The sequence below is a fragment of the Phasianus colchicus genome, unplaced genomic scaffold, assembly GCF_987193195.1.
Source record: "Phasianus colchicus unplaced genomic scaffold, bPhaCol1.hap1.1 HAP1_SCAFFOLD_54, whole genome shotgun sequence".
In the NCBI taxonomy this organism is placed as follows: domain Eukaryota; kingdom Metazoa; phylum Chordata; class Aves; order Galliformes; family Phasianidae; genus Phasianus; species Phasianus colchicus.
Window position 1 is genome coordinate 550,390 of NW_028325231.1, and position 138,753 is coordinate 689,142.

At 48.6% G+C, this 138,753-nt stretch overlaps 7 protein-coding genes and 2 long non-coding RNA genes across 16 annotated transcripts; 6 read left to right on the forward strand and 3 right to left on the reverse strand.

Annotated features, from left to right (window-relative positions):
- The first annotated feature begins 26,598 nt into the window (after positions 1-26,598).
- LOC149911867 (E3 SUMO-protein ligase RanBP2-like) lies at positions 26,599-53,831 on the forward strand. The gene is given in 25 exon segments (XM_090133182.1): positions 26,599-26,798; positions 27,869-27,936; positions 31,857-31,968; positions 32,551-32,703; positions 33,337-33,464; positions 33,500-33,602; positions 33,982-34,127; positions 34,415-34,607; positions 35,194-35,284; positions 36,036-36,096; positions 36,098-36,243; positions 36,752-36,930; positions 37,020-37,198; positions 44,342-44,465; positions 44,846-45,004; positions 45,379-45,516; positions 45,604-45,741; positions 45,950-46,129; positions 46,216-46,299; positions 46,790-46,928; positions 47,102-47,199; positions 47,727-48,078; positions 48,379-48,963; positions 50,293-52,404; positions 53,268-53,831. Coding segments are annotated over 24 exon segments (3,834 nt in total). The 5' UTR covers positions 26,599-26,723; the 3' UTR covers positions 50,496-52,404; positions 53,268-53,831.
- Positions 53,832-54,722: 891 nt separating this feature from the next.
- On the forward strand, positions 54,723-57,098 carry LOC149911868 (uncharacterized). Its single transcript, XR_016462765.1, has 2 exons — positions 54,723-55,498; positions 55,572-57,098. It is a non-coding gene; the product is annotated as an uncharacterized LOC149911868 (long non-coding RNA).
- Positions 57,099-61,241: 4,143 nt separating this feature from the next.
- On the forward strand, positions 61,242-67,518 carry LOC149911869 (uncharacterized). Its single transcript, XM_090133183.1, has 4 exons — positions 61,242-61,385; positions 65,466-65,699; positions 66,778-66,858; positions 67,043-67,518. The coding sequence occupies exons 1-4, from the start codon at positions 61,242-61,244 to the stop codon at positions 67,199-67,201; spliced, it is 618 nt and encodes a 205-aa protein (XP_089989309.1). The 3' UTR covers positions 67,202-67,518.
- Positions 67,519-71,060: 3,542 nt separating this feature from the next.
- Positions 71,061-73,482, forward strand: LOC149911870 (uncharacterized). The gene has a single exon (XM_090133186.1). The coding sequence runs from the start codon at positions 71,084-71,086 to the stop codon at positions 72,686-72,688; it is 1,605 nt and encodes a 534-aa protein (XP_089989312.1). The 5' UTR covers positions 71,061-71,083; the 3' UTR covers positions 72,689-73,482.
- A 5,846-nt stretch (positions 73,483-79,328) lies between these two features.
- On the reverse strand, positions 79,329-84,767 carry LOC149911871 (annexin A4-like). Of its 6 annotated transcripts, none has more exons than XR_016462788.1 (6): positions 84,105-84,767; positions 82,918-83,299; positions 82,555-82,668; positions 81,579-81,635; positions 79,967-80,025; positions 79,329-79,659 (listed from the first exon to the last, which is right to left on the reverse strand). XR_016462788.1 is itself a non-coding variant. In XM_090133193.1 (6 exons), the coding sequence occupies exons 1-2, from the start codon at positions 84,522-84,524 to the stop codon at positions 82,980-82,982; spliced, it is 453 nt and encodes a 150-aa protein (XP_089989319.1). In that variant the 5' UTR covers positions 84,525-84,767; the 3' UTR covers positions 79,329-79,659; positions 79,967-80,025; positions 81,579-81,635; positions 82,555-82,668; positions 82,918-82,979. The 6 variants fall into 6 exon arrangements, 2 of the variants coding, with proteins under 2 accessions (XP_089989319.1, XP_089989320.1); XR_016462787.1 differs by having other exon boundaries at positions 82,918-83,994; XM_090133193.1 differs by having other exon boundaries at positions 82,918-83,012.
- Positions 84,768-87,107: 2,340 nt separating this feature from the next.
- On the forward strand, positions 87,108-92,011 carry LOC149911872 (zinc finger CCCH domain-containing protein 11A-like). 3 transcript variants are annotated; one of them, XM_090133200.1, is made up of 8 exons: positions 87,108-88,376; positions 88,718-88,925; positions 89,567-89,690; positions 90,168-90,230; positions 90,482-90,568; positions 90,858-91,196; positions 91,503-91,579; positions 91,701-92,011. In XM_090133200.1, the coding sequence occupies exons 2-8, from the start codon at positions 88,872-88,874 to the stop codon at positions 91,755-91,757; spliced, it is 801 nt and encodes a 266-aa protein (XP_089989326.1). In that variant the 5' UTR covers positions 87,108-88,376; positions 88,718-88,871; the 3' UTR covers positions 91,758-92,011. The 3 variants fall into 3 exon arrangements, 2 of the variants coding, with proteins under 2 accessions (XP_089989326.1, XP_089989327.1); XM_090133201.1 differs by having other exon boundaries at positions 88,810-88,925; XR_016462791.1 differs by lacking the exons at positions 87,108-88,376; positions 90,168-90,230; positions 90,482-90,568; ... (1 more) ...; positions 91,503-91,579; positions 91,701-92,011 and having other exon boundaries at positions 88,719-88,925; positions 89,316-90,158.
- Positions 92,012-98,516: 6,505 nt separating this feature from the next.
- Positions 98,517-100,603, reverse strand: LOC149911873 (uncharacterized). The gene is made up of 2 exons (XR_016462773.1): positions 99,783-100,603; positions 98,517-98,709 (listed from the first exon to the last, which is right to left on the reverse strand). It is a non-coding gene; the product is annotated as an uncharacterized LOC149911873 (long non-coding RNA).
- Positions 100,604-113,975: 13,372 nt separating this feature from the next.
- LOC149911874 (uncharacterized) lies at positions 113,976-121,955 on the reverse strand. The gene is made up of 5 exons (XM_090133185.1): positions 121,911-121,955; positions 117,899-118,132; positions 116,740-116,820; positions 116,429-116,555; positions 113,976-115,867 (listed from the first exon to the last, which is right to left on the reverse strand). The coding sequence occupies exons 1-5, from the start codon at positions 121,953-121,955 to the stop codon at positions 115,458-115,460; spliced, it is 897 nt and encodes a 298-aa protein (XP_089989311.1). The 3' UTR covers positions 113,976-115,457.
- A 2,221-nt stretch (positions 121,956-124,176) lies between these two features.
- LOC149911875 (uncharacterized) lies at positions 124,177-127,101 on the forward strand. Its single transcript, XM_090133199.1, has 3 exons — positions 124,177-125,285; positions 126,364-126,444; positions 126,629-127,101. The coding sequence occupies exons 1-3, from the start codon at positions 124,920-124,922 to the stop codon at positions 126,785-126,787; spliced, it is 606 nt and encodes a 201-aa protein (XP_089989325.1). The 5' UTR covers positions 124,177-124,919; the 3' UTR covers positions 126,788-127,101.
- The last annotated feature ends 11,652 nt before the right edge of the window (positions 127,102-138,753 follow it).

Sequence of the window (138,753 nt, forward strand, 5' to 3'; positions counted from 1 at the left end):
GGATGGCAGGGCAAAGATGACAAGAGACTGTGGTGCAGCCAGAAGCAAACCATCCGTGCCTGGGAGGAGGAAAGGGTAGCTACTGGGCATGCTGCGACCTCCACCAGAGATGCACTTTCTCAGCTAGCGCCCGTGCAGGAGTCCGCGGCTGCTAATGAGGACAAACCATCTCTCTGGAGGAAGGGAAGGCGCTCGTGGTCATGCCGAGGAGGAGGTAAGGGTAGCTACCGGGCACGGATGTGCCGGCCATCTGATGAAAGCCTCCAGTCCATGTCGAGGCATGAGGCAAGGACACCCAGGAGGCGGGAAGCCAGCTGAGCCATTGAGGAAGCACCAAGCAGAGGAGGAAAGCAGAGGGAGCTGGCTTGAGTTAAACAAGTCAGCAAAGGAAAGATAAAAATGAAGAATCCAGAGGACTAATGTCAGGTAAGTAAAGGCAATGTAAGAGGAAGCAGGCAGGCATGGGGACAAGGAAGGAGGAAGAATGTAATGAGAAAAAAAAAAAAAAAAAAGAGGAGCTCATGGAATGCAAAAAAAACTACACTGAAAAGGAGAAAAGAAAAGCAATACTTCTAGAACAGAAAAAAATAATGCAAAGGCATGGTCTGGAAAGAAAAAGAACCAACAACAAAAAAAAAGAAACAGCAGAAAGCAAAGCCAAAGGAGCAGTAAACAAATGTGAAAAGAAAAGTAGCAAAGTAAACCAAGGGAAAAAAGGACAAACAAAAAGCTAAGGCATAGACTGCAAGAATATGGCAAAGTAAAGAATTCAAGGAAACACCTGAGACAATAAAAAAGCTAACAAATTTAAGGAGAGTACATGGAAAAAAAAAGGAAAAAGAAAAAAGAAAATAAACGGGAATAAAAGAGAAGCAGCAAAGTAGAAAGCAGTAGGAAAACTAAGTGGAAAAAAAAGCAAACAAAGCCTATGACATCCAAGGGAACAAAATACCCAACAGAAAATAAATAATAACTAACAAAACGAAAGAAAAACAGGCAGGAGAAAAAAAAGACTAAGAAAAATCAAAGCAAAACTACGAAAGGGAATGGAAAGAAAAGGCAAAGACATACAATGCTGTATCATGGCAAAGCAAAGGATTCAAACAAAAAAAAATAAGCAAACTAATGCAAGAGGAAGTAAACGGAAAAAGAAACAGAAAAGAAAAAGAAAGGGAATAAAAGAGAACTAAGTAAAGCAAGCAGAATGAAAGGCCATGCAAAGGAAAGGTAGGAAGGAAAAGCAAGAGCAAAGGAGAGCAAAGCAATGGAAAAAAGAATAAAATGAAAAGGAATATTCAGGAAAAAGAGAAAAGAAATGGAAAGAAAGAAACTGCCATGAAAATCCAACCCAAGTGAAGAGAACAGTGGAAAGCAAAGGAAAAAAACAACAGGTAAGAAAACTAAGCAACAACAAAAGAAAGCAAACCAAAACCGAAAAGTAAAAACTAAATAAAAAGGCAAAGAAAAAAGAAAAAGGGAAGAAAACAGAAAACCTAAAAAAAAAAAGAACAAACAACGGTTCAAAAAAAAAACCCAGAATACAAAAAGAGACAAAACAGGCAAAACATGTAAAAGAATAAAAGGACAAAAAATGAAAACACACACACACACACAATGATATATTAAAAAAAAAAAAAAACAACAAAAAAAAAGCACGAAAAGAAAAACACACAAAAAAACAAAAAAAACCCAAGAAAATAAAAAGCAAAACCAACATAAATTAAAAAAACCCCAAACTAAACACCAAACATACAAAAATTGCAACAAAAACACACAAGCATAAAACAAAAACCACAAATAAACAGAAAAAAATTAAAAAGAAAAGCAAAAATTAATCATAAAAAACAGAAAAGCAAAAAACAAAAGCACAAAAAACACACAAGCACAAAAAACCAAAAAGATGTAAAAACGAAAAAAGAAAAAAGCAAAAAATAAACAAGCATAAAATAGAAACAAAAAAGCAAAAAGGAACGAAACAAAAACCACAAATACAGAAAATAAGAAACCAGAATGAGCACAAATCACAAATCAAAAACCAAAACCAAAAAAAACCAGAATACAAATACCGACAATGCACACCACAAATACAAAAGTTACAATAAAACACACAATGCAAAAATTACCATACAACACACACACAAAATGAAGAAAAAAAAAAACAAAATGAAAAAACAAACAGGAAAAAAAAGAACTAAGCATAAAAAAAAGAAAAGCAAAAAGAAATGGGCAAAAATGACACAGTAAAGAGAAAAAAAGATAAAAAGGAAAAACAATAATAAAAAAGAAAAATCCAACAACAAAAAAAGAAACAAAAATATCCAAAGCAAACCCAAAAAGGGAAAAACAAAAAAAAAGCAAAGACAACAATATACAATGGCGAATGAAAGGATTTATACAGACAAAGACGGGGAAAAAAAAATGCCAGCAAACAACAGCTAAATGAGAACGCAAAAAAAAAAAAAAAAAAGCCAAATACATTAAAAAGGGGAGCAAAGAGAATAAAAGGGAAGAAGCAAAGTAGAAAGTAGGAAAAGCAAAGCAAAACAAGAAAACCAAAAAGCCAAGGAAAAGAAAGAACAACAAAACGGAAAGCAAACCAAAGGAAAAAATAAAATAAAAATAAAAATAAAAGTAAAAATAAAAATAAAAATAAAAATGAAATAAACTTTGGAAACCTAAGCAAAGAAGCAGTAAAGAAAACGAAATCAAGTGAACAAACGAGAGCAAACCAATGCGACCCAGCGGAAAAAGAGACAAGAACCAGAAACAAAAAGAACCCACACCAACCAACAGAAGAGCAAAGAAATCTGCTCCTCAATTGGATGGCAGGGCAAAGATGACAAGAGACTGTGGTGCAGCCAGAAGCAAACCATCCGTGCCTGGGAGGAGGAAAGGGTAGCTACTGGGCATGCTGCGACCTCCACCAGAGATGCACTTTCTCAGCTAGCGCCCGTGCAGGAGTCCGCGGCTGCTAATGAGGACAAACCATCTCTCTGGAGGAAGGGAAGGCGCTCGTGGTCATGCCGAGGAGGAGGTAAGGGTAGCTACCGGGCACGGATGTGCCGGCCATCTGATGAAAGCCTCCAGTCCATGTCGAGGCATGAGGCAAGGACACCCAGGAGGTGGGAAGCCAGCTGAGCCATTGAGGAAGCACCAAGCAGAGGAGGAAAGCAGAGGGAGCTGGCTTGAGTTAAACAAGTCAGCAAAGGAAAGATAAAAATGAAGAATCCAGAGGACTAATGTCAGGTAAGTAAAGGCAATGTAAGAGGAAGCAGGCAGGCATGGGGACAAGGAAGGAGGAAGAATGTAATGAGAAAAAAAAAAAAAAAAGAGGAGCTCATGGAATGCAAAAAAAACTACACTGAAAAGGAGAAAAGAAAAGCAATACTTCTAGAACAGAAAAAAATAATGCAAAGGCATGGTCTGGAAAGAAAAAGAACCAACAACAAAAAAAAAGAAACAGCAGAAAGCAAAGCCAAAGGAGCAGTAAACAAATGTGAAAAGAAAAGTAGCAAAGTAAACCAAGGGAAAAAAGGACAAACAAAAAGCTAAGGCATAGACTGCAAGAATATGGCAAAGTAAAGAATTCAAGGAAACACCTGAGACAATAAAAAAGCTAACAAATTTAAGGAGAGTACATGGAAAAAAAAAGGAAAAAGAAAAAAGAAAATAAACGGGAATAAAAGAGAAGCAGCAAAGTAGAAAGCAGTAGGAAAACTAAGTGGAAAAAAAAGCAAACAAAGCCTATGACATCCAAGGGAACAAAATACCCAACAGAAAATAAATAATAACTAACAAAACGAAAGAAAAACAGGCAGGAGAAAAAAAAGACTAAGAAAAATCAAAGCAAAACTACGAAAGGGAATGGAAAGAAAAGGCAAAGACATACAATGCTGTATCATGGCAAAGCAAAGGATTCAAACAAAAAAAAATAAGCAAACTAATGCAAGAGGAAGTAAACGGAAAAAGAAACAGAAAAGAAAAAGAAAGGGAATAAAAGAGAACTAAGTAAAGCAAGCAGAATGAAAGGCCATGCAAAGGAAAGGTAGGAAGGAAAAGCAAGAGCAAAGGAGAGCAAAGCAATGGAAAAAAGAATAAAATGAAAAGGAATATTCAGGAAAAAGAGAAAAGAAATGGAAAGAAAGAAACTGCCATGAAAATCCAACCCAAGTGAAGAGAACAGTGGAAAGCAAAGGAAAAAAACAACAGGTAAGAAAACTAAGCAACAACAAAAGAAAGCAAACCAAAACAGAAAAGTAAAAACTAAATAAAAAGGCAAAGAAAAAAGAAAAAGGGAAGAAAACAGAAAACCTAAAAAAAAAAAGAACAAACAACGGTTCAAAAAAAAAACCCAGAATACAAAAAGAGACAAAACAGGCAAAACATGTAAAAGAATAAAAGGACAAAAAATGAAAACACACACACACACACACAATGATATATTAAAAAAAAAAAAAAAACAACAAAAAAAAAGCACGAAAAGAAAAACACACAAAAAAACAAAAAAAACCCAAGAAAATAAAAAGCAAAACCAACATAAATTAAAAAAACCCCAAACTAAACACCAAACATACAAAAATTGCAACAAAAACACACAAGCATAAAACAAAAACCACAAATAAACAGAAAAAAATTAAAAAGAAAAGCAAAAATTAATCATAAAAAACAGAAAAGCAAAAAACAAAAGCACAAAAAACACACAAGCACAAAAAACCAAAAAGATGTAAAAACGAAAAAAGAAAAAAGCAAAAAATAAACAAGCATAAAATAGAAACAAAAAAGCAAAAAGGAACGAAACAAAAACCACAAATACAGAAAATAAGAAACCAGAATGAGCACAAATCACAAATCAAAAACCAAAACCAAAAAAAACCAGAATACAAATACCGACAATGCACACCACAAATACAAAAGTTACAATAAAACACACAATGCAAAAATTACCATAGAACACACACACAAAATGAAGAAAAAAAAAACAAAATGAAAAAACAAACAGGAAAAAAAAGAACTAAGCATAAAAAAAAGAAAAGCAAAAAGAAATGGGCAAAAATGACACAGTAAAGAGAAAAAAAGATAAAAAGGAAAAACAATAATAAAAAAGAAAAATCCAACAACAAAAAAAGAAACAAAAATATCCAAAGCAAACCCAAAAAGGGAAAAACAAAAAAAAAGCAAAGACAACAATATACAATGGCGAATGAAAGGATTTATACAGACAAAGACGGGGAAAAAAAAATGCCAGCAAACAACAGCTAAATGAGAACGCAAAAAAAAAAAAAAAAAAAGCCAAATACATTAAAAAGGGGAGCAAAGAGAATAAAAGGGAAGAAGCAAAGTAGAAAGTAGGAAAAGCAAAGCAAAACAAGAAAACCAAAAAGCCAAGGAAAAGAAAGAACAACAAAACGGAAAGCAAACCAAAGGAAAAAATAAAATAAAAATAAAAATAAAAGTAAAAATAAAAATAAAAATAAAAATGAAATAAACTTTGGAAACCTAAGCAAAGAAGCAGTAAAGAAAACGAAATCAAGTGAACAAACGAGAGCAAACCAATGCGACCCAGCGGAAAAAGAGACAAGAACCAGAAACAAAAAGAACCCACACCAACCAACAGAAGAGCAAAGAAATCTGCTCCTCAATTGGATGGCAGGGCAAAGATGACAAGAGACTGTGGTGCAGCCAGAAGCAAACCATCCGTGCCTGGGAGGAGGAAAGGGTAGCTACTGGGCATGCTGCGACCTCCACCAGAGATGCACTTTCTCAGCTAGCGCCCGTGCAGGAGTCCGCGGCTGCTAATGAGGACAAACCATCTCTCTGGAGGAAGGGAAGGCGCTCGTGGTCATGCCGAGGAGGAGGTAAGGGTAGCTACCGGGCACGGATGTGCCGGCCATCTGATGAAAGCCTCCAGTCCATGTCGAGGCATGAGGCAAGGACACCCAGGAGGCGGGAAGCCAGCTGAGCCATTGAGGAAGCACCAAGCAGAGGAGGAAAGCAGAGGGAGCTGGCTTGAGTTAAACAAGTCAGCAAAGGAAAGATAAAAATGAAGAATCCAGAGGACTAATGTCAGGTAAGTAAAGGCAATGTAAGAGGAAGCAGGCAGGCATGGGGACAAGGAAGGAGGAAGAATGTAATGAGAAAAAAAAAAAAAAAAAGAGGAGCTCATGGAATGCAAAAAAAACTACACTGAAAAGGAGAAAAGAAAAGCAATACTTCTAGAACAGAAAAAAATAATGCAAAGGCATGGTCTGGAAAGAAAAAGAACCAACAACAAAAAAAAAGAAACAGCAGAAAGCAAAGCCAAAGGAGCAGTAAACAAATGTGAAAAGAAAAGTAGCAAAGTAAACCAAGGGAAAAAAGGACAAACAAAAAGCTAAGGCATAGACTGCAAGAATATGGCAAAGTAAAGAATTCAAGGAAACACCTGAGACAATAAAAAAGCTAACAAATTTAAGGAGAGTACATGGAAAAAAAAAGGAAAAAGAAAAAAGAAAATAAACGGGAATAAAAGAGAAGCAGCAAAGTAGAAAGCAGTAGGAAAACTAAGTGGAAAAAAAAGCAAACAAAGCCTATGACATCCAAGGGAACAAAATACCCAACAGAAAATAAATAATAACTAACAAAACGAAAGAAAAACAGGCAGGAGAAAAAAAAGACTAAGAAAAATCAAAGCAAAACTACGAAAGGGAATGGAAAGAAAAGGCAAAGACATACAATGCTGTATCATGGCAAAGCAAAGGATTCAAACAAAAAAAAATAAGCAAACTAATGCAAGAGGAAGTAAACGGAAAAAGAAACAGAAAAGAAAAAGAAAGGGAATAAAAGAGAACTAAGTAAAGCAAGCAGAATGAAAGGCCATGCAAAGGAAAGGTAGGAAGGAAAAGCAAGAGCAAAGGAGAGCAAAGCAATGGAAAAAAGAATAAAATGAAAAGGAATATTCAGGAAAAAGAGAAAAGAAATGGAAAGAAAGAAACTGCCATGAAAATCCAACCCAAGTGAAGAGAACAGTGGAAAGCAAAGGAAAAAAACAACAGGTAAGAAAACTAAGCAACAACAAAAGAAAGCAAACCAAAACAGAAAAGTAAAAACTAAATAAAAAGGCAAAGAAAAAAGAAAAAGGGAAGAAAACAGAAAACCTAAAAAAAAAAAGAACAAACAACGGTTCAAAAAAAAAACCCAGAATACAAAAAGAGACAAAACAGGCAAAACATGTAAAAGAATAAAAGGACAAAAAATGAAAACACACACACACACACACAATGATATATTAAAAAAAAAAAAAAACAACAAAAAAAAAGCACGAAAAGAAAAACACACAAAAAAACAAAAAAAACCAAGAAAATAAAAAGCAAAACCAACATAAATTAAAAAAACCCCAAACTAAACACCAAACATACAAAAATTGCAACAAAAACACACAAGCATAAAACAAAAACCACAAATAAACAGAAAAAAATTAAAAAGAAAAGCAAAAATTAATCATAAAAAACAGAAAAGCAAAAAACAAAAGCACAAAAAACACACAAGCACAAAAAACCAAAAAGATGTAAAAACGAAAAAAGAAAAAAGCAAAAAATAAACAAGCATAAAATAGAAACAAAAAAGCAAAAAGGAACGAAACAAAAACCACAAATACAGAAAATAAGAAACCAGAATGAGCACAAATCACAAATCAAAAACCAAAACCAAAAAAAACCAGAATACAAATACCGACAATGCACACCACAAATACAAAAGTTACAATAAAACACACAATGCAAAAATTACCATAGAACACACACACAAAATGAAGAAAAAAAAAAACAAAATGAAAAAACAAACAGGAAAAAAAAGAACTAAGCATAAAAAAAAGAAAAGCAAAAAGAAATGGGCAAAAATGACACAGTAAAGAGAAAAAAAGATAAAAAGGAAAAACAATAATAAAAAAGAAAAATCCAACAACAAAAAAAGAAACAAAAATATCCAAAGCAAACCCAAAAAGGGAAAAACAAAAAAAAAGCAAAGACAACAATATACAATGGCGAATGAAAGGATTTATACAGACAAAGACGGGGAAAAAAAAATGCCAGCAAACAACAGCTAAATGAGAACGCAAAAAAAAAAAAAAAAAAAAAAGCCAAATACATTAAAAAGGGGAGCAAAGAGAATAAAAGGGAAGAAGCAAAGTAGAAAGTAGGAAAAGCAAAGCAAAACAAGAAAACCAAAAAGCCAAGGAAAAGAAAGAACAACAAAACGGAAAGCAAACCAAAGGAAAAAATAAAATAAAAATAAAAATAAAAGTAAAAATAAAAATAAAAATAAAAATGAAATAAACTTTGGAAACCTAAGCAAAGAAGCAGTAAAGAAAACGAAATCAAGTGAACAAACGAGAGCAAACCAATGCGACCCAGCGGAAAAAGAGACAAGAACCAGAAACAAAAAGAACCCACACCAACCAACAGAAGAGCAAAGAAATCTGCTCCTCAATTGGATGGCAGGGCAAAGATGACAAGAGACTGTGGTGCAGCCAGAAGCAAACCATCCGTGCCTGGGAGGAGGAAAGGGTAGCTACTGGGCATGCTGCGACCTCCACCAGAGATGCACTTTCTCAGCTAGCGCCCGTGCAGGAGTCCGCGGCTGCTAATGAGGACAAACCATCTCTCTGGAGGAAGGGAAGGCGCTCGTGGTCATGCCGAGGAGGAGGTAAGGGTAGCTACCGGGCACGGATGTGCCGGCCATCTGATGAAAGCCTCCAGTCCATGTCGAGGCATGAGGCAAGGACACCCAGGAGGCGGGAAGCCAGCTGAGCCATTGAGGAAGCACCAAGCAGAGGAGGAAAGCAGAGGGAGCTGGCTTGAGTTAAACAAGTCAGCAAAGGAAAGATAAAAATGAAGAATCCAGAGGACTAATGTCAGGTAAGTAAAGGCAATGTAAGAGGAAGCAGGCAGGCATGGGGACAAGGAAGGAGGAAGAATGTAATGAGAAAAAAAAAAAAAAAAAGAGGAGCTCATGGAATGCAAAAAAAACTACACTGAAAAGGAGAAAAGAAAAGCAATACTTCTAGAACAGAAAAAAATAATGCAAAGGCATGGTCTGGAAAGAAAAAGAACCAACAACAAAAAAAAAGAAACAGCAGAAAGCAAAGCCAAAGGAGCAGTAAACAAATGTGAAAAGAAAAGTAGCAAAGTAAACCAAGGGAAAAAAGGACAAACAAAAAGCTAAGGCATAGACTGCAAGAATATGGCAAAGTAAAGAATTCAAGGAAACACCTGAGACAATAAAAAAGCTAACAAATTTAAGGAGAGTACATGGAAAAAAAAAGGAAAAAGAAAAAAGAAAATAAACGGGAATAAAAGAGAAGCAGCAAAGTAGAAAGCAGTAGGAAAACTAAGTGGAAAAAAAAGCAAACAAAGCCTATGACATCCAAGGGAACAAAATACCCAACAGAAAATAAATAATAACTAACAAAACGAAAGAAAAACAGGCAGGAGAAAAAAAAGACTAAGAAAAATCAAAGCAAAACTACGAAAGGGAATGGAAAGAAAAGGCAAAGACATACAATGCTGTATCATGGCAAAGCAAAGGATTCAAACAAAAAAAAATAAGCAAACTAATGCAAGAGGAAGTAAACGGAAAAAGAAACAGAAAAGAAAAAGAAAGGGAATAAAAGAGAACTAAGTAAAGCAAGCAGAATGAAAGGCCATGCAAAGGAAAGGTAGGAAGGAAAAGCAAGAGCAAAGGAGAGCAAAGCAATGGAAAAAAGAATAAAATGAAAAGGAATATTCAGGAAAAAGAGAAAAGAAATGGAAAGAAAGAAACTGCCATGAAAATCCAACCCAAGTGAAGAGAACAGTGGAAAGCAAAGGAAAAAAACAACAGGTAAGAAAACTAAGCAACAACAAAAGAAAGCAAACCAAAACAGAAAAGTAAAAACTAAATAAAAAGGCAAAGAAAAAAGAAAAAGGGAAGAAAACAGAAAACCTAAAAAAAAAAAGAACAAACAACGGTTCAAAAAAAAAACCCAGAATACAAAAAGAGACAAAACAGGCAAAACATGTAAAAGAATAAAAGGACAAAAAATGAAAACACACACACACACACACAATGATATATTAAAAAAAAAAAAAAACAACAAAAAAAAAGCACGAAAAGAAAAACACACAAAAAAACAAAAAAAACCAAGAAAATAAAAAGCAAAACCAACATAAATTAAAAAAACCCCAAACTAAACACCAAACATACAAAAATTGCAACAAAAACACACAAGCATAAAACAAAAACCACAAATAAACAGAAAAAAATTAAAAAGAAAAGCAAAAATTAATCATAAAAAACAGAAAAGCAAAAAACAAAAGCACAAAAAACACACAAGCACAAAAAACCAAAAAGATGTAAAAACGAAAAAAGAAAAAAGCAAAAAATAAACAAGCATAAAATAGAAACAAAAAAGCAAAAAGGAACGAAACAAAAACCACAAATACAGAAAATAAGAAACCAGAATGAGCACAAATCACAAATCAAAAACCAAAACCAAAAAAAACCAGAATACAAATACCGACAATGCACACCACAAATACAAAAGTTACAATAAAACACACAATGCAAAAATTACCATAGAACACACACACAAAATGAAGAAAAAAAAAAACAAAATGAAAAAACAAACAGGAAAAAAAAGAACTAAGCATAAAAAAAAGAAAAGCAAAAAGAAATGGGCAAAAATGACACAGTAAAGAGAAAAAAAGATAAAAAGGAAAAACAATAATAAAAAAGAAAAATCCAACAACAAAAAAAGAAACAAAAATATCCAAAGCAAACCCAAAAAGGGAAAAACAAAAAAAAAGCAAAGACAACAATATACAATGGCGAATGAAAGGATTTATACAGACAAAGACGGGGAAAAAAAAATGCCAGCAAACAACAGCTAAATGAGAACGCAAAAAAAAAAAAAAAAAAAAAAGCCAAATACATTAAAAAGGGGAGCAAAGAGAATAAAAGGGAAGAAGCAAAGTAGAAAGTAGGAAAAGCAAAGCAAAACAAGAAAACCAAAAAGCCAAGGAAAAGAAAGAACAACAAAACGGAAAGCAAACCAAAGGAAAAAATAAAATAAAAATAAAAATAAAAGTAAAAATAAAAATAAAAATAAAAATGAAATAAACTTTGGAAACCTAAGCAAAGAAGCAGTAAAGAAAACGAAATCAAGTGAACAAACGAGAGCAAACCAATGCGACCCAGCGGAAAAAGAGACAAGAACCAGAAACAAAAAGAACCCACACCAACCAACAGAAGAGCAAAGAAATCTGCTCCTCAATTGGATGGCAGGGCAAAGATGACAAGAGACTGTGGTGCAGCCAGAAGCAAACCATCCGTGCCTGGGAGGAGGAAAGGGTAGCTACTGGGCATGCTGCGACCTCCACCAGAGATGCACTTTCTCAGCTAGCGCCCGTGCAGGAGTCCGCGGCTGCTAATGAGGACAAACCATCTCTCTGGAGGAAGGGAAGGCGCTCGTGGTCATGCCGAGGAGGAGGTAAGGGTAGCTACCGGGCACGGATGTGCCGGCCATCTGATGAAAGCCTCCAGTCCATGTCGAGGCATGAGGCAAGGACACCCAGGAGGCGGGAAGCCAGCTGAGCCATTGAGGAAGCACCAAGCAGAGGAGGAAAGCAGAGGGAGCTGGCTTGAGTTAAACAAGTCAGCAAAGGAAAGATAAAAATGAAGAATCCAGAGGACTAATGTCAGGTAAGTAAAGGCAATGTAAGAGGAAGCAGGCAGGCATGGGGACAAGGAAGGAGGAAGAATGTAATGAGAAAAAAAAAAAAAAAAGAGGAGCTCATGGAATGCAAAAAAAACTACACTGAAAAGGAGAAAAGAAAAGCAATACTTCTAGAACAGAAAAAAATAATGCAAAGGCATGGTCTGGAAAGAAAAAGAACCAACAACAAAAAAAAAGAAACAGCAGAAAGCAAAGCCAAAGGAGCAGTAAACAAATGTGAAAAGAAAAGTAGCAAAGTAAACCAAGGGAAAAAAGGACAAACAAAAAGCTAAGGCATAGACTGCAAGAATATGGCAAAGTAAAGAATTCAAGGAAACACCTGAGACAATAAAAAAGCTAACAAATTTAAGGAGAGTACATGGAAAAAAAAAGGAAAAAGAAAAAAGAAAATAAACGGGAATAAAAGAGAAGCAGCAAAGTAGAAAGCAGTAGGAAAACTAAGTGGAAAAAAAAGCAAACAAAGCCTATGACATCCAAGGGAACAAAATACCCAACAGAAAATAAATAATAACTAACAAAACGAAAGAAAAACAGGCAGGAGAAAAAAAAGACTAAGAAAAATCAAAGCAAAACTACGAAAGGGAATGGAAAGAAAAGGCAAAGACATACAATGCTGTATCATGGCAAAGCAAAGGATTCAAACAAAAAAAAATAAGCAAACTAATGCAAGAGGAAGTAAACGGAAAAAGAAACAGAAAAGAAAAAGAAAGGGAATAAAAGAGAACTAAGTAAAGCAAGCAGAATGAAAGGCCATGCAAAGGAAAGGTAGGAAGGAAAAGCAAGAGCAAAGGAGAGCAAAGCAATGGAAAAAAGAATAAAATGAAAAGGAATATTCAGGAAAAAGAGAAAAGAAATGGAAAGAAAGAAACTGCCATGAAAATCCAACCCAAGTGAAGAGAACAGTGGAAAGCAAAGGAAAAAAACAACAGGTAAGAAAACTAAGCAACAACAAAAGAAAGCAAACCAAAACAGAAAAGTAAAAACTAAATAAAAAGGCAAAGAAAAAAGAAAAAGGGAAGAAAACAGAAAACCTAAAAAAAAAAAGAACAAACAACGGTTCAAAAAAAAAACCCAGAATACAAAAAGAGACAAAACAGGCAAAACATGTAAAAGAATAAAAGGACAAAAAATGAAAACACACACACACACACAATGATATATTAAAAAAAAAAAAAAAACAAAAAAAAAGCACGAAAAGAAAAACACACAAAAAAACAAAAAAAACCCAAGAAAATAAAAAGCAAAACCAACATAAATTAAAAAAACCCCAAACTAAACACCAAACATACAAAAATTGCAACAAAAACACACAAGCATAAAACAAAAACCACAAATAAACAGAAAAAAATTAAAAAGAAAAGCAAAAATTAATCATAAAAAACAGAAAAGCAAAAAACAAAAGCACAAAAAACACACAAGCACAAAAAACCAAAAAGATGTAAAAACGAAAAAAGAAAAAAGCAAAAAATAAACAAGCATAAAATAGAAACAAAAAAGCAAAAAGGAACGAAACAAAAACCACAAATACAGAAAATAAGAAACCAGAATGAGCACAAATCACAAATCAAAAACCAAAACCAAAAAAAACCAGAATACAAATACCGACAATGCACACCACAAATACAAAAGTTACAATAAAACACACAATGCAAAAATTACCATAGAACACACACACAAAATGAAGAAAAAAAAAAACAAAATGAAAAAACAAACAGGAAAAAAAAGAACTAAGCATAAAAAAAAGAAAAGCAAAAAGAAATGGGCAAAAATGACACAGTAAAGAGAAAAAAAGATAAAAAGGAAAAACAATAATAAAAAAGAAAAATCCAACAACAAAAAAAGAAACAAAAATATCCAAAGCAAACCCAAAAAGGGAAAAACAAAAAAAAAGCAAAGACAACAATATACAATGGCGAATGAAAGGATTTATACAGACAAAGACGGGGAAAAAAAAATGCCAGCAAACAACAGCTAAATGAGAACGCAAAAAAAAAAAAAAAAAAAGCCAAATACATTAAAAAGGGGAGCAAAGAGAATAAAAGGGAAGAAGCAAAGTAGAAAGTAGGAAAAGCAAAGCAAAACAAGAAAACCAAAAAGCCAAGGAAAAGAAAGAACAACAAAACGGAAAGCAAACCAAAGGAAAAAATAAAATAAAAATAAAAATAAAAATAAAAATAAAAATAAAAATAAAAATAAAAATAAAAATAAAAATAAAATAAACTTTGGAAACCTAAGCAAAGAAGCAGTAAAGAAAACGAAATCAAGTGAACAAACGAGAGCAAACCAATGCGACCCAGCGGAAAAAGAGACAAGGAACGGAAACAAAAAGAACCCACAGCAACCAACAGAAGAGCAAAGAAATCTGCTCCTCAATTGGATGGCAGGGCAAAGATGACAAGAGACTGTGGTGCAGCCAGAAGCAAACCATCCGTGCCTGGGAGGAGGAAAGGGTAGCTACTGGGCATGCTGCGACCTCCACCAGAGATGCACTTTCTCAGCTAGCGCCCGTGCAGGAGTCCGCGGCTGCTAATGAGGACAAACCATCTCTCTGGAGGAAGGGAAGGCGCTCGTGGTCATGCCGAGGAGGAGGTAAGGGTAGCTACCGGGCACGGATGTGCCGGCCATCTGATGAAAGCCTCCAGTCCATGTCGAGGCATGAGGCAAGGACACCCAGGAGGCGGGAAGCCAGCTGAGCCATTGAGGAAGCACCAAGCAGAGGAGGAAAGCAGAGGGAGCTGGCTTGAGTTAAACAAGTCAGCAAAGGAAAGATAAAAATGAAGAATCCAGAGGACTAATGTCAGGTAAGTAAAGGCAATGTAAGAGGAAGCAGGCAGGCATGGGGACAAGGAAGGAGGAAGAATGTAATGAGAAAAAAAAAAAAAAAAAGAGGAGCTCATGGAATGCAAAAAAAACTACACTGAAAAGGAGAAAAGAAAAGCAATACTTCTAGAACAGAAAAAAATAATGCAAAGGCATGGTCTGGAAAGAAAAAGAACCAACAACAAAAAAAAAGAAACAGCAGAAAGCAAAGCCAAAGGAGCAGTAAACAAATGTGAAAAGAAAAGTAGCAAAGTAAACCAAGGGAAAAAAGGACAAACAAAAAGCTAAGGCATAGACTGCAAGAATATGGCAAAGTAAAGAATTCAAGGAAACACCTGAGACAATAAAAAAGCTAACAAATTTAAGGAGAGTACATGGAAAAAAAAAGGAAAAAGAAAAAAGAAAATAAACGGGAATAAAAGAGAAGCAGCAAAGTAGAAAGCAGTAGGAAAACTAAGTGGAAAAAAAAGCAAACAAAGCCTATGACATCCAAGGGAACAAAATACCCAACAGAAAATAAATAATAACTAACAAAACGAAAGAAAAACAGGCAGGAGAAAAAAAAGACTAAGAAAAATCAAAGCAAAACTACGAAAGGGAATGGAAAGAAAAGGCAAAGACATACAATGCTGTATCATGGCAAAGCAAAGGATTCAAACAAAAAAAAATAAGCAAACTAATGCAAGAGGAAGTAAACGGAAAAAGAAACAGAAAAGAAAAAGAAAGGGAATAAAAGAGAACTAAGTAAAGCAAGCAGAATGAAAGGCCATGCAAAGGAAAGGTAGGAAGGAAAAGCAAGAGCAAAGGAGAGCAAAGCAATGGAAAAAAGAATAAAATGAAAAGGAATATTCAGGAAAAAGAGAAAAGAAATGGAAAGAAAGAAACTGCCATGAAAATCCAACCCAAGTGAAGAGAACAGTGGAAAGCAAAGGAAAAAAACAACAGGTAAGAAAACTAAGCAACAACAAAAGAAAGCAAACCAAAACAGAAAAGTAAAAACTAAATAAAAAGGCAAAGAAAAAAGAAAAAGGGAAGAAAACAGAAAACCTAAAAAAAAAAAGAACAAACAACGGTTCAAAAAAAAAACCCAGAATACAAAAAGAGACAAAACAGGCAAAACATGTAAAAGAATAAAAGGACAAAAAATGAAAACACACACACACACACAATGATATATTAAAAAAAAAAAAAAACAACAAAAAAAAAGCACGAAAAGAAAAACACACAAAAAAACAAAAAAAACCCAAGAAAATAAAAAGCAAAACCAACATAAATTAAAAAAACCCCAAACTAAACACCAAACATACAAAAATTGCAACAAAAACACACAAGCATAAAACAAAAACCACAAATAAACAGAAAAAAATTAAAAAGAAAAGCAAAAATTAATCATAAAAAACAGAAAAGCAAAAAACAAAAGCACAAAAAAAACACAAGCACAAAAAACCAAAAAGATGTAAAAACGAAAAAAGAAAAAAGCAAAAAATAAACAAGCATAAAATAGAAACAAAAAAGCAAAAAGGAACGAAACAAAAACCACAAATACAGAAAATAAGAAACCAGAATGAGCACAAATCACAAATCAAAAACCAAAACCAAAAAAAACCAGAATACAAATACCGACAATGCACACCACAAATACAAAAGTTACAATAAAACACACAATGCAAAAATTACCATAGAACACACACACAAAATGAAGAAAAAAAAAACAAAATGAAAAAACAAACAGGAAAAAAAAGAACTAAGCATAAAAAAAAGAAAAGCAAAAAGAAATGGGCAAAAATGACACAGTAAAGAGAAAAAAAGATAAAAAGGAAAAACAATAATAAAAAAGAAAAATCCAACAACAAAAAAAGAAACAAAAATATCCAAAGCAAACCCAAAAAGGGAAAAACAAAAAAAAAGCAAAGACAACAATATACAATGGCGAATGAAAGGATTTATACAGACAAAGACGGGGAAAAAAAAATGCCAGCAAACAACAGCTAAATGAGAACGCAAAAAAAAAAAAAAAAAAAGCCAAATACATTAAAAAGGGGAGCAAAGAGAATAAAAGGGAAGAAGCAAAGTAGAAAGTAGGAAAAGCAAAGCAAAACAAGAAAACCAAAAAGCCAAGGAAAAGAAAGAACAACAAAACGGAAAGCAAACCAAAGGAAAAAATAAAATAAAAATAAAAATAAAAATAAAAATAAAAATAAAAATAAAAATAAAAATAAAAATAAAAATAAAAATAAAAATAAAAATAAAATAAACTTTGGAAACCTAAGCAAAGAAGCAGTAAAGAAAACGAAATCAAGTGAACAAACGAGAGCAAACCAATGCGACCCAGCGGAAAAAGAGACAAGGAACGGAAACAAAAAGAACCCACAGCAACCAACAGAAGAGCAAAGAAATCTGCTCCTCAATTGGATGGCAGGGCAAAGATGACAAGAGACTGTGGTGCAGCCAGAAGCAAACCATCCGTGCCTGGGAGGAGGAAAGGGTAGCTACTGGGCATGCTGCGACCTCCACCAGAGATGCACTTTCTCAGCTAGCGCCCGTGCAGGAGTCCGCGGCTGCTAATGAGGACAAACCATCTCTCTGGAGGAAGGGAAGGCGCTCGTGGTCATGCCGAGGAGGAGGTAAGGGTAGCTACCGGGCACGGATGTGCCGGCCATCTGATGAAAGCCTCCAGTCCATGTCGAGGCATGAGGCAAGGACACCCAGGAGGCGGGAAGCCAGCTGAGCCATTGAGGAAGCACCAAGCAGAGGAGGAAAGCAGAGGGAGCTGGCTTGAGTTAAACAAGTCAGCAAAGGAAAGATAAAAATGAAGAATCCAGAGGACTAATGTCAGGTAAGTAAAGGCAATGTAAGAGGAAGCAGGCAGGCATGGGGACAAGGAAGGGGAGAAAGAAGGAAAGGAAGAAATCTAAAAAATTTAATCAAGGTTAAAAATATATATATAAAAAAAAAGAAAAAATCAGAGCAAAGGAAAAAAAAGAGAAGGAGCAAACAAGAAAGCCAAGGAAAGCAAAGCAAAGAAAGAAAACTAAAAAACAATGAGCAAATTTGGAATGAAAAACAAAAGAGGAAACCAAGGGAATGGAAAAACAAAAAAAAGGAACAGAAAGAAAAAAGTAATCAAAGTGAAAGATAGCACAGAAAAATCTTTTGAAAAGAAGGAAGATGAAAAGGAATTCTCATAGAAAAAGAACAATAATGGGAAGAAAGAAATGCAAAGAAAAAAAAATGACAACATGAAGAAAACAGTGGAAAGCAAAGAGAAAAACGCAGTAAGGAAAAATAACGGGGAAAAAAAGCAAAGAAAACCAACAACATCCAAATCAACATAAAAGAAATGTTAAAATGTTTTAGTAAAAATACAAGAGAAAAAAAAGCAAAGGAAAGCAACAACATCCAAAGGAAAACAATACAAAAGAAACAAACAAAACAAATGTTTGGTTAAAAAACAAAGAAAAATAAAGCAATAAAAAAAGAGCAGAAGAAAAGCACAGAAAAAAAAAAAAAGACATGCAAAGAAAAATCAAAACCATAGAATGCAATATCATGGCAAAGTAAAGCATTCAAACAGAGAAAGGGAAAGAAAAAAAAACCTAACTAAAGCTAAAAAGAGTAAATGAAAAAACAGTGAGAAAAAAATAAAAAAGCAAAGGAAAGAGAACCAGCAAAGCTGAAAGGAAAACAAAGCAAAGAAAGAAAACTAAAAAGCAGTGCAAAGGAATGCAAAGGTACTCGTGACATTGAGACAGAACTGCAACAGCGCCAAGCACAGAAGGAAAGCACGGGAACAGGCTTGAGTTAAACGAGTCAGAAAAGGAAAAAGGACTCAACAGAACATAAAGTAAATTTAAAAAACTAAAAAAAAAGATAAAACAAAAGCAAAGGGAAGAAGCGGGAACAAGCAGAGTAGAAAGTAAAGCAAAGCAAAGAAAGAAAACTAGAAAGCAATGCAAAGCAATGTGAAGCAGAGGTGAAAAGGAAGAACAAAAGAGCAAACCAAAGCAAAGCAAGGGAAAATAAACGAAGCCTCAATTTTGGCAGCTTGATCTTCCTGACGGTTGTTTTGTTGTCCTTCACTGGCCCGACTGCTGAGCACATGAGCATCGCCATGGCACACCTTTACACCCGTATTCTTTGTTTGGGCAGCAGTGTCTTTCCACAGCTCAGCAACCCTAATAGATTTAGCCCTATTTGTGCTGCCAGTTGTTTTCTTCCCACTGCTGGAACCACCCCCATAAGGCGCTTGCCACCATCCATGAGTCGTGTAAAGATGGAGCACTGGCCACCTCTCCCGTTCAGCAGCATCTGAGGCCAGCTGGACAGCCTTTACCTCTGCACATTGCCTTGATTCTCCTTTTCCTTCAGCGGCCTCTGCAGCTCGTCGTGTGGGGCTCCACACAGCAGCTTTCTGTCTGCAACGCTTCCCCACAACAGGACACAATCCATCTGTGAACAGAGCACATTTCTTTACATCCCACATCGTAATCTCAATCTCCAATCCCAATCCCGTATCACTAATCCTATATCCAACATCCCAATCCCACATCTTAATCTCCACCCCGAGCCACATCCCAATCCCGATCCCATATCCCAGTCCCACCTCCCAATCCCACGTCCGTAACCCAGTGCCATTCTTAATCCAAATCCCAATCCCACATCCAAATCCCACATCAAGTGCTGCTTGCTCCTGCAGCTCGGAAAGCAAATGGGATCCTGGGCTCCATCAGAAGAGGGGTGGCCAGCAGGGACAGGGAGGTGATTGTCCCTCTCTACTCTGCACTTGCGAGGCCCCATCTGCAGTACTGTGTGCAGGCCTGGAGCCCCCAGGACAAGAAAGACACAGAGCTGTTGGAGAGGGTCCAGAGGAGAGCCACAAAGATGATCAGGGGGCTGCAAAGACAGGCTGAGGGAGCTGGGCTTGTTCAGCCTGGAGAAAAGAAGGCTGCGAGGTGAGCTCATTGCAGCCTTTCAGTACCTAAAGGGAGCCTACAAACAGGAGGAGTCCACTCTTTGAAAGGGGAGATAACAGCAGGACAAGGGGAAATGGTTTGAAGTTGAGGCAGGGAAGATTTAGGTTGGATGTCCGGGGGAAGTTCTTTCCTATGAGAGTAGTGAGGTGCTGGAACAGCTGCCCAGAGAGCTTGTGGATGCCCCGTGCATCCCTGGAGGTGCTCAAGGTTAGATTGGATGGGGCCCTGGGGTTTGACTCTGTGGGGGTGCCCCAACGCTGGAGTGTGACACCATTCGAGTGACAGAGAGGTGTCCCCAGCTTCATGGTGTGACACTGTAGGGGTGTCCTCAACTTCGGGGTGGGACACCATTGGGGTGACACAGATTTGTTCACAGCTTTCGGGTGTGCCACTGTGGGGATGACATAGGGCTGTCCCCAACTTCACGCTCTGGGAGTGTCCCCAAGTTTGGGGATGTGACACCACGATGCGGTGTCCTCACTTCCCCTGGGAAGTCCTCGAGCTGCTTCTGAATGCCTCCGAGGATGTCCTGGGCACACGTGGGACCCCCTGGACCCTACAGGATCCTTCTGGGACATCTCCAGACCCTTCTGGATGAACCCACGGACCCCATGGATCAACATGAGAACTCCCCAGACCCGCCAAATCCTCTCTGGGACATCCCCAGACCTTCTGGATGACTCCAGGATCACTCAGACCCTCATGAGGACTCTCTGGACCGTACCAGACTCAACTGGGACCATCTTCAGATCAGCCCAGGGACTTCTCAGTGCTCCTGGACACATAGTGGGAGCTCACAGATCCTTCCAGGGGCCCACGGGATCAACCTGGGGACTCCCTGGACACCCAAAACCCACCTGGGACATCTCCAGACTCTTCTGGTTGAGTCCTGAACCCCCTGGATGCACCCAAACCTCTCTAGGACTTCTCCTGCAGATCCTTCTGCATGATTCCAAGGGAGGATAAGGAGGGTTCAGCGGGGGGTGGGAGGGGGAGAAATGAGCTAGTGAGGCTGGGGATGGAGGGAGAGGTGGAAGAGGAAAACTGGAGAGTTGTGTGGAGCTTCTGTGGGGTGGAAAGGGAGTCTGGGGGAAGAGAGTGAGGGGAATGAAAAGAGGAGAACAAGGCTGACCACGTGAGTGGAAAGGGGGTCTGGGGATGGAGGGAGGGGTGGGAGGGGAGAACTGGAGGTTGTGGGGGGGGCTTCTTTGGGACATGAAGGGGGTCCAGTTGGGGGAAATTGGGGGCCAACATAAGGGAAACGGACTCACAGAATCACAGAATCACAGAATCGTAGGGGTTGGAAGGGACCTCCAGAGATCATCGAGCCCAACCCCCCTGCCAAAGCAGGATCCCTACACCAGGTCACACAGGTAGGCATCCAGGCGGGTCTTGAATATCTCCAGAGAAGGAGACTCCACAACCTCCCTGGGCAGCCTGTTCCAGTGCTCCGTCACCCTCACTGTAAAGAAGTTCTTGCGCACATTGGTGCGGAACTTCCTATGCTCCAGCTTCTGGCCATTTCCCCTTGTCCTGTCTCCGCACACTGCTGAAAACAGTCTGGCCTCGCCACTTTGCCCCCCACACCTTAGATATTTATAGACCTGGATCAGGTCCCAGACTCCAGAGGGCAGGGAGGAGGGCATAGGGGTACAGGGGACTGTAGGGGTCAGAAATGGGGTGAGGAGCGGGGGGAGTAAGGGAAGACAGGGGACCCTGCGGGGTAAATTGAGGGGACTGGGGGATGGTAGGAGACTCTATGGATCAGAATGGGGGAATTGGAGCAGGGGAACCTGAGGGGACAGGGAATTCTGGGGGTCAGATAGAACGGACGGGGGGCAGACAAATCTAGGGGAGAAAACGAGAAGACTCATGGGGGGGTGAGATTGGGGACACAAGGGATCAGAGTGGGAGACAGACAGACACGGAACCCTGGGGGTCAGAATAGGGAACAGGGGCAGACAGTGACGGAGGAACTGAGGGGACGGGTAGAAGAGGACTCCAGCGATGAGAATGGGGGAAGTGGAGGTGGGGAACGGGGGGGGGAGAGCATAAGCCCAGGGGTCAGATTGAGGGACTCGGGAGGTTGTGGGCGACCCGCGGCGGGGGGGGTGGGGGTGGGGGGAAGGCAGTGAAACACCGTGGGTGGGGGGGAAGGGCGGGGGGCACAGGGCACCTCCCGCCGCCGAGCAGAGGCCCTGAGCAGCAGAGGACCCACGCGGCCAAGACAGGACGGCCCCAGCCCCGGTGCCCCCGCCGTCCCCGAACACCCACTCGTAGAAGCTGAGGCGGCGCTCGGAGTCCCGGGGCTGCGCCGCGGCGCTGGAGCAGCGCGGGGCCCCGCTCCGCTTCCGCGTGGCCGCGTCCTCGCGTCGCCGCGTGATGACGTCACTCCGTGGGGAGCGGGGACGGCGCGTCGCTCGAGCAACGGCCGCGCCGGGGCGCTGTCGCTATGGAGACGCCACCGCGCATGCGCTGTCGCCGCGGGGACGGCTTCCCGCGCCGCAAGGAGGGAGGGCGCGCTGTCGCCGTGGCAGCGCGGCCTGCACGCACGGCCTGAAGCCCGAGTGGGGCTCGAGGGGCAGCGGGGGGGCGAAGAAGGGTGGGGGGGGAACGGAGAGCCCTCAGGGATCTCCTGGGGAGGTGGGGGAGCGACTGGGGGAGGGCAGAGCTCCGGGGATGGCGGCTGTGAGTGGGGCTGTGGGGTGGGACATCCGCAGGGAGATGCAGCCAAACAGGGGGATGTGGGCAGAGCATGGAGGTGTGGGAAAAGGAAGACGGGCATCTGGACAACAGCGTGAGAGCCAGGCTGATAGGGAGGGAGCGAGGGAGGGAGGAATGGGAAGGGAGGGGGGGGGGGGGGGAAATGGAAAAACGGGAAAAAAAAAGGGAAGAAGGGAAAAAAAGGGGAGAAGGGAAGGGAAGGGAATGTTGTTTCTTCATTTGATATTAAAAAGTAGCCATTGGTTTGAAGAAGTAGAACATAATGCATTTGTATTCTGTAACTTATCCTTAGCAATAGTTGATCTAAGAAGTAAAATACTGTATATGTTAGCGGCATGTTGTAGAAACATAATTACTGAAGTACCTAACAAATTCTTTCTCTCAAAACTGCAGTAGATTTTCAATGTTCTAAACAATGTGGGTATAGTATTCTGAACTAGAAAACCTACTGTAACGTTGTTCATTAGACCGGCAGAAGCGAAATACATCTAACAAACCTACAAGGAGTCAGGGCCTTTACACAAAGCAGAACTGTCCCACTGTGTGGGAATGTTAGGATGCCACAGGCAGACTCCAAGATGCTCCCCTCTATCCTCCTCGCAAGCTTATTTCTATGCAAGGACAGATGAATGACCAGAACAGTGACCCAGTGTAAAAGGGGGACAAATGTTAGGGGGGTAATTAAACAATCAAGAGGCTATGTTTATGTTGTAAAACACACATCCAAAAACTGCGACCAAATGTTTGTTGAGAAAGCAATTGTTAGAAGGCAATTAAACAATTAAGGTATTTGTGTTTGGGCGGCAAAGATTTATGCTTACTTGGTATTTGTATGATTAGTGAAACGTCACGAAAGAGGGTGAACCTGCAGTACTCAGCCAATGAGGAACCAGGGCAGAAAGAGAGAAGCGTCAGGCAGTAGGGGATAAAAGATGTAACACTGTTTTCTCGGGGCTCTCCTGCTTGCAGGAGGCCCGCCATTGCAATTGCGAATAAAATCTGCTTTATCAGAGATACCATCCTAGAAAATTATTTGGATATTTCCTACGAAGGGAAGGGGAGGAAAGGGAATGGAAGGGAAAGGGAGGGGAGGGGAGGGGAAGGGAAGGGAGGGGAGTGGAGGGGAGGGGAGGGAAGGGTAGCGGAGGGGAGGGGAAGGGAGGGGAGGGGAGGGGAGGGGAGGGGAGAGAAGAAGGGAAGAAGGGAAGAGGGGAAAGCATCCAAAGCTTGGCCTGGGTGGTATTGCAATGTAGAAGGGCTTCAGGTATGTTGTTAGGTGCACAAGAAGGAGTTCATGCAGCAATAAATGATATTGTTGTGTTCATGTAGGTCAGAGTGGTAGAATTGAAGCAGATGGCGATAAGATATGGCACCAGAGTGAAATACTGCACAACATAAGACGATGTGAGCTGAAGCCAACGTGACTTCCTGGCTTCCCAAATTGCACTGGTTAAAGAAGTTGTTTGTGGGGATGGTGTGTGTAATCGCTGTATGTATGCATCCTTCCTTGTAGTGTGATTAGGGTTCTCACAAAACTGCAGTAGATTTTCAATGTTCTGAACAATGTGGGTGTGGAGAGCGTGATTGAGACCTGGCTGGCTGAGAAAGGCCACACAGACAGTATTCGGCTAATGAGACGAGAGTCCTTGAGCAATGTAACAGGATGTAAACAAGGCTAACGAGGAGAGAGTCCTTGAGCAAACTAACAGGATGTGTAGGAAGGCAGGAGAATGTAGAAATAAGAAAGATGAATGGCATGGTCTAATCACAAAAAGTACAAAGAAGGGCTGGGGCAACAAGTAGCTGAAGAGCCTATCAGGAGCTCGGGCTTTGCAATGTGTATGAGCTTCATTAGCGCCAACATAAATGCACGCAACCTTCTGATTAAAGTTGAGACTTTCTGATCAATTCTGTGGTCGTGTGTTTGTCTCCCGCCGAGCTCCGACAATGCTTGTGCATTGGGATGGCATGTAGCTCAGGTAGTACCCCTTCCTCCGGGGTGGACCAAGGATTCCCAAGGGATGCAATGTATGGTTGCCCTGTACCAGGAGAAAACAGCCTGGGAAAATGAAGCCTGAAAATCACTCTCCCTGTTGTTTCCCCGGATATCAGAGATAGATGCCAAAATCCCTCCTGCATTCTCCATGGCCATAGGTAACCGTACAGCTTGTCTCTCAAGGCAGGGTGTGAGGGCTACCAGGCCTATCGGGAATTTCTCACTGTGCAGTGGAACCTTGGATGTTACGAAGGATTTGGCGGGGAACTATTCAAGGCTGGGAATCCCCAGAGCAGATCTCTGGTGGCATTGCGGTGGGAAGATCTTACGGTCCACTCTCCCATCTCATTGGGGAGGTACATGTGCACTTGTTCAACTGGCTATACCGTTCACTCTGGCATTTGAGAAGGATCTATCACACATTCGCAAAAGGAACAGAAGAGGTTTAGGAATCCCATTTGATGATGATACAATATATAAAGACTCAATTGGGGTGCCCAGAGGTGTCCCTGATGAATTTAAGGCTAGAAATCAATTGCTGCAGGATTTGAATCTCTATTCTGGTGGGTGACAATTAACAAAAATGTAGATTGTATAAACTACATCTATTACAATCAGCAGAGATTTATAAACTATACAAAGGAGGCAATAAAGGGAATTGCAGAACAATTGGATGCTACAAGCAGGATGGCCTGGGAGAATAGGATCGCCCTAGACATGATATTAGCTGAAAAAGGGTGTGTGTGTGTGATGTTGGGCACCCAATGCTGTACCTTTATCGCAAATAACACAGCCCCAGCTAGCACAATAACTAGAGCATTACGGGGGCTTACTACTCTTGCCAGTGAATTAGCAGAAAACTAATAATAGGTAATTCCCTCACTGGGTGTTTGGAGTCCTGGTTTGGCAAATGGAAAGGGATGATTGTGTCCTTATTTACTTCTTTGACTGTGGCAGCAGGAGTCCTGACGGCCGTCGGTTGCTGTATTATCCCCTGCGTGGGGGGATTGGTGCAGCGATTAACAGAAACTGCACTGCCTAAGCAAACAGCAGTGGAACCACCACTGCACTCGAATAAAATGATGATATTAGACGAAATGGAGAATGAAGAAAGTGAAGAAGTTTTTAGAATCGTACCTTTAAAAAAAGAAAAAAAGAAAAAAGAAAAAAAGGAATTGCAGAAATCAACACTTTGAAAGAAAAAGAGGGGGGAATTGTGGGAATGGAATGTTGTTTCTGCATTTGACATTAATAAGAGCAGCTGGTTTGAAGAAGTAGAACATCATGCATTTGTATTCTGTAACTTATCCTTAGAAATAGTGATCTAAGAAGTAAAATACTAGGTATGTTAGCGGCATGTTTTAAAACATTATTACTGAATTATGTGATTAATTCTTTCTTGCAAAACTGAATAGTTGTTAAATGGTCCAAACAATGCGAGTATAGCGTGTTAGGGATTAGAAAACATACTGTAGAGTTGTTCTGTTAGATAAGAAACTGCCAGCAAGAGAAAAACAGATGTAGCAAACATCAGAGAAGCCAGGGCCTCTACACAAGGCCGGACTGTCTCACTCCGTGAGGAGTTGGGACGTGACAGGCAGGCGCCAAGACAGCACAGAAACATAAGCTCTTAGTTGTTTAATTACCCCTAGCATTTGTGCCCTTTACACTGGTCACTGTTCTGGTCATCCCTCTGTCCTCGCACAGAGATAAGCTGGGAAGGAGGACAGAGGGGAGTGTCTTGGAGCCCGCCTGCGGCACCCTGAGGTTCCCACAGTGGGACAGCTCTGCTTCGTGCAAAGGCCCTGGCTCCTTGAAAGCGTGTTCAATGTGTTTCACTTCTGCTGGCCTAACGAACCACCTCACAGCGGGTTTCCCGGTTCAGAACACTACACCCACATCGCTTAGGACATCTAGAGCCTACCGCAGCTTTGTGAGAAAGGATTTCTCACGTTAACTCGGTAACTGCGTTTCTAAAACACGTTACTAAGGTGCGCACGGAACTTCTACTTTTCACATCAGCTGTTTCTAAGGATGCGCCACAGCGCGCTTCTTCAGATCAACCGCCCTTTCCAATACCCGACGCAGAAACGACGCTTCCGCTCTCCGCGGCGCGTCGCTACGGGTGAGGAGAGCGGCTTGGTACGCCTCACCGCGCCGAGCTCCGTAAGACGCGCGAGGGCAGGCCGGCCGAGGACGGGACCGGCGGCGCGCGCAGCCCCTCGCGGCGCCCGGCAGCCCGCGCCGAGCGGCCCGATGTCCCGCGGCTCAAAGCGCCGCCGCGCGAAGCGCGAACCGGCCGCTCAGCGCCGCGCATGCGCCGCCCCGCCCCGCGCTGTGACGTCGCGCGTCGCCGCGGTCGGCAGGGAGGGCGTTCCGCCGCGTGCGGCGGGGAGCTCCCTTAGCGGCGCGCGAGCGCCGGCCTTCCGCCGCTCCCTCTCGCTCGCTCCCTCTCCCGGCCATGGCACGGCGCACGAGGCCCGAGGTGGAGCGGTACGTCGCCTCCGTGCAGGCCGCCGCCTCCTCTCCCAGAGCGGTGAGTGCTGCGGCCCGGCCGGCGCCGCCGGCGGCGCTCCCTCGGCCTTCCCCGGGCCGCGGTGGGGGCCGCTCCCCGCCCGCCCCGTCCCTCCGCCCCTCCCGCGGGTGCCGGGCCCGAGGGCGGGCTCCTCCGGCGGGGAGTCGAAGCCGAGGGAGGCTGCCGGCGGGCGGGCGCGGAGTCGCCTCCTCGGAAACACGGTTCGCCGCAGCTGCGCGCCTCGGAAAGCCGCTGAGCCCTCGGCGGCTTCGGAAGGAGCCCGGCGGCGGGGCGGAGTTCGGCTCCCTCCCGTTCCGTGGGCACGGTCCCCGGGCTTCCGGCCTTCCCTCTCTCGAGGAGCCGGAATAGGGAACGCGTGCCGTTCGGCTTTGGGCTCGTTTGGCCGCTGTGCGGCTGCTGTTGCCGTGGGTGCGACGGCGTTGTGAAACGCCGGCAGGAAGAGAGGGAGAGGCGGGGGGAAATAGCTCTGCTGCCTGTGTTGGTGGCTGGGCAGCCGGGTGATCCGCTGCTCTCTGGAACGACTGGCTGTGGAGCGCGGTCGGTGATGGAAGTAGCTGCTGGTCTTCCTGTTGCGTTGATTTTGGAGAGGAGGGTTGTGCGAGGCTGCTGGCGTTTCTTTTGAAGTTCCTTTCCAGCCCCGTTTACGAGGAGGCGGGGCAGGCGAGAGAGGAAGGTGACAGAAGCATGGACAGGAGGAGCTTGATTTGTGGCATTTGTTTTCTTCTGCAACGTAGATAGGTTGCAAGAGAAACAGCTTGTATGTAGCTGACCCCATTCTCCTCTCTTTAGTCGGAAGTGTGCTTGTGAAAAGTAACAAGTGTGAAGACTTGCTTTGCTACTAACCTCAGTTTCGCTTTGGTAGCCTTTGCCAGTTACTGGGAAGAAATGTTATTTTCTTACTCCTGTGTCTTTCAAAAACAAAGCCCAGAGTACAAGGAGTGAACTGGAACTGATAACTGTGAAGACACTTTAGGAAGTATTATGCACCCCTGGAAAGAAGGGTCTCCCTACTCAATTACTTCAAAAGTACTGTATATTTAAAATGTACCTTTTGGGTTTTTTTTCTTCAGAGATCGTTAAAAGGATTCTTTTTTGCTAAGCTGTACTTTGAGATAAAAGAATATGAACTTGCTAAGAGGTAATAAACGTTACGTATGTTGTTCTGTTCTTTAAAGTGTGATGGGAAAGCTAAATGAAGTAGAGTGGAAAAATGAAGACCGTTGTCATGCTGTTTTAAGGTAGCAGCAAATGGGAAATGTGGTGCCATTTAAATCTTCCTAAAACGGCAACTTAAAGCATGGGTAGTTATGTGGTGCTGTAAAAACCCATCCGGTAGAAATGTCTTTTATGCCATCGTGTTTGACCCTACCTGTAGGGAGGTGTGCTGCCTCCCTGGGGCAAGGGTCAGGGACATTGCTAGGAAACTTCCTGGTCTGATTGGCCCTTCTGATTATTACCCATTATTGATAGTTCAGGCTGGCAGCGATGAAGTCGCTGAGAGAAGCCTGAGGTCTATCAAGGAAGACTTCAGGGGACTGGGGCGGGTAGTTGAAGGAACGGGTGTGCAGGTGGTTTTTTCTTCCCTACCTTCAGTGGCAGGGAAGGATACCGACAGCATCCAAAAAACCCGCCTCATAAATAAATGGCTAAGAAGTTGGTGCAAGCACAGGAACTTCGTTTTTTTTGACCACGGGGCAATTTACTCTGCGCCTGGCATGATGGCTGCAGATGGAAGTAGCCTGTCTCCAAGGGGTAAGAGGATCCTAGCCCAGGAACTGGCAGGGCTCATTGAAAGGTGTTTAAACTAGGTATGAAGGGGGAAGGGGACAGAATGAGGGCCACTGGGGTTGAGCGGGTAGTTCGTGGCTCAAAACGGAGTTCGATGGGTGAAAAGGGTGGAGTTCAAAGGGATGGAGAGAGGCAGGGGGGTGCTGCTTCCCTAAAGTGTCTATACACTAATGCACGCAGCATGGGAAGTGAACAGGAAGAGTTGGAGATCTGTGTGCGGTCGCAAGGCCATGATCTCATTGCCATCACGGAGACGTGGTGGGACAGCTCGCATGACTGGAATGTTGTCATGGAGGGCTATGTGCTTTTTAGGAAAGATCGGCTGGCGAGGCGGGGGTGGTGGAGTTGCTCTTTATGTGAGAGAGCAGCTAGAATGTATTGAACTCCACCTGGGGGAGGGTGAAGTAGCAGTAGAGAGCTTGTGGGTGAGAATCAAGGGGCAGGCTGGTATGGGTGACACCGTTGTGGGTGTGTACTACAGGCCCCCTGATCAGGAGGAGGAGGTTGATGAGGCCTTCCACAAGCAACTGAAAGTAGCATCGCAATCCCAGGCGCTAGTGCTTATGGGGGACTTCAATTATCCGGATATTTGCTGGAAAAGCAACGTGGCCCACGCGCGGTCCAGACGGTTCCTGCAATGTGTCGAAGACAACTTTCTGATGCAGATGGTGGAGGAACCGACGAGGGGAGGGGTGTTACTGGACCTTATTCTCACAAATAAGGACGGGTTTGTTAAGGAAGTAAAAGTTGGGGGTAGCTTGGGTTGTAGTGACCACGAGATGGTGGAGTTCAAGATCTTGAGTGGAAGGAGCAAAGCAAAAAGTAGGATTGCTACCCTGGACTTTAGGAGAGCCAACTTTGATCTCTTCCGGGACCTACTTGGAACTATCCCGTGGGCTAGGGTGTTAGAAGGTAAGGGGGCCTGTGAGAGCTGGTTGGCATTTAAACAGCTCTTCTTCCAAGCCCAGGATCGGTGCGTCCCTGTGAGCAAGAAATCAGGAAAGGGTGGCAGGAGACCTGTGTGGATGAGCAAGGAGCTCATGCGCAAACTCAAAGGGAAAAAGAAGGTCCATGAAATGTGGAAAAAGGGTCTGACCACTCGGGAAGAATATAGAAATGTTGTCAGGGCCTGCAGGGATGCGACGAGGAAGGCTAAAGCCCACCTGGAATTGAATCTAGCAAAGGTGGTAAAGGATAATAAAAAAGGCTTTTTTAAGTATGTTAACAGTAAAAGGAAGTCTAGGGAGAATGTAGGTCCCCTACTAAGTGAGGGGGGTGTTCTGGTAACGGGGGATGCTGAGAAGGCGGAGATACTGAACGCCTTCTTTGCTTCTGTCTTCAGTGAAAAAGCTCCCCCTCGGGAATCCCAGGCCCTGGTGGTTAGTGAGAAGGTCTGGGGAATGGAAGACTTCCCTTTAGTCAGGGAAGAGGCGGTCCGAGAGCGCCTAGGCAACACCAATGTTCATAAATCCATGGGACCCGATGGGGTGCATCCACGGGTGCTGAGGGAGCTGGCAGAGGTGATTGCTGAACCACTCTCTATCATCTTTGAGAGGTCTTGGAGAATGGGGGAGGTGCCTGAAGACTGGAGGATAGCCAATGTCACTCCGGTCTTCAAAAAGGGCAAGAAGGAAGATCCAGGTAATTACAGGCCAGTCAGCCTCACCTCTGTCCCTGGAAAGGTGATGGAACAGATTGTGCTGGATGCCATCTCCAGACAACTGGAAGAAAAGGAGGTTATCAGGAGTAGTCAGCACGGGTTCACCAGGGGGAGGTCGTGCTTGACCAACCTGGTAGCCTTCTATGATGTTGTCACTGGCTGGGTGGATGGGGGGAGAGCAGTGGATGTGGTCTACCTTGATTTCAGCAAGGCATTTGATACTGTCTCCCACGACATCCTTATAACGAAGCTGAGGAAGTGCGGGATAGATGAGTGGACAGTGAGGTGGGTTGAGAACTGGCTGACTGGCAGAGCACAGAGGGTTGTCGTTGGCGGTGCAGAGTCTGGTTGGAGACCTGTAACCAGCGGTGTTCCCCAGGGGTCAGTGCTGGGACCGGTCCTGTTCAACATCTTCATCAATGACCTTGATGAGGGGGTAGTGGCCACCCTCAGCAAGTTTGCTGATGATACGAAGTTGGGAGGATTGGCTGACACGCCCGAAGGCTGTGCTGCCATTCAGCGAGACCTGGACAGGCTGGAGAGCTGGGCAGTAAGAAACCAGATGAGGTTTAACAAAAGCAAGTGTAGAGTCTTGCACCTAGGGAGGAATAATTGCATGCACCGGTACAGGTTGGGGGATGAGCTGCTGGAGAGGAGCTCTGCGGAGAGGGACCTGGGTGTCCTGGTGGACGACAGGTTGGCCATGAGCCAGCAGTGTGCACTTGTGGCCAAAAAGGCCAATGGCATTCTGGGGTGCATTAAAAGGAGCGTGGCCAGCAGGTCGAGGGAGGTGAACCTCCCCCTCTACTCTGCCCTGGTAAGGCCTCATCTGGAGTACTGTGTCCAGTTCTGGTCTCCTCAGTACAAAAAAGACAGGGATCTCTTGGAAAGAGTCCAGCGGAGAGCCACAAAGATGGTGAAGGGCCTGGAGCATCTCCCCTGTGAAGAAAGGCTGAGTGATCTGGGTCTGTTTAGCCTTGAGAAGAGAAGACTGAGAGGGGACCTGATCCAGGTCTATAAATATCTAAGGTGTGGGGGGCAAAGTGGCGAGGCCAGACTGTTTTCAGCAGTGTGCGGAGACAGGACAAGGGGAAATGGCCAGAAGCTGGAGCATAGGAAGTTCCGCACCAATGTGCGCAAGAACTTCTTTACGGTGAGGTGACGGAGCACTGGAACAGGCTGCCCAGGGAGGTGGTGGAGTCTCCTTCTCTGGAGATATTCAAGACCCGCCTGGACGCCTACCTGTGCGACCTGGTGTAGGGATCCTGCTTTGGCAGGGGGGTTGGGCTTGATGATCTCTGGAGGTCCCTTCCAACCCCTACGATTCTGTGATTCTGTGATTCTGTGTTACGTCCTTCTTACAGTTCCTGTGAGCTACTGCTTTATTTAATGAAGGCCAGTGCTTGCAGGCAAATATGCAACATCTGTACGTGTAGCAATAATGTTGTGCCTTACTTGAAGATCTAGATCAAGCCCCTTGAACTAAATACAGCTAACTGTCCTGTATGACAGATTAAAGTCCCACGTTAGCTGCAAGGTGTGGGGGGACTTGTAATACTGAGGAATACTGATCCTTCTGGTCTTTCTTTCTTTATTTATTTACTCTGTAGATATACATCTATTTATCTCAGTGTCCGAGAGAGAGATCCCAAAGCGCACAGGTTTCTGGGACAGATCTACGAGGCTCAGGATAACACGGAAAAAGCTTTTGGGTGTTACAAGGTAAGCACCTCACTCACCTCCCTGATGTCCTGCTTTATTCCTTTGTAAATGGACTTGATCTTTGTGCTTCCTGCTCTGATAGTCTTCTTCCCGCTGCCCTTTGGACTAAGAATATCTGAGCCCTGTAGAATTCTGCAGTAGGCTGCTGCTGAAAGACTGGGCTGAGAGTGTTTTTCAGTTGCATTGTTTGTTTTCTTGTTAGCGGTGGGCTTTTTGTTTGTTTGTTTCCTCAGAGGTAGAGGGAACGGGGCAAATACAGTTCCGATTAGGCTAGAGATACCCCTGGTCTGGCTGTCTGAGTAGAGCAGCAGCGGGTGGTAGAGGAGCTGGTTTTGACATTGTTTCTCTTACGGTGTTCTGAATTCCAGCAGTTGTCTGGGTGTTACAAACCAATGGTGGCCTTCTTGAAAGGGAGGCTTTTCTTAAAGTAGTGAGAAAGTATTTATTGATAGTTCTAATTTGACTTGCTGGGTCTGTTTAATGGGGGACATGTTTGACATGTTTTCTTTCTTGTTCTACGTGGACTGCAAGATCAAGTTACTAGTAACCTTTTTTCTTACGTGTATGCATGGGGAAAACCAGCGTTCTGTGGAGCTGAATCCAATGCAGAAAGATCTTGTACTGAAGATTGCAGAGTTACTATGCAGTAACGACATCGCTGATGGAAGAGCAGAGTACTGGGTTGAGAAAGCTGCCAGGCTCTTCCCTGGGAATCCTGCTGCTTACAGATTAAAGGTAAATTCCAGCTTCTGATCTCTGTTCTGTGCCTAGAAGAAACCTTAGTTGCGTCAAGCGATGGGAAAACCATGGTAGTAATATTATCCAAGAGGTCAAGATTAGATAGGTTAAGTATTGTCTCTATTACATGACTACACTGCTTTCTAGTTTTTTTTAATTTGAGTTGAAAACTGTCAAGTGTAGGAGATGCTGTTATTCCCTAATACTGTGTAAATGCTTTCAGTCATACAATCTCACTTTTGTACAGGTGTTAGTTTTCTGGAGCACAACTGCAATGAAATCAAAGTCTTGAGAGGCTTGTGCTTTGGGATTTTTTGTGTGGTTATGTTATTTTATTTTTTTAGACAAGCTGTTCTGTATTGACATGTGGCATCTTTGAACCAGGTGGTTTGACAGTCTTAACTTAGCATCTACAAGATGCAAACTCTAAAGCTTTGGGTTTTGGTTTTGTTTTTTTTTTTTCCTCACTTCTAAAAAGTTTGTCAAACTCTCTGTAGCACCTACCAGCTTTCCAGAGCAGTTTGAGTAATGTAGCCTGTAATGGCAATGAGAAAACAGTCAGGTAACATAGTTGCTGAAGAGGCTCTCGTAGAGAATGAAATTTTAACGTGTTGCCTTCGTATGTGATAGGAGCAGTTACTGGAGTGTAAAGGCGAAGATGGCTGGAATCAGCTCATTGATATGATGCAAACCGAGCTCTATGCGAGACCAGACGATCCCTACCTTAACATCAGACTGGTTGCTCTCTACCGTTCAAATAAGAAATTAAGAGATTAATAAACAAATAAGAAATTAAGAAATTAAGAGATGCTGTGCTTCATTGTCAGGAGGCGGAGAAGAAAATACCTGTAGACTCCAGCTTGGAGTGGTGTTTGTGCGTCATAAAGACATTTGAGGTATTTAATCATGTTTTGATCCTGTCATAATCTCCCATGTCCTTGAAACCGGTGTTATTCTCTTAGTATCGTTACAATGGCAGCTAATTCTCAAGTGGCTTAACTCCTTTAAATGTAATGTCTGTGGAAATAGTGATTTATTTAGGATTTTCTTAAGCCTTAAAGAGTTGTTTAGTTTCTAGCTGAGGTATTAAGTTAGATACAGCAGCTCCATCAGGGAGGGAATTGCTGAGGCAAATAGTTCCTGGAACATTGCTGCTGAAGAATACGTTAACATCTCACCTGGGAAACTGGATTATGTAGCAAGATGTTCTGGAGAAACTCTTGCCTTCATAGAAGGATGGCGGTTCCTCATTCTGTGATGAACTTTATTCTTTAGGAATATCTTGAATCAGTACGAGACTTGGAGGCTGATAAAAATAATTGGAGAGCTGTCAAGGAGGATCATCTGCTGGCCTATTCTAGCTTGGTTAAAATGACGCTTGCTTCTAGAGATGTTCGAGAAAGCAGAGGGGCCCTTGAAAGGTACTCTTTTAACTGTTCTGCTTATTTAAAAAAAGAAAAAAAAAAAGAAAAAAATTGAATATTTTTCTGGGTCACCGAACTTCTAGCAGGCATCATTTTCAGTGAGTAGCTGTTTTATGGATGGAAGAGGAGTTCCTCTGTACTAACTGCAAAGGGCAAATGTTGCTAGGCTTGATCCGCAAGCTGTGTCTGAGCTAAAGGCCTCAGAGAAGACTCAGTGATAGGGGTCTAGTATAAATCCTGGGAGACCAGGACTTGGTTGAAAATGAGTCTTTTCTATGTTCCAGTTTTGATCGTGTGCTTCACTCTGTGAAGCCGTGTGCGAATGGACCTGATGAGCTGTCTCGTACCTTCCTTGAAATGAAAGGACACTTCTACATGCACGCTGGAACTTTCCTGCTGAAAACGGCCCAGAACAACGAGGCACAATGGAGAGATGCATGTGAACTCGCAGCATTGTGTTATCTGAAAAGTTTCCACGTAAGTCACTGTTCAGTTTGTGCCTGTAATTGTTGCAGTTCTTGAATGCTCTCACTGTACGCGCACTGAACGCCTGCATTCCAAAAACTAACTACTGTTGTTGAGGCTGTCTCCTGGCCAAATCTTACCCTTCCATACTTGTTTAAAAGATTTCAAGTAGTGTGAAGAAAATCTCATCTGTTTCACTTGTCAGAAGTAAAGTGACTAAGGGCTAATGAGTGTGTTTCCTGTAGGCTATTCCCTTCTCTGTAATGCAGCTAAAATAACTAATATTAAGGTTAGTGGTATGGGGGGGAGGGGAATGACCTGAGTAGCTCTCATATACTAATTGCATAAGCAGCAGAGCTTGATCAAGCTTAATTCTTTGCTTTATGGAATAAAATCAGCTTTCCCTTTTGCACAAGTGCTTGCGTTCAAAACATCGCTTTCTCTTGTGCGCTCTTACAGCTATTTGCAATTGTTCAGTTCTCACCTTGTGTCCTTTTCAGGAAAGAAACAAGCTTGTTTCCTAACTTTTAAGACTAAATGAGGGTGAGTTGTTTTTTGTTGAGAAGAAGCTGTAGCAGTTCTTTTCTTTCTTTGCCAGATTCCTAAACCTAAGTCCAAACTAATAAGAGGAGATTGTGCTGGGCAAGATGCGCTGGAAATGTTGGCCTGTGACCGAAAAAGCCAGTCTGGTAATAAAAACTAAGAATTATAAATGTTCCGTAGTTCCATTTTATGAGCAGTTAATGTCAGAGTTAATGGCTTGTTAAAGAGCACACTTGGTGTCTTGGAACATGCTATCAAACGTTCTGTATTTTGGCTACATATGAAATACAAAAGAGCGGTTTGATCCTGACACGTAACGGGCTTTTTCTTTTTATTTCCAGGACATTAAGATAGAATTTAACTTTCAGTGTCTCCGAGTCTGCTGGTTTCTGCCTACTAATATACTATTTGTAAGCATTGCTAGTCCCAAGTATAAAAGAAAATATTGCTCCTTTCCTGTCGCTTTTGTTCCCTTCTTTGTTCCAACAGGTTTGGTGCATTTTTTTTCTTTTTTTTTGGTGAAGCTGAGGTAGTTGTTTTCAGTCTTCATTATCCTGTGGGCTCTAGGTGAAAACGAAGAAAACACCGGGCATCAGGCTGAATTGTTCCTGAATAGAGGAGACTGACAGCTACTTATTTTGAAGACAATTGCAGTGTCATTGTAATAAAAATACACAGTAATTCTGGAGAACTGGATTTGAAAATGCCTTGGGACTGCTGTCAGCCCATATGCTAAAAGGGTGACTTAATTATAGGGAGAGTGTAAGTTAGAAATTTGTAAATATCATAAGTGGAAGTCTGGATTCCCAGCCTAAAGCAGCAGGAACAACCCACTGCATCAAATATTGTTGTCCTTGTTTAAGTTGAGTGTTCTTATGTGACATTACGTTTTTCTAGGTCATATGTTGCTGAACTTAAGCCACGGCAAGGAAGACTTCTTGAAAGAGATTGTGGAAGCTTGCAAACAGAAGTGGTTTATTTACATTGTTTGAAAGCCTGTTTGGGAGTGGAGCTTCTAAAGAGAGGTCTTTTCTCAGCACAGATGATATGGGAGATGTCAGTCCCCAAGCACCAGAGCAGGGAGAACTGAGTAAATGCGATATTGGTAAGAGATGCTACTTAAACTCAACGTAAGCATGACTCTGTATTAGAGGTTCTTCTACAAGTGCTTCATTTGCCACAAAAGACAAGTGTCTGTAATAGCTGCTCATGGTTGCCCTACTCAGAGGGTGCTTTGCAAGAAGTTTCACTTTCAGCTGTAGCTGAGGGGCAGTATCATCATGCCAGGTTCTGAAGAATTTCTCACTTCTTGCTTCCACACTGTTGTCTTCAAGTCTGTTCTGACTCATTTCCAATTGAAGCTGGAAAGTGCTTGTATGCTGATGAGTGCTGATAGGAAGGCCCACATTATTTGTGTAATCTATGAACACAGGTGACAGGCATAAAAATGAAATAATTCCAGGATGAATTGTGAACTAATGATATCTTCCCATTTTTTAGGCTTAACTTGATTATGAAGTCTGGCTTTGAATTTGAGTGTAACAGGAGTAGAATGATACCTTTCCTAAGGAGGACGCAGATCCTAGCTTCTTGCAACCCTTGTTTTTGCATAGGTGCTGTTCGGATGCACAGTGGTAGTCTCCGGCACCTTGCATGGCTTGGCTTGCAGTGGAATTCTATGTCAGTGTTATTCCCGCTGCGCGGATCATTACAACAACTTTTCCACTTGCCCCAAGAGACATCGAGACTGGAAACAGATGCTCCTGAGTCCATTTGCCTGTTGGACCTTGAAGTAAGCAAGCTTCCTAAGTTCTTAAATGCATTTAAATGCCTGTTTTTTGCTACCTAATACCTTCTGTTTGTTTGTTTTCACCAAAACAGGTTTTTTTTTTACTCGGGATGGTGTTCACTAGCAACTTAGAACTGCAAGAGAAGTTTAATACTCAGCGTGGCACACATCAACCTCTGTTCTTACCATTGCTGCTGTGCGAACAGTTCTGTACTGAGAAGCAAAGATCCTGGTGGGATGCTGTTTGTGCTCTTATGCAGAAAAAAACAATGTAAGGCTTCTTCAGTTTGGAAATATTGGAACCAACCTTCTAGATGGCTTCTGAACTGATTCCCATAGGTTGCGTAAAACTAGTTCCTTTTGTTTGACATTGTTTAATCAATGAAAATTATATTGTCACGGAATTAACTGGAACAGTTTATGCCCGTGACAGGGGGCAGTATGCCCCTGCCCTCCCCACCCCCCACCTGGGCCCACAAAATGGGAAGGAAGGGGGAAAAGGAAAGAAACAGCGGCAACAATCTATGGAGGTAAACTTATTTTACTAACTATGATATCGGAATACAAAATAATACAATATAATACAATCTAATTGAAATTGAGACTAATGAATGAAATAAGATATGAGAGAGAGTTCCCGAGACCGAGTCAAACCTGAAAAAGCTTGGAACGGCTAGGAAAGCACCCTCCAGCACCCACTGCCAGGCAGTAAGAGACCGCCCCCCCCGGAAGGGTCAGATCCCGTGACTTCCGCAATGTATAGGGATAGGTACGTGGAGTTAGAATATTAACACTTCCAGTACACGATGTTTTGATGTTGAATACTGAAAGTCAAATAAGCAAAAACCAAAACCATGACATTCCACCCCTTATTCTACATCACTACATCACGCTTAATATATATATATATATATATACACACATATGCAAACAAACAAAATGATTACAAATGCATCACACGCACACGTCTATATACATGGAATTACTGTCTGCACTCCCCCAGCATCAAGTTTCCTTGTGGTACACATTGAACATCCCCATTTTCCTGCATTACCCACCAAGTAGATCCAGGTCCCTGGGCAAAAACAGTACCGCGGAGAGGTCTGCCCTTTCCAGAAGCTGGAAGAACCCAAACTGCTTTTCCCAACATGCTCTTTACGTGTACAACAGGGACCTTATCTCCCTCTACGGTATGTAGAGAGCTGGATTGGGTAGGACCATCACGATTGATAGATCCTCTGGTATTGACTAACCAGGTGGCTTCTGCCAAATGCTTCTCCCAGTGCTTAAATGTTCCGCCACCCATTGCTTTCAGCATTGTTTTTAACAACCCATTGTATCGTTCGATTTTACCAGAAGCTGGTGCATGATAGGGAATATGGTAAATCCACTCAATGCCATGATCTTTGGCCCAAGTATTTACAAGAGAATTTTTGAAATGAGTCCCATTATCTGACTCAATTCTTTCTGGGGTGCCATGTCGCCAAAGGACTTGTTTCTCAAGACCTAATATGGTGTTTCGGGCGGTAGCATGGGGTACTGCATATGTTTCAAGCCACCCAGTGGTCGCCTCTACCATGGTAAGCACATAACACTTACCACTGCGGGATCGTGGCAAGGTGATATAATCAACCTGCCATGCCTCCCCATATTTATACTTTTGCCATCGCCCTTCCTCCCAGAGTGGTTTCATCTTCTTGGCTTGTTTGATTATAGCACATGTTTCACAGTCATGAATAACCTGTGCAATAGCATCCACAGTTAAGTCCACCCCTCGGTCTCTAGCCCACTTATATGTTGCATCTCTCCCCTGATGGCCCGAGGTCTCATGAGCCCACCGAGCTAGAAATAATTCACCCTTGTTCTGCCAGTCCAGGTCTATCTGAGCCACCTCAATTTTGGCAGCTCGGTCCACCTGATGGTTATTTTGCTGTTCTTCAGTAGCCCGTCTTTTGGGCACATGAGCATCTACATGGCGCACCTTCACGACCATATTCTTTGTTCGGGCAGCAATATCTTTCCACAGTTCAGCAGCCCAAATAGGTTTACCCCTTCTTTGCCAGTTATTTTGCTCCCACTGCTGTAACCACCCCCACAAAGCATTCGCCACCATCCACGAGTCAGTGTAAAGATAAAGCATTGGCCACCTCTCCCGTTCAGCCACATCCAAGGCCAGTTGGACAGCCTTTACCTCTGCAAATTGGCTTGATTCTCCTTTCCCTTCAGTGGCCTCTGCAACTTGTCGTGTGGGGCTCCACACAGCAGATTTCCATCTGCGATGCTTTCCCACAATACGACAGGATCCATCAGTGAACAGGGCATACTTTCTTTCATTTTCTGGTAATTCGTTGTATGGTGGGGCCTCTTTAGCTCGTGATACTTCTTCTGCTGGTGTTCCAAACTTTTTACCTTCAGGCCAGTCCATGATGACCTCTAGGATTCCTGGACGGCTGAGGTTCCCCATCCGCGCTCTTTGCGTAATCAACGCAATCCACTTACTCCAAGTGGCATCAGTTGCGTGATGGGTAGGGGGAACCTTTCCTTTAAACATCCAGTTCAACACTGGTAGTCGAGGTGCCAGAAGGAGCTGTGTTTCAGTACCGACCACTTCAGAAGCAGCCCGAACCCCCTCATACGCAGCTAAGATCTCCTTTTCAGTTGGAGTGTAGCCCTCTTCCGACCCCTTGTAGGCCCGACTCCAGAATCCCAGGGGTCGGCCTCAGGTCTCTCCTGAGGCTCTCTGCCACAAACTCCAAGTGGGACCTTTCTCTCCAGCAGCAGTGTAGAGGATGTTCTTTATATCCTGCCCTGTCCGTACTGGCCCTAAGGCCACGGCACGGGCTATCTCCTGTTTAATCTGTTCAAAAGCCTGCTGCTGCTCAGGGCCCCATGTAAACTCATTCTTCATTCGCGTCACATGATAAAGGGGGCTTACAATGAAGCTATAGTTTGGAACATGCATTCTCCAAAAGCCCACTACACCCAAAAAAGATTGTGTCTCTTTCTTACTAGTGGGTGGAGACATAGCGGTGATTTTGTTGATCACATCTGTCGGGATGTGACGACGGCCATCTTGCCACTTTATACCTAGGAACTGAATCTCCTGAGCAGGTCCTTTCACTTTGCTCCGCTTAACAGCAAAACCAGCACGCAGAAGAATCTGGATTATTCGCTCTCCTTTTGTGAAGACTTCTTCTGCTGTATCACCCCACACAACGATATCATCAATGTACTGCAAGTGCTCAGGGGCACTGCCCTGTTCTAATGCAGTTTGGATCAACCCGTGGCAAATGGTTGGGCTGTGTTTCCACCCCTGGGGCAAACGGTTCCAAGTATACTGAACACCCCTCCAGGTGAAAGCGAACTGTGGCCTACATTCTTTGGCCAAAGGAATGGAGAAAAAGGCATTAGCAATGTCAATGGTGGCATACCATTTGGCTGCTTTTGATTCCAGTTCATACTGGAGTTCTAACATGTCCGGCACAGCAACACTCAGTGGGGGTGTGACCTCATTCAGGCCACGATAGTCCACCGTCAGCCTCCATTCTCCGCTGGCTTTACGCACTGGCCATATGGGGCTGTTAAAAGGCGAGTGAGTTTTGCTGATCACTCCCTGACTCTCTAGTTGACGAATCAACTTATGAATGGGGAGCAAGGAATCCCTGTTGGTGCGGTACTGCCGTCTGTGCACCGTTTTTGTAGCAATTGGTACCTGTTGCTCTTTTACCTGTAGCAACCCCACAACAGACGGATCTTCTGACAGGCCAGGCAAAACAGACAGCTGCTTAATGTTGTTTGTGTCTATAGCAGCTATTCCAAAGGCCCATCGATACCCCTTAGGATCCTTGAAATGCCCCCTTCTGAGGTAATCAATACCAAGTATACATGGAGCCCCTGGACCAGTCACAATAGGGTGCTTTTGCCAGTTCCTACCAGTGAGGCTTATCTCGGCCTCCAACACAGTCAATTCTTGAGAGCCCCCAGTCACTCCAGAAATATGGATTGATTCTGTCCCTTCATGACTCGAGGGCATCAGAGTGCACTGTGCACCGGTATCCACCAATGCCTTATATTTCAGTGGTTCTGATGTGCCAGGCCATCGGATCCACACAGTCCAATAAACTCTATTATCCCTTTCCCCCCCCTGACTGAGGGCAGGGCCCCTCTATTCATTACCTGTGGTAACCGGAGCAACTGCACTGGCAGTTGATCTGCTTTGTAATTCTCTCACCCGTGCTCGTAGTACATGAGTAGCTTGGTCGTGCCACTTCCTCATGTCTTCTCCATGCTCACGTAAGTAACGCCACAAGGCAAGTCGCGATGTAGGATTCCTTCCTGGAGCTGGAGAGCGTTTGCCTCTAACAGCTGAGATTTTTGATTTTGCACCTGAGAAGGAGGGTTCATCGTCTTTAGTTAGTTCGATCCGTATTAGTTTCATCAGCTCCTTCAGTAGACTCTTTTGACTATTCTGATCTTCATCAAGCGTTTCTGATACTTCTACAGGTTTGTCACGATTCATCAGTGAAGACATTTGCTCTTGCACTTTATTCAGTTGCTCCGTCATTTGTGAGATGGCGGCGAAGGCGGCGCGAGTTGGGGGTAGCTGTTGTTCATAGCTTTGGAGCATAAGAATCAATTCATAAACTAAGGGGCTTCTCTGTTGGTCCTGGTATCTGTCCGAGGCTGCCAATAGTGCAGAGGCGTATCTGGCTGGTGCTGTTGATGTGAGTTGCTGCCACATTTCACGCGTTGTTCTCACTCTCTCAGGGTCATGGCCTTGTGGGTCGTTAAAAACACAGTTAGGATCATACAACATTTCCACCACGGCTATTTCCCTCAAATACTGGATACCCTGTTCAACTGTATCCCATCTTTTCGTCACAGGCTTCAAGCCGCTTTTGAAGGGGTACCTTTCCTTCACAGCTGTTAATACTCGTTCCCAGAGGGAGGCAGCCCCATCCAGACATCGACTAATTCCTCTGTCAATAGCTGGATCTCTGGCAATGGCTCCTAATTGGCGAGCTTCGTTACCATCTAGAGACAAGCTACTGGCCCCATCGTCCCAACAGCGAACTAACCAGGAAACGATAGCTTCATTTGGGTGCCGTATAAATTCCTTTCTTGAGCCTTGGATTTCAGTCATCTTCAGAGGCCGACGAGTAGTAATAGAAACTTCCTCTTCATCACTCTCTTCTGCATGTCTCTTAGTTTTTCCTTTTGCCTTTCTTGATGTTGGTGGTTTCGAGGAGGGCCCCTCACCTGGATCTTCCTCCACCTCCTCCTCCTCCTCTTCTTCTTTTTTCCGTTCTAGACGCGAGGACACTCGTTTCCATTTCTTGCCCTCCACAGGGGCAACTGATATTGTTACTGGTGTCTCCTGTAATTGATCAGATTTGACTTTCCCTTTGGCTTGAACCTCAGCTCGGAAACTCTCTCTCTCCAAAACAGTATTATATATGGCACGGTAAGCACAAGCCAAACCCCAAATAAGTTGTACCTCCTTAGATTTACCTGAGCCGCACTGCCCCTGTTCCAAATACTGGCTAAGTTTCTGGGGATCCCACAGGTGCTCAAGAGTGAAATCCCATGACATTGCGGGTCCCCATGCTTCTAAGATTTTTCCTAAACCTCTCCATATTCCCTGCCAGTCAGCATTCTCTGGTTCTGGAGGAGACTCCTTCTGCTTACTATTCCTGTATTGGAATACATTCAGGGAGAGTGATATGAACAAGACTGTTACGACCACAAGCATGAGAGTTAACTCAGCATTGGAAAAGCGTCTGATAAACCAAAAGGAAAACCTGGAAACTGGTTTGAACATCGTGTGGTTTGTAAAATTAGCTATTCCATCTGGGATGTAGTTGCTTGTGAAATTAGCCATTCCATCCGGGATGCAAGTGTCAAAATTCGTATTAAACATTGCATATAGGTACCAAGATAGGTACCATACAGGCGTCTCCGTCAGTGCCCATATGTAGTTATATATGTACACAAGTCCACAACAAGTAATGATGACATTGATGATTCGCCAGTAGGTCGCGAGAAACACCATAGCTTTTAATCCCTTACTCAGCGCTCCCACGAAAAAGAATGGGTTCATCGCTGATTTCTGCTCAAAAAGGGTTAATGAATTGAAACTAACAAGAGGGGGGGGGGAAAGGAAAAAAAGGCACTACCCAGACTAAGCAGTGCTCAAAGTTTACAAATATCCCAGAATACTGGCAGTACGCCTGGCCTTTCAAGGTCAAGTTTCCCAGCACAAAACCTGAACTACTGATAATGCTCCCTAACGAAGCTCTCTAAGAGCAGAGAGCGAGATTCGTTCTAAGAGCCAAAAAGCAAAAACCAAAAACAAAAGGCAGCTATGCCCGCATTCTCCACCAAAATCTGTCACGGAATTAACTGGAACAGTTTATGCCCGTGACAGGGGGCAGTATGCCCCTGCCCTCCCCACCCCCCACCTGGGCCCACAAAATGGGAAGGAAGGGGGAAAAGGAAAGAAACAGCGGCAACAATCTATGGAGGTAAACTTATTTTACTAACTATGATATCGGAATACAAAATAATACAATATAATACAATCTAATTGAAATTGAGACTAATGAATGAAATAAGATATGAGAGAGAGTTCCCGAGACCGAGTCAAACCTGAAAAAGCTTGGAACGGCTAGGAAAGCACCCTCCAGCACCCACTGCCAGGCAGTAAGAGACCGCCCCCCCCGGAAGGGTCAGATCCCGTGACTTCCGCAATGTATAGGGATAGGTACGTGGAGTTAGAATATTAACACTTCCAGTACACGATGTTTTGATGTTGAATACTGAAAGTCAAATAAGCAAAAACCAAAACCATGACATATATAAAGGAATATTATATAATTTAATAATATTAAGATGTTATAATAATGAAATAAGCAAGAGAGTTAGGCACAGCGAGACAAAGAGAATAAATAGGAGGCTTACCTGTGTCATGGGCTTGCTCAGGAAACTCCAGTGGAGTAGATCTTCCAAAGAGAGACAGAGAGAGAGAGAGAGATCCTTCCCCACTGGTAGTGAGCTCTTAAATGGGTCTAGGAGAGGTGGAGCCAGGCTCCACCCCTTCCTGCAGCACAGCTGAATTGCTTTCACCTATGCTCCCAGGGCTGACTCATTGCTCGCCTCAGGTGACTAATCAGAGGTTCAGGCTGTGACTCAGCAGTTCCCATACAGACGTCCTTTAAACGTTAAATGTTTTTTGCTGTAGGGGTGTGAGATGCTGAAGAACTTTGTAAAAATGGGCTTTACATTTCTGACAGTGCATTTGTAAAGAAGAGCTAGCTTAGGATTGAAGCTGCTTGTTATGTTCATCAAACAAATGACGTGTGAACCGATGAAAAAGAGGGAATACTAATTGAGGAATATTTCTTTTGATATTCAGACCAGACTCGGCAACCAAACTGAAGCTTCTTGTACAGCACGGAGTAAGTACTGTGTGAGTCCTGGAGAAACACGGCCTTCAGCCTGCCTTAATTATACACTGGGCAAGAAGCCTGCAAAAAACAGTACGTTAAGATTATCTGTAAATAAGTATCATCTGTTTTTCTCTAATTTTGCAAACTTAATAAGACTAAACAAAATCAGATGAGAATCTAGTATTGAGAACTGCTGCTACTAATTTTGATGGGATGTCATGCAAGGCAGTTGCTCTAGTCAAATACTCTCTACCTCACTACTTTCTTAACAGCACAAGTAAAAGCAAAGTTGTTTTTTACCTGTGTGTTACTTTCTGTGACTCTATAGAGACACCTCCTGAAATATGTCCCACGCGTCAGAGAAAAATTCTTGGAACTTGTCAAGAAAACAACTGCATCAGAGAAGAATAAGTATGAATAACACTCTACTTAAATATTCTGCGATAGTTTGAATTTCTCTTCTTCAACAGGGCGTTAGCCTTAACTCCCACGACCAGAAAGAATATATTGGAAGAAGCGTCTACTACTGGAAGACAACTTTGCTTAGCTTGAGAACTATCAAAAAGCACAGAAGTATTCCTGAACCTGCATATCCTCTCTTCAGACATTTCCATAGTGTGGACATCCAGGTACTGAGGGATTATTCAAAGATGAGAGTAAGAGGGGTTGTATGTCACAGGCTTACATATGAATTGTTAGCTGGTTGGTTTGTTTTTTGTTTCATTTGGCTTTGTGTGTTGATGGGTGGTGGTTGGTTTTGGTTTTTTTGGTTTTTTTTGTCACTGTACTGCTAATACTCAGATTTGGTAGTATCTTTCTGTTGAACTTCTGAGTTTTAAAACACTCTGATTGGAAGATACTGAACTGCCTTAATACCACCTCCTATTTGACTACTGTATGGGAACTGCTGAGTCACTACAACTACTTACTAGATGCTTACAGTCACTGACTGTTCCAAGTGTCCTCACTGTGTCATGTGACTTGTCTTTTGCTTTGGTTGTAGGTCTTCCAGGTTGCAGCCTATGAAGAAGAGGCACGTGTAGTTTTTGCAATGCTGGATGCAGCTGAAGGCAAAACTGATGATGCTTTATTAGCGTTTGAAGCTATTAAGAATGTGGTTTCATACTGGAATCTTGCCACTGTAAGTTTGTAAATTGCATTACCTCAAAATGCTTTTCTATTACTTACGTTCCGACCGATTATTCCTAATCCATATGCTGTTACTTAGCTTTACCAAAGAAAGGCAGAAGAGGCTGAGAGTGATGATACGTTACCAGAAGAACGCAAAGCCTATCTTGTTAAAAGAAAGCATTACCTGATGAAGATCATTGATGAAAGCTCCTCTGACCCGTCAGTAGCTGACAAAGTAAGTAAAAGAATTAATGCTTGTGTGAGTTGTCGTCTTACGTTAATGTTAACAGATGTAGGGCTTTCCTGGGGGAACAAAAACAACAAAAAACACCCAGAATTTCTGTGCAGAAAGCCTTGCAAACTGTTCAGCCGTAGATCAGAGCACAGCCTCTTGCTCTGAGGAAGAATTGCGATCATGACTTGCATTTCAAATACATTTCTAGCTGCCGGTATCTGTTAAAGCTGTAATGGAAATGCTGAATGCAGTGATCCAGGAGCTTGGAGAGAATGGTGAAGAAGGAAGTCTTGCCTCCAGAAATATCTCACCAGCTGCACACGTGGAAGTAAAATATTCAATTCCATCACCTAAGAAGTTCTCTTTCTCGCCAACAAATACCTACCAGGTACATTAGCCGGTTACTCTTCTAGGGAAGTGTTACGTTTGTATAAAAAAATCCAAGTTCAATTAGTTTTTTTCTTTTCTTTCCAGTTTTCTCCTAAGACTCTCTCTCAGTGGGCAGAAGATCACAAGTCCTTACTTCAAAAGCTGTGTCAGCACGTGGAAGCTTTAACAGTAAGCAACTTTAGTCACTATATTCGATGCAGAACAGTTGATCTTTTTGTTCTGGTAAGTACTTTGTGACCCAAGCATTGAACTTCCCTTACCAGGCTACCTCTTAAAACTCAGTGAAGAGAACTGCTATAAACATCTGCTTAAAGTGAGTTCAAGAGTAAAACTTTGTTGCCTACAAACTCTGATTTGGTACTCAGATATGGGAAGTAATCCTGAGGATTGTGTGTGCAGAAAGTTGTGCTTTCTTCAGCTTAGCTACTGTCATCTTTGTTCTGGGTTTATTTCTAGCTTCAGGGAACAGTCTCGGTTTCGTAAAGCATGGGAAGATCATAGGTTATTGCAGCACTTAACTCATCTTTTTTGTGTGTGTGTCTCAGACCTTGAACATGCTTTAAAATAGCAGAGGAGCGTAGGGATCATTCCTTAGGTTTCCTCCAAATACCGATGTAATACGTTTACATGCTCTTAATTGAAACACTGTCTTTAATAGAATGAAATACGGGAAATGAAACGTAATAGTTCCAGTGTAAACGTATCATCTCACTGCTGGCCTGCTGGAAGCTATGAAACAGATACAGTGTCAGATGGTTATCGGAGAGCACAAAATCTTCATGAAGCTCCTTTAAGGGGTAAGTTGATGCTGAATTTTTAATTGAACACTTAGCTAAACGGAGTAAGACTTCTTAAAATGTTTCTGCAGTGTTCTGAGATGAATGAGTAAAACTGGTCCCCTGGGAAAGTTCACTCAAGTCAGTAATCACAAAAACTGGATATAAGCTCCTTTCTTGGTGTTCCTTTTCAGTTGCTACCTCTGGCCCATCTGTTCACTGTAGCCAGTCACCTGCTTGTAACTCGCAGTATCTTCAAAGAACTGCTGCAACCAGTGTAACACCAACAAAGGTGAGGACATACGAATCCGCTCAAGCCATTTCTACTGATGTGTTGAAAACAACTGGTTTTGATTCTGTGTGTAGCAGGATATAACTGCGGTTCCCGAGAGAGCGTTTACTAAACTTGAGGTCTGCTGGAGACAGGCAGAAAGTTCCGTAATCAGCTAAGCTTTGGGATATTGGGTTTGGGAGAAACAGCCAGCAAAGCATGTTTTTAACCTGCTAACATATGTGCTCTGCTCATTGTCTGCAATGTTCTTTTCCCCAAAATAGTATGGGGGCTTGATTTTTTATTTTATTTTATTTTTTTTTTTTAAATACTAAAGAAAAATGAGTCTATTCAGCTTACGCTTCTCCCCAGTCTGTGTTTTCAGATACCACTCAAGTTTTGAACGTATGATTTTAGTTTAAACTGATTAGAGTTGAAATGTAATTTTACGGTACGCCTTGCTATTAAGAGTACATGTTGCATGGGCTTTAGCACCCTAATCCCTTTTCCTCCTTTTCCACAAGGAAGTAACGGTGCTTTTTCTTTAGGCACCTGTCTGTGGCATGGATGGACTTGCACCTCAGCAGCGTAGATACGCTCATCAACAAGCAATCCGCACGCCACCTCTGCGAAACACTTGTGCTGCCGTGTTTCCTCAAGACACATATGGCGCACCTTTGCATTTTGATGCTCCATCTGCTGGAATCATTTTGCCTCGTGGTGGTGGTGATCGCTACAACTACAGCCTTCCACAGGCAAGCACAAATCCACCACTGCCTGAACCAGGCTATTTCACAAAACGTGTGGTTTTAAAACCTCTAGAATCCAGTGTTAGTGCCGCACAGGACAAATTAGGATCTGCCTTTGCTAAAAAGGGAGGCCAGTGGAACTGTGACATCTGTTTAGTAAGAAATTAACCCACTGCCCCAAAATGTGTTACTTGCCAGAATACAAGCAAAACTAATTCAGAAGTATCTCTACAAGAATTTTCTTTGAAATTTGAATGGAGAACATCAGCATGTACCTCTCAGAATCTTGCAGATGGTGAAGCAAAGCCTGCAGAGGAAGGATGTAATTTTTCAATGTGGATGCCTCTCGGTGGATTTAAATTTGGTATACAGGAGTCCAGTAAAAATACCGCTAAGAAAGATGATCCATCCAAAGAGCGTAAAACTGATTTGACAAACATGGATGAATAAGACAAAAATAAACTGCCTTCAAGTAGTGGAGTTACACTCCAGTCTGAAGAAACAGCAGACAGGGACAAGAGTGAGCACACCCGTGAGAAAGGCACGTTGGTAACATCTCATGTTTCTCGTACGAATGCAGCCAAAGCATCTCCTTGTGGTAACAACGCTGTAGCTGTGCTGGAGGAAGCTACCAGGGAGAGAAGCGACCTCGGCCATGGTGGTGATGCTTCTGATGCCACCGTAGAAGCTTTAGAGGTATCAAGCACCTCTGAAACGCCAGCAAAAACGGAGGTTTCTGCTCCAAAGTTTGTATTTAGATCTGAATCTGTCAGGAGCGTTTTCAGTAACAAAGAGACATTCCCGTTTGGGAATACTTCAGCCCCCGGCTCCCTCTTTGGATTCAGCTTGAATCGTCCAAGAAAGAGCGATGAAGGAACTTCAGCATCTCGGAAAGCAGAGCAGGAAAAAGCGGGAGTAGCTGAACCCCCCAAAAGCTGTAGTGCTACTCAGAAACCTTGGGAGAGCGAGGCATCCCAGCCGGCTCCTTCGGCACAGGGTGGGCCCTCCAACTTCTCGTTTAAAATCCTGGAGAAAGGTGAGTGTTAATTGAACCAGTAATTTATTCAAGTGTGCAGCTCATTAGTCAGTCACTTGTTAATGCTGGTCATTGTGTATTACTTCTTCTGTCTTAATAGTATGTCGTTTCTTTCAGTTCTAATGCACGTCTGTGAATCTTCAAATCCTAGACTTTCAACTTGAGTAAATATGAAGTTGTAGTTCTTTGCACGTAAGAACAGAAGCATGCCTTATGCAGGACTCAGTGCAACTCTGTAGTGAGAAAGGGAGTTGTGGGTAGGATTTTGGAATCTGTCCGAGGCGTCAGAGTTGATCTTAGTGTTGCTTTTTTTGTAGGGAAGGAGTTTGGTACTGCTAGAACCAGGAGATGCTAATATTGTTTAAACAACGAGGCGTTGTTTAAAATGTCAGGGTGAAGTGCTGACAGTGCATTTTTTGTGTTGAGCTGGCAGTTATTGTGTTCAAGGCCTCGCTCTGACTGGTAACCTACGAGAACAGCAGTTGTGCTTAAGCTTCAACTCGAATTATCCCTTCAACTAGGAGGCATCCTTCTTGTCTGCTTCCATTCCTTTCCAGTAACTTCACATCTGTCGCTTGAGCCTTTGTTTGTCGTGGTTTTTCTTCTTGTACTTCCCAGAAGTGTTGTGAAATAAGCTCTATACAGTCTCTGGTTAATACCATCTGGAGTTCCAAATGCTCAAAGTTCATCGGTAGCACACGCTGCTGCTGACTGCTTTCCGTTTCTTACTTTCTTTTTCAGTCCTTGGTTTTGCTTTTCCTCTGTAGATGATACCCATATGGCTCTTCTCTGTGGTTGTATTTTGTTTGGCATATGGCCATCAATAATTCTTGTAACAGTATGAAAATGCTGACCTGTTCTTGGTCTGAGACTTGAATTTCAAAAGGAAAGTGTATAGTGCTACTAGAACCAACATTTACAATACGTTTACAATATTTAAATTGAGAAAAACTGTCATCTTCCATTTGGCCAGTCACTCTTTCTGAGGCTGTGAGTGTCTGTGTACTAATAAAAGGTGGCACGTATTGAGCTTCCAGAAATATAAGTAAATGTCAAAGGAAGCTAGTATTTGTAGTGGCAGTTGCAAGATTGAAGTCTTCATTATTGCATGGAGGTTCTTTGATAGCAGCAGAAAACCCAAGTATGACGGATTTACAGTTCCTTGGTTATCCTGAATGAGTGTCTTTTTACATAATGATGTTATTTCAAAAGCTCTACATTTAAGATGTTCTGAATATCGTTAGGTTACTTTATAATGTATGTGCCAAAAATGATCACGGTATTTAGCTGTCTTATCAGCTGTTTTCCACTAATTTTTGTGCTTTGCAGCAGACCCCCCAGTCAAACGTGAATGTGTTACTGCTTGGGAAACTAAATCTTCAGAGCAGAAAGCTAAAGGAGAAACTCCACAGGTCCCTTCTACGTCTGTCTGTGGCTTTAGTAGCAGTGCGGAGGATGCCAGTCCAGAAGGCTCTCAGAAAGAAGGAAAAACTCAAAGAAAAAGTACGAGTCAAGTCTTTACGAAAGTTTAGGCAATAAATTTGCAGTATTATTCTTAGACTATTTTCACTTAGTGAGAAATAAAGCGTCCGGCAGATTAAAAACTACTTGGCTTGTTTGACTGTGTCTCAAGTCTGTTCTGGCACTGGAACTATGGTACTACTAAGAACTTAAGTTTCTCCGGGAGAGAAAGGAAACAGCTTTGCCTCCTAAAGTAGAAACAGCTTTGGCTAGTAGAATTCCTCCTAGCAGGTATGTAAGAGTTAAGTGATTTCAGAGCAGTTTCCAAGGGAAATGGTGCTTGTTTTGGAATCGTACTGCTTCAAAGGTACTTCAGTCTCTTGTTGAGTCAAAGCTGTGTGTGTTTTGAGAGTGATGAAGAATGTCTGAAACCTTCCAACAACAATTCTTGTTTGTTTTTTTGTTTTTCCCCAGTTGTTCACTTCCCTTAATCCCTGTTAGTTAGATGCTCTGAAACATTAGTAGCACTATAGGAAAGTTGGAGACTGAGAACTTACTATCATGTTTTTACTGTACTGCTGTTGTAAATAAATGAAGAAATTTATCAATTTCTGGAAGGGAGGGAGGGGAGAGAGAAAATGTGGCTTTTTTGGAGGGAGTCGTTATTCTTAGTGTCCAGACTTAATGTAGTTTGAAGTTTGTATCTTAGGCTCTTATGGCTTATTTGCTTACTGTTTTATTAATCGTACTGACTCAGTCTCTACAAGTAAGGAAGAATTACATACTCCATCAACCAGTGAAGCAATAGCAACAGTATTTGTGCAGTCAGCTGCCAGCAGCGGAGAAGCAGAATCCACAGAAACTGCTCGCGTGTCAGAGAATTTACCAGGAGGTGGTGATACAGCTTTTTAGGAAGTAGAACAACTTGCTTGAAGAAGCCTGATGTAGCTTTGTAAGGCTTAACTCAGTTGTTCATGTCTGGATTTCGTGTTTAACCTTAGTATGCCTAATAAGAGGAGAAGCTTGCAATGACTGTAGTCTTCTAGTTTGGCTTCCTGTAAAGAATAGAACTTAATTGCAGGTTAGTATAATGACTAAGCAAGACTGATAGAGCACAAATAAACAGTATGTAGTGTCCTTTAATTGGAACAGTTAATCTGATGAAGTCTGCAAAATGTTGTCTTCCTCTTTCTGCAATATCTTGTCTGCCTTTCCTCATCCGTTAATCATATTATGACGTCTGTTGTTTTCTTTCTTGCCTTGCCTGCTCTTTTTCTCCTTCAGAAATGCTTGTCTGTCACATGTTTCTCCAGTTCTTTCAAGCTTTTCTTTAACTGTGGAAGATGTGTTAATTGAAGGATGTTAAAAGGCAGTAATGTGCACATATAAAGTGAGGAGGCTGTGAGGCCTCCGTTTATTATTTTCAGTTGATTCTTATTCTGATCAAATGCCAGTATTAAGTTACTTAGCAGCCTTCATAAGGGGAACACCTGGAATGCTAACAGTGCTGGGTTATCACTCAGCACATCATTCAGCAGACCTGAAATTTCACTGGGAAATATGCCGGCACACTTGATAGCTTAAAAATGAATTTCAAAGGCTGAAATCTGTTGGGCTCTCTCATTTTGAGAAGGCAGGGCTGTTCGGTCACTTCAGTGCATGATGAGTATAGAGCTGTGGGTACAAAACCACTGAAGAAAGGAAAACATCGAATAATTTTGGATTATGATGTCAGAATTGTAACAGTGTTGTTGGTGACAACAACTTCTGGGGAAATCACGCATTACTGTGCTGTGTTTTAGGTGGAGGTAGTCTGGAGAAGAAGATGAAGGAATTCCCTTCAAAGAGAGGGCGAAATTTTACAGTTGGGCCAGAGATGCTGCTCAGTGGAAGGAACGCGGTGTTGGAGAGCTCAGGGTCCTCTTCCATACACAGAAGAAGTGTTACAGGATCCTTATGAGAAGGGACCAAGTTCTTGAGGTGTGTGCAAAGCATGTCATTGCTAAAGAAATGAACTTAGTGCCCTCTGAAACATCAAACAGTGTTTTAATTTGGACAGCTACAGGTGATGCTGGTTAGTCGGTTGAGTGGTTTTTACAGTTCTTTTCAGTATCTTCTGTAGTTTGTTTGGCTTTGTTTTACCCTGGAGATTATACAGAACAAAAGCTGCTGATCTCTGGCTGCAGTGACTAGAGCTAAGGAAATCTCGGATTTGTTTTCAGATGGTGAAGTGAAAGTAGAGCAATTTGGGGTCAGAGCTAAAGTTCAAGAACTGGCTAATTCTTTTGAGAGGAGATTTGAAGAATGCCAGCAAAGCTTGTCAGAGCTGCAGAAGGGCCACCTCTCTCTGGCAGCAGAGCTGTCAAAGGACACCAACCCTGTTGTTGTGTATTTTGTTTCTGCCAGTGACGAACCTTTAGGACACACAACCACGGAGCTGCTTTCAAATATTGTCCCTCGAACAGCTGAAAATGTCAGGGCCCTGTGCACAGGGGAGAAAGGCTTGTGGGTTCAAGAATACCACATTTCACAGAATAGTTAGTGACTTTGATGTCAGGTAAGCTTAATGTGAAGGCTTTTCATTGAGAGAAAAAACCCATCTGGGCTGCAGCACTCCATGAATCCTGCCTGAAAGTGGGCTTTTCCAGTTCTTGAATGTGGTGAGAGTAGCCGAAATCAGCAGGGCTGCAGTCAGCAGCGATGCCTCAAGCTTTCCCGACACTTCTAGAGACCATCGCATTTTATTCTTGGAAAGCTATGACTTCAGGGGAATGCCACAGACTTGCATGTTAGACTTCGTTTTCTTCATACCTGTTATCTGCCTGATCACTTCTCTTTGGCAGCTGTTTGATCTGTAGGCTCTTCAGAGCCGGGTGTCAGCCTTTGGCAGCAGCAGGAGGCGGAGCTCCCGACGTATTGCAGGCAGCGTTTGCGCTGCTCAGGGCCTTGGCTGCAGCGTGCGTGCAGAGAACAGCGTGAGTGTTTGGCATGGCTGTGCAGCAGAGAATATGAAATGGTAGTTTTCTCACTTCCTCAGTGCCTCCCAGCACAGGACTCTGTGGTAGATCAGAAATTGCTGTGCGTGTTGGATTTGCTGTTTAGCAAGTGCATTCTCCTGCTGTATCTCTGTGTGTCTTTGTATTCTGCTGTACTTTGACTGCTGGAGTTTTCTTGCAGGAGGGTCAGGGCCATCCAAACTCAGTTCTGTTGTGCTTTGAGTATGGAGCTCTTTCAAGCCTTGATTCTAGGCCTAGTGGAGTAGAAGCCAACACTGTGTGAACAACAGTTGAAAAGTGTCCTTTTCTAGAAGAGGAGCAAGGCAAAAATGGTGATGTAATTCTAGCGATTCAGTTGCAGGCTTCTTTTAACTTTGTGTAGCATGGCATTTTACATCCTGTTACTATGTTTCCTACAGGTGAGTTCGTTATTGGTTGCGTTACTAAAGCTGTGAACAACCACTGGAAGTGCTTCTGCTGTGATATCTGCCAACAAGTATTGGCAGGAGTTGGATTCGTCAAGAATGATGGCAGGTGGGTCTTCACCCTTCCTTCTATCACTGGTAATGATGAAAATGGAATGAAAGTTGGGAGGGATGGTTATGGTTCCTAAGGCTTTCCTGCTGAGATGGAGTAACCAAAGTGTCTTTTATGAGAAAAAGGTCTAAGAATGCATCACAAAACTGAGAGTGGATATCTTAAAATGTGTGCATAAAATATTAACTACTTGTCTACTTCGACACCGGATTTCCTGTCAAGTGTGTTTTGTACCTGGTGATGTTTCAAGATCAGTAGGATACACTGTGGTAGACACTTAAAAACAAATCAGATGCAGAAGTTTTGTCATTTTTAAATAGATTTTTATTTTCCCAACAGGGGTTCCCCAATTTGAGTCCAGTTTATCACCTTTTTCACTAATAAATGCGCTCATTTCAGTGGGATCCTTCACGGTTTTTTTTTTTTTTTTAAGTAAACTGTGTAGCCATTGATTTCATGCTTTTAATGCAGTACATGTGGTTATGTAGAGAGTTAGGGCCCGTTTTGCCATCCAGCTTCCAATCTAAATTTCTGAAGAGTCTGAGGGTAAACATGGGAGTGGGGCGGGATGAAAGACTGCAATTTTGCAGCACAGGGTGGTACCATAGGAAATAGGAAATCTGGGTGCAAACTTGCTTATAGCAGCAAAATGATTGACATTATTTTTCTAATACAAAGGGCAGAAAATTGGTTGTCTTCGGCTGCTTCAGTCATTATCTTGCCTATGTTCTTTGCTTTTAGTTGAGTTGCACAGTGTGTTTTTCTTTTCAGATTTCCTTCATCTCGTTTCATCAGCTTCTGCAGCTGCAGAATACATAGCTGCATGTTTTTACATCCCCCAGTGATGCATGGATGAGGGGGCATTGTAGGATATAACACACGTCACTAGTTGTTTGCTTTTTAGTACAAAGGAAGCTATCATTTCATTATCATGGCAGAGGCTGATTTGAAGAACAACCTGTAGTGTTGTGTCAGCGGTATTGTCAGCTTATATTTTTCTTTCTCTGATGTTTGATATCACGGGGAAAATGCAGAGGAGTGCATTTTTCTTTCCTTCAATTACATTTAAGTAAATCTAAAAGAAACCTGTGCTAAGAGAGCCAGAATGTAAGCCAGGCATGACTACAGCTTTCTAACCTGTTTGAGACAAGCTCCGTAGCTATTTTCATAGAGATTTGATGCATCCTACTTAGCAGGCTTTTCTCAGAATCAATCAAGCTTGTTTAAAAAAATAATCATATTGAACTGTCGTATTTGATGCTGCTAAAGACATTATTATAGTATAAATCCTGTTACTGAAACAAGTGCTAAAAATTAAATGATCTCTACGGAAGCTCTGAAGTTGAAATTGTTCTATTCATGCTCTCAATTAATGAATTTTTGAACAGGAAGGAACTCACTGCTGATGCTCACAAACCAAAGAGAGAATAATTACATGGTTTACCTGCCGTGACAAAATGGGCATCCCCATCTGTGGAGCACACAGAAGACCAGTTGAAGGACGTGTGGTGAATGCTATGGGCAAACAGTGGCACGTGGAGGTAAGCATCAGCTGACACGTTGTCTTTCACAAGTGTAAAGGTTAACGTACTTACCTGGAATATTGCTGATCAGCTTCCATGAAAGGGTTAGAAAAGTGTGCAGCAGTGATCAGCAAATGCATCTCCTAATCCCATTTTCAACCTTGATGTGCCTGATCTTCCACTGAGAAAAGACCTCTGCCTGCGGAGCTAAAATCAGGAGATGTCCCAGGAAGCATTGCGAGGTCCTTGCAGAAGAAAATGTCACCAAGTGAGAAGCAGGATATATGGAAAGGCAGTAAAGTTCTGTGACAAACGTAGTGCTAGTGGGCATTATAACGTTTCTATGGCTTCCAGTTACTTGCCACGTAAGTATCTCTAAAGCAGTTTAGGTGACAGTTCATATTTCAAGTCTCTGTACAAGATTTACTTCTTTATCTTCCATTTAAGTTATAAAGATAAGCAGTCTAGTCCTTTTGTTGTGAAAATATCCTGTAGCATGTACTTTCTTCACAAGATGCAGTGGTGCTGAAAATGTAATCTTTGTCATTAATAACGTATCAGAATCACTTCAGTGCATTTTTTTTGTAACTTTTGGGTTGAAATGTTAAAGACAGTAAAAGGAATGTTATTTTAGTGATCTAAAAGTACAAAACAATAGTTGTAATTCTTATTTTCAGGATAGCTGGGCTAATCAGAATCTAGTTGCTCTTCAAGCTTAGTGTTGCTTATGTTGAGCTGTTTCAAGCTTTTACAGATGTTTAAATGAGAGCAGCTAATGACACCCAGTTTTCCCCAAGAACATAAAGACGACTTGCCACTCAGGAGTAGTGGTTTAACACAAAGCTTTTGAATGGCGTGGTCTTCCTTACAGCTGCAGTTCTAAGATGACCGTGTGTTAAGATAAGCTGCATCAAGCAGCTCTTTCATCCGGTTGCTGAAGACTAACAAAGACTAAATTTGTCAGAGGACAGCACCTAGCATTTAAAGAAGAGGTATATGTAGTTGTACCGTTTCCCTCCAGACTCCCTTGACTGTGCAGTCCAGCACCATAATGGATAGACCTTTATTCTTTGGAAGCCAGGTGCAAGGTGTTGTGTACACATCTCTGCTTGGATAAATAAAGGAGGATTACATTTGGGAGTTCTGCAAATTTGCAGGTGGATCCTAAATTTGTCAGCGATGAAGGGCAGGTGATTGAAATATGCTGGCATCCCTGCAGACAATAAATGCCATGACATGATTAGCAATAGTATTGCAGTCAGGATAGAGCAAGAACATACACCAGGCAAGAGTTGTGTGTTGAGTGGATGTACAGATGTTCAGCTGGATGTTTACTAAAAATGCGTATGTGACTCTTCATTGCTGGATTTCCAATGCTCAGATGTTCAGGATTAGGGAAGCAGCAAAACAAAACCATATTTGTAGAGGGTGGAGCAGATGTAAAGAAATATTTTCATTTTTAATATCATGAAGACACTTGTAATTAGATGACGCAAGATTCAATTGGAAACCCAAATCAGACTTGCCATCCTTCTCCTTTTATTTCAGTTTAAATAAAACAGGAAAGCTATTGAGATACATTTGAGAAATTACCGTCAATAAAATCATTGCTTGAAAACTTTGTTGTTTCTCCTTCCTCTTCAGCTGTTTTGTTTCCCCTGCAGTCATGTGATTGAAGGAGATGGTAAGCAGTTCTCTAGCTGTTTTCTTAGCTTAGTTACGTTTTGATGAAAGTTCTTTCTAAAAGTGGAAGGAAGGTCCTTTGTTGAATCCCTCACTGCTCCCATTAGACCGCAAAGAGGTCTCTCTATCAGACATCAGGATAGATGTGATTAGTCAGAGGCCAAAGGGGAAGAAGACCTTACAGCAGCTGTTTTGTGATGATGGAAGATCAAACAGGAGCTAAAGAGAAACCTTTTAGTAGTAACCAAAGGCCAGAGATGCTGGGAGATGCAGAGGAGGCTTCCTGCCCCACCGGCTTTAAAAAGGGACTCATACCGCTGTGAGGGTGACCACATAGGCATCTCCCCAAATGAACTTAGGGATCCATGACCCAGATTTGTAAAATATTTAGATACTGAACAATTTAGGTGGGCTTTGTGAGGGATTATTTTTTATTAAGTGCCTAGCTTCTATTGTTTCAGTTTGGTTCCTGGAGATATTCACCTATCTGTCACAGGCACCTGTCTTTTGAAAATAGAGGCTGATGATAATTGCACAAAACCAGGAAGGGATTGTACCTGGAAAGATCTGTCCTGCAAAGGCATAAGTGCAAGTGTCTTAATTTTAAGGAGGAGAGATTGTTTGGTGGGCTTTTTGGACTGTCATCAATGATGAAATGCCCTAAGGCAAATCATTTCACGTGCATCATGCCACGTTATTTTGTCCCTAGCTCTACAGCTCCCTCACCTAACACTGTAATACACATCTTAGCCTCACCTAGGCCAAATCCATTCTCAAAGCGGGAGGAAGCCTCTGGTATACAAAAGGAGCCATAAAGTAGCTCATAGTCATGTGGGTCATGTAGTCATATAGGGTGAGACCTACGTTCGAGAAATGCTCTTTCCCCACACTTGGGGACTGGGCTGGACCTCGGCGGCTGCATTTCCCTCGTCCCCCACCAGGGGGCGCTGCTCCCCATCCAGCTCAGCACGCACCCTGCGCTCACTTCCAGGGCCCGTTCTCAGCAGCGTGCGCCCTTTGCACCGGGCAGCCCGGGCTGTGCTTTACTGACGTGCTGCTCGGCCGCGTTCACAACGTGTGCTCCAGTCAGCCCGCAGGCTGTCGGCTTTTCAGCGTCTATTACACAGCCCAGTGCCGGAGCTGGTGTGCGCTAAAGGCACCTGCAGCTGCCGGGACAGCCTGAAGAAAAGCCTCGGGAGGGGTTTGCACGACCCCAGGTGAGCCGTCAGCCCGGCGCTAAGCGCACAGAAGGGAACGCTGGAAGGGCCGCTAGAGGCAGATGTTGCCTGCTGGGTCCCCGAAGGGAAACTGCGGGCTGCCGGGGAGAGAGAGGGGAGTGGAAATTCCCCCGTTGGAGGCTTCCCATTCAGACACTCCAAAGGAGGAGTTGAAAGCTGCCATCAATCCATGCGTGCAGAGCTGTGGAGCGGGATCATCTCGTGTCTGCCGTGGCCCAGAGGGAGAAACGCACTCCCGGCTGGGCTGCGTTACACAGAGCCAACCGGGCAGCAGAGCACGCTGAGCTCCTCTGCTCACTTCCTCACTGTCCCAGCTCCAACCCCTTCCTGTGCCTCTCGGAGCCCAAGCCGGGCTGCAACACGCCTGGCAACCGCTGCTCCCCTCGTTGCAGCCCGTCTGGCCCAGCAAACCTGCCGTGCTGGGCAGGAGCTGGAGCCGGGACCGGGCTCCCGCCTGGGCTACAGCAGCGCCGGTTCCGCCCCGCCCGGTGCCGCTCCCCGCTGCCCTCCCGCCGCTGCTGGCAGGGGGCAGGAAGCGTGCGCTCCTCTGCACGAGGCACGAAGGGCTCCTACCTTGGGTGCGGAGCAGGCTGCTCCCACCTCTGGCGCAGGCAACCGGGCTCCTGGGAGTCGCTCCTGGGAGAGCAGGGGATGCCGAGTGCCCGCAGCCCGGAGCTGGCCGCAGGACGGCCTTGCTGCACCTCCTGCCGCCGCGGTGCTGCCCGGATGGCTTCCAGCCAGGCTCTGGCCGCTTCGGCACAGCCTCAGGTGCCGGGCAGCAATTCCCACAGCGAGCACGCCCCGAGCCGGCTGCCAGGCCGTGGGCAGTTTCACAGCTCGTTCTCGTGGCACATCTGCACCCGTGGGAGTTAGCTGCCAGGAAGGGGCCTGGTAGGATCATGTAACGAGTAAATGTCCAAACTGGTTTTTCATTGTCGTTATCTTTGTGATTGTTAAGTGTTTCTGTTATAGAATTATTGCTTGTGGAATTCCATTTACAACACAAGTGCTCTTGTTGCTGGGAGACATTGGTTATAGCTCGTGCCCAGGGAATTTGGTGTTCCTGTGCCCTGGGGAAGTAGGCAGACTCCATTACCCAGCAACGAGACTTTATAAGCGGCTGCTATCTAGTGTGAATGCTAACCTTTGGATCCCAGGTGTGAGTGGTGTGAACGTGGGAATCGAGTTTAGTTGGATATTTGTTTAACCCTGTATTTGTTATCAGAGCCTTGACCTGTAGTACTGCCCAGGAATTACAGTGGAATAGAGGAAACTGGCATTTTGGTTGGCGTTGTGGACTGGGGTTTAAAGAGGAGTATGTATTTGGTCACAGTAACTTACTAGCTATAAGGTGTGGACTTTGGGGAACAATAAAGAATCAATGAAATTTAGTATGGAGGAACACAGGGAAAGGAAGTTCCCAGGCAAATTCTACCTGAGATATTGCTGGAGAGCCTGGGGGCCCCGTGAGCAAGAAAACTTTAATTAAAAATTGTAATCAGTGGTGGTTGGAAAGCGATGACCATTTAGCAGTTAATATTGTTTTTGCGAAGGCAGGAGGTGAGATGCTGGGAACAAATAGCCTTCATCTGCAGAGACCTGGGAAACTTGATATCCCAGTGTTAGCACGGGAAGCCTTAGGACGGGAGGAGCTGAGAGCAGGGCTCTAGGACCCAGAGATCTCCTCAGGAAGAGCTGAAGGGGGAGAGCTGGAAGGGCCCAGGAGGTTCTGCCCCCGTTGAACGGGAAAGCAGTTAGTGCAAAAAGAGGTGCTGGATTTGGTAACAGATGCAATAACAGTCAAGGGTAGAGAAGATTAAGCTGAGGAAGGAATTGCAGCAAAGTGTGGAATTTGTAGTAACTGGAGCATCTAATTGGGTGTTAAATACTCCAGTGAGTGGTGAATTTGTAACCGTAAGGGAAGACACTGGCAAAAGTGAGGAAGTTTACTTTCTTAACCCTTAACAACTTAGTGTAGGTAAACAGGTAGGGATACACAAATGTTTGTAGGTGCCAAATTCACCAAAGCCTTTTCTAGGGCAAGATTTATTAGAACAACTGGAATCTTGAAATCAAGTTGAAAGGAAAATTGGAATGTAAGGTACAAGAAGAACAGTTAATGGAGGTGCTTAGTCTAGCATTGATCACTACCCCTGCTGGGACCAGGATCCCAGACAAAGGAAGTGATCAAGTCTATCCTGGGGTGTGGGTAGTAGAGACCCCAGGAAGAGCTAAGAATGCAGCACCACTAGCAATCGGAATAAAGCAGGGAGCTCGGCCGGTTCGGATTAAACTGTACCCCCTCAAATTCGGAGATGGGAAAGGAATCCAGCCAATAATTGACAGTTTTCAGAAATTCGGGTTGTTACTGAAGTGTGAGCACAAGACTTAAGGGCCATCAATAGAATAGTGTAGGATTTATACCCATTGGTAGCATACCCATACACGCTGCTTCCAAAATTATCAGGTGAATTGGCATGGTTTACCGTTCTGGACCTAGAAGATGCCATTTTTTGTCCACCATTGAGTCCAGAGAATCAGCTCATGTTTACCTTTGAGTGGGAGAAAACTGATTCAGGAAGAGCAACACAACTTACATGCACAGCACTTTTCCAGAGGTTAAAACAAACAAACAAACAAACAAAGTCCCACTCTTTTCAGGAACCAACTTGCCAAAGACTGGAGCAATGGGTACGGCCCCAGGACAAGGAACCCTGTCACAGCACATGGATGACCTTCTGATAGCTACCACAACAAAGGAGGTATGCATAGCAAGGACAATTAGTCTACTAAACTTTCTCGGACTTGATGGCTATTGAGTTTCTCCACAGAAAGCCCAGATGGCGTGGCCACAAGTAACCTATTTGGGTTACGAAGTTGCTGCTGGATTCCAAACCCTGGAGAACAACGAGGAAGGAAGCAATTTGCCAGACTGTGGAACCTCAAGCAGCAAAGGCGCTCCGGACTTTCCTAGGGATGACAAGGTGGTGTTGCATATGGATATACAACTATGGAATACTGGTAAAAACTCTCTATGCCCTTTTTAAATCCTATCCAGAGGTCCTCATTCAGGTTGAGGAGGGCAAAGCAGATTAAGGTTTACCTGTGGCAATTAGACACAGACTCTGTTGTTCGTGCAGAACAAAAACTTTTATTGTGTACAGTGAACTTGAACAATATGCTCTTGGTCAAGTGTCTTATGAATTGTGACCCTCCTGCTGCATGCGGCAGTGCTGGATCTTCCATCCTGCCCTGAAGGAGGTGGCACTAGAGCTGGGCTCGTCCCTCTTGTGCCATCCTGTGGCACACAGGCCACTCACCTCTGTCAGCCACCTCAGGTTTGCCACTGGTCAGCTTGACCTTGATAGCATCTGCTCACTCCTGGACGCCTCGTGATCACGTCGAGAGGCTCGGTCTGGCACAGATAGTTACAATCTTTCAGCTTTCTCCCTTCATTCTGCTGAACTTGTTTACATCTCCCAAGGTCTTTTGCTAATCAGAGCAAGAATGTCTTTCTTTTCTCCCGGCGATACACAGAGTAAAGGAAGCAAAATACAGGACCTGGATAAACTAATCAAGGGGGCTTGGAGAGCATTCAGAAACAGAGGACACAGAGGTGCAGGCTTCAAAACAAGATAATAGCTCCCACCTCCCTATTATGGGCCATAATCATGGCTGAGCACAGGAAAACTCATTGGGGAACCAAGACCCTGTATAAATACTTGAGCCAACGGGTTGTGGCTTGGAATTTATACACCACCACTAAGCAGGTAACACAGCAATGTGAGATCTGTTTACAGAGTAATCCTAGAAAACAGGACCCAGGGTGCCATGGGACAAACAGGGAAGGGAATTTATCCTGGGCAACAATGGTGAATTGATTTCCCTGAACTCCCAAGAAAAGGGGGGTATAGGTATATGCTGGTATTAACAGACACCTCTTCAGGTTGGCCAGAGGCTTTTCCCTTGCAGGACCAACAGGGTGCAGGGAGTAACTAAAGTACTGTTACAAGAGATAATTCCAAGATTTGGGGTTCCAGAACATATCATATCATATCATATCATATCATATCATATCATATCATATCATCATATCATATCATATACAGCGATCAAGGTGAAAGAGCAAGCTTGTGGAGCTACACGTGAGTTAAGAAGACATCTCAACCCCAGTGGAATATTAAGAAGACTGGACCATTGGAGCTAAGGATTAAGAGACAATAAGTTTAGAATGTGTTTATAGATTGCACTTGCTTTAGCCTGGCGTGAAATCACCTATTCAAATATCACTAGTGGTTAGCCTAAAGCTCACTGATTGTTGGATATGTACAGCCTTACCAAGAGATGGAGGAATGGAAATCCCTCAGTGTGGGATTCCCTCCACCAATTGGACACTATGGGTGGAGCAGGAAGTAGGCCTAGGTGTGCAAATAAAATCACGACAATAGGAAAAAGGACCTAAATTCAGTATACAACTATAGACAGGCCTCAGTGTGAGACCCTTCCTGAGAACTAGAAAGGACATTATGAGGAGGATACTTAGTGCTTCAATGGAACAGCGCCTCCTCCAGGGATACTGAGAACCTCTTGGAAAAGGGTGAAGCAGGTAATAACCCCCATATAGACAGGCCCTCTGGGTTCCGTAGTTTTATTGGATGGTTTATTCCTAGACTAGGAGTAAGTGAATCAGAAAAGGCAATTATCAGTATAGCAGCTACATTAGGGAAATCAAGAACTCAACTATGGATGCTATTCTTGGACTGCAGACAGAGGTATCCTCTCTTAGTCAAGTAGTATTGCAGAAAGGAATGGCTCTTGATCTCCTGACGGCCAAAGAAGGAGGGGTGTACGCTATAATTAATCAAAACTGATGAAACTCAAAGAAAAGAAACAGATGTGCACACTGAACTATGGGAATAAATTCAGGTGATCCACCAAGTTATTTTGGATAACACCTCATTTGGATTTACAGAACTGTGGAGCAGATTAACCAGTTGGTTACCGGGCTTTGCCTGGCTAAAGCAACTCTTCAAGGCTTGTGTAGTCTTACTCTTTCTTGGAATATTCGTATGTGTTGTTACATTGTTTCTTGAGTATGTTTAATGGAAACAGCATAAGATACACTAAAAGATGGAAAGCGGGGCGTTCTTCATAAATTCTGAGGTGAGAATGGTGTCATCTAGCGACGTGACAATTGCTAGATTGTAGAAAAGGGGGGAATTGATGTGGGACTATTTCTTTAGAATTGTTTCGGAATTATGTACTAGGTAAGGAGGTGTAGAGCAGAAAAAGTGACGCAGACGCTTTGGGGGGGATGTCAGAGGGGGGTTGACTCACCCTTCCTAGCAGCAGCCTGGAGAAGGGGAAGGTGAGCCGAGGAACGCATCTCTCGCACCGCTCCAGGCACTCGTGCTCACTTACTGGTTCCTTGCTGTGCCACTACAGCAAGGAATAAGAGCTGCAAGCCACAGTAACTCAGCAGTTGGGGTGGAGAATATTATAACTTCTTGGAACCAGTGAATATCTCCTCCTATACTAAGGGTAATATCAGAATAATCTACACCTCCTTTCTTAGAATCAATCGTAATATCCTCTCCTATTCTTGCATATGTGTAACTTGTCTCTATAAATATCCTTAAACTGTCCTTTTACGGTGTGCATGTTAGGAGAGGCTACTCCCTCAGTACCCAGCGTGTGTGTGCAGTGCTGTAACTCAAAATATGCCTGCTTTATAACCACTTTGTGCTTATGGAGTTTGATTTTCCACAAGTCATCCTGTTCAGGCCATGATCTGTGTTCTTCCACACATATGGAAGTTCTGTTTAGCCTTGAGTGAGACAGAAGTGAGAACACTTGGAAGAATCTGGTGAACCATGTCCCAGACTAGACTAGGGTGGGCTTCTTTGTTAGCTTCCTTGTTTGTTTTCTTTTTCTTTTTCTTTTTCTTTTTTTTTTTTTTCTTCTCAAGAGCAGAGTCAGAAGAGGATGTGTTGACCTCCTCTGCCATAGGGATACTGGCCCTTTTGTTACAAAACCATTGCTTCCTAGAAAATTTTGATGTGAGCGGAGGAAATAATTTTGGTCATGCGTGCAGCTGGGTTATCAGCACAAAGGAAAGAGATGCGGCTGTGATCACGGCAAAGTTCAGAGGAACATCCCCTGCAGAAAGATGCGTAGAGTTTAAACATTGCCAAGTGAAACTTGGAGCCACTTTTGCCCCACAGAAAATGCAATAGAAAAGGAAGCAGTCTTCTCCGGACACAAACCCCCGGTTACCCCGAGGGCGGTTCCTTCTGGGTGACCTTAAAGTCAGTAGATCTACATAAGTGAACAGCAGAGCTGGCCCTCGTACAGCAGAGAGCTTAACCATGCTCATGCCTTGCAGAGAGGACTGAACTGAGAAAGCAGGATAGGAAGTCGCTAGAAACAGACGTCACTTGCTCAGTGAGGAGAAACGTGCCATGAGTGCCATGGGCAGCGCTCAGCGAGGAAGTGAGCCAGCTGCAGGGAGATGCTGCCCTCGAGAGCAGGGCAGCCGGAGATTGCCTCTTCTGGGACCTGCTCACGGGTGAGAGGAGTTAAAGGAGCGCCAGGACAGCAACGTGGGGATGTGCGACCGCAAGGATGTGCGAATGGCCCCAGCAAAGGCAGCAAGGGACCCAGCAGAAAGCGACGCTTCATTAGCGTAACAACACACAGCCCCCATCCCCCCTCCCTCCCCCGGGTGCAGACGTGCCATGAGAACGAGCTGCGAAACTGCCAAGGCCTGGCAGCCGGCTCGGGGCGTGCTCGCTGTGGGAATTGCTGCCCGGCACCTGAGGCTGTGCCGAAGCGGCCAGAGCCTGGCTGGAAGCCATCCGGGCAGCACCGCGGCGGCAGGAGGTGCAGCAAGGCCGTCCTGCGGCCAGCTCCGGGCTGCGGGCACTCGGCATCCCCTGCTCTCCCAGGAGCGACTCCCAGGAGCCCGGTTGCCTGCGCCAGAGGTGGGAGCAGCCTGCTCCGCACCCGAGGCAGGTGCCCCTCGTGGCTCGTGCAGAGGAGCTGCAGGCAGTTTTCTCTTCCAGGTGAACGCCGTTTCGAGGCAGGGACTGGGGAGGGCTGCAGCAGTCGTGCAAACCCTTCCCGAGGCTTTTGTTCGGGCTGACCGGGCAGCCGCAGATGCCTTTAGCGCTCAGCTGCGGGCCCTGAGCACGTCCAGCATCGGCGCCAGCTCCGGCACTGGGCCGTGTGATAGACGCTGGAAAGCTGACAGCCTGCGGGCTGACTGGAGCACGCGTGGAGAACCGCCCGAGCAGCAGGTCAGCAAAGCGCAGCCCGGGCTGCCTCGTGCAAAGGGCACCCGGTGCTGAGAACGGGCCCTGGAAGCGAGCGCCGGGTGCGTGCTGAGCTGAGTGGGGAGCAGCGCCCCCTGGGGGGGGGGAGGAGGGAAATGCAGCCGCCGAGGCATTCTTGGTGCAAGGAGGGAGCGGGGCTCGTTCAGCTTGGAGAAGAGAAGGCTCCGGGGAGACCTCATTGTGGCCTTCCAGGACTTGAGGGAAACGCATAAACTGGAGGAAGATCGACTGCTTACACGGGTGGATAGTGACGGGACAAGAGGGAATAGTTTTAAGTTGAGACAGGGGAGATTCAGGTTGGATATTAGCAGGAAGTTTTTCACCCAGAGGGTGGTGACACACGGGAAGAGGTTGCCCAGGGAGGTTGTGGATGCCCCATCCCTCGATGCATTCGTGGCCACGCTGGATGTGGCTCAGGGCAGCACAGTTTGATGGATGGCAACCCTGCACACAGCAGGGGGTTGAATCTAGGTGGTCACTGTGGTCCTTTTCAACCCAGGCCCTTGTATAATTCTATGATTACCTTCAGATATTCATTGTAACACAACCCCTTAGAAGCTCAGGAAGCTCCAAACTAATGTTGGGTCTCTTAAAGAAGGTCTGTGTCAGCAAGGAGTCTTGACATCAAGCTGAGAGGGATCTCTGTACAGGTGTGACCTCAAGAGACATCCCTGATTGTGGGGAGCTCCTGTTGTGCACCCAATGCTGTGCAGGAGGGCTCAAGGGGCGCTTGGGCTGCTCCCTGTTTAGGGGTAAGATGACTGACTCATTGCTCTGCATTGCCTTTAGGCATACAGTTCATGTACCCTCAGCTGTTGAACCGGGTGTCAGTGCTTTCTGCCCCCCAGTTTGAGTCAGCTGTGTGATTTGTAATCAGCTGTAGCTAGAGTGCTGCCCGTGCTGTTGCTGCTTGTGTTCCTGTGCAAGGCCTGCTGTGCCATCCCCCAGGCAGTGTCCTGCAGATGGGCTGTGGAGGGCTGGGCTGGGGCAGGGACTGCTGCGTTCTGTCACAGCTCCCCTGCCATTTCTCTTGTCCCTGCAGGCTCCAGTTCGACTTTTCCTTCCGGCCGTGATCATCTCACCTGCAGGAGAGCAGCAGATGGCCGCAGCACATCCGTGTCAGGTAGGGGCTGGGGGCAGCAGGCAGGAGAGGGCGAGGGGCGAGGGATGCGAATGCCGGGGGAGAGGGAGGTGCCCTCATGCAGCACGTGTGTGCTGGGGCCAGAGAAGCGGCTGGGACGGGAGTTTGTGTCCTGTGCGAGCTGCTTCCCTGGGCTGTTCCCAGCAAGGAGCCTCTTTGCTTGCAGGAGCCCGTGAGCTTTGCGCAGGTGGCCGTGTATTTCAGCAGGGAGGAGTGGGCGCTGCTGGACCCTGCGCAGCGAGCGCTCTACCGGGACGTGATGCTGGAGACGTACCAGTGCGTGGCCTCGCTGGGTGAGGGCTTTGCTGCCTTTCCTCCTCGTTAGGGCACCTTTGGCTGTGCAGAGTGAGCCTTTGCAGGCCGGGCCTAGAATAATAGCTGTGCAGTTACATATTGATAACGACGACAGCAACAAAGGAAACACTGAGAAGCGTGAGTTTCAGGAGGGGTTAGTATGCACGGCAGACTCATAAATGCCCCAGGGTCGGTGCTGGCATGCGGGCATCATCCAGGAGGGAGAAAACCAGCCCTTCTGTCGGTGCGCTGCACGGTGCCACCAGCTCCGGCTCACACACGACTCCCTGGTTACTCCTTTACCATGTAGGATTTTGCATTCAGTTGCCATAGACATTTTGATGCCTTCTTCATTGATATATTCTCAGAAAAGAAACAAGGTGTTCATTCATAATTTTCAGAGTTGTGAAAGCATTCTTTGCTCGAAAGGAAGCTGTGGGCCAGCTTGCAGCCCCCAGACCCATGGTGATCTCCCTGCTTGAAGGAGGAGAAGAGCCCTGGATCCCAGATGTGCGTAGCCCTGAGGCCGTGCCAGGAGACCTCAGCCCAGGTGAGGTGGTGGAGGGAAAAGGTTTGGGGCAGGAAGAGCCATCTCTGTGTTTTATTTTGGGCACTGTGTGCTATTTCTGGATTTCCTCTTTCATCCAGCAGGAATTGGGATTACAGATATATTGGAGGATCAGCAGGAAAGTGGTGTGGCTGAAAGGCGATGCAGTAGTGCCTGTGTGGAAGAAATCAGAAGGGATGTCCAAGGAGGCCTGGAGCAAGGTCAGGGTGAGCACATCAAGAAGTCACAGGGAAAGTGTCTGCGAAAGACATCAAGGAGCCCACTGGACTTCAACATAGGTCAAGAGGTGCCCGAAGAACCCAGGAGCAAGGTTGTGTGCCAGAAGAAAAAGCAGAATCCATGCACCGAGTGTGGAAATAGCTTTGAAAAAGATTCCAGCATCATTAACCACCAGTGCATACGCTCAACAAAGAGTCCATACAAGTGCTCTGATTGTGGGAAGAGCTTCAGAAGCAGTTCCTATCTCATCTACCACCAGCGCTTCCACACAGGAGAGAGACCCTAGAAGTGTCCTGAGTGTGGGAAGAGCTTCAAAAGCAGTTCTGAATTGAAGCAACACCAGCGCATCCACACAGGGGCGAGACCTTTTCAGTGTCCTGAGCGTGGGAAGAGCTATAAACGCAGATCTAGTCTCAACATCCACCAGCACATCCACAGCGCACGCAGGCTGTAGAAGCATCTCAAGACGCTGGGAACCTTCAAAAGCAGTTGCAGTCTCGTTACCTACCAGCACAGCCACACAAGGTACAGAGCCTGCAGACACATGAACATGGGAAGAGCTTCAGCCAGAGCCCCAGCTTGGTGACCAACTATGGCTTTGTGTGGTGATGGACCTTACAAATCCCTTGAGTCGAGGAAGAGCTCTGTGGCCAAACTGAATCCTCTTTTCCTTCTTTCCATGAGAATTATGCGTATTGCTCTCCTCCAGCTGCAGTTGCTTTGCTGAGTGGTCATACAAAGCAGAGTCCAGGGTGGGATGTGTCACAGCCGCAGGAAATCCTCTGCCAGGTGGCACATTTCTGCCAGGGCTGTGTGCAAGGAGAGTCACCTCTTACCTTCCCTGTAGAAACTCCTCTGCTGTGGGGCAGCAGGTGAGGACCCAAAGGAGACCTCAGCTGGCCGATATGTCACCAGGAAGGAAGAAATCCTGTCTGCAGGGTGTTTGGGAAGAGCTTCGTCTGGACCTCTACCGTCAGTAGTCCCCAGAGAAGCAACCAGGGGAGTCCCTGTGAGTGCCTTGACTGCAGGAAGAGGTCTGTCCAGAGCTGGGAGCTCAACTGGGAGCACACCAGTGTATCCACGTGAGGAACCCTACAAATGTGCAGCCTGCAAGAAGAGCTTTGGCCACAGCTGGAACCTGCTGAGGTTCCGGAGTGTCTGCACTTGGGTGAAGTCCAATCCGTGCCTGCACCAGTGAGTTCACGTGGCTGGAAGCCTTAGAACTGCCTTGAGTGTGAGAAGGGCCTTGTGCAGAGGGCAGAGCTCCTCGCTGGCCCTGCAGGTGGTGTTTCTGGTGCACCACTGGCACCCTCTGCAGAAGGGACTTAAGCCAGGAGCTTCAGATGGCCTTTCCTTGCTGCCCTAAGCAGTTCTCTCACCATGCCCGCTTTCCTCTTCTGCTCTTCCTGCCAGCAGCTTTTTGATGCCATTTCCTAAGGAGAAGCGGCAGTGTAGGGATGTTCTGTGTGTCTGTGCATGTGTTGCTCTCAGTGATCTGTGAGTGCTCTGATGAATCTGGGAGAAGGGTCAGGAGAGCAGTAATGTGATTCTTGGAGGTTTTCTGAGAACCATTTGTAGTGGAAAGGGAAGGGGGTGAATAAAGTAGCTGAGTTGTTCTGAAGCTTTCTTCACTGTAGTCTTGTTTTTGTTCTGAAAACAAATGTCAGCACGTGGAATGAAGAGAGGGAAAGGTGCAAGCAGGATTTGGTTTTGGTGCCTCCTCCAGCCCAGTGCTTGCTTTTGGGGAGGCATTTCTTTCACACAGCCCCATCATCCTTCCTAACCGTGCTGCACATTGGTTCTGCTGCTCTTCTCGAATGCTTTAATCAGCTGGTCAGAGCAGCTGTATGACGCCAAGCCTTGTTTGTCTGCAATAAAACTCCAAAAAGCTGAGCTTGTTCTTCCTCAGTGCACCATCCCAAGTTTCTGGAGGTGGTGGGAGCAGAAGGCAATGCAAACCCACGCGGTGCACAAGCTGCTCATCCCCAGAGCACAGAGATATCAGAGTGCTCTCCAGTGCGTGCCTGCCTTGCAAGTGATCCCTTTTGAGCTTGAAGGTTTTTGCTTTGTGTCATGGTTTTATGTTTTTTTGATTTTCAGTATTCAACATCAAAACATCACGTACTGGAATTAAAGTGTTAATGCTCCAATTCCAGGTACCTGTCCCTATACATTATGGAAGTCATGGGATCTGGCCCTTCTGGGTGGGGCGGTCTCTTACTGCCTGGCAGTGGGTGCTGGAGGTGCTTTCCCAGCCGTTCTAAGCTTTTCAGGTTTGACTCAGTCTCAGGAACTCTCTCTCAGATCTTATTTGATTTATTAGTCTCAATTTCAATCAGATTGTGTTATATTGTGTTATCTTGCATTCCGATATCATAGTTAGTAAAATAAGTTTACCTCCATAGATTGTTGCCGCTGTTTTTTTTCCCCCCTTCCTTCCTTCCATTTTTGTGGGGCCAGGCGGGGGGTAGGCGGGGAGTGGGGAGGGCAGGGGCCGACTGCCCCCTGTCACGGGCATAAATTGATCTACTTAACTCTGTGACAGATTTTGGTGGAGAATGCGGGCATAGCTGCTTTTTAGCTCTTAGAAAGATTCTCGCTCTCTGCTCTTAGAGAGCTTCGTTAGGGAGCATTATCAGTGGTTCAGGTTTTTGTGCTGGAAAAACTTGACCTTGAAAGTCCAGGCGTACTGCCAGTATTCTGGGATATTTGTAAACTTTGAGCACTGCTTAGTCTGGGTAGTGCCTTTTTTCCTTTCCGCCCTCTCTTGTTAGCTTCAATTCATTAACCCCTTTTGAGCAGAAGCCAGCGGTGAACCCACTCTTTATCGTGGGAGCGCTGTGTAAGGGATTAAAAGCTATGGTGTTACTCGCGACCTATTGGCCAATCATCAATGTCATAATCACTTGTTGTGGAATTGTGTTCATATATAACCACATAAGGGCACTGATGGAGACGCCTGTATGGTACCTATATTGGTACCTCTATGCAATGTGGTATGATATGAATTTTGATACTTGCATCCCAGATGGAATGGCTAATTTTACAAACCACACGATGTTCAAACCAGTTTCCAGGCTTTCCTCTCGGTTTATCAGACGTTTTTCCAATGCTGAGTTAATTCTCATGCTTGTGGGCGTATCAGTCCTGTTCATATCAGTCTCTCTGAATGTATTCCAGTACAGGAATAGTAAGCAGAAGGAGTCTCCTCCAAAACCAGAGAATGCTGACTGGCAGGGAATATGGAGAGGTTTAGGAAAAATCTTAGAAGCATGGGGACCCGCAATGTCATGGGATTTCACTCTTGAGCACCTGTGGGATCCCCAGAAACTTAGCCAGTATTTGAGTCAGGGACGGTGCGGCTTATGTAAATCTAAGGAGGTACAACTTATTTGGGGTTTGGCTTGTGCTTACTGTGCCCTATATAATACTGTTTTGGAGAGAGAGAGTTTCCGAGCTGAGGTTCAAGCCAAAGGGGAGAATCTCCAAGTCAAATCTGATCAATTACAGGAGACACCAGTAACAATATCAGTTGCCCCTGTGGAGGGCAAGAAATGGAAACGAGTGTCCTCACGTCTAGAATGGAAAAAAGAAGAAGCGGACGAGGAGGTGGAGGAAGATCCAGGTGAGGGGCCCTCCTCGGAACCACCATCATCAAGAAAGGCAAAAGGAAAAACAAAGAGACATGCAGAAGAGAGTGATGAAGAGGAAGTCTCTATTACTACACATCGGCCTCTGAAGATGACTGAAATCCAAGGCTCAGGAAAGGAGTTTACACGGCGCCCAAATGAAACTCTCGTTTCCTGGTTGCTTCACTGTTGGGACGGCGGGGCCAGTAGCTTGTCTCTAGATGGTAACGAAGCCCGCCAACTAGGAGCCATTGAAAGAGATCCAGCTATTGACAGAGGAATTAGTCGATGTTTGGATGGGGCTGCCTCCCTCTGGGAACGAATGTTAATAGCTGTGAAGGAAAGGTACTCCTTCAGAGACGGCTTGAAGCCTGTGATGAAAAGGTGGGATACAGTTGAAAAGGGTATCCAGTATTTGAGGGAAACAGCTGTGGTGGAAATGCTGTATGACCCTAACTTTGTTCTTAACGACCCACACCAAGACCACGATCCTGAGAAAGTGAGGACAACGCCTGAAATATGGCAGAAACTCATAACAACAGCACCAGACAGATACGCTGCTACACTAATGGCAGCATCGGACAGATACCAGGACCAACAGAGAAGACCCTTAGTTTTTGAATTGATTCTTACGCTCCAAAGCTATGAACAACAGCTACCCCCAACTCACGCCTCCATCACCGCCATCTCACAAATGACGGAGCAACTGAATGAAATGCGAGAGCAAGTGTCTTCACTGATGAATCGTGACAAACCTGTAGAAGTATATGAAACGCTTGATGAAGGTCACAATAGTCAAAAGAGTCTACTGAAGGAGATGAAGGAGCTGATGAAACTAATGCGGATCCAACTAACTAAAGACGATGAACCCTCCTTCTCAGGTGCACCATCAAAAATCTCAGCTGTTAGAGGCAAGCGCTCTCCAGCTCCAGGAAGGAATCCTACATCGCGACTTGCCTTGTGGCGTTACTTACGTGAGCATGGAGAAGACATGAGGAAGTGGCACGACCAAGCTACTCATGTACTACGAGCACGGGTGAGAGAATTACAAAGCAGATCAACCGCCAGTGCAGTTGCTCCAGTTACCACAGGTAATGAATAGAGGGGCCCTGCCCTCAGTCAAGGGGGGAAAGAGATAATAGAGTTTATTGGACTGTGTGGATCCGATGGCCTGGCACATCAGAACCACTGAAATATAAGGCATTGGTGGATACCGGTACAGTGCACTCTGATGCCCTCGAGTCATGAAGGGACAGAATCAATCCATGTTTCTGGAGTGACTGGGGGCTCTCAAGAATTGACTGTGTTGGAGGCCGAGATAAGCCTCACTGGTAGGAACTGGCAAAGCACCCTATTGTGACTGGTCCAGGGGCTCCATGTATACTTGGTATTGATTACCTCAGAAGGGGATACCTTAAGGATCCCAAAGGGTATCGATGGGCCTTTGGAATAGCTGCTGTAGACACAAACAACATTAAGCAGATGTCTGTTTTGCCTGGCCTGTCAGAAGATCCATCTGTTGTGGGACTGCTACAGGTAAAAGAGCAACAGGTACCAATTGCTACAAAAACGGTGCACAGACGGCAGTACCGCACCAACAGGGATTCCTTGCTCCCCATTCATAAGTTGATTTGTCAACTAGAGAGTCAGGGAGTGATCAGCAAAACTCACTCGCCTTTTAACAGCCCCATATGGCCAGTGCGTAAAGCCAGCGGAGAATGGAGGCTGACGGTGGACTATCGTGGCCTGAATGAGGTCACACCCCCACTGAGTGCTGCTGTGCCGGACATGTTAGAACTCCAGTATGAACTGGAATCAAAAGCAGCCAAATGGTATGCCACCATTGACATTGCTAATGCCTTTTTCTCCATTCCTTTGGCCAAAGAATGTAGGCCACAGTTCACTTCCACCTGGAGGGGTGTTCAGTATACTTGGAACCGTTTGCCCCAGGGGTGGAAACACAGCCCGACCATCTGCCATGGGTTGATCCAAACTGCATTAGAACAGGGCAGTGCTCCTGAGCACTTGCAGTACATTGATGACATCGTTGTGTGGGGCGATACAGCAGCAGAAGTCTTCACAAAAGGAGAGCAAATAATCAGATTCTTCTGCGTGCTGGTTTTGCTGTTAAGCAGAGCAAAGTGAAAGGACCTGCTCAGGAGATTCAGTTCCTAGGTATAAAGTGGCAAGATGGCCGTCGTCACATCCCGACAGATGCGATCAACAAAATCACCGCTATGTCTCCACCCACTAGTAAGAAACAGACACAATCTTCTTTGGGTGTAGTGAGCTTTTGGAGAATGCATGTTCCAAACTACAGCTTCATTGTAAGCCCCCTTTATCATGTGACGCGAATGAAGAATGAGTTTACATGGGGCCCTGAGCAGCAGCAGGCTTTTGAACAGATTAAACAGGAGATAGCCCGTGCCGTGGCCTTAGGGCCAGTACGGACAGGGCAGGATATAAAGAACATCCTCTACACTGCTGCTGGAGAGAAAGGCCCCACTTGGAGTTTGTGGCAAAGAGCCTCAGGAGAGACCCGAGGCCAACCCCTGGGATTCTGGAGTCGGGCCTACAAGGGGTCGGAAGAGGGCTACACTCCAACTGAAAAGGAGGAGCTGTGGCAGCTTGATTCTATCACCTTGCCACGATCTCGCAGTGGTAAGTGTTATGTGCTCACCATGGTGGAGGCAACCACTGGGTGGCTTGAAACATATGCAGTACCCCATGCTACCGCCCAAAACACCATATTTGGTGTGGAGAAACAAGTCCTTTGGCGACATGGCACCCCAGAAAGAATTGAGTCAGATAATGGGACTCATTTCAAAAATTCTTTTGGAAATACTTGGGCCAAAGATCATGGCATTGAATGGATTTACCATATTCCCTACCATGCACCAGCCTCTGGTAAAATCGAACGATACAATGGGTTGTTAAAAACTGTGCTGAAAGCAATGGGTGGCGGAACATTTAAGCACTGGGAGAAGCATTTGGCAGAAGCCACCTGATTGGTCAATACCAGAGGATCTATCAGTCGTGATGGTCCTACCCAATCCAGCTCCCTACATTCCGTAGAGGGAGATAAGGTCCCTGTTGTACATGTAAAGAGCATGTTGGGAAAAGCAGTTTGGGTTCTTCCAGCTTCTGGAAAGGGCAAACCTCTCCGCCGTACTGTTCTTGCCCAGGGACCTGAGTCCACTTGGTAGGTAATGCAGAAAAATGGGGATGTTCAATGTGTACCACAAGGAAACTTGATGCTGGGGGAGTGCAGACAGTAATTCCATGTATATAGACGTGTGTGTGTGATGCATTTTTAATCATTTTGTTTGTTTGTGTATGTATGTGTATATATATATATTAAGCATGATGTAGTGATGTAGAATAAGGGGTGGAATGTCATGGTTTTATGTTTTTTTGATTTTCAGTATTCAACATCAAAACATCGTGTACTGGAATTAAAGTGTTAATGCTCCAATTCCAGGTACCTGTCCCTATACATTATGGAAGTCATGGGATCTGGCCCTTCTGGGTGGGGCGGTCTCTTACTGCCTGGCAGTGGGTGCTGGAGGTGCTTTCCCAGCCGTTCCAAGCTTTTCAGGTTTGACTCAGTCTCGGGAACTCTCTCTCATATCTTCTTTGATTTATTAGTCTCAATTTCAATCAGATTGTGTTATATTGTGTTATCTTGCATTCCGATATCATAGTTAGTAAAATAAGTTTACCTCCATAGATTGTTGCCGCTGTTTTTTTTCCCCCCTTCCTTCCTTCCCATTCTGTGGGGCCAGGCGGGGAGTGGGGAGGGCAGGGGCCGACTGCCCCCTGTCACAGGCATAAATTGATCTATTTAACTCTGTGACACAATGCAGATAATAAACACGACGAAAATGAACTTTTTACGTGTCGAGGTGGTGATGGGGCAAAGGGGAATGGTTTTAACGTAAAGGGGGGAGATTTGGATTAGATGTCAGGGATGTTCATCACAGAGGGAGCTGAGGCCTGGCACTGCTGCCCAGAGAGGCCGTGGGTGCCCAGGTCCCATTGCAATGAATGGAGACACAGGGAGGGACGTGGCTGATGGCACTCAAACTCCCGGTGGCATCGCAGGGCTGCGGTGCTTTGACTCCGGGAAGCCACCAAACTCCCACCTGCTGGCTGTCTCCCTTCACACATCCGCCTGTCACAAAGCACAGGGGCTGGAAGGGACCTCTGGAGATGAGCGCAGTACAACCTCCCCCAGAGCAGCTTCCCTGCAGCGCTTGCACAGGAGAGTCTGCCTTGAGCTGGGAAGCCCAGAACTGACCCAGGGCTCCACACGAGCCCAGTGCTTTCTGCGGCCCTCAAGAGCTTACCAGGGCCACCAGTCCTGCCCAGTGCCCCCACGTCAACGCACCCGATGCTCAGTACGTGACCATCTCCTTTCCCCAGGCACAAAACGAGGCGACGGGGGCACTGGCAGCAGCAGGGAGGAGGAGCTGGGGGAGCCGCAGCTCTGGGCTCTCTGCAACCACCCCAACATCCCCCAGCTGCTGGATGCGCCCTATGGGACGGGCACCTCTGGGTGTGCGCTGCGTGCACGTGCTCTGCAGCCTGCCTAGTGCAAGCAGGGGGAAGCAGCGCGGTGCCGGCAGCACTGCGGGGAAACCTGCTGTGCTGCAGCGTGAGCCTCCGGTCCTGCTGCTGGGCACCGCCGGGCGCAGCCTGGCTCCGTCCTCTCCGCACCTCCCTGCAGGGACCGATGGCCGTGCCCGGGATCCCCCCGAGCCTCCTCTTCTGCCGGCTGAGCCGCCCCAGCTCTCCCAGAATCCCAGCCCAGCCGTTTCCCACGCGGTGCTGAGGAGCGGAGGGGATTTGGGGGGACGAACCGGGCTGGCGGTTGCAGTCCTACGACTCTGCCCTCCGTGCTGCCCCGTCCTTATTGGAGCGGCAGAAATGACTGCACACAGAAGTGCGGAAAAATGAACGCTAAACTTTTAATCATTTCACATACAGAGCAATAAGCAGAGAAATGACCACATTCCCAACCAGCTCACATCCTAACGATCGCTCCCCCTCACAGCTTCCCTCCTCGGGGCCAACACGAAGCGGCTCCATGTCGGCTCCGTGCAGCTCCGGGAGCTCCGCACGGGGACAGGCAGGGATATGGAAAACGGCACCTGGGGACTGCAGCTGCGGGGCAGCAGCTCAGCACGGCGCTGCCGATGACTCGAGCAAAGCAAGAACCAAAGGCGCCCGCCTGATTCTCCGCCGGACTCGAACGCGTCTCGATCCGTGGGACCGGTTCCTCTCTTTCGGGGCTGCCCGGCTCAGCCAGGAGCTGCTCCTGCACACCGGGCGGGTCCCGCTGCTCGTGCTCAGCTGCCGCTTCTCCCAGCCCGGCAGCGCCCTGCATTCCCTATCGTGCACAGCCTCGGGGAAAACCAAGCCGTACAGCGGACTGTTAACAGCTACACCGAGAGCAATGGCTGCCGAGACATTCAGCTGCTGGGACGCACGTGTAGGAAAAGCTGCCTGGTTAGTCGCTGCTCGGGGATCTGCCAGCAGTGCTGGTCCTGCCCAACCAAACCTCCTGCACACCGCAGAAGTCAAATGGAAAAACGGCGCCCGCTGCCATTCACTGACCCTTGTCAGAACAGCTTTGCACAGGAGTGGAAAGCTGGCAAGAGAAGAGGTGTGTGTTCTGAGAGCCAGGGCTGTCCGGCTCATCCCGGAGTTCTAACAGGAAACGCAAGGCAGAGCTCTCGGCTCTCTGTTCCTTCTTGCAAGGTTGCTGCCCTTCAAAGTGCGCTGTGGATGGGCAGCACGGCGACAGCCCAAGGATGGCAGCAGGAGATGCAGCACAGCCCTCTCCAGCAGCAAGGTGCATTGATTCCTCTTGCTAGTTCTTGAAGTAGGAGGCGTGTTTGGCTTCCAAAGCCAGTGGCTTGATAGCATGTTTTGAAGGCTCTGGTGCTCTTCCTCTGTTACTCACATCCTAAGGCAGTGATGGAGTTCCCTTGCTCTGTAGGAATGGTTCCTGTGCAAGGCCACGGTCGTCTGCCTGTAACAGATTCTGAAGGCGATGGTTTTGTGCCTGCAGTTTTGGAGTTGGCTTTGTAATGGCAACTGCGCCCTGCTAACGTGCAGCTCCTTCTGACACAGGCAGGAGGCAGGCAGCGGTACTGCAGCTCCTCTGGCAGCTTTGCAGCTACGTCAGGAAGCAGAAGAGGTGGACTGGAAAGAAGCACTCAGCTCCTGGGACGTTCCCCTGTTCTTCCCCTAGCTGTCCTCTTGCCTCACCCCAGATCCCCTTGCATTCCTGTAGGTGTCCCTTCCCTCCCCCTGGCTGCCCCTTGCCTTCCCCAACGTAACCCTTAACCTAGCCATGACAGCCCACATATAATTTCCTCAGAGCCTCAATAGCTCCCTCAATATTTCCCCGGCAAGACCCCTGTAGGCACCCCAGAGCCCCCCCCAGAGCCCCTTAATGACCTCCTCAGACCTGGAACTCCTCCCCCATAGCTGGCCCCAAACCTCACAGACCTCCATAGTTCCCCCAATGGACTCCCACTGAACCCCCTTATTTCCTCCTTCAGACCTCCCTTACCACCTCCAGGGCCCATTAGCCATCTCACAGACGCCCACAGCCCCCGACAAGGACCCCCATCACTATTCCAGGACCCCCACAACCCACCTGGGGCTCCTCCTCACCCCCTTCTCCCTCCAGATCCCATACAACTGAACTATACTGGGGCAGGGGCGGCTGCTGCAGGAGAGGAATGCAGAGCTGGAGCAGGTGTAGGGCACAGATGGGGGTGGAAGTGATGTGGGGGGCATGGGGAAAAGGGGTGCACAGGAACATGGGAGCATTTGGGGAGGATATGGGGATACGGGCCACAGGCTGCAAGAGCAGAGTGCTGCTCAGGAGAAGGCAACGTGTGAGGTAAAGGTGGCACATACGGGCTTTTGTGGTCACCTTGGGTTATGGCTCATGGGGTTATGGCTCAGGGCCACACCTTCGGGCCACAGGGCCCCCCGTCCCCTCTCCAGAAGAATTAAAAGCACTCCACCACCACCCCACACCCCCCTTTTTACCTCAACCCACTCCCCACATCCTCACGTTCCCCGTGTCCCTATACGACCCCATATCCCAGTGTCCCACTTGCAGCCCTGTGGGATAAACAAAGTCATTACCTTGCTAACGTGTAAAAAAGCTTAGCAGTAAGTTGAGCCAGACACAAACACACACGAGACGCCTGACTCCTACATGTAACCAGTTGTTTTTGCGCGGGTATAAAAGGTTGTGAGCACCTACAATAAAGGTCCTTCGTTCTGCACCAGCAAGGGAGTCTGCGCCTCTCTCGCCACACCAGCAAGGGAGCTCGGAGCCCTCTTGCCACAAAGAAGAGAGGAGAGGAGAGAAACGATAGAGCAGAACAAAGAAAAAGGGAAGAGAGGAGCTTTTAAGGGGAAGAACAGAAGAGGGAGGAGCAAGAGGGGAGGAGAAAGAGGTAAGAAGAGCAGATCTAAAAAGGACAAGAGAAAAAGAGAGGGCGGGGAGAACAGAGGGAACAGCAAAAGAGGGAAGGGCAAATGGAAGAAGAACGGAAGGAATGGGGCAGAGAAAAGAGGGAGAAGAGTGCAGAAAAAAAAAAAAAAGGAGAGGAGAGAACGAGAAAAAGCCACAGCAAACTGAGTTACTGAGAAAAGAAAAAAAGAAGGAATACGAATAATTTTTAAGTTCTACCAAAGTCAAATTCTTACTAAGACAGATTTTTTTTTTTTTTTTTTTTTTTTTTGCAGTATTTGCATCTTCTGGACAATTTAAGAATATTCAGGAACATTTTCAGTACGTTTTTGTAACGTCTGTTTCATCTCAGCTGCTCTAAAATGCCCAACAGGTGTCGGGGGGGATCATCTCCTTAAAGGCACTCAGAAAATCCCACTTTTTGTGTCTAACATCGACAAGTTTACCTTCATGAAGGAGTAGAGAGACTTCCCATACATGGTCAGGAATTCTCTTCTGATACCCAGCATATCAATTCTGGAGCGGGACACCACCGCTCTGATCAGAGTGTTGTCATCTGCACCCAGGCCCTGGAAAGCAAAGCAGCCACATGCAGCTAACAGAGAACCTGCTGGAGAATCACCCACAGACACAAAGGTCTCAGTGCCCAGTCTTGTGCAGGAGCTGCTCTTAATTAGAGCATTTTTGCATAATGGAGCGATCCATTAGCAGCTTGCTCCTGACTATTACCCTGATGTGCAGAAAAGCCTGAGCTGCCCTAGAAAAGCCAGTTTCCTGGCTGGCTGCAGCTTCCATCTCACGACTGCCACAATGCTGCTGACTCAACCATGAAAATGCAAGAAAGAAGCAAGCAATCTTACTCCACAATCTGTTTACCTTCATGGATTTATACAGTCTTTCAGCAAAGCACGCAGGCTTGTTTCGCATGCACTTTACTGTAAGGAGAGACAAGAACAAGAGAATTCAGGTCAGGAGAAGCAGGAGCTTTACCACACCGCTGCAGCACTTTCTTGGTGCAGGTGTTTCTTCTGTCAAGACGCAACTCCAGGCCAACAAACAGCAAACGCAGTGCAGGCATCCACAGTCAGTGATGTGCTGTGAGCTGATGTCTCTGTGCCTGCACACAGCAGTATTTGCATGAAGGCTTTCATGCCTCCTGACAGCAAACCTCTGCTGCCAAAGCTCCCTTTGGCCAGGCACACCATACCATACAGCACAATATACATTTCTCATCTGACTGGGTCTGTAAAGCATACAATCGTAGAACTGTTTGGGTTGGAAGGGACCCCTAAGATTATCTAGTTCCAACCCCCCTGCAATAGGCAGGGACACCTCCCTCTACACCAGGGTGCTCCAAGTCCCACCCAGCCTTGCTCTGTGCCCATAAACAAAGACAAACCTGTACGTAACAGTCACTCAAGGGAAGACACAGCACCTCTAATCATTTCATTTCTTTGTAGACAACATTTAAAAGCAGAGCGCTCACCTACAGGCAGCAAAGCATCTTCCAGGTCTCCTGCCATCTCAGATTTAATGCTGTTATGTCCTTGTTAGCAATGCCTCTGTACCATCAAAAACCAGGGGGAAGAGTCCATGGCGAAAAGTCAAAGAGATTCAAAGGACCGCCTTGCAACAAGCTCTTCATATACTGCATGAACATTCTTTCATCCCTGCAGCACTCTCAGCTAAATCAGGATCGTCCCACAGAAATAATTCATTTTCACTGCTAACAGTCTTGCTAATTGGCCTACCACAGCTAGTACCATTTTCAAGACCTGCTGCTTTGTGCTGCCAATCAAGTTTCTTAGCTCCTCTCCCCCCTGCCCCAATGGCAGTCACACTTCATGATCTCTGCTTTCCATGCTGGAGCTGCAGCCAGTTGGACTTAGGTTTCTCAAGTCCCTTTCAGTCTCAGGAGGGAATAAAACAGCCTGAATGGAATGGATGCAATGGGGCTCTCTCTAGGACACCTGCTGCCTCAGAAGAGTTCACATTTACTGGACAGCTACAGAGCTCCTACAAAAGCATCACACACAAACAAGGAAGGAAAGAAAAACCCAGGACACTGTGCAGGGGTCCTACCTCTCACTAGGTGATACCTGTTCCGTGTACAGAGGATGGACATAAACTGCACCTCATCTGTTCCCCACTTCTCCCCCGCTTCATACAGGCACTTCAAGACATTAGGGGTGACAAAGTAAGGCTCATGGAGAAGACTGGGCGTACAGGAGATCTTAAATCCCTTGCAGCTAGAGCACTGCTGGCGCGTACTTGTCTAGATCACGGATATTTTCCAACAAGTACCTACCAGGCACGGCAACCCACAGCCAAAATCTCATTGCCCCTGCCAAGTAGCCAGCCTGTCTACAGACCTCTCATTAGAGACTTGCAAACAAGGCTAAAAGCATTATTTCCATTTCACAGGCTGGCTTCTCTTCACCATGCATCACCTGCACAAGAATAGATTGGGAAGCACATTACTACGCACCTGAGCATCTTGCTGAGCATGGGCATCATCCACATACATTCCTTCATCTCTGTTTCCCTGCAAAGACACAAGGATAGAAGACTCAGTTCACCAGAGCATCTACTGGAAGCAACTCCTGAGAACTCCCCGTTCATGAAAAGCTGCTGGGGATGGATAATGGAGTCCTTCAAAGGGAACACTAGCTTACAAATGAAACGCAGCTCAGATGTACTTTGGGCTTCCTTCTGAAACGAGCAGCAACCCACTTTACTGGGACATTTAAAGAAGAGCCCACAGCACTCATGCACACCCAGAGTCAGAGTTCCCTCCCTGGAGAGGCTGTGTTTGAGGAGCAGGCCATGGGACACACAGGGTGAGAAAAAGCCAGCCTGGAGCTCCTCACCACTGAGTGCAGAGCTGTGCCCACAGCTCTGAAGATTCACCCCCTTCTCCCCTCAGCTTGGCTCACTGTTGCGAGGGACACGAGGACCCTTCGAAACATGGGAGATGTGTCAGATACGATGCCATCCTCAAGGGAGCAGCCATATTCCAGCAAGAACACACACACAGCATCCGTTAGGAGCAGGGCCACCACCTGGGTGCTGCCCACATTTGCCAGCTGTAACCTAGCTAAGTACAGAACTGTGCCCAGGGCTCCCAGCAGCACTGCAGCACTCCAGCCATCATCATTAGTGCTACAGCCTCCAATTAAGAAGCGCAGACAGAAGGAAACTGACAAGAGAGCCTTTCGCACTCCTTATGAAGCTTGTAGTTCTCATTAATGCCACAAATCTCTCCATTGGTGCAAGAAGCCAGAATTTCCATCGGGCAACCTTCATCTGCTCCTGCTCCCTAGGGAATCACCAAGGTAAGACTTAAGATACCAGCACCTGCTTGTGATGTGCAACCAGGTTTCTTTAAGAGAGAGAAGACATGCATAACAAAGCAGTAAGTCCTTGGCCAGAACTTAAGCAATACAAAAGGAAGATTTCCAAACCTTCATAGCCCTCCTTAGTTCGTGCACGTCATACATGGTGGTGGGAGTCATCACCCCAATGATCACCCTCTCAAAATTCCCACTCAGCTCCGACTTCAAGTCATCAATCAAATCCTAGAAGGCGAAAAGGAGAAAGGAGTTGGCAGAAGGGACAGCCTTTGAGGACAGAGGAACTGAGCTGTTCAGCACTCCTCTTCAGGCTCCAACCCTCCTTGCATCAACAACTGCTCTGAACTGAACAAGAACAAAACAACCTTGGTCAGGTGAAGTCTCTGCCGACCTTTCTCTTGTAGAGATTGGGTCGTTTTTCACTTTGCGCCCAAGTGACACAACCACGTTCATGCATCTCTGCAGACCACCCACCCTGCCAGTAGTGCTCTTAGAGGTGATCAGAACTTGCTGACGCTGGGAAACATTTAGTTTGGTCAAGACGTCAGTGATGGCATCTTCATCCGTGCCTGCAAGAAACAAATGGAAGCTAGTCAGGATGCTTGCACAAGGATCAGAAGTGCCCTCTGGTCTTGTGCCACCTCCAGTCCCTCACACAGCCGGCTCTCAACAGCTCCAGGACTACATCGATGCACACAAAGCTGCCAGGACCCACGCCACCAGAGCAGCTGCATTTCGGGACACGAAGGGCAGTTCTGTTTCCGCTTTCCAACAATTTTTAGGGCAGCTGTGCAGCAGAGCAGTGCAAGCAGCTATGCTTCCCTCTATCAAACCACCAGAGCAGCCATTCGCAGTGCTGGGGAAAAAATAAAAGTTGACCATGGAGGGAGATCAACTTAGCAAAGCCCTTCATGGCCTTCCTGAGTGCCTGCGCTTCTTGCTCAGCGCTGAAACTTGAGACCCCCTCGATTGTTGCCTAAGGCCACAAGAAAAGGATTTAGCAAAGGCAGACCGACGCACGCAGAGTTGAACTGGAAAAAAAAAAGAAGACAAACATAAAAGATGTGAACACAGAGATAGTAAAACTCCACCCACACAACTGATGCTTCTCTCTCACTTCTGTCTCACACGGCAGCCTGTTCTAGTGGGACTTCCCAAGCATATCAGAAAGAAGCCACGGGGGCACAACTGCATGGAGAACATATCTCCATACTGCTGCCCACGGAGTACCGGGTTTCCAGTGAAACAAAAGCTGGACCACCCGGCATCTGTGTTCAGGCCCACCAGGCCTTCTTCCTAGCAGTTCTCCACATCAATCATAAAGCAATGCGCTCCCATCATAGCCCTAGTCCTGACTTCTCTTGTAGCAGGTAAGGACCAGTATTCTGCACCATTCCTTTTGCTCTGCTCGGCACTGGGGAGGCTGCAGCTGGAGAACAGCGTCCAGCTCTGGGCTCCCAGTACAGGAGACAGCTGGACATGCTGGAAAGAGTCCAACGCAGGGCTACCAAGATGGTGAAGGGACTGGAACACCTCTGCCATGACAAGAGGCTGAGAGAGGGGGGGCTGCTCAGCCTGGAGAAGGGGAGCTCAGGGGGATCCCACCCACGGCTGTAGAAGTTCTGCACAGAAGTTTGTCCTGATATCCAACCTAAACTTACCCCATGCCTGTGTGTCCTGCGGAACCCCACAGATGTGACAGTGGGCTGCTTCTCAAAGGAAACCAGTGCTCGGCGTCGGGAGTGGAGGAGGAAGCAGCTGATCCTGCCAATAACGCTGCCATCACGCGTCCCTCCCCGGGACTCCCACAGCTTCCTCTCCCCAGCCCCGCTCGGCTCCTCGCAGGCTGCAGACACTGCTGAGGCACTCGCGCTCCAGGCCGTCATCTTCTTCCCGTGCCGCCGGACCGCTCTCTGCAGGGCTGCGCTGAGCTCCTGCTGCTGCACCAGAACCGCAGCTCCCGTGCTGACGGACGGCGGAGCTTCGTGCCGGCACCCACAGCACGCGGCCCCCGGGCTGCTGGCGGCACGGCAGGATGCTCCCCTCCCCGCCTCCCTCCCACCGCCCCTCGGCTCCGGCATCCTCCCGTTATCCGCCTGAGGAAACGAAGGCCCCGCACAGGGCTCTGGACGGGCTGACCGACGGCTGATGCCAACGGAACGACGTTCAACACCGCCACGCGCCGGTCCCGCACTTCGGTCACGACGACCCGAGGCATCTCTGCAGGCCGGGGGCAGAGCGGCTGGAAGGCCGCGCGGAGGAAAAGGATCCGGGGGCGCGGGCCCCGGGGCCCCGGAAGCGGAGCGGGCGCGCGGAGCGGGGCAGCGCCGTGGGCAGCCGGGCCGGGGCCACGCGGGACGCGCGCGGTGATGACGCAATGACGGCGCGACCGCGGGCGCAAACGACCCCGCCGGGAGCGCCCGCCCCGTTCCGCGAGCCGACCAATAGGAGAGCGGGGGAGGCGGGGCCGAGCGCGGGCTCTCCGCCAATGGCGGCCGCGGGATTCCGTGCCGGGAAAGCGGCGCTCCGCCGCCCCGCGTCCCCGCCGCCGCCCGCCCCGCGCCTCGGGGCCCCGTCCGTCCCGCGTCAGAACGGAGCCGTCCTCCGGAGTCGGCGTCGCGGCGGGGCGCCGCCGGCTGAGAACCGGCGGCTGACTGCGAGCGGCGGGACGCCCGGTGTCCGGGAGCGGCTCCTGGCCGAGCCGGGCAGCCCCGAAAGAGAGGGACCGACCCCGCCGATCGAGGCGCGTTCGAGCCCGGCAGAGTCGGGCGGCCGCCTTCGGTTCCGGCTCGGCTCGGCTCGAACGGTCAGCAGCGCCGTGCTGAGCCGCTGCCCCGCAGGCGGAGGACTCGACTGCCGTTTTCTGTATTCACGTCTGTCCGAGAAGAAAGCTGGCGGCGCTGGCGCTGACCAGGGAGAGGGAGGCCGGGGGCCGGAAAGCTCTCGGGCTGCGGCTCCAGGGCAGGCAGAGGAAGTCACGGCGCCGGTGACATCAGCCGGGCTGCTGGGACCTGCGTGCTGTCACGCTGCGTTTCCGTGACGACGGCGGGCTCTCCCCGAGGAGCCGAGGGCAGCTTTGCTGCTGAGTTCGTTACCCGACGAAGCCCGACGCGGGGGGGCTGGGCAGACAGTCTTGCTAAAGAGGCCCGTGCTACAGCAAGATTGACAGCACGACGCCTTTTGTTCCCCTTGAGCCCTGGCCAGGCTTCGGGGCGAAAACCAAGAGGAGAAAGAGGGCAGCGGCTGTTCCCCCGGACTGCTCCGTACATTGGTTTACTGTGTGCTAGAAAGGCTGGAGCTGCTTGCAGCGGCTCTGGACGCCTCACTCGTGGGATGGATGCATTGCTGTGCAACTTCCCCATGGCTGGGAGAGGTTCTTCAGATCCTCCCTGCAAACGGGGCTCCCCAGTGACTGCGGATCTGGCTGATGGTAAAGTGCTGGGACTCTGCACCGCCAACGACGACCCTCTGCGCTCTGCCAGTCAGCCAGTTCTCAACCCACCTCACTGTCCACTCATCTGTCCACACTTCCTCAGCTTTGTCATAAGGATGTTGTGGGAGACGGTATCAAATGCCTTGCTGAAATCAAGGTAGACCACATGCACTACATCCACCCAGCCAGTGACAACATCGTAGAAGGCTACCAGGTTGGTCAAGCGTGCCCTCCCCCTGGTGAACCCTTGCTGATTACTCCTGATAACCTCCTTTTCTTCCAGTTGTCTGGAGATGGCATCCAGCACAAGCTGTTCCATCACCTTTCCAGGGACAGAGGTGTGCCCAGGTGGCCAAGAGGGCCAACAGCATCTTGCATTAGAAATAGCGTGGCCAGCAGGAGCAGGGAGGGAATCATCCCCCTGTACTCAGCACTGGTGAGGCCACGCATTGAGCACTGTGTTCAGTTTTGGGCCGCTCACTACAAAAAAAGACATTGAGGCCCTGGAACGTGTCCAGAGAAGGGCAACAAAGCTGGTGTGGGGTCCGGAGCACAGGCCTTATGAGGAGCGGCTGAAGGAGTTGGGGTTGTTCAGTCTGGAGAAGAGGAGGCTCAGAGGAGACCTCATTGCAATCTACAACTTCCTGAATGGAGGCTGTGATGAGGAGGGGTTTGGCCTCTTCTCCCAGGCAACAAACAGGACCCGAGGAAATGGCCATAAGTTGTACCAGAGGAGGTTTAGGTTGGACATAAGGAAGAACTTGTTCTCTCAGAGAGCAGCCAGGCACTGGAATGGCTGCCCAGGGAGGTGGTGGAGTCGCCGTCCCTGGCAGTGTTCAAGAGGCATCTGGATTAGGAGTTACAGGATATGGTTTAGTGCTTGTGGCAGCAATGGTGATGGAAGGATGGTTTTTTCTCCTTTCCTTTTTCTTCTTTTCTTCCCTTCCTTTCCTTTTTTTCCTTTTTTGATTTTGTTTTCTGTTTTCCATCTTTTCTTTCCCTCTCCCCTTTTCTTTCCCTCTCCCCTTTTCTTTCCCTCTCCCCTTTTCTTTCCCTCTCCCCTTTTCTTTCCCTCTCCCCTTTTCTTTCCCTCTCCCCTTTTCTTTCCCTCTCCCCTTTTCTTTCCCTCTCCCCTTTTCTTTCCCTCTCCCCTTTTCTTTCCCTCTCCCCTTTTCTTTCCCTCTCCCCTTTTCTTTCCCTCTCCCCTTTTCTTTCCGTCTCTTTTCATCTCTTCCCCTTTCTTTCCTTTTTTCATTTCTTTTGATTCATTTTGTTTAGTACTTTCTTACTTTTCATCTTTTAGATTCCTTTCTAAAAGAAAAGATAGAATGGGAGACAATAATTAAAGAAACAAAACCTGCTTTGAAAGCCATGGGGCCGGATGGATTGAACCTTGGGGTGCTGAGGGGGTTGGCAGATGTGGCTGCCAAGCCGCTCTCCATCATCCTTCAGCAGTCCTGGCTAATTGGGGATGTGTCCTGGCTGTCCCTGAACGTGTTTAAAGAGCTCTGGATGTGGTGCTCAGGGACATGATTGAGTGGTGGGTTGTTAGAGTTAGGGGAGTATGGTCAGGTTGCGGTTGGACTCGATGATCTTTCAGGTCTTTTCCAACCTGATCCATTCTATGATTCTATGGATTTAACAGCAGCGTTCTTGTGGGAGCTGCATTGAGACTTGCAGTGTCTCTGGGTCCCCAGAATTACTTTCTCCAAGCTGATTCGTAGGTGCTGGCACTTCTTTAAAGCCAAGAGCAGCTGCTGATGGGAGGAAGGTAGTTCAGGCTCATGAGCTCTGCAGCATCTCCCAGGATGGTACCAGAGGAGGCAGGAATGATATTGCAGAAGAAGATGAGAAGCTCCCCAGCAGGAAGCCAGAAACCCTGCGGGAGAGTCAGAGCACGTGTGGATGCCCAGGAGGTAATGCAGCCCCAGTATTTGAGAAGCGCGTGGCCATGGAGCTGCGGCCCAAGAACAGAGCTATTCCGCCTTTGCAGAATAGCTGGCATCCCAAGAAGGACTCGTCTGTCCTTGTAAAAAGCAGGGGGAGGGCACGTCCAAATGCTTGCTGGTTGCTTGGGAGCTCAAATCCTCCAAGCTGGAGGCAGCCTGGGGGTAACATCTCCTTGGTCCGATCGTGCAGCACCTGAGCAAGAACTGGCTGCACGAGGGTCATCTTAATTTCTCTGTTCTTTTACTTAAATAAACCCGTTGGGAGACTGTGGTGTTGGTTTCCTAAAATTTGGATCTGGGAGGTGAGCACGCCCTTTGCTTATGATGGAAGCACAGAAGTGATGCGGGCACTCGCTGAGGTCACAGTCATCGCCGAGGTGGGAGCGTTTGTGGCACAGCCGGTGAGCAGAGCTGGTGCTCTGGTGAGCGTGCTGCACGCAGAGACTGAGCTGTGAGCTTTCCTTGAGAGATCACCCTGCGAGAGCCCGTCGGAAGCACCGCTGCGGCGTGTGCGTGAGCTGGGCACAGCTCAGGCTGAGCAGGCCGAGCAGGTGAGCTGGGTTTGGTGCTGGGTGGTTGCTGGGAGGTGTCTCAGCAGGAAAGCTGGGCTGGGGTGGGCACGCTGCATCAGCCCTCGTCCCGGCTGGCGGTGAGACAGAGGGAGTTTTCTTCAGGACAGCAACACCAGCCATGTGCTTCAAGGCGCGTAACTATTGAGGAGATGGAGAACGCTTGCTGTCAGAAATCATGGCAGCTGTACAGGAGCTGGGTGTATTTTGGGGACAGTCCTTGTAACCAGCTGGTTTCGAGACATTGCCCTGCCCGAGAGTCTAAACTGCACAGCAGAAGAATGCTGGGAAAATGCTTCTTCCTCGCTGTTTTTCACTTGCAGGTTCGTTCCTTAGGGTTCCTTTTTCCTTTCCAAAAGGAGATTTTGGGGATCGAGGCACTTGAAGAGAGAGTGAAGCCAGCTCTTTCCAACAGTGCGGGCAGTCCCTGTGGAGAGGACCCCGGGAACTTGAGCTTCCCCTGAGACGTTCCCCAGCATGTCTCAGCAGGGAGATGGACGCAGTTCCCATTGCTGCTTTGCGCGTGGAAAGGTATGGCTGGGTTTCTTTCGCTTGGGTTTCTCCTTTCTCTGGTTTTGGAGGGGAAGGGGTGGAGCAGGGGGAGCCCTGCTGGTCCTTTGTTAGCTCAGTAAGCGGCTGGGTTGTGCACTTGCAGCAACAGGACAGCATTGCCAGGCTCCTTAACCTGCTGGGGCAGGGTGGGAGCAGAGAGCGGGCACTGCCCTCCTGCCAGCTGCACCTGGTTATGGTTTGCCAGCTGCCCTGGGTTTCTGCTGAGAAGTTAGTTCTAGCTGCCTGCAGTAGTAAAGGGTGGGGAAGAAATAGTGGTGAAGAGCTAAGGCTGTGTACGGTAATTTTGCATGGGTTGAACTGTGGCACCTGAAGTCACTGTTTCCCTCGGAATAATGCTGGTGTTTGCAGGTGTGTTGGTTTAACCCCCCGAAGTGATGTCTGAGAGCGCCCGTCTTCTCCACCTGAACGATGAGAAAGCTGGATATGCCCAGAAATTGCAGCGCGTGCAGATGTTGTGAATGCGCTCCCAAATGTTTCCGTTAGTGATAACTAACGTCTCAGCACTCTGATACCCATCTCTGGCACCATCTGGAACGCTGCATCTCTTTGCAAACGTTGGGTGCCCGTTTCCATGGCCCTTCCTTTATTTCTCTCCTCAGAAGCAGCGCGGCGCAGTTCCCTGTGCTAGGGAGCAGCACCCAGCAGGCTGCCAGAGATCCAACAGCGCCTTGCAGCGCACAGAGGGACGCGATGGGGACGGACCATCCTTAGCACCACGCAAAAGTGAGTCTCTGCAGTCCTCTGTCATGAAGTATGGAAGAATGCATTTTAAGTATTACTTCTGAGCGGTGCAGCACTGCAGGGATGTCCGGTAACCATGGTGGAAGCATTAGAGAGGCCGACAGCAACAGATGGCAGCAGTGAGACAGAAGTGTGTGTGTAAGTGGTGGTGCTCAGAGCTGAGTGCATTCCCTGTAGGGACAAAAAATCCGTGTCTCGACTTTTGCAGCTGATAGCGTTTTGTGTGCTGACGCAGCTTTGCTCTGCAGCATGCAGAGCTGTCAGGCAGACTGGGGTTCCTCTGCTGCCACCTGAGCGGGAATGAGAGCAGTAGTGCTTTGTGCAAGCGCACTGCAGTTTAAAGATCAGTTTCTGTTCTGGCTGTAGAAGAGTGTCTTTTGGTTTTTGTGGTGGATGTGGGCTAACAGGACAGTGCTGCTCCTGGTGTCTGTGAAATCAACACACAATCTGTTGTTGTAGGGACGGAGCCTGCGCGTCCATGGAATGGTGCTGGGCTTGGGGGGAAACGGAAAGCCTCCCCAGGTAAGAAGCTCTTGTGAGCTGTGGTGTGGGTACCTGCCTCTAAATAGGGCTGCATGAAGGGCTGTGTGGGATGGAGGAGAAAAGAAAGGGCACTGCAGATCTGTGCTGACTGCAGAAATGGCACAGCGTTGTAGCAGCAGAAAGGCCAATTGAAGAAACTACGCTTGAGGAGCAGAAGTTTGTGGTTGGCTGTGCTAAAATGCTCCTCCAAAGAGATGCTCTTCATGTCTTTCTTGTTTCCTTTCTGACAGAAGCTGATGCAAGCAGGCTTGCAGTGAAGCGCAGCCTTGCAGGAAGCCAGGGGAGGAGCATGGAGTGTGGCACAGCCCCCAAGAGAGGTACAGACACACAGCAGCATCTGGGTTTGGTGCACTGTCTTTCTAGTTAGGCTTTCTGTCTGTCCTTTCCTGGGACTGCTGTCGTTGCGTGTTGCTTGAGATCTTAATCCCTGGGGATTACAGTTGCCTTTCCTGTCCCAATTGGAAATGGCCCACAGTTCAGCCAAGATCCCAAGGTCCATTGCTGTGAACACTCGAGAGTTCCTAGCATTGTGGCCCATTTTGCAGACCGAAGGCAGTGTGTGACTCTCTTTTAATCTTGCTGCTTCCCCTTGCTTGATTCGAACAGGGAGAGGTGCTGAGCCAAACGGCAAGATGTACGCAAAAGCTCCTCTTCAGGCTCCAGGAGGGCTTCCTGGAACAGCAGGTCCCAGCAGAGGGGAAAGACCTTCCCCTGCAGTTGACAACCACTCCCTCTCCAAGACCATGGCTGCACGAAAGCGCAAGGGAGTGGAGGAAGAGGAGCAAAAAGCAGAGCTGTGGCCTGCCAAGAAACAAGTGAAGGTGGAGCGCGATGGGGAGAAGGCTCAGAGCCCACATCAGAGCAGAGGCGGTGTGCCAGCTCCAGCAACACACCCTGGGCCTGCCCCAGCGCCGACTGAGCGGTTCCGGACCTCAAAGCGAAGAGGTAGGAAGGTGCTGCAGCTGCCCTGGTGAGGTGCTTCCCTTATCAGGTGCATGGAGTTTGCTTAGGATTTGCTTTGCTTTCTCCTTCTCCCTGCGGAGAGGGGAAAAGAGTAGAAGGCTGCCGAGTCCAATGGCAAGGAAGTGCCAGAAAGTGTAACCCTCTCTTTTCCCATGAAATCCATGACGGCCTTCTGCTTGTCCCACTGGAAATACCCTTCCCTGAGAGGCTTCCTAACCTGTTTTCATGTACCCATGTTTCCGCAGTTTTGCTGTTGACAAACTGAATTTCTCTCCTCTTTCTCTATAGCAAGACGACAACGACAAAAAGAGAGGAGAGCAGAAATGAAGAAGGCTGCTCTGAGAGCTGCCGCTGCACGTGCAGAGGTGAGTCCTCGGTGAGCACAGACACGGCTCTTGTTGTTCTCTGTCTGTCAGACGTGAAGGGGATTGTAGAATGCTGGGGGAAGCGGTGTCCTACTTTGACGCTCGCTTTCTTTCTTTCCAGTCCTCCACAATGAACAGCCTTGTGGAGATGATGGAGAAGCTGCAGCTGAAGGACTGAGTGGAGGAGCATCAGAAGGCAGCGGCTTCGTGGCAGCAGCCCAACTTGGCACTCTGGTTGCAGTCCATCAATAAACAATTGGAGCTTTGTATTCACAAAGAGCGCACGGCCTGATTTGTCCAGTGGCACTCAGTGAGCTGCTGCACCACCTCCTCGTTATTCCACTCGCGGCGCTGGGTCAGAACTCCCACATCTCCATCAGGGGATGCTGCAGGTTATAGAAGCAATGGACGCACCAGTCCTTGGCCCTGCCCATAAACGCACTGCCTGCAAAGCACATGCACGGAACTGCAAGTAGCACGGCCTGAGCACAGGCGCGCTGAGTTAGAGAACAGCTGTCTCGAGCTGTCTGAGTTTCTCGGGGCAGCACTGAGCAGAAGTGAGCGTGTGCCCCTCACCCTGCAGGCGTCTCTGTTGGGGGAAGAGAGGCTCCGCCGGCCGCCTGATCCCAGAAGGCAGAGGTGTTCTCCTGACTTCTCTGCAGTGCTACCTTGCCTCATTGTCCCCCCTCTCTTCAGCCGTTTTGATGCTACTTTTCATCCTTTGGGCAGAGCTTGAGTCACTCGCATCATCGCACAGCTTTGTACTGAGCGGTGTGGAATTTTCTGGCTTTGCTCTTAAAAGCCTAGGCTGAAAACTGCAGCGTGCATGCTTAGTTTACATGGGGACATGGGGGGGACATCCCCTAACCCCCATTATCGAAAAATAAACCTTAATTGCAAAAGTGAGGGGTGTCAACCCCCGACCCATGGGAACAAAGTGGTCCGTGGGGGTGACACTGTGGGGGTGTCCCCATCTCCAGTACGTGACACCACCAGGGTGCCATGAAGGTGTCCCCAACTTTGGTGGTGTGACAGCACGATGCTGTGTCCCCACTTCTCCAGGAAGTCCTCCAGCTGGTTACAGTGTCCCCAGCTTCGGCTCAACATCCCCAGGGGGTCCTTTTGTCCCCTCTGCATGACGGTGACACCCGATGCTGGCTGCCGAACGCGACACCCGATGACGATGACACCGCGTCACGGCTGTGCCACGCTGGTGTCACACAGTCCCCTCTGGTGGTGGCACAGAGTTCACCACCGTGCGTGTCCCCATCCTCATGTCAGACGATGGTGACAGCGCCAGAGGACTCCAGTGTCACCAGGTCCAGCTCTAGGCGGGCCTGGAGGGGTGACAAAGAACAGTGAGAGGCTCAGTGACAGCATGGTGACAACGCAGAGCTGCCTGTGCCTGGCCCCATGCGGTGGTCAGAGTACAGGGAATGGTGTCACCCGATAGATGGTGGCACACAAGTGACGGTGACACCAGATGACGGTAACAACAGTGACAGCCAGGGATGGGGACACTGCGTCACGGCTGTTCCACATCGAGGTCACCCTGTGTCACGGTGTCACCTGAAGACAGTGACACTCAACGACTCCCAGTGGCATCCAGTGAAGGGAAGAACCAACAATGGTGACACCACCGACCCCATGTCACACCCACAGCAGACCCCACATGTCCCCAGCCCCCCTCCCTGTACACTCCTCATCACCTCTTCAATGAGGATGGCACCGCTCTGCAGTTGTGCCAGTCCTCTTCTTGCTTGCAAGTGTCCCATTTGGTATTGTCATCCAGTATTTTTGGGAAAAAACGTGTGGTAGTTCTAAGAGAAGGGGTATTTCTGGGAGCAAATCTCCTCTTTTTGGAAGAGAAGGTGAAATTTACCACTGAAATGTGGTATTTCTGGGAGAAAATGACATACTTGAGGGAGAGAACTCAGAAATGGTGGGAGAGAATGTCTTCTATTCGAGAGCAACTGTGGTATTTTTGGTGTGACGACTGGTCCTTTGGGGAGAAAATACGGTAAATATGGGAGAAAATGTCCTCTTGAGGAGTGTCAAGTAGTACTTTTGAGAGAAAATGACAGGTATTTCTCAGAAAACTGCTGTTTCTGGGAGATAGTAGCATCCTTGGTTGGAAAATGACAGGTGTTTGTGAGAAAGCTGGTATTTTGGGAAAAAAGGCCGTATTTTTAAGACAAAGCTGGTATTTCTGGGGGAATATGTCCCGTCTTTGGGAGAAAAGTGGTCTATCTTGGAGAAAATGTCATGTATTTGGGAGAAAACTGGTCTATCTGGAAGAAACTGCCATTTTTCTGGGAGTAAGTGTGATCCTGAGGAGCGTCAAGTAGTATTCTTGGGATGAAACGTGAGGTATTTCTAAGAGTAGTGGTATTTCTGGGAGAAAATGTCTTGTTTTGGGGGGAAAAGATCACATGTATGTGAGAAAGCTGGTATTTCTGGGAGTAAACACCATATTTTTAGGAAAAAATGGGTATTTCCCAGATAATCGGTCACATAGGAGAAAAGTGGTCTATCTGGGAGAAAATGTCCTTGTTTTTTGGTGGAAGAGATCATGTGTAGGGGACTAAAATAGTGTTCCCGGATGAAAATGTCACGTATCTGTGAGAAAAGTGGTATCTGTGGGTCACAGTGCTGTTCCCCAGGGGTCGGTGCTGGGGCCTGTCCTCCTCAAGATCTTTCTTGATGAGCTGAGGGCACTGAGTGCACCCTCGGGAAGTTTGCGGATGACACCAGGCTGGCTGGAAGTGTGGATCTGCCTGGGGGTAGCGAGGCCCCACAGAGGGATCTGGACAGGCTGGAGAGCTGGGCTGAAGCCAATGGGATGAGTTCCAACAAGGCCAAAGGCCGGCTCCTGCGCTTTGGCTGCAACAACCCCAGGAGATGCTACAGGCTGGGGGCGGAGCGGCTGGAAGATGCGTAGAGGAAGTGGACCTGGGGGTGTTGATGGATGCTGGGCTGAAATGAGCCAGCAGTGTGCCCGGGTGGCCAAGAAGGCCAATGGCATCCTGGCCTGCATCGGGAACGGTGTGGCCAGCAGGAACAGGGCAGTGATTGTCCCCCTGTCCTCAGCTCTAGTGAGGCCGCACCTCGAGTGCTGTGTCCACTTTTGGGCCCCTCACTGCCAGAAAGACATCGAGGCCCTGGAGCGGGTTCAAAGAAGGGCGCCAAGGCTGGCGAGGGGTCTGGAGCACAGAGCTCACGAGGAGCGGCTGAAGGAGCTGGGGTTGTTCAGTTGGAGAAGAGGAGGCTCAGGAAGACCTTACTGCTCTCTAGAACTACCTGAAGGGAGCTTGTAGTGAGCTGGGCTTCGGCCTCTTCTCTCGTGTCACTAGTGCCGAAAAACAACGTTATAACCCACAAATATCAGTGTTCTCCCAAATACACGATGTTTTCTTCCGGAAAGATCACTTTTCAATCCTAAATATGACAATTTGTTCCAAAAATGCGATATTTTCTCCCGGAAATACAAGCGTTCTCCAAAATCCATGATATTTTCTCCCAGAATGCCAGCTTTATCAGAGATATATGAAATTTTCTTCCAAAAATATGATATTTCCTCCCAGAAATATCAGTTTCCTTAGAAATTCTTCACGTTTCCTCCAAAAAATACAACATTACAATACCCCCCCTTCCCCATAATGTGATACTTTCTCCAGGGAGTCACAGTTTTCTTAGAAATACCTCATGTTTTCTCCAAACAATATGACATTACAATCCTCAGTATGACATTTTCTCCCAAAAATAGGACATTTCCTCCCAGAAATACCAGTTATCTTTACAAAAATATAACGTTTTCTCCCAGAAATACCAGTTTTCTCCCCCAAAATAGGACATATTCACCCAGAAATACCAGTTTTCTCCAAAAATAGGACTGCAGCCATCGGAGATCTGCTGGAAGGACAGACGGCCAGCTCCAGGAGCTCCAGGAGGCTCCTGGAATGCAGCCATGGTCACTTTGTGCTCCGGGCGTTGGGCAGACCGACCAGAGGTGAAGCGTGGCTGGATCTGCTGCTCAGCAGTGCGGAGGAGATGATGAGTGAAAGGCGTTCAGGTTGGGGCAGCCTGGCTGCAGTGAGCACGGCTTGTGGGGTTGGCGATCCAAGGGATGTGGGCAAGGCAAGGAGTGGGGCAGAACCTGAGCTTTGGGACGGCGAGCTTTAAGCTTTCACGGGCTGATGGCCCAGATCTCTGGGGATCTGTCTGTAAAAACAAAGATGGTGAGCAAAGCTGGCTGCTCTTCAAGGCTGCCTTCCCTTCTGAGAGCACAAGAGCTCTCCCTCCCTCTGAATAGAAAGCAGAGGACGCAGGAAGCCCATTGGCTCAGCGCAGACCTGCTGGGCAGCTGGGGGCAAAGCAAGGAGCAGCGAGCTCTGCTAACAGGCCGTGTCACCTGGAGCAATACAGGGCTAACAGGCCGTGTCACCTGGGAAGAATACAGGGATGTCTGGACCTGCAGACGTGGGATCAGGAAACACAAGGCGCAGAACTGAACTTGGAGAGGGACGTGAAAAACAACAGGAAGACTTTCTACACATGCATTGGCCAGAAGAGACAGGTCAAAGCAAGTGTGCCTCCTTTGTAAATGTAAAAGGAGAACTGCCTGCAACAGATGGAGAGAAGGCTGAGGTACAGAATGAGTTCTGTGCCTCGGTCTTCACTGGCAGACAGGATTCCAGTGTTTGTCACGTCCCTGAGCCCTGCATCCATAAACCTCCAGGTGGGGACCCGGGTGGTAAATACCCCCTGCTGTGAGGGCAGAGCAGAGAGACTGCCTGATGAGATTGAACGTGTGCAAGTCTATGGAGCAGATAGATGGTGAGATGTGAGACTGAACGTGTACAAGTCTATGGGCAGGATGGTGTGCATCTCAGGGCTCTGAAGAAGCTGGCTGCCGAGCCGCTCTCCATCATATTTGAGAAGTCGTGGCTGTCTGGTGTGGTCCCGGATGCCTGGAGGAAGGGTCACGTCACTGCCGTTGGCAAGAAAGGGAGCAAGGAGGACACGGGAACTACAGGCCGGTGAGTCTCACCTCTGTGCCTGGGAAGATGATGGGACAGATCCTCCTGGATGACATGCTTGATCACATGAGGAGTGAGCGTGTGATCCGAGACAGCCAGCACGGCTTCAGCAGGGGAAGTCATGCTTAACCAATCTGGTGGCCTTCTGTGATGGAGTGACGGCATCGGTGGACAAGGGGAGGGTGACCGATGTCATTTCCCCGGACTTGAGCACGACCTTTGACACGGTCCCCCACCACATCCTTATCTCCAAACTGGAGGGATGTGGATTTGATGGGTGGACCACTCGATGGATAAGGAATTGGTTGTAAGGCCGCAGACAAAGAGTGGTTATTAATGGCTCTATGTCCAGGTGAGGCCAGTAACGAGCGGCGTCCCCCAGGGGTCTGTCTTGGGACTGGTGCTCTTTAACATCTTTATCAATGACATCGATGGTGAAATCGAGTGCACCCTCAGCAAGTTTGCTGACGACACCAAGCTGAGCGGTGCGGTTGACACGGCTGAAGGAAGGGATGCCATTTGGAGGGACCTCGACAAGTTGGAAAGGCGGACCCGGGTGAACCTGATCAGGTCCTACACAGCACAGTGCAAGGTTTTGCACTTGGGCCGGAGGAATCCCAGGCATCCATACAGACTGGAAGGAGCGGTCCTTGAGAGCAGCCCCGTGGAGAAGGACCTGGGGGTCCTGATAGATGAAAAGCTTAGCATGAGCCAGCAGTGTGCCCTTGCAGGTGGGAAAGCAAATGGGATCCTGGGCTCCATCAGAAGAGGGGTGGCCAGCAGGGACAGGGAGGTGATTGTCCCCCTCTACTCCGCTCTTGTGAGGCCCCATCTGCAGTACTGTGTCCAGATCTGGAGCCCCCAGTACAAGAAAGACAGGGAGCTGTTGGAGAGGATCCAGAGGAGGGCCACAAAGATGATCAGGGGACTGGAGCACCTCCCTTATGAGGACAGGCTGAGGGAGCTGGGCTTGTTCAGCCTGGAGAAAAGAAGGCTGCGGGGTGACCTCATTGCAGCATTTCAGCACCTAAAGGGAGCCTACAAGCAGGAGGGAAGTCAACTCTTGGAAAGGGTAGAAAACTGCAGGATGAGGGGAAATGGTTTGAAGTTGAGGGAGGGAAGATTTAGGGTGGATGTCAGGGGGAAGTTCTTTACAGAGAGAGTGGTGAGGCGCTGGAACAGCTGCCCAGAGAGACTGTAGATGCCCCATCCATCCCTGGAGGTGTTCAAGGCCAGATTGATGGAAACCTGGGCAGCCTGGTCTAGTGTGAAATGTGGAGGTTGGTGGGCCTGCAGGTGGCAGGGGGGTTGAAGATTCATGATCCTCGAGGTCCCTTCCAACCCTGGCCATTCTGTGATTCTGCTATTCTTGTAAGTGATATCCTTTAGTCTTCAGTATAACAGACATTCTGTGACTGTGCTTTAAGACAGTCTCCCTTGAGCGTTTTAGTTGTGCTTGTTTAGTGCTCGTAAAACCAACTCTGCAAGTGCTGCTCTCCTTTGTGAGGGGATTGCTGGCAGGAGCTAAGCAGTTACCACAGGCACCTCCAGCAAGGAGCTGCGGTGGCAGATGGGTGGGTGGAGCAGCTGTCTTCCAACCTGTCCACTGCAACAATTAGCATTCTGTAAGCTACTCTTCCCCAGTTTGCAGAACGAGTATCAAAAGTTGATACTCTTTTGTGAAATAGTAAATGCGGGTTGAAAAAAAAGATGATATGACATTCCTGACTGCAGATAAACAACAGCACAGATGCTGGTCACCGCCGCAGAAAAAGCTCGACTTGTTAATGAAGCAGCTTATCCATCTGTGTTGGGATTTTGTACAGCTGACCTCACCTGCCTCTCATTCCTTGCCATCACCCCCTTTTTCTTCTAAGGTGAAAAAGACAGCCTTATTCTTTGTGAGTCCGTAATTGTGATCGTTTATTGATTGAGTACAACCAGATAAGACATGGAGTGCCAAGTTGGGCGGCACTCGCAGCGCTGCCCTGTAACACCACACACTGCAGCTGCTGCCTTCTGATGTTCGTCCTCTCAGTCCTTCAGATGCAGATTCTGCATCATTGCCACAGGGCTGTTCATTGTAGAGGACTGGAAAAAAACAAAGTGTAGAAATAGGACAGAAACAATCTAGGGAGACCTCACTAAGGAAGTCTGAACAGTAAACTTCCACAACAGCCCCATGCAGAACAGCAGGTTACTGCCATTCAGATCACTGACATTACTTCCCATAACACACAGCTTCGCTGCTGTCCCCTCCCTTCCCTACCTGAGCTGCTGTCCCTTCCTTTACCTACCTGAGCTGCTTGTTCCAAAAATTACCTAGCTGACCTGCTTGCCCCTCACTTTCCTAGCTGAGCTGCTGTTTTCTCACTTACCTGCCTTAGTAGCTTGCCCCTCACTTTCCCAGCTGAGCTGCTGGCCCCTCTCATTCCCTACCTGAGCTGCTTCCCCCTAACTTACCTAGCTGAGCTCCTTGCCCCTCGCTACGTACTTGAGCAGATGTTTGCTCACTTGGCTTCCTTACTGGTTGTCCCCTCACTTACCTACCTCACCTGCTATCCACTCACTTTCCTAGCTTAGCTGCTGTCCCCTCCCTTCCCTAGCTGAGCTGCATGCCCTTCCTTTTCCCTACCTGAGCTGCTGTCCCCTCCCTTCCCTAGCTGAGCTGCATGCCCTTCCTTTTCCCTACCTGAGCTGCTGTCCCCTCCCTTCCCCCTACCTGAGCTGCATGCCCTTCCTTTTCCCTACCTGAGCTGCTGTCCCCTCGCCTCCTTTTTCTTGGTGCTCTTGCCTTTTCCTGTTACTCACTCCCAATCTCAACACTTGCCTGCTCTGCTTCTGCTCTGACAAGTGCCTCTTAACTCTGCTCGCAGCTTCTCTCCTTCTGCCTGCCCTTCTCTATTCCCTTCTCATGCCCTTCAGGCTTCTGCTCCCCTTGCTGAGCAAGCCCATGCCCGGTAGCTCCCATTCAACCTCCTCCGCCCTTTGCCTTTCTCCACACAGATGCTTGCTTCTGGCCAGCACTCCTGCCCGCTGCCTAGCCCACAGCCCGCATCTCTTAGGGAGACAGCAAGGTGGCCTGGAGCTACCCACACCTCCTCCCGGGCACGGCTTCTCAGCTTTCTTCAAGCCCACAAAAAACCCCAAGGAGCTCCTCTTACCTTTGGGCTGAGCTTCTTCTCCTGCCGCGCAGCTCCTGTGCCAGGCCGGAGCTCAGCTTTACCCACACTCCTCCATTCCTGCAAGTTTGCTTTCCTTTGCTCTGCTGCAGTTAGCTTTCCTACTTGCTTTCTCTTGATATACATGGATTGCTTTTTACTTTTTTTCCTCCTCTGTGCCTCTTTTTTTCTCTGTTTTCAACACTTCCATTTTTTTTTCTTTTTCCATCTTCTTTTTTCTTACTTTTCATTCTCATTTTTCCTTTTGTTTTTTTTTTCCCCGCCCCCTGGAGATTCTCCCCCTTTATCCCCCTCAGCTTGCCTGTATCTGTGCCTCCAACTGGGTCTTCTCTCTCACATTCCCGTCTAGTGCCCGGTGTCACCCCACATTACCCTCTATTTCGCTGTGCCCACGCAAGCCCCCTATTGTCTCTCTGCAGCCTTTTATAACCTTACACCTCTCTACGTCCCCCCCAATCCCACCCACAGACTCCTGTCATGCCTGTTTCTCTATACCACGCCTACAGCCCTCCCACTGCTCCCTGTAGCCCCACATCCCCTTCTATCCCACCTCTGTTCCCCCTACAGCCACTCATAGAGCCACAGTTTCTTAGGTCCTCCCCCAGCCCCCTATATCCCTCCCCGTAGCTCTCCCCAGCCCCTCCCACCCCCCAATGCTCCCTATAGCACCGTGTCCCCCCGTTACCCCCTCACAGCCCGCTGCTGCCCTAAATCCCCCTGTACCCACCCCTATCGCCCCATGTACCCCGATACCACAGCCGCTGCAGCCCCGCCTGCCTCCCTATCCCCCCTCCCGCCTTCCCAGCCCCTCACCCCACCAGGCTTCCTCCCCTGTCCCGGCGCCGCTCTCCGTCCCTCCCGGCTCCGGCTCTGCTGTGCTCAGCACCGCTCCCGTCGTGCCGCGGTTCCATCTCGGTGCTGCCCGGACAGCTCCGGCGCGCAGCGGCGGTGCGGGGCGGCCCAGGCTGCGGGAGCGCCGCCGCCTGAGGGGAGAAGAGCTCTGAGCCGGCTGCCAACGGCCGTTCCCGCGCGCCGCGCCTCAGCCAATCGGAGCCAGCGCCGCTGCCGTTGACCAACGAGAGCCCGGGGGCGGAACGGATCGGAACGTGCCCAACGAGAGCCAGGGGGCGGGACGGACCGGCACCTGACCAATGAGAGCCCGGGAGCGGGACGGACCGGCTCCTGCCCAATGAGAGCCCGGGGCTGGGACGGCCCGGCACCTGACCAATGAGAGCCCGGGGGCGGTGCGGCGTTGCGCTGCGCTGTTGGTGGGAGGAGCGCGGCAGGGGGCGGGCCGTGGGTGGGGCCTCGGGGTGCGCCCTACTGCTATAGGGGGTGCGAGATGGGACTGGGATTGACAGGTGGGAGGTGGGGTTGGGATATGAGGTTGTGAGTGAAGTTTGGAACTGGCGTTGGGAGCTGGGGTTGGGATGTTGGATGTGCATTGGGATGTGAAATGTAGGGTTGGGGTGTGGGGATATGGATATGGGGTGAATATGGAATGGGAGATAGGAAAATGGAATATATATGGGATGGGCTTGGGATGGACATGGGACCAACATTGAAGAATGTGGGATGGATTGGGGATGAAATATGGACACGGGATGGGATTGGGATGATAGTGGCATGGGATAAGTAGATGGAATGGACATGGGATGCATGTGGGGATAAGGATTCGGAATGGCTATGGATATAGGGTTAGGGATGGGGATAGGATGTGGGGGTATGGATGTGGGATGGGTTTGAGATGGCTGTGGGGTGGATATGATGGATATGGGATGGGATAACGTTGTGGGATACGGACGAGGGATGGCTACGAGATGGGGCTGTAGTGGTTATGGGGCCATAGGGGCGATGGGGCCAGAATGCTGCAGTCACCTCTGTCCCCAGAGTTCATCCCCAGTGTGACACATGGAGCCCCACAGCCGCTCCTCTGCCCTTTATCACTTACATGGGGAGGACATCCCCCATCCTCCATTATCAAAAATAAACCTTAATTAGAAAAGTGAGGGGTGTCAACCCCGCCCCATGGGAACAATGTTTTCTGTGGGGGAGGGCACAGATGGCGTCTCCAGAGGGCTGTCCCAAACTCTGGGGGGTGTTCACAACTCTAGGATATGACACCACCAGGGTGCCATGAAGGTGTCCCAAGCTTTGGGGTGTGACACACGGATGTCCCCAATTTTGGTGGTGTGACATTGTCATGTGGTGTTCCCACTTCCCTGGGAAGTCCTCCAGGTGGTCACGGTGTCCCCAGGTTCAGCTCAATGTCCCCAGGGTTTTTTTTGTGCCCTCTGCATGACGGTGACACCCGGCGCCAGCTGCCAGGAGTGACGCCCAACGGTGATGACACCGCATCACGGCTGTGCCACGCTGGTGTCACACAGTCCCCTCTGGTGGTGGCACAGAGTTCACCACCGTGCATGTCCCCGTCCTCATGGCAGACGATGGTGACAGCAACAGAGGTTTCCGGTGTCACCGGGTCCTGCGGTAGGCAGGTCTGGAGGGGTGACAAACAACAGTGAGAGGCTCAGTGACAGCATGGTGACAACGTGGTGCCGCCAGTGCCTGCCCCCACGTGATGGTCAGAGTACAGGGAATGGTGTCACCCGATAGATGGTGGCACACAAGTGATGGTGACACCAGATGACGGTAACAACAGTGACAGCCAGGGATGGGGACGCTGCGTCATGGCTGTTCCACATCGAGGTCACCCTGTGTCACGGCGCCACCTGAAGACAGTGACATTCAGTGACACCCAATGGCATCCAGTGAAGGTGGCACCCAACGATGGTGACACCACCGACCCCATGTCACACCTGCACCAGACCCCACATGTCCCCCAACTTTCCCCTGCCCCCCTCCCTGTACCCCTCCTCGTCACCTCTTCAATGAGGATGGCACCGTGCTGAAGTTGTGCCACCATGGCAGGGGGGACAGCATGGGACAGTCATGGACAGCCAGGTGACAGCGTCCAGGAGCTGTAGGACGCGGATGGGGCTCTCAAGGTACGTTGGTACGTCCCCAGGTTCCATGGTTACGGTGACGGTGAGAACTTTGGGGACAAGTGGTTGTCCGGTGTCACCCGGTGGCCCTGGGGGGATTGTTTCTGTGGGGCTTTGCACAGGGATTGGTGGGAACCATCCATTTCTGAAAGGAAGTGGCAAAAAATATACAAGAAAAGTGACATAGTATTGATTTTAATGGAAAGAGACATTATTGGGGGCCATCCCACGGGGACAAAGAAGAGCGAGAACGTGTCACTATGTGAGGTTGTCCTCAAAATCCCCATTGGAGACCTCTGGAGGACTCCAGGAACGCCTGGGGACCCCAAGACACCCATGGGACATCTCCAGACCCTTCCAGAAGACAATAGGACCCTCTGAACCCACCTGAGGACCCCCCCACATTCCACAGGATCATTCTGGGACGTCTGCAGACCCTTCTGGATGAATCCAAGGACCCCCTGGATCAATTTGAAAACCCCCTGCACCCTCCAAGTCCTCTCTGGGACATCCCCAGAGATGTCTCTGATGACGAGATGACTCCAGGACCACTCAGACCCACATGAGAACTCTCTGGACCCTACCAGACTCTACTGGGGCATCTCCAAATCATCCCAGTGGCTCCTCGGAGCTCCTGGACCCATCCTGGGAGCTTCCAGATCCTTCCAGGGACCCCCAGGACCATTCTTGGGACCCCCTGGACACCCCAGGATCCCTCTGGGACATCTCCAGATCCTTCTGTATGAATCCAAGGACACCTTGGACCCACCTGGGGACCAACTGGATGCCCCAAACCCCTCTACAACATCTCCAGATTCTTCTGCATGCCTCCAGGGGTATATAGGGAGGGGCTCGTGGGGAATCTATGGGCGGAAAGGTGTGAGTGGGGCTTCTGTGAGGTGGAAAGAGGGTCTGGAGGTGGAGAAAGGTTGGAAGGGGAAACTGAGGGATTGTGGAGGGCTTCTGTGGCATGGAAAGGGGCTCTGAGGATGGAGAGAGAGGGTTGTGAGGGGGAAAAGAGCAGAACGAGGCTTCTGTGAGTGAAAAGGGGGCCTGGGGATGGAGGGGTACATTGTGGAGGGGAACTTGAGGGGTGGAAAGGGGGCTTCTGTAGGGCAGAAAGGGGGGTCTGGGAGTGGACGGGGGGTTGTGTGGGGGAAAAAAGGGGTGAGTTGGGTCTCTGTTGGGAGGAAAAGGGGTCTAGGAATGGAGAAGGGGTGGCAGAGGAAATCTGGAGGGTTGTGGGGGGCTTCTATGGGGTGGAAGGGGAGTCTGGGGGACACCTTAGGGAAGTATTGGGGGGGAGAAGAGGAGACTGGGATGTCTATGGGGTCGAAAAAGAGTCTGGGGGGAAACTTAGTGGCTTGTGGGGGGAAAGGGGTGAACAGAGTTTCTACAAGGCAGGAAGAGCATCTGGGGGTGGAGGGAGGGGTGGGAGGGAAGAGCCAGGGGTTGTGCGAGGCTTCTATGGGGTCTGGCTGAGGGGAATTGGAGGTCAAAATGAGGGAACTGACTCCAGGGGTCAGGGAGGAGTGCACAGGGGGGTACAGGGACCTCTAGGGGTCAGAAAAAAGGGGCCAGGAGGTGGGAGGAGAAGGGAGGACACGGGATCCTGGGGGTCAAATAGAGAGGAATGGGGGGTGGTAGGAGACTCTGGGGATCAGAATGGGGGAATTGGAGTGGGGGCACTCGGGGGGAGGAGAGGGGGCTCGGGGGTCAGATAGAGGAGACTGGGAAAGGGGGGGACTCTAGGGGACAGAATGGGGAGAGCGGTGGGGGGGTGGGGGGACACCAGGGATCAGAACAGGGGACTGGGGAGGGATGAGGGATCGGGGGGGGGGACCCTGGGGATCAGAATGGGGGAGGCACAGAGGGGAGGGGTGGAAGAGGACTACGGCGATCAGAACGGGGGGACTGGAGGGGAGGGAGACCGGGGGGAGGGTGTAACCCCGGGGGGCACACAGAGGGACTGGGGGGTGCGGGAGATCAGCGGCAGGGGGAGAGGGGGGGAGGGCAGCGAAAGACACGGGGTGGGGGAGGCGGCGAGACGCAGGGCAGCCGCCCCCGCCGAGGGAAGCCCCGAGCAGCACGGAGACCCCGCGGGGCCGAGGCAGAGCGGCACGCGGCCCCCCCGCCGCCTTCACCCCGGCCCCCGCCCCGGCGCCCCCCGAACACCCACCTGTAGGAGCCGAGGCGGCGCCCGGAGCCCCGAGGCGCCCCGCACCGCTTCCGCACGGCCGCCTCCTCGGGTCGCGGCGTGATGACGTCACTCGGCGGGGACGGCGCGGCGCCGTAGCGACGGACCGGTGCTGAGGCGCCGTCGCCGTGGCGACGCCGTCGAACGGCACCGCTCCTGCGGGAGCCGCGCTGAGACGTGCGGCGTCTCCGGCTTCCCCAGAATCGCTTTCTCCAGGCCGATTCCGAGCTGCTGGCGCTTCTTGAAAGCCGAGCGCGCATCTCTGCCCGGTTTTCTCACGGCTCCTGCGGCGGCATCTCTGGCCGCTTTGTCCTCCAAGGAAGAACCGAGCGGTGGCCCGGCCGGGCTCGGTGCGTGGGATGTGAGAAGGGCACAGCCCGGAGCAGGACCTGAAGAACGAGCTCAGCTCACCGCTGGCACGTGTTCTGTAGTCCCCCGGGTGCTGCAGAGCTGCGCTGGACTCGCTGAGCAGCACGGCGTGGTGCGGGGATGTAAGAGAACACACGTGCTCGGTAGACTTGCTGGGGCAGGGAGCTCTCACTGATGCTAAACTTGCTGAAACGAAGTGGCTCGTTCAGGACACGTGCCTGAAACAAATGCTGGTTCTCTAGGCAGAGCTGCCGGACAGACCTGTCAGCACTGGGAATTAAGCACGGCAGTGAGATGAAGCCAATGATGCGTTCATGTAAGAGCAAGAGGTGCTTTGGAATGCCTTTATGGCTGCACAGCTCCTCGGGAAGCAGTTACACCTGCCGGCTCAATAAGAGCTGTCCCGTAGATGCTGTACAGCTGTGGAGCCTTTGCCCACCTGCACTGCATCTTTTAGATGCATCATTGAGAGGAATTGAACCAGCAAGGCTTCAGGGCTGAGCTCTAAGAATGGAAACTCTCTCAACTTTTGAAAGAGACCGGGTTTCTAAGGTCTTAAGACCTGGAGCTGGCAGGGCACACCCCTCTTGTGCCTTTCCCCCGACTGGTTTTTGGGAGACAGCAAATGGACACCCCTACAAGAAGTCTCAGGGTGTTTCCTTCTGACACTCTTATTATGGAAGTAAGAATACATTCCTGGCTCCATTTTGCTCCTGTGTCACAAGACAGAGATTTAAGCTACCTAAAGTCACTTTTCCACAAACGTTCCCACAGAAAGAAGCATCCAACATCTCTCTGTAGCTACGGAGACCCTGACTTCTCAACCCTTTCCAGGTATGTTTTACTGTCTCTTTCCAAATTTAGAAACGGCAGCTGTGCAGAAAAACATGCCACAGATCCTGAAGTGTGGGCCAGCGGGGAGTTTTACCCCGTCTCCTCCCTGATTTCAATCTGAAGTGATCTCGTTTAGTCCTCAGTATAACAAACCCATCCTGTTACCGTGCTTGAAGACAGTCTCCCTTGAGCATTTTAGCTGAGCTTGGTTAGCGCTCTTAAAACCAGCTGTGCAAGTGCTGCTTTCCTCCCCACTGTGAGGGATTGCTGTCAGGAGCCAACCAGTTATGCCAGGCACATCCAGCAAGGAGCTGCTGTGGCACGATGGGCGCGTGGAGCGGCTGTCTTCCAACCTGTCCTCTGCAGCAGTTAGCATTCTGCGGGTTACTCTTCCCCAGTTTGCAGAACAAATATCAGAAGTTGATGCTCTTTTGTGAAAGAGTAAATGTGGGTTGAAAAAAAGGCAGTGTGACATTCCTGACTGCAGGTGAACAGCAGCACAGATGCTGCCAGCCCCGCTGTAAAAGCTGGACTTGTTAATGAAGCAGCTTATCCATCTGTGTTGGGCAGTGGTATCAGGGCATTGCTCTTCAGATCTTTGTTTTCCATCTGAGGATTTTGTCCCAGCAGGGTTTGTGCCTCAGGATTTTGGGCAGGAGAAGGGCTGGCAGCAGCCCAGGGCAGGACGTGGGTCTCCTGGGGACAGCAGCCACAGCCCCTGCCCCATCTGCACAGTGACCCTGGGCCATCCCTAGGACACCTCGAGACCCTCCTCCTCTGCACACCCCACAAAGCACGAGGGAAGGTCTGGGGTGGCACTGGTCCTCCTGGAATGGGGCAGGGATGGTGCCCTCCATCCCATCCATCCCCAGTGCTCAGGGCTCCAGAGATCCCCAGGGTCCCTCAGTGTCCCTGCTCCAGTGCCACTCTTATCGTAACAGACTTCTTCCTTATGTCCAGTCTAAAGGAGAAGAGGAAAGGTTGTCAGGGGGTTTCCCCAGTGAGAAGTACAATTTCAGAAAGGGACGTGTACAGAGAACCCAGAGGGATAACAAGGCAAGCCTAACAATGACTGCTACAAAACCAATGGTACAAAGAGAGAATTCACTGCCAGAAATATCTCACAGTCCAGTGATAAAGATTCACAGCTGCAAGGTTGTCTTCTAATTAAAAACAGTAATTACAAACAATCTGGATTTTTGAGCTAACTGTTATGATAAATATTAGTAGGTGGGGATTGCTAAATAGTGCTGCAGTCTCCTACTCGTAACATCCTTGCTGCTTCATTCTGGGTGCCGTCACTGAGCAGCATCTAATGGATGGTTCTTCCCTGCTCAGCTGGCTGCCTTAGTTGGAGCCCTGATGGCAATGATGTGGTGATGGCAGGCTTAGTTTTGCTGTTTTCTCCTCGTCAGAATACTCCAACTTTTGAAGGAAGCAGCTTCTTGTTTCCTGCCTTCCTGCCTTCCTGCCTTCCTGCCTTCCGCCCTTCCTCCCTTCCTCCCTTTTAATTTTAATTAATTTGGAATATCTATATTCCATATAGATGTTTTGAATATCATTATTTGTAGTGCTGAAAACTTTTTTAGAAAACAGTTATACTCAGTTAAAAAGGTATAATAAGGATGTTAAAGAAAGAACCCTCTGATGTGTTGACCAGGGATGAACATAAAAACAGCTCCCAGTTAATGTATAGGCAGCTGATGTGACTGCCTCTGTCCTCAGCAGCTTGCTCAAAGGAACCCCACAAAGCATTTCAGCGCTGGGCTGCTGAGGGAAGCTGTCGGAACAGGAGCACTGTGTCCTCTTGCAGAGGACCGGGATGCTTTTACAGCTGACTGACTGACGGCTGCTTTGGTTGTGGCCACAGCTCCTGAGGAGTGCAGCAGTGCTGAGAGCTGAGAGGAAACGGGGGAATGTTGCACCCCCTGGAGGATGCTGAGAAATCAGTGGCCTAGGGCAGGTGCTGGAGAGGAGCTGCAGGGTGCTATCGTGGCAGCTGGGCACTGCTGGTAGCACAACGGACTGTGCCTCTGCTAAGGCGACTGCAGTCACAGAGCGAGCAGTGACAGCAGGCATACGAGGCTTGCAGCACTGCCTTCCTCCCATCTCTCTCCACGTTCAGATTCTCGGCCCAGCCCACAAAGCAAAATGAAGTAGAGGAGGCAGGAAATGTGCTCATAGTTCTTGCTTGGCTCCTATTGCAGAGCAAATGATTGCCTGCTGTCCGGTAAAGCTCACGCAGAAGCACTGATGCTTTTGCATAATGAACTGCCACCCTTGTCCCCTGCCCGAGCCGGGACGTAGGGCACCCGCAGCCTCTGGGCAGCCTGGGCCAGGGCCTCGCTGCCTCTGGGGGAGGGATTTCTCTACACATCAACCTCAGTTTCCACTCTTGGAGTTCAAAGCCATTCCCACACGACAGTGGCTGTCTGCCAATGCCAAGTGGCACACAAGGTCTGCTCGTGGGTCAGGTAGTGACATGACAGCAGTACAGCGTGGACAATTGTGATGGTACTTTCTATTTATTGGTACAGCACAGCCTAGAAAGCCCCGGTTGATGCCAGCTGTGGTTCTCTGGCTGTCAGATGATGCCCCCAAACCCACACACGGGGTGCTCCCACCTCCTGACTGATGGTGGAGAAGTGGGAGGGCAGAAGTGATGCTGGGGGGGAAGGGGTGGGAGTCAGGGGGCTGCTGTGCCTGTCATACTTCCCCCAGACAGTTTTTTTTTTTACAGGTGTTACATGATGATCCCCCTGAGGGGGCCGCTCCCACCTCTTGATGGATGGTGGAGAGGAGTGGGAGGGCAGAGGTGGTGTTGGGGGGGCTGGGGGCTGCAGGGTCTGATATGCTTCCCCCTGGCATTCTGGGTGGTTTTCTGGGTGTTGGGCAATGCCCCCAAACTGACAACCTAGGGGGGCCGCTCCCACCTCCTGAAGGATGGTGGAGGGGAGTGGGAGGGTGGTGATGATGCCCAGGGGGACGGGGGGCTGCTGGGCCAGTTGGCTTTCCCCAGGCAGCGGTTGTCTGTCGGTTGGACAATGTCCCCAAGTCTACACACTGCTGGGCTCGCTTCCATCCCCTGATGGATGCTGGAGGGGAGAGCGAAGGCAGAGGTGGTGCTGGGGGCTGCCAGGCCTCTCAGGCTTCCCTGAGGATGTGGCTGCCCCCAGGCTGACACCCTGAGGGACCACTCCCGACCCCCTTGATGCCCAGGGCGGCTGGGGGGCTGCTGGGCCTGTTGCTTATCCGCCAGGGTGCCGTTGTTTGGGTGCTGGCCGATGAGCACAAGCTTCCAAGCCAAGCGGGTTCCTCCCGTCCCCTGAAAGATGGCGGTGGAGGACGGGAGGTGGTATTGATGCCCCCTGGGCTGCAGAGCCTGGTGGGCTGTGGGGCCCATGGGTGCAGCTGGGCCCGGCTGCTGTCAGGTCTGGCAGGGGCTGCCCTGGTGGTGCCATCCGGCCGGTGGGCAGGTGGTCACGGCTGCTGGCATCATGTCCATCTGCCAGGCCCCTTGAGGAGAGCAGGACGAGGGCAAACTGTGGCCGCAGACATCGTGCTGGGCTCCATCAGCTGCAGCGAGGCGCCTGCGGAGAGAGGAACGTGCTGAGGGCACAGGAGAGCCCCTGCTCTCCTTCCTCAATGGCAAAGAGCTGCCCTCAGCTCTCAGCCTGTCTCAGGCCCAGCACTAAGAACGTGCTGCAGGAACGGCCGTGCCAATTCAAACATCTGATAGCGTAAATCTCAGACCACGTTAGCCAACAACTAACCGGCCTCTGTGCTGCTGGAACTACAAGTGCCTCCTGGCTCACAGCAGCCCTACAGTAAAGAGTTGGGCAGGATGGGGGTGGGGGTGAACAACAACTCACTGGTTTCTCTGCCTCCATCGCCGGATAAGCAGACAGCACGTTATCATGGCTGCCAGCATGGAAACCAGGAAAGCTGCAGTCAGTGCCAGGCAGTACTTCAGTAAAACTTGATCTTCTGTGGCGTTTGCACGTCCTTCATCTTCCACACCTGGAGGAACAATTTGCTCACTGCTGTGTCTTGTGCCCTACTGGCAGTCTCACGAGAGGTCTGACATGGCCAAAAATGTTGTCTTTCACTTTGTTGGCCTCCAGGAACATGTGAAAATCCTCGGGCTGCAATGCTTCCCTGATTCCAGCGAAGCAAAGGGAACTCCCTAAGGCACTGCACATCAAGGCAGCACCTTAGGGAACCTCTTTTTGGCCTCTCAGCTTTGTTTACACTCTGGCTCTGCCACGGTCCAGACCTTCCTGGGCCATGGATTTGCTCCTTCTTCTCCATCATGCTCTAAGACTCCTTTTGCACTCGCCCACCCTCGCCTCCTGAGGCTGGGTAGTTGTCTGACTAAACAACTCTCACTAGAGCAGAAGGAGAGCGTGTGGATCTGTTTAATCAGGGTATAGACAGAAATACACTCACCACGTGCTGCCTTCTTCATGATTTTCATTAGTAAATGGGACAGTCTCTTGGAATATTTTCCATCTTCCCATGCCACTTTCCATCCCCCAGGACCTTAACAGAAAGCATTAAGATAAATCTTAGAGAAACAACGTATTGAACTGAGCGGTCTTTTCGGTGAAGTCAACAAAGACAACAGCCACCCTGGGATGCCTGTGGGGCTCCAGCACAGGAAGCAGCCGAGAATTTGGCACAGCCTTCCCTGGAGGCAATTCTGCACCCAAAGCATAAGGAGAACTTCCCACCACACACTGCAATCTACACAACTGCACAAGGGCATCACTGAAGAGCAGATGGTGCCAGGGGATCGTGTGAGGACAGGGCACGCACATGCAGCTGTGCATTCTCACTCACGCCTGCAGACATGCCCGGCTGACAGCAGGACTGTGAGCTGGCATCTCTCAAAGGAAGCAAAAACTCATGGCATACCAATACGAGTTGCTGGGGCTTCTGTCCTTGAGCTCGGCTGGGAAGCTGGAGACCATTCGACTCCACCCACACCTGTACACAAACACAGAGCAGCTCCTGTCAGACATGGCCAGGTACTTGTTCAGACTGCAATGCCAGCTCCACAGCACTCTTCTCTCCCTGCTACACAGCAGCATCTGGCAAATAGCTGCTGGGTGCCTGCAGCAGCACCGTGCCAGTCCAAGAAGGAACCGTGTGCGGAACTGTCTGCAGAAGGGAAGGGGCTGGAAGGGGAAGGGAAGATCTGAAGGCCCTTTCCTTTGGGATAGCCCCACAGGAGGCTTATGGAGCAGATTATGCTGAGCCTTTGGCAAGACACTGCTTATAGGCGCAGCTGTAATGAGAAACATTCCCATTGTGTGTTGTGATCTCTCTCTTCCTTAGGGACCTGCAGTGACTGGAAGGGGCTCAGCTGATGACGTGGCACTCAGACTTGGGTCGAAAGTTGCCAAGCTGGAGAGGTGGGCAGTTGGCTGGCACCCAGGCTTCTCGTGCAGGAGAAATCACCGGGCAGTGAAAAGCTGAACCCTTCCTGAACTACCACAACCACATATGAGCAGAGAGTGTGAGATGAAGGCTGGTGACTTACCTCTGGCATCCAGCCCAGGCTCAGGAACAGGACTCTGCTTTGGTAATTCACCAAGAGGACCTGCAGGCACAAATGTGATCAGACACAGGTGAGGAGAGCTTCCACTGCACCTTGGGGCCTGGGTTTTTTTTCTGCAGTGACCTGCGAGGACTGGCTGCAGGTCAGGGAATGACATGGCCCAAACAGCAAACGTATAGGTTCTCTCCTCCAAAGAGTGGCAAGGGCTGCCTTCCCACAGATATGTGACAACTCTCCAAATAAAGAAATACTCAGGACAGATCTGTGTACAGCCTTTGAGGCACAAAGAGACTTGAAAGACCCTTGGAGGTTCCTGAGTCCATCTTGTCTGGTGCAGTCTCTATCCTCTTATCAGCTCTCACTGACTGCATTTCCCTCTTGGATCCCCACAATGCTGGCCCCATGCTGGCTGTACCTCCCTCTCCCTGACGGAGCTGCCATCTGTGTCACAGGGGTTGTGCCGCACTCAGTGACATCTCTGTGTCTGCTGTAATGAAAAATAGCCTTAAATATGACAACCCCTTTTCTGGACAGTGCTCCTTGAAGACTTTGTCTGCAACACTGTGACCTCCCTAATGAACAGTTCAAGCCTTCAGGACTTGAGGGAAATGGCTTGTTAGGTCTTTCTGCACTGTAGTGAGCCCCACAGCGTGTGTGGTGTCCGTGAACTTCAGGCACTGAGAGAAGACTGCTGTAACCAAATGATGAAGGTGCATTTAAAATGCTGTCCAGAAATGTTGGAGAGTGTTGGAGTATTAATTGGTCCCTGTGGGGCCATTACCAACAAAGCCTCCCCATAGCTGTGTTAGAGCAGACAATTGGAGGCCATGATCACAGGCAAAGGCCCTGTGCAGGTGCTTTGAGGTTGAGAAAGCCCTTGGTTTGTCTGATGCAACAGAAGGGTAGGGCCATCGCTGCAGCCTCTGGGAAGGGTGGTCCTGTCCCTCACTGATGGCCCAAGGCTCTCTTACGGTCAGTGGGATGTGGGTGTGGAGTGTTCTGTGAGGGAGAATGATAGGACAACTACTGGGCTCCCCATAGGGCTGCAAGGCAGCAAGGAGGCCCCCGTGGCACGAGGACAACACGTGCCCTCTTGAGCCTCAGCAGCAGATACAACTGCCACAGCCTAGAGGACAAAGACCTTGGTTTTCTGTCGGGGCCCTCCAGCATTGCCAGTGCTGTTACACAGAATCACAAAACGGCCTGGGTTGGAAGGGACCTCAAGGACCATCAATCTCCAACCCCTCTGCCACATGAATGGCCACAAACCTCCACATTTCATACTAGATCAGGCTGCCCAGGGCCCCATCCAACCTGGCCTTGAACACCTCCAGGGACGGGGCATCCACAACCTCTCTAGGCAGACAGTTCCATTTCTGGCACGAGAAACTCAAATCACACTCCTCACAGCACCATTCCCACCATGTCTCACTCATGCTGATGATGCTGCAGCACACAGATCCTCCAACTCCGAATGCCTACATGAAAAACAAGTAACAAATAACAGCCTTGCACATGGGCACCCGGGGGGCTGGTTGTTCCCTCTTAATGCAACTAAACATGACGTGTGACAAACCATGAGGGGAAATCCACCATTAAGATGATTTGTTCAGGATAAAATAATGGAAAAACAGCTTCATTGTCTCACCAAAATCAACTCCAATTCCTGCAAGCTGCATTCCAAGCACAGAAGCTTTATCTGAGCCCAGCAAATGAGAAGGCCCTGCTGCAGGAGATGCCAGACACACCTTCCCAAGGACAAAGCAAAAACCTTCAAGCTCAAAAGGGATCACTTGCAAGGCAGGCACGCACTGGAGAGCACTCTGATATCTCTGTGCTCTGGGGATGAGCAGCTTGTGCACCGCGTGGGTTTGCATTGCCTTCTGCTCCCACCACCTCCAGAAACTTGGGATGGTGCACTGAGGAAGAACAAGCTCAGCTTTTTGGAGTTTTATTGCAGACAAACAAGGCTTGGCGTCACACAGCTGCTCTGACCAGCTGATTAAAGCATTCGAGAAGAGCAGCAGAACCAATGTGCAGCACGGTTAGGAAGGATGATGGGGCTGTGTGAAAGAAATGCCTCCCCAAAAGCAAGCACTGGGCTGGAGGAGGCACCAAAACCAAATCCTGCTTGCACCTTTCCCTCTCTTCATTCCACGTGCTGACATTTGTTTTCAGAACAAAAACAAGACTACAGTGAAGAAAGCTTCAGAACAACTCAGCTACTTTATTCACCCCCTTCCCTTTCCACTACAAATGGTTCTCAGAAAACCTCCAAGAATCACATTACTGCTCTCCTGACCCTTCTCCCAGATTCATCAGAGCACTCACAGATCACTGAGAGCAACACATGCACAGACACACAGAACATCCCTACACTGCCGCTTCTCCTTAGGAAATGGCATCAAAAAGCTGCTGGCAGGAAGAGCAGAAGAGGAAAGCGGGCATGGTGAGAGAACTGCTTAGGGCAGCAAGGAAAGGCCATCTGAAGCTCCTGGCTTAAGTCCCTTCTGCAGAGGGTGCCAGTGGTGCACCAGAAACACCACCTGCAGGGCCAGCGAGGAGCTCTGCCCTCTGCACAAGGCCCTTCTCACACTCAAGGCAGTTCTAAGGCTTCCAGCCACGTGAACTCACTGGTGCAGGCACGGATTGGACTTCACCCAAGTGCAGACACTCCGGAACCTCAGCAGGTTCCAGCTGTGGCCAAAGCTCTTCTTGCAGGCTGCACATTTGTAGGGTTCCTCACGTGGATACACTGGTGTGCTCCCAGTTGAGCTCCCAGCTCTGGACAGACCTCTTCCTGCAGTCAAGGCACTCACAGGGACTCCCCTGGTTGCTTCTCTGGGGACTACTGACGGTAGAGGTCCAGACGAAGCTCTTCCCAAACACCCTGCAGACAGGATTTCTTCCTTCCTGGTGACATATCGGCCAGCTGAGGTCTCCTTTGGGTCCTCACCTGCTGCCCCACAGCAGAGGAGTTTCTACAGGGAAGGTAAGAGGTGACTCTCCTTGCACACAGCCCTGGCAGAAATGTGCCACCTGGCAGAGGATTTCCTGTGGCTGTGACACATCCCACCCTGGACTCTGCTTTGTATGACCACTCAGCAAAGCAACTGCAGCTGGAGGAGAGCAATATGCATACTTCTCATGCAAAGAAGGAAAAGAGGATTCAGTTTGGCCACAGAGCTCTTCCTCGACTCAAGGGATTTGTAAGGTCCATCACCACACAAAGCCATAGTTGGTCACCAAGCTGGGGCTCTGGCTGAAGCTCTTCCCACGTTCATGTGTCTGCAGGCTCTGTACCTTGTGTGGCTGTGCTGGTAGGTAACGAGACTGCAACTGCTTTTGAAGGTTCCCAGCGTCTTGAGATGCTTCTACAGCCTGCGTGCGCTGTGGATGTGCTGGTGGATGTTGAGACTAGACCTGCGTTTATAGCTCTTCCCACGCTCAGGACACTGAAAAGGTCTCTCCCCTGTGTGGATGCGCTGGTGTTGCTTCAATTCAGAACTGCTTTTGAAGCTCTTCCCACACTCAGGACACTTGTAGGGTCTCTCTCCTGTGTGGATGCGTTGGTGGGAGGTGAGGTGGGATCTCCTTTTGAAGCTCTTCCCACAGTCAGAGCACTTGTATGGACTCTTTGTTGAGCGTATGCACTGGTGGTTAATGATGCTGGATATGCTCCTCTTGACCTATGTTGAAGTCCAGTGGGATGCTTCCTGTCTTTCGCAGACACTTTCCCTGTGACTTCTTGATGTGCTCACCCTGACCTTGCTCCAGGCCTCCTTGGACATCCCTTCTGATTTCTTCCACACAGGCACTACTGCATCGCCTTTCAGCCACACCACTTTCCTGCTGATCCTCCAATATATCTGTAATCCCAATTCCTGCTGGATGAAAGAGGAAATCCAGAAATAGCACACAGTGCCCAAAATAAAACACAGAGATGGCTCTTCCTGCCCCAAACCTCTTCCCTCCACCACCTCACCTGGGCTGAGGTCTCCTGGCACGGCCTCAGGGCTACGCACATCTGGGATCCAGGGCTCTTCTCCTCCTTCAAGCAGGGAGATCACCACGGGTCTGGGGGCTGCAAGTGGAGCTTCTACGAGAGAAACAGGGGAGATGAGAACATTTCCATCCTTCTGGCACAGTGCCTGTTCAACAGCTCCACTCTCTGTCCCTCCCCAGGGAGAAACCACACTTTGGGCCTGAATGATACTGGCCCACAGCTTCCTTTCGAGCAAAGAATGCTTTCACAACTCTGAAAATTATGAATGAACACCTTGTTTCTTTTCTGAGAATATATCAATGAAGAAGGCATCAAAATGTCTATGGCAACTGAATGCAAAATCCTACATGGTAAAGGAGTAACCAGGGAGTCGTGTGTGAGCCGGAGCTGGTGGTACCGTGCAGCGCACCGACAGAAGGGCTGGTTTTCTCCCTCCTGGATGATGCCCGCATGCCAGCACCGACCCTGGGGCATTTATGAGTCTGCCGTGCATACTAACCCCTCCTGAAACTCACGCTTCTCAGTGTTTCCTTTGTTGCTGTCGTCGTTATCAATATGTAACTGCACAGCTATTATTCTAGGCCCGGCCTGCAAAGGCTCACTCTGCACAGCCAAAGGTGCCCTAACGAGGAGGAAAGGCAGCAAAGCCCTCACCCAGCGAGGCCACGCACTGGTACGTCTCCAGCATCACGTCCCGGTAGAGCGCTCGCTGCGCAGGGTCCAGCAGCGCCCACTCCTCCCTGCTGAAATACACGGCCACCTGCGCAAAGCTCACGGGCTCCTGCAAGCAAAGAGGCTCCTTGCTGGGAACAGCCCAGGGAAGCAGCTCGCACAGGACACAAACTCCCGTCCCAGCCGCTTCTCTGGCCCCAGCACACACGTGCTGCATGAGGGCACCTCCCTCTCCCCCGGCATTCGCATCCCTCGCCCCTCGCCCTCTCCTGCCTGCTGCCCCCAGCCCCTACCTGACACGGATGTGCTGCGGCCATCTGCTGCTCTCCTGCAGGTGAGATGATCACGGCCGGAAGGAAAAGTCGAACTGGAGCCTGCAGGGACAAGAGAAATGGCAGGGGAGCTGTGACAGAACGCAGCAGTCCCTGCCCCAGCCCAGCCCTCCACAGCCCATCTGCAGGACACTGCCTGGGGGATGGCACAGCAGGCCTTGCACAGGAACACAAGCAGCAACAGCACGGGCAGCACTCTAGCTACAGCTGATTACAAATCACACAGCTGACTCAAACTGGGGGGCAGAAAGCACTGACACCCGGTTCAACAGCTGAGGGTACATGAACTGTATGCCTAAAGGCAATGCAGAGCAATGAGTCAGTCATCTTACCCCTAAACAGGGAGCAGCCCAAGCGCCCCTTGAGCCCTCCTGCACAGCATTGGGTGCACAACAGGAGCTCCCCACAATCAGGGATGTCTCTTGAGGTCACACCTGTACAGAGATCCCTCTCAGCTTGATGTCAAGACTCCTTGCTGACACAGACCTTCTTTAAGAGACCCAACATTAGTTTGGAGCTTCCTGAGCTTCTAAGGGGTTGTGTTACAATGAATATCTGAAGGTAATCATAGAATTATACAAGGGCCTGGGTGGAAAAGGACCACAGTGACCACCTAGATTCAACCCCCTGCTGTGTGCAGGGTTGCCATCCATCAAACTGTGCTGCCCTGAGCCACATCCAGCGTGGCCACGAATGCATCGAGGGATGGGGCATCCACAACCTCCCTGGGCAACCTCTTCCCGTGTGTCACCACCCTCTGGGTGAAAAACTTCCTGCTAATATCCAACCTGAATCTCCCCTGTCTCAACTTAAAACTATTCCCTCTTGTCCCGTCACTATCCACCCGTGTAAGCAGTCGATCTTCCTCCAGTTTATGCGTTTCCCTCAAGTCCTGGAAGGCCACAATGAGGTCTCCCCGGAGCCTTCTCTTCTCCAAGCTGAACGAGCCCCGCTCCCTCCTTGCACCAAGAATGCCTCGGCGGCTGCATTTCCCTCCTCCCCCCCCCCAGGGGGCGCTGCTCCCCACTCAGCTCAGCACGCACCCGGCGCTCGCTTCCAGGGCCCGTTCTCAGCACCGGGTGCCCTTTGCACGAGGCAGCCCGGGCTGCGCTTTGCTGACCTGCTGCTCGGGCGGTTCTCCACGCGTGCTCCAGTCAGCCCGCAGGCTGTCAGCTTTCCAGCGTCTATCACACGGCCCAGTGCCGGAGCTGGCGCCGATGCTGGACGTGCTCAGGGCCCGCAGCTGAGCGCTAAAGGCATCTGCGGCTGCCCGGTCAGCCCGAACAAAAGCCTCGGGAAGGGTTTGCACGACTGCTGCAGCCCTCCCCAGTCCCTGCCTCGAAACGGCGTTCACCTGGAAGAGAAAACTGCCTGCAGCTCCTCTGCACGAGCCACGAGGGGCACCTGCCTCGGGTGCGGAGCAGGCTGCTCCCACCTCTGGCGCAGGCAACCGGGCTCCTGGGAGTCGCTCCTGGGAGAGCAGGGGATGCCGAGTGCCCGCAGCCCGGAGCTGGCCGCAGGACGGCCTTGCTGCACCTCCTGCCGCCGCGGTGCTGCCCGGATGGCTTCCAGCCAGGCTCTGGCCGCTTCGGCACAGCCTCAGGTGCCGGGCAGCAATTCCCACAGCGAGCACGCCCCGAGCCGGCTGCCAGGCCTTGGCAGTTTTGCAGCTCGTTCTCATGGCACGTCTGCACCCGGGGGAGGGAGGGGGGATGGGGGCTGTGTGTTGTTACGCTAATGAAGCGTCGCTTTCTGCTGGGTCCCTTGCTGCCTTTGCTGGGGCCATTCGCACATCCTTGCGGTCGCACATCCCTACGTTGCTGTCCTGGCGCTCCTTTAACTCCTCTCACCCGTGAGCAGGTCCCAGAAGAGGCAATCTCCGGCTGCCCTGCTCTCGAGGGCAGCATCTCCCTGCAGCTGGCTCACTTCCTCGCTGAGCGCTGCCCATGGCACTCATGGCACGTTTCTCCTCACTGAGCGAGTGACTTCTATTGCTAACAACTTCCTATCCTGCTTTCTCAATTCGGTCTTCTCTGCAAGGCATGAGCATGGTTAAGCTCTCTGCTGTACGAGGGCCGGCTATGCTAAAAACTCTGGAGACCCACACATGCACTGTGGGGCAGAGAAAGAGCCCTGGTGCGGACCAGGTGCGTTACAGGTACAGGGACCCATATGTCTTAAGGAGATATCCTATGTGGGGGTGAAGGAGCTGAGTAAGGAAAGGACAAGATAAGGATTAACTCTTGTTTAGGAATGTAGATAAGCAGGATGTGTGGTCAGATAAGAAAAGGGCGTCTGGAAACTCTGTTGACACAAAGAATGGATCAGGATCGGATTATTTCTGTCAGAGACAATGTGTCTTCTCCCATGCAAAGGAGACCCCCACTGCTCATGGCAGGACTGTATGTCGATAAGTCAGGAATGTAATGAATACGCACGTGAATTCCACTGATTGTGTATTCGTTCAGCCTGTATCTGTACCAAGCTTCTTCCTTACGGGGTGCAAGTTTGGAGGAGCTATCCCCCTTGCACCCAGCTTGGTGCCAAATGCTGAATAAAACATACCTGCTTTATAACCTAACTCTGGGTTATAGAGTTTGATTCCGCGAGTCAGAGCGAGTGTGCTCCCCCTGAGGGTGGATCCACAGCTGTAGGCTGGGTGATGGTGATCAGTGTGGCAGCACAACCCTCGGGTTCAGGGTCCCACTTGGGGAGGTATCTCAGAATTCCGAGCACCTCACAGTGAAATCTTGCAAGGCACCCTGAGAGTGACGCTATAATGCGCTCAGGAATGTAAGCTTTGTAATACTTTGGAAAAATATCACAACAATAGATGTATTCAGGGGCATTTGCAGTTAGCTGCCAGGAAGGGGCCTGGTTGGACCATGTAACGTGTAAATGTTCAAATTGGTTTTTCATTGTCGTTATCTTTGTGATTGTTAAGTGTTTCTGTTATAGAATTATTGCTTGTGGAATTCCATTTACAACACAAGTGCTCTTGTTGCTGGGGAACATTGGTTATAGTCTTGCCCAGGGAATTTGGTGTTCCCATGCCCTGGGGAAGTAGGCAGACTCCATTACCCAGCAGTGGAGACTTCATAAGTGGCGCTTTGAATGCTAAATATTGGATCGGAGGTGTGAGTGGTGTGAATGTGGGAATTGAGTTTAATTGGATATTTGTTTAACCCTGTATTTGTTGTCAGAGGCTTGAACTGTAGTAGTGTGCAGGAATTACAGTGGAATAGAGGAAATTGGCATTTCGGTTGGCGTTGTGGGCTGGGGTTTAAAGAGGAGTATGTATTTGGTCACACTAACGTACAGCTATAAGGTCTGGGCTTTAGGAACAATAAAGACTCAGTGAAGTTTAGTATGGAGGAGCACGGGGAAAGGAAGTTCCCAGGCAAATTCCACTTGAGGTATTGCTGGAGATCCTGGGGTCGTCGTGAGCAAGAAAACTTTAATTAAAAAATGTAATCAGTGGTGGTTGGAAGGTGATGAGCACTTAGCAGTGAATATTGTTTTTGCGAAGGCAGGAGATGAGACGCTGGAAGTGAATAGCCTTCATCTGCAGAGACCTGGGAAACTTGATATCCCAGTGTTAGCACGGGAAGCCTTAGGAGGGGAGGAGCTGAGAGCAGGGCTCTAGGACCCAGAGATCTAGAACAACTGGAAGCTGAAATCAAGTTGAAAGGAGAATCGGAATTTAAGGTCAAAGAAGAACTGTTAATAGCAGTGCTTATTTAGCACTGATCACTACCCCTGCTGGGACAAGGATCCCAGACAAAGGAAGTGATCAAGTCTGTCCTGGGGTGTGGGTAATAGAAACCCCAGGAAGAGCTAAGAATGCAGCAGCAATAGCAATCAGAATAAAGAAGGAAGCTCAGTCTGTTTGGATTAAACTGTACCCCCTCGAATTCGGAGACAGGAAAAGAATCCGGCCGGTAATTGACAGTTTTCGGAGACAGGGTTGTTATTGGAGTGTGAGTACAGGATTTAAGGGCCATCAATAGAATAGTGTAGGATTTATACCCATTGGTAGCATACCCATACATGCTGCTTACAAAATTATCAGGGGAATTGGCATGGTTTACCGTTCTCCACCTAGAAGATGCCATCTTTTGTCTACCGTTGAGTCCAGAGAATCAGCTCATGTTTACCTTTGAGTGGGAGGATCCTGATTTAGGAAGAACAACACAACCCAACATAACTTACATGAACAGCGCTTTTCCATGTGTTAAAAAAAAAAAAAAAAAAGTCCCACTCTTTTCAGGAACCACTTGCCAAAGAGTGGAGCAATAGGTACGGACCCAGGACAAGGAGCCCTGTTACAGTACATGGATGACCTTCTGATAGCTACCAATACAAACGAGGTATGCACAGCAAGGACAATTAGTCTGCTAAACTTTCTCAGACTTAATGACTACTGAGTTTCTCCACAGAAAGCCCAGATGGCACGGCCACAAGTAACCTATTTGGGTTACGAAGTTGCTGCTGGATCCCAAACCCTGGAGAACAACGAGGAAGGAAGCAATTTGCCAGACTGTGGAACCTCAAACAGCAAAGGAGCTCCAGACTTTCCTAGGGATGACAAGGTGGTGTTGCATATGGATATACAACTATGGAATACTGGTAAAAACTCTCTATGCCCTTTTAAAATCCTATCCAAAGGTCATCATACAAGTTGAGGAAGGCAAAGCAGATGAAGGCTGTGGCAATTAGACACAGACTCTGTTGTTAGTGCAGAACAAAAACTTTTATTGTGTACAGTGAACTTGAAGAATATGCCCTTGGTCAAGTGTCTTATGAATTGTGACCCTCCTGCTGCATGCGGCAGTGCTGGATCTTCCATCCTGCCCTGAAGGAGGTGGCACTAGAGCTGGGCTCGTCCCTCTTGTGCCATCCCAAGTCTCACTCTCCCTGACGAGGAAGGAGCATCAGGGCCCCCATCTCGGTGCAGTACTCCGTCAGCAGCCACTCAGCAGTGTGCTGCTCTCCACGCCCTGCTGCCAGCCTGCTGTGGAACCGTTCCTGAGTGAGATGCAGCTCGACCTTCTGCGCAGGTCGTCTTCCCCATCTGTTCCTGGCTGGGGCAACGTAAAGCACTTCCACGTAGAAGTGATGGACTCTCCCACCATTTGGCAGTCCACCATCTGCTCCTTTGTCACACGTGAACCCATGGTTCTTTGCCTCTCACCTCCGTCAGCCCCCTCAGGTTTGCCACTGGTCAACTTGATCTTGATAGCATCTGCTCGCTCCCATGCCAGGTGTACAAGCCAGATGTCGCGTGATCACGTCCAGAGGTTCTGTCTGGCACAAACAGTTACAATCTTTTGTTTTTTCCCCCTATGTCTGCTGAACTTGTCTATATCTCCAAAGGTCTTTTGCGAATCAGAGCAAGAATATCTTTATTTCCTTCTGGTTCAGAGGAGATTAAAGGAAACAAAATACAGGACCTGGATAAACTAATCGAGGGGCTTGGAGAGTATTCAGAAACAGAGGACACAGAGGTGCAGGCTTCAAAACAAGATAATAGCTCCCGCCTCCCTGTTATGGGCCATAATCATGGCTGAGCTCAGGAAAACTCACTGGGGAACCGAGGCCCTGTATGAATAGTTGAGCCAACAGATCGTGGCTTGGAATTTATCCACCGCCTCTAAGCAGGTAACACAGCAATGTGAGATTTGGTTACAGGATAATCCTAGAACAGGCCCCAGGGTGCCATGGGACAAATAGGGAAGGGACGTTATCCTGGGCAACAATGGTGAATTGATTTCTCTGAATTCCCAAGAAAATATATATAGGTGTACGCTGGTATTAACAGACACCTTTTCGGGCTGGCCAGAGGCTTTTCCCTTGCAGGACCAACAAGGTGCAGGGAGTAACTAAAATATTGTTACAAGATATAATTCCAAGATTTGGGGTTCCAGAACATCATATATAGCGATCAAGGTGAAGGAGTAAACATCGTGAGTTAAGAAGACATCTCAACTGCAGTGGACTATTAAGAAGACCAGACCATTGAAGCTAAGGATTAAGAGACAATATGTTTAGAATGTGTTTTATACGTTGCACGTGTTATATAAGACTTGCTTCAGCCTGGCATGAAAATACCTATTTAAACATCACTAAAGGAATAGCAGTTAGCCTAAAGCTCCCTGATTGTTGGATACGTACAGCCTTACCAAGAGATGGAGGAATGGAAATCCCTCAGTGTGGGATTCTCTCCACCAATTGGACACTATGGGGTGCAGCAGGAAGTAGGCCTAGGTGTGCAAATAAAATGGCAACAATAGGAAAAAGGACCTAAATTCAATGTACAGCTATAGACAGGCCTCAATGTAAGACCCTTCCTGAGAACTAGAAAGGACATTATGCAGGAGGAGACTTAGTGCTTCAGTGGAACGGCTCCTCCTCCAGGGATACAGAGAACTTCTTGGAAAAGAGTGAAGCGGGGAATGACCCCCTTATAGATAGGCCCTCTGGCTTCCACAGCTTTATTGGATGGTTTATTTCTAGTGAAGTGAATTAGTGTCAGAAGAGGATGCATTGACCCCCTCTGCGTTACGGATAACGGCCCTTTGAATGTGTTACAAAACCATTTCTTTTTGGAAAGCTCTGACGTGAGCGGAGGAAGTACTTTTGGCCATGTGTACAACTGGGTTATCAGCGCAAAGGAAAGAGATGCGGCTGTGATCACAGCAAAGTTCAGAGGAACATCCCCTGCAGAAAGATGCGTAGAGTTTAAACACTGCCAAGTGAAATTTGCAGGCCATGTTTGCCCCACAGAAAATGAAGCAGAACAGGAAGCAGTCTTTCCTGGACACAAACCCCCGGTTACCCCGAGGGCGGTTCCTTCTGGGTGACCTTGAAGTCTGTAGATCTACAGCAGCAAACAGCAGCGCCGGCCCTCGTACAGCAGAGAGCTTAACCATGCTCATGCCGTGCAGAGAGGACTGAACTGAGAAAGCAGGATAGGAAGTCGTTAGAAACAGACGTCACTTGCTCAGTGAGGAGAAACGTGCCATGAGTGCCATGGGCAGCGCTCAGCGAGGAAGTGAGCCAGCTGCAGGGAGATGCTGCCCTCGAGAGCAGGGCAGCCGGAGATTGCCTCTTCTGGGACCTGCTCACGGGTGAGAGGAGTTAAAGGAGCGCCAGGACAGCAACGTGGGGATGTGCGACCGCAAGGATGTGCGAATGGCCCCAGCAAAGGCAGCAAGGGACCCAGCAGAAAGCGACGCTTCATTAGCGTAACAACACACAGCCCCCATCCCCCCTCCCTCCCCCGGGTGCAGACGTGCCACGAGAACGAGCTGCGAAACTGCCAAGGCCTGGCAGCCGGCTTGGGGCGTGCTCGCTGTGGGAATTGCTGCCCGGCACCTGAGGCTGCGCCGAAGCGGCCAGAGCCTGGCTGGAAGCCATCCGGGCAGCACCGCGGCGGCAGGAGGTGCAGCAAGGCCGTCCTGCGGCCAGCTCCGGGCTGCGGGCACTCGGCATCCCCTGCTCTCCCAGGAGCGACTCCCAGGAGCCCGGTTGCCTGCGCCAGAGGTGGGAGCAGCCTGCTCCGCACCCGAGGTAGGTGCCCCTCGTGGCTCGTGCAGAGGAGCTGCAGGCAGTTTTCTCTTCCAGGTGAACGCCGTTTCGAGGCAGGGACTGGGGAGGGCTGCAGCACTACTTGAGGACTAGTAGATGACCTGCAGCTTTGGGACGTCAAGAAAGAAAGAGATTCTTTTTAAATCAGGGCACAGAGTTCTTACCGTCAAGCAGTATTAATACTAATTAGATTTTGTTCAGTAGCAGTAGTTGTTTGGTTGCTTGTATCCCTTACTCCCGTTGCTCTGTGCGCTTTTTTTTACCCATCCCCTCGCGCACTGTCCCCGTGCTGCAGGAAGCTCTCCCTCTCCTTGCGAGCAGCACCCCGAGGGGACGGGAGCAGCGGTTCCCAGGCGTGTTGCAGCCGGGTTGGGATCCGAGGGCCACAGGAAGGGGTTGGAGCTGGGACAGAGAGGGAGCGAGCAGAGGAGCTGAGCGTGCTCTGCTGCCCGCTTGGCTCTGTGTAACAGCCCAGCTGCGACTGCGTTTCTCCCTCTGGGCCACGGGAGGCACGAGATGACCTCGCTCCGCAGCTGTACACGCATGGATCCATGGAAGCTTTCAGCTCCCCGATAAGTCCTTTGGAGTGTCTTACTTTCCGCTCCCCTCGCCCTCCCCGGCAGCCCGCAGTTTCCCTTCGGGGACGCAGCAGCAACACCTGCCTCCAGCGGCCCTTTCCGCGTTACCTTTTGTGCGCCTGGCACCGGGCTGATGGCTCACCTGGGGTCGTGCAAACCCTTCCCGAGGCTTTTGTTCGGGCTGACCGGGCAGCCGCAGATGCCTTTAGCGCTCAGCTGCGGGCCCTGAGCACGTCCAGCATCGGCGCCAGCTCCGGCACTGGGCCGTGTGATAGACGCTGGAAAGCTGACAGCCTGCGGGCTGACTGGAGCACGCGTGGAGAACCGCCCGAGCAGCAGGTCAGCAAAGCGCAGCCCGGGCTGCCTCGTGCAAAGGGCACCCGGTGCTGAGAACGGGCCCTGGAAGCGAGCGCCGGGTGCGTGCTGAGCTGAGTGGGGAGCAGCGCCCCCTGGGGGGGGGGAGGAGGGAAATGCAGCCGCCGAGGCATTCTTGGTGCAAGGAGGGAGCGGGGCTCGTTCAGCTTGGAGAAGAGAAGGCTCCGGGGAGACCTCATTGTGGCCTTCCAGGACTTGAGGGAAACGCATAAACTGGAGGAAGATCGACTGCTTACACGGGTGGATAGTGACGGGACAAGAGGGAATAGTTTTAAGTTGAGACAGGGGAGATTCAGGTTGGATATTAGCAGGAAGTTTTTCACCCAGAGGGTGGTGACACACGGGAAGAGGTTGCCCAGGGAGGTTGTGGATGCCCCATCCCTCGATGCATTCGTGGCCACGCTGGATGTGGCTCAGGGCAGCACAGTTTGATGGATGGCAACCCTGCACACAGCAGGGGGTTGAATCTAGGTGGTCACTGTGGTCCTTTTCCACCCAGGCCCTTGTATAATTCTATGATTACCTTCAGATATTCATTGTAACACAACCCCTTAGAAGCTCAGGAAGCTCCAAACTAATGTTGGGTCTCTTAAAGAAGGTCTGTGTCAGCAAGGAGTCTTGACATCAAGCTGAGAGGGATCTCTGTACAGGTGTGACCTCAAGAGACATCCCTGATTGTGGGGAGCTCCTGTTGTGCACCCAATGCTGTGCAGGAGGGCTCAAGGGGCGCTTGGGCTGCTCCCTGTTTAGGGGTAAGATGACTGACTCATTGCTCTGCATTGCCTTTAGGCATACAGTTCATGTACCCTCAGCTGTTGAACCGGGTGTCAGTGCTTTCTGCCCCCCAGTTTGAGTCAGCTGTGTGATTTGTAATCAGCTGTAGCTAGAGTGCTGCCCGTGCTGTTGCTGCTTGTGTTCCTGTGCAAGGCCTGCTGTGCCATCCCCCAGGCAGTGTCCTGCAGATGGGCTGTGGAGGGCTGGGCTGGGGCAGGGACTGCTGCGTTCTGTCACAGCTCCCCTGCCATTTCTCTTGTCCCTGCAGGCTCCAGTTCGACTTTTCCTTCCGGCCGTGATCATCTCACCTGCAGGAGAGCAGCAGATGGCCGCAGCACATCCGTGTCAGGTAGGGGCTGGGGGCAGCAGGCAGGAGAGGGCGAGGGGCGAGGGATGCGAATGCTGGGGGAGAGGGAGGTGCCCTCATGCAGCACGTGTGTGCTGGGGCCAGAGAAGCGGCTGGGACGGGAGTTTGTGTCCTGTGCGAGCTGCTTCCCTGGGCTGTTCCCAGCAAGGAGCCTCTTTGCTTGCAGGAGCCCGTGAGCTTTGCGCAGGTGGCCGTGTATTTCAGCAGGGAGGAGTGGGCGCTGCTGGACCCTGCGCAGCGAGCGCTCTACCGGGACGTGATGCTGGAGACGTACCAGTGCGTGGCCTCGCTGGGTGAGGGCTTTGCTGCCTTTCCTCCTCGTTAGGGCACCTTTGGCTGTGCAGAGTGAGCCTTTGCAGGCCGGGCCTAGAATAATAGCTGTGCAGTTACATATTGATAACGACGACAGCAACAAAGGAAACACTGAGAAGCGTGAGTTTCAGGAGGGGTTAGTATGCACGGCAGACTCATAAATGCCCCAGGGTCGGTGCTGGCATGCGGGCATCATCCAGGAGGGAGAAAACCAGCCCTTCTGTCGGTGCGCTGCACGGTACCACCAGCTCCGGCTCACACACGACTCCCTGGTTACTCCTTTACCATGTAGGATTTTGCATTCAGTTGCCATAGACATTTTGATGCCTTCTTCATTGATATATTCTCAGAAAAGAAACAAGGTGTTCATTCATAATTTTCAGAGTTGTGAAAGCATTCTTTGCTCGAAAGGAAGCTGTGGGCCAGCTTGCAGCCCCCAGACCCATGGTGATCTCCCTGCTTGAAGGAGGAGAAGAGCCCTGGATCCCAGATGTGCGTAGCCCTGAGGCCGTGCCAGGAGACCTCAGCCCAGGTGAGGTGGTGGAGGGAAAAGGTTTGGGGCAGGAAGAGCCATCTCTGTGTTTTATTTTGGGCACTGTGTGCTATTTCTGGATTTCCTCTTTCATCCAGCAGGAATTGGGATTACAGATATATTGGAGGATCAGCAGGAAAGTGGTGTGGCTGAAAGGCGATGCAGTAGTGCCTGTGTGGAAGAAATCAGAAGGGATGTCCAAGGAGGCCTGGAGCAAGGTCAGGGTGAGCACATCAAGAAGTCACAGGGAAAGTGTCTGCGAAAGACATCAAGGAGCCCACTGGACTTCAACATAGGTCAAGAGGTGCCCGAAGAACCCAGGAGCAAGGTTGTGTGCCAGAAGAAAAAGCAGAATCCATGCACCGAGTGTGGAAATAGCTTTGAAAAAGATTCCAGCATCATTAACCACCAGTGCATACGCTCAACAAAGAGTCCATACAAGTGCTCTGATTGTGGGAAGAGCTTCAGAAGCAGTTCCTATCTCATCTACCACCAGCGCTTCCACACAGGAGAGAGACCCTAGAAGTGTCCTGAGTGTGGGAAGAGCTTCAAAAGCAGTTCTGAATTGAAGCAACACCAGCGCATCCACACAGGGGAGAGACCTTTTCAGTGTCCTGAGCGTGGGAAGAGCTATAAACGCAGGTCTAGTCTCAACATCCACCAGCACATCCACAGCGCACGCAGGCTGTAGAAGCATCTCAAGACGCTGGGAACCTTCAAAAGCAGTTGCAGTCTCGTTACCTACCAGCACAGCCACACAAGGTACAGAGCCTGCAGACACATGAACGTGGGAAGAGCTTCAGCCAGAGCCCCAGCTTGGTGACCAACTATGGCTTTGTGTGGTGATGGACCTTACAAATCCCTTGAGTCGAGGAAGAGCTCTGTGGCCAAACTGAATCCTCTTTTCCTTCTTTCCATGAGAATTATGCGTATTGCTCTCCTCCAGCTGCAGTTGCTTTGCTGAGTGGTCATACAAAGCAGAGTCCAGGGTGGGATGTGTCACAGCCGCAGGAAATCCTCTGCCAGGTGGCACATTTCTGCCAGGGCTGTGTGCAAGGAGAGTCACCTCTTACCTTCCCTGTAGAAACTCCTCTGCTGTGGGGCAGCAGGTGAGGACCCAAAGGAGACCTCAGCTGGCCGATATGTCACCAGGAAGGAAGAAATCCTGTCTGCAGGGTGTTTGGGAAGAGCTTCGTCTGGACCTCTACCGTCAGTAGTCCCCAGAGAAGCAACCAGGGGAGTCCCTGTGAGTGCCTTGACTGCAGGAAGAGGTCTGTCCAGAGCTGGGAGCTCAACTGGGAGCACACCAGTGTATCCACGTGAGGAACCCTACAAATGTGCAGCCTGCAAGAAGAGCTTTGGCCACAGCTGGAACCTGCTGAGGTTCCGGAGTGTCTGCACTTGGGTGAAGTCCAATCCGTGCCTGCACCAGTGAGTTCACGTGGCTGGAAGCCTTAGAACTGCCTTGAGTGTGAGAAGGGCCTTGTGCAGAGGGCAGAGCTCCTCGCTGGCCCTGCAGGTGGTGTTTCTGGTGCATCACTGGCACCCTCTGCAGAAGGGACTTAAGCCAGGAGCTTCAGATGGCCTTTCCTTGCTGCCCTAAGCAGTTCTCTCACCATGCCCGCTTTCCTCTTCTGCTCTTCCTGCCAGCAGCTTTTTGATGCCATTTCCTAAGGAGAAGCGGCAGTGTAGGGATGTTCTGTGTGTCTGTGCATGTGTTGCTCTCAGTGATCTGTGAGTGCTCTGATGAATCTGGGAGAAGGGTCAGGAGAGCAGTAATGTGATTCTTGGAGGTTTTCTGAGAACCATTTGTAGTGGAAAGGGAAGGGGGTGAATAAAGTAGCTGAGTTGTTCTGAAGCTTTCTTCACTGTAGTCTTGTTTTTGTTCTGAAAACAAATGTCAGCACGTGGAATGAAGAGAGGGAAAGGTGCAAGCAGGATTTGGTTTTGGTGCCTCCTCCAGCCCAGTGCTTGCTTTTGGGGAGGCATTTCTTTCACACAGCCCCATCATCCTTCCTAACCGTGCTGCACATTGGTTCTGCTGCTCTTCTCGAATGCTTTAATCAGCTGGTCAGAGCAGCTGTGTGACGCCAAGCCTTGTTTGTCTGCAATAAAACTCCAAAAAGCTGAGCTTGTTCTTCCTCAGTGCACCATCCCAAGTTTCTGGAGGTGGTGGGAGCAGAAGGCAATGCAAACCCACGCGGTGCACAAGCTGCTCATCCCCAGAGCACAGAGATATCAGAGTGCTCTCCAGTGCATGCCTGCCTTGCAAGTGATCCCTTTTGAGCTTGAAGGTTTTTGCTTTGTCCTTGGGAAGGTGTGTCTGGCATCTCCTGCAGCAGGGCCTTCTCATTTGCTGGGCTCAGATAAAGCTTCTGTGCTTGGAATGCAGCTTGCAGGAATTGGAGTTGATTTTGGTGAGACAATGAAGCTGTTTTTCCATTATTTTATCCTGAACAAATCATCTTAATGGTGGATTTCCCCTCATGGTTTGTCACACGTCATGTTTAGTTGCATTAAGAGGGAACAACCAGCCCCCCGGGTGCCCATGTGCAAGGCTGTTATTTGTTACTTGTTTTTCATGTAGGCATTCGGAGTTGGAGGATCTGTGTGCTGCAGCATCATCAGCATGAGTGAGACATGGTGGGAATGGTGCTGTGAGGAGTGTGATTTGAGTTTCTCGTGCCAGAAATGGAACTGTCTGCCTAGAGAGGTTGTGGATGCCCCGTCCCTGGAGGTGTTCAAGGCCAGGTTGGATGGGGCCCTGGGCAGCCTGATCTAGTATGAAATGTGGAGGTTTGTGGCCATTCATGTGGCAGAGGGGTTGGAGATTGATGGTCCTTGAGGTCCCTTCCAACCCAGGCCGTTTTGTGATTCTGTGTAACAGCACTGGCAATGCTGGAGGGCCCCGACAGAAAACCAAGGTCTTTGTCCTCTAGGCTGTGGCAGTTGTATCTGCTGCTGAGGCTCAAGAGGGCACGTGTTGTCCTCGTGCCACGGGGGCCTCCTTGCTGCCTTGCAGCCCTATGGGGAGCCCAGTAGTTGTCCTATCATTCTCCCTCACAGAACACTCCACACCCACATCCCACTGACCGTAAGAGAGCCTTGGGCCATCAGTGAGGGACAGGACCACCCTTCCCAGAGGCTGCAGCGATGGCCCTACCCTTCTGTTGCATCAGACAAACCAAGGGCTTTCTCAACCTCAAAGCACCTGCACAGGGCCTTTGCCTGTGGTCATGGCCTCCAATTGTCTGCTCTAACACAGCTATGGGGAGGCTTTGTTGGTAATGGCCCCACAGGGACCAATTAATACTCCAACACTCTCCAACATTTCTGGACAGCATTTTAAATGCACCTTCATCATTTGGTTACAGCAGTCTTCTCTCAGTGCCTGAAGTTCACGGACACCACACACGCTGTGGGGCTCACTACAGTGCAGAAAGACCTAACAAGCCATTTCCCTCAAGTCCTGAAGGCTTGAACTGTTCATTAGGGAGGTCACAGTGTTGCAGACAAAGTCTTCAAGGAGCACTGTCCAGAAAAGGGGTTGTCATATTTAAGGCTATTTTTCATTACAGCAGACACAGAGATGTCACTGAGTGCGGCACAACCCCTGTGACACAGATGGCAGCTCCGTCAGGGAGAGGGAGGTACAGCCAGCATGGGGCCAGCATTGTGGGGATCCAAGAGGGAAATGCAGTCAGTGAGAGCTGATAAGAGGATAGAGACTGCACCAGACAAGATGGGAATTAATGCAGATGGAGGAGAAAGAGGCCTGTGAAAGAGGAGGGATGATATGGGCCCAGTTGCTTGTGGCCAAATGTGTGGTCAGTGCTGGTCTGGCTGGGTGTGTGGGAGGCACGGGAGGGAGCTGACTGCCCTCCAGGTCCCAGGGCTACGACCTCAGGATAAGATGCCTCAACTGATTCAGCTGAATCCCATCCCTATGGAAGCGTAAAGGGCTGTCCAGCAGAGCCAGGTAGCTGCAAGAAGATGTGTGGGGGAAGGAAGGAGCCCCCCAGCAGCACAGGGGCCTTCTGCTGCTAAGGGTGCTGCGTGGGGTTGGGGGCTCACAGCTGCACTGCACGCTCAGGACCCAGCAGAGGGGACTTATAAGAAGGAGGACCAAACATGGGGCTTCATTTTCCTACCCTTAGGATAGGGATGACTGGAGAAATGGGAGAGAAGCTGTCTAAGCTGACACATTGCTGAGATTGTTGTACTGTAGCTCAGGAGGTGAACAGGTTTGTGAGCAGTATCCTCATGTTCCATCAGCCTTTCCTCACTCAGTGGACAGAATGAGCATCAGCTTTGTTGATCCCATTCAGGCTTTCTGATATGTCTGTTTATACCTGCAAAGATAGGCATGCACACAGGTACTGCCCTGCAAACAGGCAGTTTCCTGACAGGCAAAGATGGGTGCACTGACCTTGGGGTGGTGAATGTGAGTGCGGAAAGAAAAAGAAGGAAAATACACAAGACTTGTAAACAGCAGGCAGGGAAGACGATCTCCGGGCAGCTGGGCTGTAATCACGGAATGAGAGGAAAGGAAAAACAGAAATGTTGTCAGGAGGGACAACTCAAGAGACAACCACATAGGATTCCCTTCCAAGCTGGCTCCTTCTTCTGAGGAAGCCCCCGTGCATCCTCTCCCACCCAGAAATACCTCTGCCTTCATGGCAGTGGTGTCCAAGCATGAACCCCCTCGTCTGCAGCCAGAGCAAAGCAGAGCTGCATCTCTCCAGGCATGAGCTCAGTTCCTTCTTGCAGCACACGGGGGCTGAGAGCAGCTGCTCGGGGCTGTGGACAGCAAAGTCTGTGAGGCTGGGGAAAGAGCTGACATTCTTTTAATGAGATGCCATCACTAGGGCACTTGGCTCTCTCTCTAAGACAGATGCCTTTCCAAGCTGTGAGCTGCCCTGCAGGATGCAAATCTTTCCCTGAAAGCCTTACCTGTGTTGGAGCTCAGCGGAAGACAAACACACAACCACAAAATTGATCAGAAAGTCTCAACTTTAATCAGAAGGTTGCATGCATTTATGTTGGCGCTAATGAAGCTCATACATATTGCAAAGCCCGAGCTCCTGATAGGCTCTTCAGCTACTTGTAGACCATGCTATTTGTCTTTCTCATCTCTACATTCTGCTCCCTTCTTTTCTCATTCTGTTACATTGCTCAAGGGCGCCGTGTCCTTGTCTTGTTTACTCTCGCCTCATCAGCTGAATACTGTCTATGTGGCCTTTCTCAGCAAGCCAGGTCTCAATCATGCTCTCCACATACCTGAAAGCCCAGGGAGATGAAGTGGGGAGATGCAAAGAGAGATGTCACATTCTACAAGGAAAACCAAGCACTCCTGCCTCTTAGCAAAGTACCCACCTGGGTGGGTGAGGATTGCTTTCTCAAGAGCCCACGGGCAGAAGCCTCTCCTCTTCCTTATGTATTCAAATTCATGAAAATAGTCTCAAGTCCTGGATCTGAACAATCATTTCCCTCAGATAAAGAAAACGTATTGGATTATACAGCAGTGGGAAGGTCACCAAGGAATGGTACAGGTTGTTGCCAAGAGAAGTCTCACCTAACTTGCCTTTTGTTTCTCCTTTGATGATTATCCATGTCCAGGAGCAGCAGATGCCCATCAGCAGCTCCATCAGCGAGTTCCTCCTCCTGACGCTGGCAGACACGCGGCAGCTGCAGCTCCTGCACTTCTGGCTCCTGCTGGGCATCTGCCTGGCTGCCCTTCTGGGCAACGGCCTCATCAGCACAGGCGTAGCCTGCCACCACTGCCTGCACACCCCCATGGACTTCTTCCTCCTCAACCTCGCCCTCCTCGACCTGGGCTGCATCTCCACCACTCTCCCCAAAGCCATGGCCAATGCCCTCTGGGACACCAGGGCCATCTCCTACACTGCATGTGCTGCCCAGGTCTGTCTGTTTTCATTCCTGTTGTCAGCCAAATTTTACCTTCTCACTGTCCTATGACCGCTACGTTGCCATCTGCAAGCCCCTGCACTGCAGGATCCTCCTGGATGGCAGAGCTTGTGCCAGCATGGCAGCAGCTGCCTGGGGCACTGGGCTTCTCCATGCTCTGCTGCACACTGCCAATACCACTTCCACTCTGCCGAGGCAACACTGTGCACCAGTTCTTCTGTGAAATTCCTCACATTCTCAAGCTCTCTTGTTCATACTCCTACCTCAGGAATCTCAGTCTTATAACGTTTAGTGGTTCTTTCTTTTTTGGTTGTTTTGTTTTCATTCTGCTTTCTTATGTGCAGATCGTCAGTGCGTGCTGTGGATGCCCTCTGTGCAGGGACGGCACAAAGCCTTTTCCACGTGCGTCCCTCACCTGGCTGTGGTCTCCCTCTTTATCAGCACTGGCTTCTTTACCTCCCTGAAGCCCCAGTCCATCTCCTCCCCAGCCGTGGATGTGGCGGTGGCAATTCTGTACTCGGTGGTGCCTCCAGCAGTGAACCCCCTCATCTACAGCGTGAGGAACCAGGCACTGAGGGATGCCATTTGGAAACTGCTATTGTGGATGTTTTTCAGTAACCGTAACGATTCCATCTCTCTCCCCAGGAGACCTCTAATGTGTCCCATTCTAAGGTTGTGCTTGGTTGTTTTCCATTAGTATGTTTTTTCCTTTAATACATCTGTAACATTTTCTAACTACTTGTGCTTCTTCTGTTCCCCTCCAATACTTTCCATTTGTCTCTTCTTTTCCCTCCTTGATTCTATGGAACTTGAGATTTCAGCATATGCCTCACTGTGTCAGAGATGAAACAGCAGCAATGAAAGTACATGGGCAGTGAGTGTTTTGGGGGGTCGTGAAATCTGTGTTTGACACAACGAGAAGATATTTTCTATTGCTCAGAGGTTCTCCACTGTGGAAAGTGGATTCGGTTGGGGGTCCTGATGGATGAAGAGCTGGCCATGAGCCAGCACTGCGCTCTTTCGCTTGGATGGCCAATGGTATCCTGGGCTGCACCAACACAGGGGTGTCTAGCAATGAGAGGGAGGTGATTTTCCCCTCTCCTCTGCCTTTGTAAGGTGCCATCTGGAGCACTAAAAAGCCAAAAGGATCGTGAGGCCCCGCTTTCACGGTCTGTATTCGTACTGAAAATCAAGATCAGGCCTGGAGTCCCTGCACAAGGAAGGCATGGAGCTGTTGGAGCGGGTACAGAGGAGTGCTACAAAGATTTTCAGAGGTCTGAAGTACCTCTCCTCTGATGAAAGGTTGAGGATGCTGGGATGGTTTAGCTTAGAGAAGGAAGGCTCCAGTGGACCTCATTGCAGTCTTCTAGGTTTTGAAAGGAACAAAGAGGCTGGAGATAGACCAACTTTTTAGACATACAATTGGACAAGAGGGAATAGTTTTACACCAGAAGGCTTTTAGGTTAGCTGTGAGGACTAAATCCTTCACTGAGAGGGTGGTGAGACACCGCATCAGTCTGCCCAGAGAATTTGGTTTGGAACTGGATGATCTTTCTGATCTTGCCAACCAAAGCCATTCTGTGATTCTATGATTCAGTGGATATGACTTGGACTTAATAAATCTTATTTTTACAGAACTGTGCCTTTTGCTTTCTTTTGCTGTCAATTAGCCATACCCATCTGTGTCCTCACATAGTTCTTCTCCATGGAAGGAAGCTGGGAATTGGTGCCTCATGCTAACTAACCCATATACTAAACCTTTAATCTAACCCTAACTCCTAACCCATAACTCAAACTCAAAATCTTAAAGTCTAACCTTAACCCATTCTTGTCCTAAAATTCAAACTAAACTCAAACTCTTTCTCCTGAATACCAACTCTTATCACATTCCTCAACCTAACACTAATTCAAGTGTTAGCACTTCACCTAACACTAAATCTAATCATCAGTGCTAGCCCCGGCCCTAACTCTAATATCCAACCTAACTCAAACACTGAACCCTATTCCTGACCCTCTGGTTGGCAGCTGGTATTCACATGGGGTAAATCAGGCTGCTGCTCTTCCAAGTCAGTTCCAAGACAAATGGAATTCTCAGCATGAGTATAACACAACATGCCTTACAAACAAACGTTTCATAAGAGCTGCTCATCAAGGCCCTGTCATACAGAATATGTCTCACCATGAACTGTGGAGAATTCAGGAAGATCCTAATAAGCACTGGAAGATCCAGGAAGGTTTCTGAAGTGCGAGTGGTTCAGGAAGCAGCAGTTGGTACTACTTAAGTCTGGGAGAGAGGATTGGGGATATCTGTGAGAAGTGATGTCTGAAGGCCCTGGGAAGTCACTCTAACCATATGTGAGCCCAGAAATTGAGAGAAATATGCATCTAGATGTGAATAAGGAGGAAGAGGAACAAAGGATGTCCCGGTCAATGACCGGGAAATGACAAGTTTCTATCAGGTGTGCATGGCTCTGCATGTGGGATGTGGGATATTTGCTGCAGGCAGTGGTTGTGCTCAGCCATGCCCCATCAGCTAGCTGACCTTGTTCTTCTCCTTTTTTTTCCCTCCCACCCTTCAGTGCACTTCCAGAAGCATTCATGACTGTGGAGGAAGCCTAATTCTCCTGCAATGTTGGCTCATTGCTGCGATGGAAGAGGGAAGAGTTTGTGAGACACAGGGGAGTACTGGGCTATTGCTTGGCCATGCTGCTGAATGAAGCACAGCTGAATCAACCCCTGATTCAAAGTGTCAGGCAAAAGCCAAAACACGTAGAAAATAGTCTCTGTGTAATAAATGTGTATGTAATAAATAACTCTTCAGAGTTTTGTGGACTGTCTATAAATTGTCATGATTTATTTTTCATCATCCATGGACATGTAGCAGCAAGATAATGACTTTTACATTTTATCTCAACATAGACTTAAACAAACTTTAAGAAATAAAAAAAATGAAATTCATTTGTAAGTGACCTTCAGAGATCATGTAGTCCAACTGCCTGACCATTTCAGGACTAACGAAAGGGGAAAGCACGTTATGTAGGGCTTTGTCCAAATGTCTCTCGAGCACCTGCAGGCATGGGTCAAGAAAGCTCAAAGGAAGCTTTTTACAGGGCAACATAGGCAACAAGTGGTGCCAAAACCCGGGATTGTCACCTGGACGGGTGAACAGCGGCCGGAGCGGCAGGACCAGCCCGGCGGGGAGGACGCTCCCGGACCAACAAGGAGGATGGAAGTCCTTGTGAAGGTCGTATCACAGTTAGATAAGCGGTGGGGTATCGATTGTAAGCCCAGAGATTTTACTCTCGCTATTGTGAGGCTTTTGCAAATGAGGGTCATTGACCATCCGGTGGATATTCTCCACCCCGAAGTCTGGGGTAAGCGCACTAAAGCGTTAACTGAGGAGACGATGTCCTCGGGCTGTGGGAGAAGCCTAGAGTCGTGGGGGAGAGTCGTGCGGGCCCTGCGCAGGGCCATGCAGGAGCGGGAGACCTGGAGGGCGGCGGAGAGCCGTTTGTTGGCCACCCCGGGACTGGGAGTCGGGGCGGCCACGCGGACTTTGCACCCCTCTGACGATGACGATTACATGTCCTCTCAGTCGAACCCTGACCCGCCCACAGAGGGACAGAAACGAACAAAGTCCTTCTGGGGTGGGTTAATCGAGGAGGCCAGGGCTGCCGCAGAGAAATCAGAGCCTGAGGGAGTTTGGGCTCGACTGCCCCCCTATGCGCCCCAAGATGGCGCCGAGCCAGGAGCGGGAGGGCGGGGGGAGGACGCCCTTGGCGGGAACATCGAGGAGGTGTTAGATAAAGGCGGTGGGAGCGACTGGGAAGGTGAGGGCAGCGTGAGTGAAGGGTGGAAAGCCAATCAGAGCGGCCGTCTGAAGAAATGCCGCTGTGGGGCGAACATCCCGCTGGGCAGAGGGCGGGATGAACCAAGAGGGAGGGAACGGCCTGCCCGCAAGGGAGGCGGGCGGGGCTGGAGCCTAACAAAAAGGTACGGGAAACTGGAAGTGGCCGATCAGTCTGGTTCTGACTCCGGATCAGACACGGGCTGGGATGAGTGGTTCGCAATTGACTTAAACTCAGAGGAGGAGGGAATGAATACGAACAGAGTTAAGAGCCGAAATATTCCCATCCAAATTAAAGAGAAACCACGAGGGGGAGAAACCCCTCTTACAGACTGGAGGAAAATAAAGATTGCATGCGCCAACTGGGCCCCATTGGCCACACTAGCGTTCCCGGTCCGGGTGATGGATGGGGGACAGAGGGTCCACTCGCCGATAAACCCTAGGGATATACAAGCAATTGTTAAGGCAATTGCAGATAAAGGGCTTAACTCACTTATGGTCTCCACCCTTATAGATGGTGCTTTTGGGGGAGACGATATGCTCCCATAAAACAAACCTGTAGACTAATTTTTGATGGAGCAGGGATGATTGTTAAGCCATTGCCATGGTCCACCATAAGACAAAATAAAAGTGAGAGCTTTACACAATTTGTAGATTGCCTCCAGGCAGCAGTCGACTCCTCGACCCTGCCTGTGGAAGCAAAAGGCCCGGTTGCCACCAAGGCGGCCCACAAGAGCGTGCCGGCCACAGGCAGCGTGACCAGCCTGGCACGGTGGTGCTGCGCAAGATCCGCCGCTACTGGAAGTCCACGGAGCTGCTGATCCGCAAGCTACCCTTCCAGCGCCTGGTGTGCGAGATCACGCAGGACTCCAAGACCGACCTGTGCTTCCAGAGCCCGGCCGTAGGCGAGCTAGGCCTACATGGTAGGGCTCTTCGAGGACATCCAGCTCACCCGGCGCATCCGTGGGGAGCGCGCCTGAGGCCACAGCCCATCCCCCTTTCTCTTCCAATTAGAATGTTCTTGTTCAGAGCACCCTATGTTTTCTATTCGAGCTTTCTATTGAAGATTGTTATCTATTGTTATATTTTACCTAATTTAATTGTGCATAGGGAGGGGGGAAATGTAGGTAGTGAGGGTCTGGCGCCTGGAAGATATCGCGTTGTACGGGAAGACAGGGTCCCTCTCCCGATAGCCAATAGCGTTCAGTGCCGAGGTTATATAAGGCCGTTTTTCCCGCCAATAAACGCCATTTGCTGTCCACCACATTGGTGTCAGCGAGCTGATGGACCGAGCGACCTGGGATTGGCCGCTGTGCCGTTCCCGAACCAGGCCGCCACGCCTACGATAGGAAACAGTGGAGTAAATGGTAAAACCAGAGTAAGGTGTGAGTGCACCTGGAGTAGATTAGGAGTAACAGCAGAGTAAAGAATGTGCAAGCATAGTGTAAAGTGTGAGTAAAACCCAGAGAAAATTGTGAGTAAATGCAGAATAAAGTGTGAGAAACCCAGAGTAAAGTGCAAGTAAACAAGGACTGAAGCGTGAGGTAACACGAAGTCAAGAGAGGGGAAATCTGGAGTAAATTGTAAGGTAAATGTGGAGTAAATGGTGAGTAAAACCAGAGTAAGGTGTGAGTCCATCCGGAATAGAGTAAGAGTAATCCCGGAGCAAAGA

Excerpts from the sequence above, each read along its gene's own strand:
- LOC149911869 (XM_090133183.1), top strand. The coding sequence starts at position 61,242 with ATGGCGTGGCCACAAGTAACCTATTTGGGTTACGAAGTTGCTGCTGGA. Across the intron at positions 61,386-65,465 it reads ACTTTCCTAGGGATGACAAG|GTGAACGCCGTTTCGAGGCA; the intron begins GTGGTGTTGCAT and ends TTTCTCTTCCAG. Across the intron at positions 66,859-67,042 it reads CCGCAGCACATCCGTGTCAG|GAGCCCGTGAGCTTTGCGCA; the intron begins GTAGGGGCTGGG and ends CTTTGCTTGCAG.
- LOC149911870 (XM_090133186.1), top strand. The coding sequence starts at position 71,084 with ATGCTTGTGGGCGTATCAGTCCTGTTCATATCAGTCTCTCTGAATGTA.
- LOC149911871 (XM_090133193.1), bottom strand. The coding sequence starts at position 84,524 with ATGCCGGAGCCGAGGGGCGGTGGGAGGGAGGCGGGGAGGGGAGCATCC. Across the intron at positions 83,013-84,104 it reads GCAGGACACACAGGCATGGG|GCACGGATGAAGATGCCATC; the intron begins GTAAGTTTAGGT and ends TGTTTCTTGCAG.
- LOC149911872 (XM_090133200.1), top strand. The coding sequence starts at position 88,872 with ATGTCTCAGCAGGGAGATGGACGCAGTTCCCATTGCTGCTTTGCGCGT. Across the intron at positions 88,926-89,566 it reads GCTGCTTTGCGCGTGGAAAG|AAGCAGCGCGGCGCAGTTCC; the intron begins GTATGGCTGGGT and ends TTCTCTCCTCAG. Across the intron at positions 90,231-90,481 it reads GAAACGGAAAGCCTCCCCAG|AAGCTGATGCAAGCAGGCTT; the intron begins GTAAGAAGCTCT and ends CCTTTCTGACAG.
- LOC149911874 (XM_090133185.1), bottom strand. The coding sequence starts at position 121,955 with ATGGGTTCACGTGTGACAAAGGAGCAGATGGTGGACTGCCAAATG. Across the intron at positions 118,133-121,910 it reads AGATGGTGGACTGCCAAATG|GTGAACGCCGTTTCGAGGCA; the intron begins GTGGGAGAGTCC and ends TTTCTCTTCCAG. Across the intron at positions 115,868-116,428 it reads CCAGTGCGTGGCCTCGCTGG|AAGCTCCACTTGCAGCCCCC; the intron begins GTGAGGGCTTTG and ends TTTCTCTCGTAG.
- LOC149911875 (XM_090133199.1), top strand. The coding sequence starts at position 124,920 with ATGGAAGCTTTCAGCTCCCCGATAAGTCCTTTGGAGTGTCTTACTTTC. Across the intron at positions 125,286-126,363 it reads GAGAACCGCCCGAGCAGCAG|GCTCCAGTTCGACTTTTCCT; the intron begins GTCAGCAAAGCG and ends TTGTCCCTGCAG. Across the intron at positions 126,445-126,628 it reads CCGCAGCACATCCGTGTCAG|GAGCCCGTGAGCTTTGCGCA; the intron begins GTAGGGGCTGGG and ends CTTTGCTTGCAG.